The sequence below is a fragment of the Stegostoma tigrinum genome, chromosome 8 (assembly GCF_030684315.1).
Source record: "Stegostoma tigrinum isolate sSteTig4 chromosome 8, sSteTig4.hap1, whole genome shotgun sequence".
Lineage (NCBI taxonomy): Eukaryota > Metazoa > Chordata > Chondrichthyes > Orectolobiformes > Stegostomatidae > Stegostoma > Stegostoma tigrinum.
The window spans coordinates 3,653,353-3,797,531 of record NC_081361.1 but is presented as its reverse complement, the minus strand read 5'-3'; the positions used below and the strand labels follow the sequence as shown (position 1 = coordinate 3,797,531).

Here is a 144,179-nt window from a genome sequence, read left to right as displayed (position 1 = left end):
TACCGCCTCCTCGATCATGACCCCACACCCGAGCACCAAACCATCATCTCCAACACCATTCATGACCTCATCACCTCAGGGGACCTCCCACCCACAGCCTCCAACCTCATTGTTCCCCAACCCCGCACGGCCCGTTTCTATCTCCTTCCCAAAATCCACAAACCTGCCTGCCCCGGTCGACCCATCGTCTCAGCCTGCTCCTGCCCCACCGAACTCATCTCCACCTATCTGGACTCCATTTTCTCCCCTTTGGTCCAGGAACTCCCCACCTATGTCCGTGACACCACCCACGCCCTCCACCTCCTCCAGGACTTCCAATTCCCTGGCCCCCAACACCTCATATTCACCATGGACGTCCAGACCCTGTACACCTGCATTCCGCATGGAGATGGCCTCAAGGCCCTCCGCTTCTTCCTGTCCCGCAGGCCCGACCAGGCCCCCTCCACCGACACTCTCATCCGCCTAGCGGAACTCGTCCTCACACTCAACAACTTCTCTTTTGACTCCTCCCACTTCCTACAGACTAAGGGGGTGGCCATGGGCACCCGCATGGGCTCCAGCTATGCCTGCCTCTTTGTAGGTTACGTGGAACAGTCCATCTTCCGCACCTACACAGGCCCCAAACCCCACCTCTTCCTCCGGTACATTGATGACTGTATCGGCGCCGCCTCTTGCTCCCCAGAGGAGCTCGAACAGTTCATCCACTTCACCAACACCTTCCACCCCAACCTTCAGTTCACCTGGGCCATCTCCAGCACATCCCTCACCTTCCTGGACCTCTCGGTCTCCATCTCAGGCAACCAGCTTGTAACTGATATCCATTTCAAGCCCACCGACTCCCACAGCTACCTAGAATACACCTCCTCCCACCCACCCTCCTGCAAAAAATCCATCCCCTATTCCCAATTCCTCCGCCTCCGCCGCATCTGCTCCCACGATAAGACATTCCACTCCCGCACATCCCAGATGTCCAACTTCTTTAAGGACCGCAACTTTCCCCCCACGGTGATTGAGAACGCCCTTGACCACGTCTCCCGCATCTCCCGCGACACATCCCTCACACCCCGCCCCCGCCACAACCGCCCCAAGAGGATCCCCCTCGTTCTCACACACCACCCTACCAACCTCTGGATACAACGCATTATCCTCCGACACTTCCGCCATTTACAATCCGACCCCACCACCCAAGACATTTTTCCATCCCCTCCCCTGTCTGCTTTCCGGAGAGACCACTCTCTCCGTGACTCCCTTGTTCGCTCCACACTGCCCTCCAACCCCACCATACCCGGCACCTTCCCCTGCAACCGCAGGAAATGCTACACTTGTCCCCACACCTCCTCCCTCACCCCCATCCCAGGCCCCAAGATGACATTCCACATTAAGCAGAGGTTCACCTGCACATCTGCCAATGTGGTATACTGCATCCACTGTACCCGGTGCGGCTTCCTCTAAATTGGGGAAACCAAGCGGAGGCTTGGGGACCGCTTTGCAGAACACCTCCGCTCAGTTCGCAACAAACAACTGCACCTCCCAGTCGCAAAACATTTCCACTCCCCCTCCCATTCTCTTGATGACATGTCCATCATGGGCCTCCTGCACTGCCACAATGATGCCACCCGAAGGTTGCAGGAACAGCAACTCATATTCCGCCTGGGAACCCTGCAGCCATATGGTATCAATGTGGACTTCACCAGTTTCAAAATCTCCCCTTCCCCCACTGCATCCCTAAACCAGCCCAGTTCATCCCCTCCCCCCACTGCACCACACAACCAGCCCAGCTCTTCCCCCCCACCCACTGCATCCCAAAACCAGTCCAACCTGTCTCTGCCTCCCTAACCGGTTCTTCCTCTCACCCATCCCTTCCTCCCACCCCAAGCCGCACCCCCAGCTACCTACTAACCTCATCCCACCTCCTTGACCTGTCCGTCTTCCCTGGACTGACCTATCCCCTCCCTACCTCCCCACCTACACCCTCTCCACCTATCTTCTTTACTCTCCATCTTCGGTCCGCCTCCCCCTCTCTCCCTATTTATTCCAGTTCCCTCCCCCCATCCCCCTCTCTGATGAAGGGTCTAGGCCCGAAACGTCAGCTTTTGTGCTCCTGAGATGCTGCTTGGCCTGCTGTGTTCATCCAGCCTCACGTTTTATTATCTTGGAATCTCCAGCATCTGCAGTTCCCATTATCTCTCTCTCTTCCTTAAAACTGACTGTTTTTGTCTTATTTCCCAGCACATGGCTCACAGCCTCACCATGGTTGGCCCTGCAATTGGATATCTTAAAGCTCTCATGTTTATGAAGGTTTGTGCTTGTTCTGCAATGACAGTTAGTGAATTGCCTTCTCCCAGCATTGGTGGTCCGAGTGAAAAGTTTTGTTCCCAATGCTTTGATTTTTGTCACAAGCAAAATGAAGAGAGTAAGCAGCCCTCACATTTGATCCCAGATTTCTCCCATAGTCAGCAAGATTTGGGCCAGCACAGGAAAGCCCCCCTTGATTTTAAATCCATTGCCTTAAACACTTGCCCATGACTACTGGGAGAATTATGATGCCATATATCTTTTCAGGTCGCTTTCTGTCGCCTGTTGAGCTGTGGCAGAATGAATTACTGCTTTTTTAAAAATTCAATCATTTCACAGATTTCTAAAGAGTTAAATTTGGTACAATTTGATTCTGGTTGTTTCATTTCAATAGATAAAATAGACGTTCATTCGCAAGCAAAATATAAATTGCAGGAAAAGAAGCTCAGCAGATCTGGGAGCATCTATGGGCCATGAATTTGAGTCGACGTTTCAGAACTTCTTCAGAACTCTGTTTTCTCCTTTCTGTAGTGCAGATTCTGTTTTTGTTTCTGATTCCAAGCATTCCCAGCTCTTTATGGTAGCAAGAAAAGCAACATTGAAATACCTTTGTGGTCACTCACCAGACAAGGTTTCCGTTTGGGCAACATTTTCCTGACTGCAGTAAAACCCATAACTGTACAGTCAAAAGGGAACTGGTGGAGTGAGAACAGCACTTGTTCCTTCCTCAGTGGCCTCAAGCCACCAACTTCACATTTCACAGTCAAACGCGACAGCCAATTGCACCACAGAAAATTGCACGCTCTTGCAAGAACCCTTAAAGCGGGCTTGGAGTGAATTCAAACTTCCAACTACCTCACTTGGAATGATAATTGTCTGTAACAGCTGTACTTTTCCAAAATTGAAAAATGGAAAGAGAAACAGAGATGAGGCTTTGAGTCCAGCTGGATTCTTGTTCAGAACACGTGTTCCCTGAATATCAACATATTGCCCTACCTGAGAAAACATGAGCTTGTTTTGACAGAAACATCGAGAGCAGGATTTAAACCTGTGCAGGGAAACACCAATAGATTTCTAATCCATCACCTTAACCACTCAGCCATGACTACAGTCTGCTGACTGACTTTTAATATTTGTCATGAAATCTATGTGACCGGAAAGGCAAGTATTCGATTTGTGATATGTGTGTCATGACCCTACTATTTACTGTCACCCTGCACTTGATCAGAACGGAGTCGGCTGTTTTGGGATTGAATTGAACTAAACACATTGATGAACAATAGAGTGGATGGAAAGGATCCATTTTCATGAGCAGAGCGATTAATTATCAGGGCAATGGATTGAGAAAGAATTATGTCCTTGTATTTTAATTGCACCTTTCACTGCTACCTAAATCACAGCCAATGAAGTACGTTTGGAGCAGATTCGTCTTTGGCAAATCTAACATGTAAATCAGGGCAGTTGGTTTAATCAGAGGTCCAAAACCAAAATGCTTTAAATACATACAACTGGTGCTGGAGATGCCGCTGAGTTCACACTGAACTTTGGAGGCTGGTTGTGCTCTGATTTATACTCGGGTGTGTTATCTCAGGGAAACGAGTTGCTGATTTAAATCAGAAATAAGATGGATGTTCGCACACATTGGGAGAAGCAAATCTGTGAAAATCTTGAAAACAGAGTCTGTCCTGGCTCAGTATATTCAAGGCTGAGACAGACATTTAATCATTTGGGTTGTCAAGGGCCACGTGGATCAGGCAGAACAGGGATGTTGAGGATTACCAAATCAACCATGACCTCATTAAAAGGAGTAGCTGACCTGATTGGCCAAATGGCTTCCATCTGCTCCAATTGCTTATCTGTCATGTGGAAGAAGCTAGAGCTCAATGTACAGGAAGATGTAGCAGAATATTCACCAAAGATGACCGCCGTCAAAATGAGTCAACCTCATTTTCTGAAAAGAAACCTGCCTTGACAATTTTGCAAGAGTTGTTTGTTAATATTAAAAACAGATTTCATAAAGGAAGCCCATAGGTGAAGTGTACTTGACTTTTACAGACCACTCAAAAAGGGGACCTTTTACATGACATAGCACAGGATCAGAGTTCAGTGTGTTGGGTAATAAATATGCATGGACATTCTATTGTTTAATTAACAGAAAACACAGCATTGGGATGAGTGTTTTTATTTTACTTTGAAATACCCATCTCCACAACCCAACCACCGTACTCTTAAGTACACTATTTGATGGGCACTCTTCTCCAGGAGATGTAATTCATTAAACCTGCCACATTGTACATTACCAGAACTAAATTAGCCACATCCCTAATCCTACCCCCCATGTATCTTTTGCCTGTTTGGAAAGTTACGGAACATTTTTCTCTGAAAGTTATCACCTTCAGCCAAGCAATGTCCTTGTGCTTGTTTGAAAGTTCTGGCGATGAAGCATTCTGCCAAATGACTTTGGCAGTCTGCATAGGGAACCACACGATGGGATCCACCCTCTCCTTTTCCCGAAGGGTCTCGAGGATACTATGTGCTGACCAATGCCTGACGGCCTTGTGGTCAAAGGTGTTTCCTTTCAAAAATTTCTCCATGAAGGACAGGTGGTACGGAACGGTCCAACTACTCGGTGCATTCCGCGGCAACGAGGCCAGGCCCATCCTTCGCAACACCGGGGGACAGGTAGAACCTCAGTAAGTAGTGACACTTGGTGTTTGCGTACTGCGGATCTACGCACAGCTTGATGCAGCCGCGCACAAAGATAGCCGTCAGGGCGAGGGTAGTGTTCGGTACGATCTTTCCCCCATTTTCCAGGTCTTTGTACATGGTGTCCCTGCGGACCTGGTCCATCCTCGACCCCCAAATGAAGTGGAAGATGGCCCGGGTGACCGCAGCTGCACAGGTCCAGGGAATAGGCCAGGCCTGCACCACATACAACAGTACCAAAAGCCACTCGCACCTGACAACCGGGTTCTTACCCGCGATGAAGAGGGACCGGAGCGTCCACCTGCCCAGCTTCTGCTTCAATTTGGTGACACGCTCCTCCCAAGTCTTAGTGCACACCCCAGCTCCACCAAACCAAACACTCAGCACCTTCAGGTAGTCTGTCCTGACGGAGAAGGGGATGAAGGAGCGGTCGTCCCAGTTCCCGAAGAACATGACATCGCTCTTACCCCTATTGACCTTGGCACCCGAGGCCAGTTCAAACCGACGATCGGTGCAGAAGACGGCAACATCGTCCATATACAGGGAGGTCTTGACCTGAAGGCCTCCGCTGCCTGGGATAGTCACTCCCTTCAGGCTCATGTCCTTCCTGATGGATGCGGCAAAGGGCTCCACACAGCACACGAACAAGGCAGGAGAGAGCGGGCAGCCCTGCCTGACTCCAGATCTGACAGGAAAACTGTCCAATTCCCACCCGTTGATCGAGACTGCGCTAACGATATTGGCGTAGAGCAGCCGGATCCAATTGCGGATGCCCTCCCCTAACCCCAATTTGGAGAGGGCGTCCCTCATGTAAGCATGAGAGAGCCTGTCGAAGGCCTTCTCCTGGTCCAGGCTGACAAGGCAGGTCTCCACCCGCCTGTCCTGCACGTAGGCAATTGTATCCCTGATGAGCGCGAGACTCTCAGCAATCTTCCTGCACGGCACAGCACAGGTTTTGTCAGGGTGAATCACCGACTCCACGACAGACCAGACCCGGTTGGCTATGACCTTGGGCAGGATTTTGTAGTCCATGTTCAATAGTGAAACGGGACGCCAATTCTTAATTTCTTCCCTCTCCCCCTTCCTCTTGTAAATGAGGGTGATGATGCCCTTCCTCATGGACTTGCACATTTCCCCTGCCCGAAGCGCACTATCGTATACCTCCAGCAGGTCCTGGCCGACCAGGTCCCACAGAGTGGAATACAGCTCGACTGGTAAGCCGTCGCTCCCAGGAGTCCGATTCCTCTCCAAGGACTTGAGAGCTCTGGTCAGCTCGTCCAGGGATATCGGCCTTTCCAGCCACTCCCTTGTGCCGTCGTCTAAGACCTCCATGATAGACGACAGGAAAGACTCAGAGGCCATGCTGTCCGTGGGCTTCGTGTCGTACAGTCCGGCATAGAATGATCTGCTGATCCTCAAAATGTTGGGCCGAGACGACGTCACCGAGCTGTCGTCCTCCTTCAGCCGGCTGAACACAGAGGTCTCTTTGTGCACCTTCTGAAAGAAGAAACGCGAGGACGTCTCGTCCTGTTCCATGGAGCGGACCCTGGACTGGAATATTATTCTGGAGGCCTCTGCGGCGAAGAGCGAAGCTTGCTGGCCCCTCATCTCACGGAGGTCCTCCGTGACATCGACCCCCATCAACTGCAGAAGGAGCAGGTTCTGCACCCTTTTCTGTAGTCGCGACAGCTTTCCCTGCCTCTCTCTTGCCTTCTGAACACCCTTGAGGACAAAGAACCTCTTGATGTTCTCCTTCACTGTCTCCCACCAATCACCCTGAGACTCAAAGAGGGGTTTCACGGTTCTCCAACTGGCGTACTCCCTCTTAAGCTCCTCAGCATTCTCTGGGGTCAGCAGAGTCGTGTTGAGCTTCCACGTCCCCTTGCCGGCCGGCTGGTCGTCCTGTAAGTGACAGTCAGCCAGCAGGAGGCAGTGGTCAGAGAAGAACACCGGCTTGACGCCGGTGGACCTGACCGAGAACGCCCGTGACACAAACAGGAAGTCTACCCTTGAGCGAATAGACCCGTCTGGCTGCGACCAGGTGCATCTCCACTGCGCTCTGTATGCAGGGGTGCTGAAGACGTCGAGCAGCTTGGCGTCCTTCACCGTGCCCATCAGGAATCTGGACGTGACGTCCAGTTGACTCCCCCCACCCGCTGTCCCCACGCCGGATCTTCCATCTACATCGATGATGCACTTGAAGTCTCTGCCTAGGATGACCGGCCTGGACGTAGCCAGCAGGGGTGGAAGCTGCTGCAGGACGGCCAACTGCTCACTCCGTACCGCTACGGCGTACACGTTGATCAGCCTCAGGGGAGCATTCCTGTAGGTGACGTCAGCCACTAGGACGCCCCCCAACCACCTCCTGAACTTGGGAGATGGTGAAGTTGCGCCCCTGCAGCAGAATAGCCAGGCCCGAGGAGCGACAGTCGTTACCCCCCGACCAGAACGAAGGCCCACGGGTCCAGGTGCCGGACCATTTCCCATACCTGCCGAGGTGCGGTATCCTGCACTCCAGCAGAAACAGGAGGTCCGCCTTGATGGTGGTCAGGTAGGCCAACATGGACACACATCTTGCGGCGGACTTGACAGTGCGCACATTAATGCTCGCAACTTGTACCTCCATTGTGGGCAGTGACCGCAGTACCCTCCCCAAGTCCAAAGTCCAGCCCCTCCATCTGTCCCTTCATGCCCATTGCCCAGGCTAACTGCTGGACGCTCTCCGGGTTCAGGAAACCATCCGTGCTGCCTTCCGGGTGCATCCCTCCGTCGGGGGTACGGAGGCAGGAGAGTCTGCCTCTGGGTCAGGCTGCGGACGCGCTGTTTCCTCCTTCCCGCCTGGACGTTCCGGGGGGCCCTCCAGTGCCCCAGTGGCACATGACTGGGTGTCGGAGGGAGCCTCAGGGCGCCTCCCGTCACCTGAAAGCGGGGTGCTGCTTTCCTTCTCCCTTGAGATCTTTAACTTCTGCTTCAGGCGGGCCCTCTCTGAATCCCCCTCGTCAGAGGAGCTCTTATAGCACCCCCGTAGCTGCCTCTTCCCCGCCTGATGGTTGCAGTTCCTGGGCCTGCCGACGCACCTTCCTCCTCGCTTTCTGTACCGTCGTCCACTCCCCTGGGTCGCCTGTCACCACGTCCATCGACTCCGGGTTGTTGTGGGGGAGCAGAGCCTGCAGGGGCGCTTGGCTGGCCTTGGGCCCATCCTGAAGGGCTGGGAGCTCCTGCACGACCTGGCCCTCCTGCACATTAGTGGGGTTCTTGCTGGGCCCTGGTGCTTTCCCCTCCTCCGGGGGTGCTGGCCCCGCATTGCCCCTGCCAGCGACCTGGGCGTAGGTGGTCTCCCACTGTGGGCATGCCCTATAGAGGTGGCCCACTTCCCCACAAAGTTTGCAGCTTGTCTCTTGTGGGCAATCCTTTGCAAGGTGTCCCTCCTCCCTGCAGGTGGTGGCTTTGCAGTCGGCCGCCATGACCTGACCTACCACAGGCATGGCAGACTTTAGGTTGCCCTGCACAGGCCAGGTAGCCCTTCCTCCTGCCGATCGCAAAGCTGGACAGTGGGTGTACGAAGTTCCCGTCCGCGCCCATCCTCAGCGTCACCTTGACCTGCCTCTTACTGGTCCAGATGCCAAAGGGGTCCATGATGTCAGTTAGGTCCCCTTCCACCTTCACGTACCTTCCAAGGAAGGTCAGGACATCAACTGCTGGCACATGCGGGTTGTGCATGTGTACAGTCACCATACGGCTCGGCTGTGCTGGCATCACAAACAGCGGGACAGCGGTCAATGCAGAGAGGGGGTCCTCACCTCCTTTCTCCTTGAAAACCTCCAGGAAGCGCTCGCAAAGCTGGGCACTCCTGAAGGTCACATCGTAAAAACCTCCTCTGGGGAAATCCTGCAGGCATTAAATCTCCGCAGCAGCGAACCCACAACAGTCCAACAGGACCCTCTTCACGAAGACGGTGCAGTCCACAGGTGCACCTTCATCCACCTTCTTCACGGAAACACGGATGGTGTTCCGGACCCCCTGACCTGGGGCACGAGCACTCGCCGCAGCCATCGTTGCAGGTTGGCTGCTCCCCTGAACCAGCGTTAGGCCGAAGCCAACATTAAGATCCACTGGTCGCAAGGGTGCACAGCCAACCCGACATCCTCCTTTCACCTCCAAGATAGCACTCTCCTCCTCTCAGTCCACAGAAGAGTGGGTCTTTATTTTGTTCCAGATGTAAACTGGTTCACTGAGGTGGAAGGTTTGTTCTCAGATGTTTTGTCACTTTTTTTTATTTGAAAAAATATACTTTATTCATAGAATGTACAAAAAATAAAACATTTATACACCTACCCAGTCATGCAAGCCACTCCAGGTTACCCGGGGGTACGTACACCAACTAAAGGGAAAAAAAAACAAAACAGAGAAAAAAAAAAACAAAGCAAAGAAACCGCCCCGGCAGTCGTCACCCCGCACAGTCCCAGTTGGCCCCCTGACCAGTTGGGGAAGGCGCCAGCTGGGCCCAGTTACCAGATAGGATTCTTTTCCCTTTTCTGGACGAGGGGGCTCATACGGTGGTCTTTCCCCAACACGCCTTGGCGGCGGCTGCCCCAAGCTTTAGCGCGTCCCTCAGCACGTAGCCCTGGACCTTGGAGTGCGCCAGTCTGCAACACTCGGTCGGGGTCAGTTCTTTCAGCTGGCAGACCAGCAAGTTGCAGGCAGACCAAAGAGCGTCTTTCACCGCATTGATGGTCCTCCAGGCGCAGTTGATGTTGGTCTCGGTGTGCGTCCCCGGAAACAGCCCGTAGAGCACGGAGTCCCGCGTCACGGAGCTGCTCGGGACGAACCTCGACAAATACCACTGCATCCCCCTCCAGACCTCCTGCGCGTAGGCACACTCCAGAAGGTGGTGATCGACAGTCTCGTCCCCCCCCGCAGCCACCTCGAGGGCAGCGTGCGGTGGCGCAGAGATTCCGGGCATGCATAAAGGATCTCACTGGCAGAGCCCCTCTCACCGCCAGCCAATCAATGTCCTTGTGCTTGTTTGAAAGTTCTGGCGATGAGGCATTCTGCCAAACGACTTTGGCAGTCTGCGTGGGGAACCACACGACGGGATCCACCCTCTCCTTTTCCCGAAGGGTCCTGAGGATACTACGTGCTGACCACTGCCTGACGGCCTTGTGGTCAAAAGGTGTTTCCTTTCAAAAATTTCTCCACGAAGGACAGGTGGTACGGGACAGTCCAACTACTCAGAGCATTCCGCGGCAACGAGGCTTAGCCCATCCTTCGCAACACTGGGGACAGGTAGAACCTCAGTAAGTAGTGACACTTGGTCTTTGCGTACTGAGGATCTACGCACAGCTTGATGCAGCCACACACAAAGGTAGCCGTCAGGGCGAGGGTGGCATTCGGTACGCCCTTTCCCCCATTTCCCAGGTCTTTGTACATGGTATCTCTGCGGACCCGGTCCATCCTCGACCCCCAAATGAAGTGGAAGATGGCCCGGGTGACCGCAGCGGCGCAGGTCCAGGTAATAGGCCAGGCCTGCGCCACGTACAACAGTACCGAAAGCCCCTCGCACCTGACAACCAGGTTCTTACCCGTGATGGAGAGGGACCAGAGCGTCCACCTGCCCAGCTTCTGCTTAAATTTGGAGATACGCTCCTCCCAAGTCTTAGTGCATGCCCCAGCTCCACCAAACCAAACACCCAGCACCTTCAGGTAGTCTGTCCTGACGGTGAAGGGGATGAAGGAGCGGTCGTCCCAGTTCCCGAAGAACATGACCTCGCTCTTACCCCTATTGACTTTGGCACCCGAGGCCAGTTCAAACTGGCCGCAGATGTCCAACAGCCTACTCACCGACCGACGATCGGTGCAGAAGACGGCGACATCATCCATGTACAGGGAGGTCTTGACCTGAAGGCCTCCGCTGCCTGGGATAGTCACGCCCTTCAGGCTCACGTCCTTCCTGATGGAGGCGGCGAAGGGCTCCACACAGCACACGAACAAGGCAGGAGAGAGTGGGCAGCCCTGCCTGACTCCAGATCTAACAGGAAAACTGTCTGATTCCCAACCGTTGATCGAGACTGCGCTAACGATGTTGGCGTGGAGCAGCCGGATCCAATTGCGGATGCCCTCCCCGAACCCCAATTTGGAGAGGACGTCCCTCATGTAAGCATGAGAGACCCTGTCGAAGGCCTTCTCCTGGTCCAGGCTGACGAGGCAGGTGTCCACCCGCCTGTCCTGTACGTAGGCGATCGTATCCCTGATGAGCGCGAGGCTCTCAGCGATCTTCCTGCCCGGCACAGCACAGGTTTGGTCAGGGTGAATCACCGACTCCAGGACAGACCTGACCCGGTTGGCAATGACCTTGGCCAGGATTTTGTAGTCCACGTTCAAAAGTGAAATGGGACGCCAATTCTTAAATTCTTCCCTCTCCCCCTTCCTCTTGTAAATGAGGGTGATGATGCCCTTCCTCATGGACTTGCACATTTCCCCTGCCCGAAGCGCACTATCGTACACCTCCAGCAGGTCCTGGCCGACCAGGCCCCACAGAGCAGAATACAGCTCGACCGGTAAGCCATCACTTCCGGGAGTCCTATTCCTCTGCAAGGACTTGAGGGCTCTGGCCAGCTCGTCCAGGGATATCGGCCGGTCCAGCCACTCCCTCGTGCCGTCATCTAAGACCTCCGTGATAGACGACAGGAACGACTCGGAGGCCGTGCTGTCCGTGGGCTTCGTGTCGTACAGTCCGGCATAGAAGGATCTGCTGATCCTCAAAACGTCGGGCCGAGACGACGTCACCGAGCCGTCGTCCTCCTTCAGCCGGCTAAGCAGAGAGCTCTCTTTGTGCACCTTCTGAAAGAAGAAACGCGAGCGCGTCTCGTCCTGCTCCACAGAGCGGAACCTGGACCGGAAGATTATCCTGGAGGCCTCCGCGGCGAAGAGCGAGGCTTGCTGGCCCCTTACCTCGCGGAGGTCCTCCGTGACATCGACCTCCATCAACTGCAGAAGGAGCAGGTTCTGCACCCTTTTCTGGAGTCGCGACAGCTTTCCCCGCCTCTCTCTTGCCTTCTGAACACCCTTGAGGACAAAGAACCTCTTGATGTTCTCCTTCACCGTCTCCCACCAGTCGCCTGGAGACTCAAAGAGGGGTTTCACGGTCCTCCAACCGGTGTACTCCCTCTTAAGCTCCTCGACGTTCTCTGGGGTCAACAGAGTCGTGTTGAGCTTCCACGTCCCCTTGCCGGCCGGCTGGTCGTCCTGTAAGTGACAGTCGGCCAGCAGGAGGCAGTGGTCAGAGAAGAACACCGGCTCGACACCAGTGGATCTGACCGAGAACGTCCGTGACACAAACAGGAAGTCTATCCTTGAGCGGATAGACCCGTCTGGCCGCGACCAGGTGTACCTCTGCTGCGCTCCGTCTGCAGGGGTGCTGAAGACGTCCAGCAGCTTGGCGTCCTTCACCGTGCCCATCAGGAATCTGGACGTGACGTCCAGTTGACTCCCCCCACCCGCTGTCCCCACGCTGGATCTTCCATCTGCGTCGATGATGCAGTTGAAGTCTCCGCCTAGGATGACCGGCCTGGACGTAGCCAGCAGGGGTGGAAGCCGCTGCAGGACGGCCAACCGCTCACTCCGTACCGCTGGGGCGTACACGTTGATCAGCCTCAGGGGAGCATTCCTGTAGGTGATGTCAGCCACTAGGAGGCGCCCCCCCACCACCTCCTGAACTTGAGAGATGGTGAAGTTGTGCCCCTGCAGCAGAATAGCCAGGCCCGAGGAGCGACAGTCGTTACCCCCCGACCAGATCGAAGACCCACAGGTCCAGGCGCCGGACCATTTCCCGTACCTGCCGAGGTGCAGTATCCCGCACTCCTGCAGAAACAGGAGGCCCGCCTTGATGGTGGTCAGGTAGGCCAACGTGGACACACATCTCGCGGTTGGCTTGACGCTGCGCACATTAATGCTCGCAATTCGTACCCCCATTGTGGGCAGTGACCGCAGTACCCTCGCCAAGTCCAAGGTCCAGCCCCTCCATCTGTCCCTTCATGCCCATTGCCCGGGCTAACTGCTGGACGCTCTCTGGGCTCAGGAAACCGTCTGTGCTGCCTTCCGGGTGGCATCCCCCCGTCAGGGGTGCGGAGGCAGGAGGGTCCGGCTCCGGATCAGGCTGGGGACGTGCTGTTTCCTCCTTCCCGCCTGGAAGTTCGCGGGGGCCCTCCAGTGCTCCAGCGGCACTTGACTGGGTGTCGGAGTGAGCCTCCGGACGCCTCCCATCACCTGGAAGCGGGGTGCTGCTTTCCTTCCCCCTCGAGACCTTTAACTTCTGCTTCGGGTGGGCCCTCTCCGAATCCTCCTCGTCAGAGGAGCTCTTATAGCCCCCCTGTAGCTGTCTCTTCCCTCCTGATTGTTGCGGTTCCTGGGCCCGTCGACGCACCTTCCTCCTCGCTTTCCGGACTGTAGTCCACTCCCCTGGGTCGCCAGTCGCCGCCTCCATTGGCTCCGGGTTGTCGGGGGGATCGGAGCCTGCAGGGGTGCTTTGCTGGCCTCGGGCCCATCCTGCAGGGCTGGGCCCTCCTGCACGGCCTGGCCCTCCTGCACATTAGTGGGGTCCTTGCTGGGCCCTGGTGCCTTCCTCTCCTCCGGGGGGGGCTGGCCCCGCATTTCCCCTGCCGGCGACCTGGGCGTAGGTGGTACCCCGCCGCGGGCATGCCCTATAGAAGTGGCCCGCTTCCCCGCAAAGGTTGCAGCTTCTCTCTCGTGGGCAATCCTTTGCCAGGTGTCCCTCCTCCCTGCAGTTCCTGCAGATGGTGACTTTGCAGTCGGCCGCCATGTGACCTGACCTACCACAGGCATGGCAGACTTTAGGTTGCCCTGCATAGGTCAGGTAGCCCCTGCTCCCGCCAATCGCGAAGCTGGACGGTGGGTGTGCGACATTCCCATCTGCGCCCATCCTCAGCGTCACCTTGACCTGCCTCTTACTCGTCCAGATGCCAAAGGGGTCCACGATGTCAGTTAGGTCCTCTACCACCTTCACATACCTTCCGAGGAAGGTCAGGACATCAACTGCTGGCACATGCGGGTTGTGCATGTGTACAGTCACCATACGGCTCCTCTGTGCTGGCATCACAAACAGTGGGACAGCGGTCAATACAGAGAGGGGGCCCTCACCTCCTTTCTCCTTGAAAACCTCCAGGAAGTGCTCACAAAGCTTGGCACTCCGGAAGGTTACATCATAAAAACCTCCTCCGGGGAAATCCTGCAGGCAGTAAATGTCCGCAGCAGCAAACCCACAACAGTCCAACAGGACCCTCTTCACGAAGAAGGTGCGGTCCACAGGTGCACCTTCATCCACCTTCTTTACAGAAACACGGATGGTGTTCCGGACCCCCTGACCTGGGGCACGAGCACTTGCCGCAGCCATCGTTGCAGGTTGGCTGCTCCCCTGAACCAGCGTTAGGCCGAAGCCAGCATTAAGATCCACTGGTCGCAAGGGTGCACAGCCAACCCGACGTCCTCCTTTCACCTCCAAGACAGCACTCTCGTCCTCTCAGTCCACAAGAGAGTGGGTCTTTATTGTGTTCGAGGTGTAAGCTGGTTCACTGAGCTGTAAGGTTTGTCCCCAGATGTTTTATCACCATTCTAGGTGACATCAACAGTGAGCCTCCCACAAAGCACTGGTGTTATGTCCCGCTTCCTATTTATCTGGTTCGGTTTCCTTGGGTTGGTGATGTCATTTCCTGCGTTGGTGATGTCATTTCCTGTTCTTTTTCTCTGGCTTTTGGCTTTTCTTTTCTTTGGCTTTTGGAGCCAATCTGACATCCCCTGAGAAAAGGAACAGGAAATGACATCACCAACGCAGGAAATGACATCACCAACCCAAGGAAACCAAACCAGATAAATAGAAAGCAGGACATGACAACAGCGCTTTGTTGGAGGTTCACTGTTGATGTTACCTAGAATGGTGATTGGTTGTCTGGGAACAAACCTTCCAGCTCAGTGAACCAGCTTACATCTGGAACAAAATAAAGACACACTCTCTTGTGGACCGAGTGGAGGAGAGTGCTGTGTTGGAGGTGGAAGGAAGACGTCGGGTTGGCTGTGCACCCTTGCAACCAATGGATCTTAATGCTGGCTTCGGCCGAACGCTGGTTCAGGGGAGCAGCCAACCTGCAACGACGGCTGCGGCAAGTTCTCGTGCCCCAGGTCAGGGGGTCTGGAACACCATCCGTGTTTCCGTGAAGAAGGTGGATGAAGGTGTACCTGTGGACTGCACCTTCTTCGTGAAGAGGGTCCTGTTGGACTGTTGTAGGTTCGCTGCTGCGGACATTTACTGCCTGCAGGATTTCCCCGGAGGAGGTTTCTACAATGTGACCTTCAGGAGTGCCAAGCTTTGCGAGCGCTTCCTGGAGGTTTTCAAGGAGAAAGGAGGTGAGGACACGCTTTCTGTATCAACCGCTGTCCCGCTGTTTGTGATGGCAGCGCAGAGGAGCCGTATGGTGACTGTACACATGTACAACCCGCATGTGCCAGCAGTTGATGTCCTGCCCTTTGTTGGAATGTACGTGAAGGTGGAAGGGGACCTAACCAACATCATGGACCCCTTCGGGATCTGGACCAGTAAGAGGCAGGTCAAGGTGACGCAGAGGACGGGCACTGACGGGAACATCGTACACCCACTGTCCAGCTTCGCGATCATTGGGAGCAAGTATACCTGACCTGTGCAGGGCAACCTAAAGTCTGCCATGCCTGTGGTAGGTCAGGTCACGTGGCGGCCGACTGCAAAGCCACCATTTGCAGGGAGGAGGGACACCTTGCAAAGGATTGCCCACAAGAGACAAGCTGCAACCTTTGCGGGGAAGCGGGCCACCTCTATAGGGCATGACCCACTATCACTCGTATCCTTACATACAGATAAGGAAGGACACCACTTTGATTGGGACAAGACATCCCTCCTAGGACAAGCCAAACAGAGACATGCACGAGAATTCCTAGAAGCATGGCATTCCAACCGGAACTCCATCAACAAACACATTGATTTGGAGCCAATCTACCATCCCCTGAGAAAAAGTACAGGAAATGACATCACCAACACAAGGAAACCTAAACAGATAAATAGAAAGCGGGACATAACACCAGTGCTTCGTCGGAGGCTCACTGATGATGTTACCTAGAATGCTGACGAAACGTCTGAAAACGAACCTTCCAGCTCAGCGAGCAAACTCACATCCAGAACATTTGGGCTGCTCCAGAGTGATCTGTATACCAGGATAAACAGGAAAAACCAGTCTTCAGCAGCCACACTGAGTCTGGCTCCATTAGGCCTACAGTCAACTCTCTCAAACCACCGTTGCCCCTTCACTTTCCATGACCTCCCCTGTTTTTGTCTGAAATAAATTGTACATCAGGCAAATGCAGCTGACATTGCTGTTGTAGAACTGGGGTATAGATTGAAGCGATACCGCCTGGTCTATGACATAATTCGACTTCTAAAGGTCAGTCAATATTTCAGAGTTATTATTGCAAATTTTAACCATGAACACGCCATGGCATTGACGGCACTGAATCCTAATCAGCAGACTACGAGGGACGACGTATATCTCTATCACCCTGGTCACTGCCTGATTCAGCATTACATCTCTCATCCTTCGGCACATGATCCCCTCGGCTCCATCTCAGTGTTGTCGCATTGTCTTGGTTTATACTGCACAGACTATTCTGCCATCTATTACATTGCAGTTTCTAATGCATGAAACCCTACCTAACAGGGCACAGCCTTCGCTCTGTAGCGCAGCATTGAAAGCAATGGTCATGTAAAGCACCAGTCATGAGTTTACTTCTAACTGGAGGAGATGAGAATGTTTGTACAACTGCGGCATCCAACATCTGAAAGAGGACTTTCAATATTGTCTGAAATTATGCCAGTGTCATTTCCTCCACAGGCCAGCAGTGAGGTGAGGTGAGGTATTATAAACTGTAGGTTGACAAGGAAACAATGGGGGAGCAACACGGAGAGGGGAGTGGCCGAATGCTTTATTTCTATGCTGTAATCAGATTCTGGTTTTGAAGTGTGAAATGGGACAATATAACCCAAATGGATGAAATCCTACTTTCTGGGGGTTGGTCTCTGCTGAGGCCTTTGTCACCTTCTGTGAAATGTGTCTGTGTGCTGCCTTCTGAGGGTGAACATGTGGTCCACTTCCCCAAGGGAACGTGAACATCTCAAACGGCCGGCCCATCGTCTCGTAGCACACAAGGCTCTGGGCAAAGGCTGGAAACTGGGTCGTTGAGCCCCTTTCTGTGCTGTAAAGACACGATGATTCAGTCATTTTGCAGGAGAAACAACTGTCGTAGAAAGAAAAAGAAAGCCAGAAGTTGTGCCATTAAGAAACGATGCACACATATCCACCACTATCCCTGGTGGTCTAGTGGTTAGGATTCGGCACTTTCACTGCCACAGCCGGGATTCGATTCCCGGTCAGGAAATCAAGTTTTATTTTTCCTGATGGTGACAACGCAAAGGCAGTGCAGCTCTGTCTGCGATCCTTTCAATGTCAGTTCCTGTCCCCGAGAACATCAGGGTCCATATTCCAGCCGCTTAAAGAGGGGAAAGGTGCCTTAGCTGTCACTGCTCAGTCAGGCTACTCACCTTTGTGTTGTGTTGTTAGCAGGGACATCAGCAGTAAGGGGAACATTCACAAGATAAACAACCAGCAAAGATAATCACAGTCGCTACTTCAATTCAATTGTCTCCCCTTTGTGACGCAGTGAGTTTCACTGCCATTTGTCGTCAGGAAGCTACAATTCACCCGATCGAGTCTGCTCAGCCAGTCAATGAGATCGCTGCTGATCTGATAAATGTCAACTCTGCTTTCATGCTTTTCCTCCATAACCTGAGGTAAACTTGAGCCTAATCACCACATCATATATGACCGATATTTTTCGGAAGTTCGGATGACATCAGTGACCTCTGCATGTTTGCATGAAATTGAATAATATGAAATGAGTGAAAAATTCCTTCCCACAGTTCAACCCAGTGCAGGGTCAGCCATATGACAAAAGTACGAGAGCAAAAACGTTACCTCTATTTCTCCCAGCACAGATTTCTCTCTCGACGAGTTGAATATTTGCAGCATTTTTCATTATAATTGTGACATTTTCATGGACAGATCCTCAGTCAATCCACAAATAACTGTGCTTCCAAAAACTATTTTGCCTCAGATTAAAATTGTTGTGTATCTTTTCATACAGCTTGAGGTCCCAATAATCCCTGCTCCATGTCAATAGAAGCTGCTCCGGGTAAGGTTGGAGCTCACAGACTCGGCATTTCACGCATCTCTACATCATCACAGAAGGATCGCGCACTTACCAATTGTGTCGCTTCTATCTGTATCAGCCTGGTCACTGTCTGATTCACCATTGCATCTCTCATCCTTCTGCACATCATACCCGTGGCTCTATCTCGATTTTGTCACATTGTCTTGGCTCATAATGCACAGACTATCCCGTCATCTACTATCACAGCATATGTCTGCACGCTCATTGCCATCCCCATTTCCGGTTATTTCTTCGCGCTGGGTTACTGAGTTTCCCTGGATCTGGGCCTGGGAACTGCAATTATATGGTCGTATGCAGCAATGGTTACTTCCTTTTGTGAGGGAGCTGATGAAATATCCAATGTTAAACTAGATTACTATTGAAAGGTACATTTCAACAAGAGCCAGCACTATACACTGAGTCTTTGATATTTTGTAGAAATCTACCAATCTCAGTCTTCAATATACTCATTGATGGAATCTCCACAGTCCCTGGTAGCATCGTAATTACAGATTCCAGCCCTCTGTGAATATCCACATTACAGTGCACTGCATGGAAAGTATTCCTGTTGTGGATCTGGTGCTGTTCCTAACATATCCTCTGCCACTGTGGTTATTGCTTGTTGCACACCAGCGAACTCATGTGGTGCTGTGATCGTCTTGTGGTTAGTACTCTGTGTTGTGGCCGCAGCAACCTCAGTTCAAATCTGAGTCATGGCAGTGGATGTTTGCTGTATTTTGTTTTACTCCTTGTGCCATGGGCCACAGAAATACAGCAAGTATCAAACATTTTTACGTGAAAATATTCTTTGAGGTGGTGACAATCATCTCTCAACCCCGGCTCTCTCACATATCTGCATTTGATGTGTCAGAATTCAAACCACTTTGAGAATTTTCTCCCTCGCACAATCACTAAATCTCCTTTACATCCCTCCCTCCACTTCACTGAGGCACTGCACAATCTAACATCCATTTTCACATTGACATTGTTCATTCTGTCTTGTTGCAGTCTGTGTTGGTGAGTGAACGTGGCCTGTCTCACCACCAGGAACGCTAAGCCAGATGAAATATTTCGATACTGGGACGGTCAGATCCAGACTCATGGAGCAGCTTTTACTGACACGGACCAGTGATTATTGGAACATCAGGCCTAGGAAAATGACCCATGGCAATAATGAGCAACATGGACTGCATCAGAAAAGACCAGTTTCTGTGGCTTTCTGCAACATTCATTGTATTTGTTCATTTCGCTACAGCGAGAGTATTGGGGGCTGTTCATTAATTCACATTATTGTGGGATGTGATGGCACCAGAAACTGTGCCGAAGAGATTTACCAGGATATTGTCTCAGCTGAAGAGTTCCGTTATGAAGTGAGATCGATCAGACTGTGGTCGTTTTCCTCAGAGCAGAGGAGATGTACAAAATAATGAGGATGGACTATCTAAACGCTTTCCCTTGAGGGAGGGATCAATCACCAGGGACCATACATTTAATATAAGAGGAAGGAAGTTTTCAGTAAACTTACAGAAAATCGCTTTTAGCCAGTGGATGTTTGGAATCTGGAAGGCACTGCCTGCAAGTGTCCTAGAGGCAGATATCCTTATGACTTTAAGAAGCATTCAGATGTGAATTTGTGATGCTGTGGCATTGATGATTATGGGCGAAGCAATAGAAGTAGAATTTGAATACTGAAGCGATTGTATGTGATTGGTGCACATGTAAAGGGCTTCAGGGGCATTTGTACCTGATGCCCTCATTAGCATTGTGGTCAGTATCCCCACCTTTCACGAGGGAAACCAGGGTTCAATTTCCTACTGGACCCGACCCAAGCATTTTTGGGGTCTTTCAGCAAAAGGGACCCAGCTTCGATTTCAGCTTCAGCTGATGTCAGCATAGAGTTTGCACATTCTCACCATGTGTGCGTCTCAGTGCTTCACTTTCTTCCCATGGTCCAAACATATGCAGGCTAGGTGAATTGAACACATAGAACACAGAAGAGTACAGCACGGGCTCTTCAGCCCACAATGTTGTGCCAAAATATTATCCTACTCGAAGATCAAACTACCTTGCATACTCTATATTTTACAATCATCCTCACAACTGTCCAAGACTCGGTTAAACGTCCTGAATGTATCTGACTTTAATACCACCGCCGACAGAGCATTCCATGCACCCACCACTCTCTGTGGAAAGGACCTACCTCTGACATTGCCACAATACCTTCCTCCAATCACCTGAAAAGTATGCCCCCTCATAATAGTCACTTCTGCTCTGGGAAAAGGTCTCTGGGTATCCATGCTATCTATGTCTCTCATCATCTGATTTACCTATATCAAGACACAGCTCATCCTTCTTTTCTCTAAAGAGAAAAGCCTGAGCTCCCACAACCTTTCCTCATAAGACCTACCCTCCAGTTCAGGCAGCATCCTGGTAAATCTCCTCTGCACCCACACGGAAGCTTTCACATCATTCCTGTAATGTACTGAATACAATATTCCACTTGTGGTCTAACGAGTGTTTTAAGCAACTGCAGTATATCCTTGTGGCTTCTAAACTCAATTCCCTTGCCAATAAATGCCAACGTACCATACACCTTCTCAACAACACTATTAATTTGGGTAGCAACTTTGACGGGTCTATCGATGTAGACCCCAAGGACCCTCTGTTTCTCCACATTAGCAAGAACATTAGGTTAACCCTAAATTCTGTATTTAAAGTCAACCTTTCAAAATGAATGACTTCACACTTTTCTAGGTTGAATTCCATCTGCCACTTCTTTGCCCAGCTTTTCATCTTGTAAATGACCCATTGCAAACTCCAACAGCCCTCCACACCACCCACCATGCCACCAAACTTCGTGTCATCATCAAACATACTAACCCATCTTTCCACTTCCTCATCCAAGTCATTTATAAAGACCACAAAGAGCGGGGTTCCCAGAACAGATTCTTTCAAAACACCACTGATCGCCAAGCTTCAGGCTGAATAATTTCCATCTATTACAAAACTCTGGCTTCCATTCTGTATCCAGATAACCAAATTTCCATGAATCCCATGTCTCCTAGCTTTCTAAATGAGCCAGCCTTGGGGAACCAAATCAAATGCTTCTCCAAAATCCATATGCACCACATCCATTGCTTGATCTTCATCAATGTCATTTACCACATCCTCAAAGAATTCAGTAAGGCTTCTGAGGCATGATCTGCCCCTCAAAAAGCCGCACTGACGATTTCTAATCAAATTGTGCATGTCCAAATAATCATAAATACTGTCTGTCAGAATCCTCTCCACTAATCTGCCCACCACAGAATGACTGACACTTCTGTAATTCCCAGGATTATCCCTATTCCCTTTCTTGAACAAGGGAATAACATTTGCCACCCTCCAATCATTTGGTATTATTCCAGTAGGCAATGAGGACGCAAAAGTCATCACCAAAGGCAAAGCATTCTTTCCCCCGCTTCATCCTCCTTCCTGACATCAACCTGTTTGAGTGTATCTGTCTTTTTCATGCTATCTTCACAAATGTTATGGCCCCTCTCACTGGTGAATACTGAAGCAAAGTATTCATCAAGGCCCTCCTCTACCATGCCTGACTCTGAGCGCAAGTTCCCTCCCACTATCCCTGGTAGGCACCACTGTTACTCTCACCATCCTCTTGTTCCTCACATAAATATAGAATGCCTTGGGATTTTCCTTCATCCAACTGTGGATCCGTCGGGACTGTGAGAGGAGTTACAATTCCCCATCCAAGCTGCAAACACATCGGCGCAATCATATCAGGAAGAAATTGTTGACTTGCTTGATGTGTGAGAAGGCATTCACAGTGGTTTCACACTGGAAAGGGGCTGTTTCCCTGCTGTGGGAGTGGCAAGGAATTCATTCAGCCATCCCACCTGCTGGCACACCAATGGGTCCAAACTGGGGAGAGACCATTGACCTGCTCCGAGTGTGGGAAGGATTTCTCCCGGTCATCCAGCCTATTGAAACCCCAACAGGTTCACTATGAACAGAGTTAAATGTACAGATTGTGGGAAGTGCCATAAAAGCTCAGGGGGAACCGATGTACTTTCAACATGCTCACATTGAAGGGAGGCCATTCATGTGCTCTCACTGTGGGGCTGGGTTCAGGGCATCATTAACCCTCACTATACACCAGAAAATAGACACGCGGGAGATGTCATTCACCTACTCTGTGTATGGGAGAAAATTCACTCAGTCATCTTGCTGAAGAAACACCAGTGGGTTCACAAGTAACTGCAGTAATTGGATATTTCTTTTGCTTGTTCATGGGATCATGGCATCTGAAGATCAGCAAGCTTTTATCATCGCTTCTAATTGCCCATAGGATGGTTCAGAATCAAACTAATTGATATAGCATGGATTCACATGGTGGTCAGAATAACAATGGTTCCCAGGCCCAATGGCACAGAGTTGATTTTCTGGTCTCTTGTCCTGTTTCTGGAACAATAGTGAATAAATTGGTGCAATTGATTTAAAAGTGAAAGGCTAAAATGTTGTTTTTCTCTCTGATTCAGCATACCCTGCTGTTTTCTCAGTTGTTATTGACAACCTCATGGCCCTCACGCCATCACCTGTTCCGGAGGGTGTTACAGGAAAGGGGGAATGGTCAACTGTATCTGGTCACTCAAAGGGTCACTGGACCCGAAAGGGTAACTCTGATTTCTTTCATAGATGCTTTCGGGCCTGCTGAATTTTTCCAGCAATATCTGTTTTTGCTTCTGATTTCCCTGCATTTGCAATTTGTTTGGAATTTTTTTTTCAATATTCACTTTGTTTGTTTCAGAGGAGCCTCATTGGTAGGTTTGGTCGGTTTTGGAACTTGAAAGTTAAGCCACAGATCAGGTACTGATCTAATTGAATGACAGAACAGGCTTGAGGGGCCGAATGGTCTACTTCTGTTCCGATAAAAGTTTTCCATCTGCAGCATGTGGCATTATGTCCTGTCACTCTTCACTTCACATTCCTGACTGTTACACTATGTGCTAATACTGGCTGAACAAATCTCCTGTGTTTGAACTCAGTCTGTTACTATTCAGTGCTCCATCTTCGCCTGCCCGGGTTTGACTCTCATCACAGAATTTTGTCTCGACTGCAGAAATTCACCAAAGATCCTCAGGCAGCACCTTTCAAACACATAACCACTTCCATCTGGAAGAACAAGGGCAGCAGATATATGGGAAGATCACCACCTCCTCGTTCCCCTCTAAGTCACTCACCATCCTGACTTGGAAATATATCACCGTTCCTTCACTGTCGCTTGGTCAAAATCCTGGAATTCCCTCCCTAATAGCATTGCGGGTCACCACACATCAGGAGGACTGCAGCAGTTCAGGAAGGCAGCTCACCACCACCTTCCCAAGGGCAACTACTGATGGGCAAGAAATTCTGGGCAGCCAGGGACACCCACATCCCACACATTAATTTAAAAAATACTGTGTGAACAGTCACAAGAGGAGGATCCTGGAGTCTCATTCCCCTGGAACAAAAACAAAGTTGCTGGAATAGTTCAGCAGGTCTGGAAGCATCTGTGACCTTCCTCCTTCCCCTGGGATCTATCAAATCCGTTTATGATTTCCACCTCCTCTTTCATTCTGACTCTTTAATTTCTCAATTTCCATCCACTCGCCTTTTGAGCTCTTCAAAAACCCCATTTGGGAAATTGAAAGAAAGCTGGAATTAACGCATGGAACTGGGACGTGGGCGGAAGAATGACGAGAGGCCACATCAAAGAAAGCTCCCATTCCAACAACAGAGCTTCTCAAAACACAAAGGCAGCATGAAAGCTTGAGCTGAAAGAACATGGTGATGTGTGGCCTGTCATGAGGAAAATGTGACCATTATCACAAATGGTTAAGATCACAGAATCCCGACAGTGCAGAAAGAGGTCATTCAGTGCATCCAGTCTGCACTAGCTCTCTATCCCACCCTACTCCCATGAACCCCACATTTACCGCAGCTAACCCAACCATGTAAACTGCACACTCGGGGACAATTTAGCGTGGCCAGTCCACCTAACCTGCATTTTTCAACTGTGGGAAGATCACAGTTTAGCTCTAAAGAAGCGAGATTGTGGATTAAGGCTCAAAAAACCTCAACTCTGAAACAACTTCATGGTTTTTGTTTCCAAAATTAAAATCTGGGGAAAGCTGCACCCACAACGATTTCAGTTTCTCTCTGGAGGAAGTGAATTTAAAACTCTGACCCGGGGGCGCAGTGAGCTGACAGAGGCCTGGGACCAGAAATGTAACAGATTCTGAGCAAGGTGGGGGTGAGACAAGGGCAAAAGGCACATGTCATGGGGGGAAGGCATGAGAGATTAAATTGCAGAAATGTTATTAGTCCCTCAAGGCTGCAGGGAATGGAGTTAGAGCTGGAAACGAAACAAATAAACAAAAGATGTGCCTGGAGCCAGGTGTGCAGTGGACCCAGACACAAATTGAAACAAGAAATGTAAACAAATTGGGGCAGAGTTCACAGTCTGACATTGTTGATCTCAATGATGAGGCCAGAAAGCTGTAAAGCCTGGCTCGTTCTATTCCAGCCAACACACACATGATGGGCCAAGGGTGAAACCTAGAGCTCAGAAAGGACAAGCTTAGGTGGCAAGGGGTGGAAATCGTATGGCAGCTAGCTTCAGACGTTACCGCCCTGCATAGATTTTGGAGTCTGCGCAGAAGAACACAAAAGACAGGGAGTACAAGTCCCTTTATAGATCAATATTTTTCAGACAATCCCTCTTCAAATATTGTGCTGTTGTTCTATTATTTCCCTCCAAAGTGCACAATGTCACATACATCCTCATTGCTCTTCATCTGCCAGATGTTTACCCAGTCATTCCACTTGTCTCAATTGCCTTGGAGAACCTTTATATCCTCCGCATCACTCACAGCCCCAGTTTTGTACTGTCAGCAGACTTGGAAAAATTGCATTTGATTCCCTCAACCAAACTTTTGATATGTTTTGTGAATATCTGGAATCTCTAATTTACACCATGAACCTTTCAATCCAACAAAAAAGCATCCATTTATTCTTGCTTACTGTTTCCTGTCAGCTTCCCCATTATGGCACCATATATTTGGTCCAATCCCATGTGTTTTACTTTACACATTGGGCTTGGGAATCTATCAAAAACCTTTCCAAAACTCCAAATGCATTGCATCTATTCCATCTCCAAAATTTATCTCCAGGTTGGTTTGTCAAATACGAATCCCAGATCATAAACCAACATTGGCTTTGTCTGTGCCCATTAAAACCGGTCGCAATAATTTCTCTAAATTAGTTTATTTGCTAATTTCATTCTACTTCTATTTCTCACCACACTCAGATTTCCTAGTATTGCTGAGAAGATTATCTTTATATCTTTTCTTCTGGTAATCAAAAACTGAAGGAGTTATGCCATACTTCTGCCATTTCCTTGTTATTTATTCTCCACTGTCTGGTTTCAGAATGTTTTCTCATGTGTTCCCAACTGGCATCCTTTTGGAAGCAATTGCAGTTCATTCTAATAGCCTTTGTTATTATAGTCTCCAGAAACACAACAATTCCTGCCCTATGCTGCTCAATGGTTGAACGTCCACAGCCATCCAATCACAGAAGCATGCCCATTAGTCCCACTTTCCTACACGAGGCCCGTAGCCCTGAATATTATGACACTTCAAGCGCTCATCCAAATACTGTTTAATGGGTTGTGAGGTTACCCGTGACAACTCCTCTCAGAAAGTGCATTCTAAACCCCAGCACTCTCTGGGTGAAAACAACACTTAAATTTTCTTTAACTCTCAAACGCTTCAATTTAAAAGTGTGCTGCCTCTTTCTTTGCCCTTTTACTGAAAGGAGCAGCTCCTTTCTTTTAACACTGTTCATACCTCTCATTCTTGTATATCTGAATGACTTTGGTTGTTATTTGGTTATTAATCCAAAAATGCACGTAATTCTCTGGGTCTCTGAGTTCAACTCCTGCCAAGTGAGATGTTGGAATTTGAATTCAAAAAAAGTCTGGAATTAAAAGTTGAATGGTGAAGGTTAAACCATTGGCAATTGTCAGGAAAACCGATCTGATTCACTCATAACTTGTAGGGAAGGAAACTGCCATCCTTCACTGCTCTGGCCTAAATGTGTCCCCACACACCCAATAATGTCACAGGCTCTAACTACCCTCTGGGCAATGAGGAATGGAATGACTGTTGGCTCAGCCAGTGAAGCCCACATCCTGTGATGGAACAGAGAAAAGTGTCCGGGCTGGTTCTGGGAGTGGAATAGAGAATGGGATATACCTAACCATTTCAGATGATCTGAAAATACCTACATTTAATGTTTTCTTTCTTATGATTGAACTCTTCAAACCCTCACTCCATTAACATTGCAGTGTGACCATACACACTACATCATGGTGGTGAAGACCCACTGTCCTGGCAGCACCCACAGCCTCTTCATTCAGAAGCAGGCAGCCATTCCCATTGTTTTAAGATCTTCATGTAGAAATATAGGATGATATCTTGGATAAAGGCCACGCCCTTGATACACACTCCAAAACACTCTCCTCCTCACGACTGCTCACCACCAACCAACCACATAAAAATATCCCGTGTGTACTGAGAGTAATGAGGCAACTCGGACCATCAGGGAGTAGCCATCAGGATGGTCGACCAATGCTTCCAATGTCTGAAAGTTTCAGAGAGAACCCTCTGGCACACACAGTATCACTAGGTCCCATAATCTCCTTCCACTCATGTAACATATAGCCTTTTGTTCTTCCTGAAAGTCTCACAGGTTCACAATTACCAACATCATATTTCATCTGCCAAATTGTCCATTGCTTATCCACTTACATTCTCTCTACCTCCTCCTGATAGCTTAATTTCCTGCTAATCTTAGCATCACTGACAAATGTAGTTAGAGTACATTTTGTTGTGCTTCTCTAAACCATTGATACAGGACAATGCCCAAATATAATAGTTCACTTCCCAGCTGGCCTTCTCACCACCCCCGCCACTCGGATCAGGAGGCCGCCGACTCACGAGGTAAGTTTTTAAATGCAGAATATTGCCTTCCTGGCTGCCCCCTGTCTCGTGCTCTCACCACTCCCTCCAAAATCGTAAATCTGGATTGTAAATTGTTGATGACCTTACACTGGTCCCTGAGGAATTCCATTGGATACAGCTTTCCAATATAAAAGTAAGTAGTTATTTCTGCTCTGTATTTAATTTTAGAACCCAGGGCTCCCTGTTCCTGAGTAGCAGCCGAGAAAGATTGCATGGCCTCCTGTGTTGTGTAGCCGGCTGTTGAGGTGTTTCTGAGCTCTGCAATACGCCATTAGGGACATTTGTTGTCAGATAATGAGGATGAGGTCGTATTGTCATTGATACTGATTCTTGAGCAACTAAAAGCTGAGAACAGAACATAGACTAACACTTGAGTAGAATGCTGCACTGTCAAAAATTGCAGCTGCAGCAATAAATCTAGTCTGCCCCCTCAATCGGGTTCTCAATTTTCCCCAGACATGTATTGAACAGGAGGGGAAATTTCTTGCTAGCCTGGTTTACTTTTGTCCCTTTAACAGTCCCACCAGTACAGATAATGTTAACGATTAATGATATTTTTGGCAGTGGGAGCTGTGTGGAAAAATTGCTGCAGTCCCTACACAATAAAATAAACAATTGTCATTGAGGGGTGACCTTATAGAGGCTTGTAACATTATGGTAAATCTGAGTAAAGAGTCAAGGTTTTTTCCCTAGGGTGGGGGGAATCCAAAACCAGAGGGCAAAGGGTAACATGAGAGGGGAAAGATTTAAATGCGACCTGCAGGGCAACTGGGTGATGTGTGGATGGAATGAGCCGCCAGAGGAAGTGGTGGAAGGTGGTACAATTACAACATTTGAAAGGCATCAAGTTGGACAAATGAATAGGAACGTTTGAGAGAGGTATGAACCAAATTGCTGGCAAAGGGGCTAGATTTATTCAGGATATCTGGACAGCATGGATGAGTTGGATCAAAGGGTCTCTTTCCATTCTGTATATCTCTATGACTCTATGACTGAATATTTCTAGAAATAACAATGATTGCCTGCCTGCCACTAAATTTTATCTTGAACTTTCCCAATTCATTACAGCTAACCTGGCAATCTAGACTCATGGATTCCATGATGTTTGACAGTAACAATTAAAAATTCAATGTTTATGTCATGTAATATGCAATATATTGTTGTCACTATTCCTCAAAAGCTCCTTCAGACCAAAGTTATTAATTAGCGTTTCTGACTGCACAACACTAAAGTCAAAATTACTTGGTCTCTGGTTTGTTACACAACATTCTCTTCAACCTACCTCATATACACGTGTGGATTTTATTTTTTCATATCGTTAGCAGTCACTTACTTCACGGAGTTTACATGCAACTTGAGATAATCCATTATTACTTCGGATTCCACAATACTTGTGTATCTAATCTTCAAAGCATAAGTTGTACAAAATTTGTCCTACAGTTTTGGTTCAGTTATAAAACATGTTAATGTTTGCTTCTTCTTGCTGTTTGTAAGCTCCACCCAAACTGATTCAGTGGAATCTGAGGGGGTGGCCTGTGGTGTTATTAGTGATGGACTTGGACAAGACATTCAGTGGGGGCCACCTTGATGCTGAGATGATCTGATGAAACATCCAGAAATATAGGACGAGTATCTGTAACCATTCCATTACTGCCAGAAGAAGTGCCACTGTATTCTTTCTGCTCCTTCACACCCATTCTATATCTGTTATAGCAACTAACTCCGAACAAGGTTCACACTCTATCACCAAGCGAGGCTCAAGCTCTTACCACTCCCACTACTGAATGCAAAGCCTTTATTGCCTCACACTCTCTGTCACCTCAGCAACGTCCCTGCAAAAAATAAAACGCATGGAGTCAACACTGTGGACTGACTCACTCTGGACACCTCATCATTTCACCCAGCCTACACTATCTCTTACACCAGTGCCATTCTTTCACCCTCACTCACAACTGTCCCTTCCCTCATTCGAGGAGAAACAGCCTGTAGTAAGACAGTAAAAGCTAAGCCATATGGTACAGTGCCCGAAATCCATTCTCTTACCCATCCCACCCCCCACTCCCATTGTTGAGTGGACCCTGGCACAGGCTGGAGATGACCAGAATGATTTGTGTGGAGATTCTGAAAGATCGAAGCTCCACCAACTGAGATGTTTTGTTCAAATAACGGCAATTCTCACATTAAACCCACTGTCATTTCTGACATCAGTTGTCTCATCTCCAATATAGATATCTCATTGCACAGAGATGCAGATACAAAAATACACAGACTATTGGTAAACACCCCAATATACTAACACACACAATACATATACGGAGATAAACATACATACACACACATACACACACACACACACACACACACACACACACACACACACACACAGATACAATCAAGTGCAAATAGACGTAAACACACACAGAACCACACAGGCTGATTCATAGACGGATAACCATAGACACAAGTACACAGACACATAAACACATGCGCAAAGAGATACATGCACAGGTACAGACAGAGGTACAGAGACACCAGTATCTTTAAGACAGAAATAGATGGTTTTTCAGTAATAAGGGGATCAAGGGTTACAAGGGAAGGCAGGAGAATAATGCTGAGAAATATGTTAGACATTATTGAACAGCATATCAGATCCGATTGGCCAAATGGCCTAATTCTGCTCCTTTTTTATGTTTCCATGGTGTTACGCTATCTGATATTCTCTTTCCAAGAGAGCAGTGAAGGCTGAGTTTGATGCATATTTGATTGGAAAGAGTCAGTGGTAATGTGAGTCAGGTTTTGAGAGCCAAATGGTTTCTGGTTAGTCTACTTATTGTGTCCTTGTGTCTCAAAAGAGTTGGTGGTTTGATGTTAGGTGAACACATCTTTAACGTAACAGACCTCCATTGAAATAAAGATGTCCCTTCCTCTTTATTGTTGTGCTATCTGTGGTACCCTCATCCACAGGAAGCAGGAAAGCCTCGGTTATTGGAGATATTCATGGCTGAACTCGGCTGATCATTGCTGGACTGGACAGTCAATGTTTATTGGGAAAAAAATAGGAACGGGACCGTCAGACACATTCAGATGGTCAGACACAATCTGATCAGCCATGAGCAAACAACTGCTGCACCTAACTGATGCCTTGTTCTCTCAAATCACCCCTCACGGCTGTTACAGAGTACAGGACCACTCCATTCAGCCAGCCAGGATCGTTACATACGATCCGTGTTCTCCATAGAGATCAGAAGCTGGTGGGAATCGTTAACTGATTTAGAACGAAGGTATTGTGGTTGTTGCTGGGATTGCAGATAACGTAGCACTCACTGCAGGGTCACACACCAGCTGCACATTAATGTGGTGAGATTTTATTCAAAGTCTTGACACCTCTCTCTCTCTCTCCCTCTCTCTCTATCTCTCTCTCTATATATACTTGGAGAGTGGGGGTGGGATTGGAGAAACATCCTCAGAGGCAATTAAACTATCCAAAATCATGCATCTTGAGAAAATAAAAAAAGTGAGTCATGGAATTTATCACTTTATTGGTGTCTGTTTAGAACATATAGATAGACCACAACCCTCAAGTTTAAATGTAATCATCTTTCATTTTCTCACAGTGCTACAGATTAATCTTCACTCACTCCTCATGGTACCATCATACTAGTGATTAGCCTGGTGAAGCTACATTCTCTCTGTGGCAAGGATATAATTCCTTATAAAAGAGAGAAAATCTGTCCAAAATTCCGAAAGTGCTGCCTCAGTAACACTCACAGGTTTTTCATAATATTTTGTTATCCTTACTTATCCATCTACAAAACAGACAACAACGGGAGGACACAGTACGACCTAACATACCGGCCACACTGCCCTACATCAAGAGCATATCAGAATTGACAACAAGACTCTGAAGAGCACAAGGAACCATGGTATCCCACAAACGCAAAGCCACTCTCCGACAAGGGTTAAAGACCCTATTCCCACAACATGCAGAACAAACATGGTTTACAAAATACCAGGCAATGAATGCATCAGACAGACAGGAAGGAAGCTAGCCATCAGACTTTTTGAACATCAGTCAGCAGCAAAACGGCACGATGAACTCTCCTTAATGTCTGTATATTCCGACAATGAAGGCTATCAATTTAATTTTGGCAAGGTAACCATAGGAGCTCAAGCCAAAAGTAGACGTGCATGGTTGGTCCTAGAGCCAAAACATCTGAACAAAAGCAAGTCTGCTTGGCGAGCAAGCCAACAACCTCATCCACAATCCAAGCTACAGATCTTTGTAAAAACCTCTCTGTTTATTTCCTGTGGTGGGTAAGGCCATTCCTTCTCTATGCATTGTAGCTGATATAGAATGTAAAAGCTCCTTGCGTATGTATGTCAGCATTAATAAAGCCAGCACCAGAGGTGCCTGTGGAGATGACCATCACTCTCAGGGAGAGACTCAGTGAGAGAGAATGCACTTGAAATAGGGAATTGCCACATGCCTGAATGGAAATGAGTTGTAGGAATATGGTAAACAGGCACCGGAAGGGAGTTATTTTCACTTTTGTTCTACTTTCATGTGATGTATGCAGCCCTGGTCATGCCAGCATGTTATACCTGTCCTGAACTGAGTGGCTGGTTCAGCTGTTCCACATAACAAGAAAGAATAAAACAGTTTGCTGTGGGTGTGGGTGTGCAGTCACATGGAAGTCACATACCCAGGGAAGGGTGATGCATTACATTCTCCAAAGGACATTTGCTTGGGTTTTTTTTTCAAACAACAAAGATCATGGTTTCACTTAAATGTCGCCAACTTCCTTTATGAAATACCAACAGGCTTTTATTCTGTGCCTCTAGATTATGAGTCAATGACTTGAGCACAAGGCACTGTCTTCCCGTCTGATAGATTCTGTGCCAAGAACAAGTTAAACATCTCAGGCGTCATTATTTTGCAACAGAAACATAGTTAGAAGGGACTTGAAGTTGTATCCGGATTTAATAAAGGCACAAATGATGGCTTTTTACAAAATTGCACTGAGGCTGAGGAAGACACTGCGAAAACATGATGGCGGTAATGGGGAAGATCAGTGAGTGGCGAGGATATGAAGACGCAAATCAGTGCAGGGAGCAAAAAAGGGTCATGGAATTTGAGAACAATCTAGTCCCTCCTCACATATTGGTGAGTAACCTTTAAATAGTAACCAGCTGGCTATAATTTGTAAAGAGTGGAACTTTTGATTGGAACGGAAAATGTTGAATTCCACCTTTCCAAAATTTATACATCATGAGCCGCAAGTCAGTTCAAACTGGTTTAAGAGACAAAGCGACTTACCGGGAACACCAACTATAGCAAGGATGGGATAGTAACCAGCCTGAATAACCTTCAGTACATCATAAATCCGCAATGCTAATGATATTCAAGGCTGAGAAAGCCAGTAAAGACTATCGGGTAAACTCCTGTCCATTGTTGGAATATTCCAGCCTATTGTTCTCAGGCTCCAGTCTCCACTCTGCCTCTCCCTGGAGCTGCTGATCCCTGTGGGTGCTGTAGGCGATGTTCCTGTGCATGCAGTGGGATAACACATTGAAAGGAGTCCCTTATTCATAGAACAGGCAAACTCTCCAGTGACACGTTTAGGATCCACAGAGACTGACAATAATCGCAAACACTGAACAAACAGCTTCAATTAACCCTTTTCTTGATTTATTCAAATTCAAAATAACATTTAACTTTTAGACATTTTGGATGGGCCGTGTGAGCATAACTGAGAGGAGGAATGTTAGAGATAGTCAACCAATTGTGCTCAATCATTCAACCTGCTTTGAATATGGGATTAATGCCAAAGGATTGTTGGAACATAAACATGCTTATCTGTTCATAAATGGTTACATCCATCCTGTAAAGACTGATCAGTCATGACACTATCAGTAAAAATTTTATTGTCCATAATGTAGGGCCGAATGGCCTACTCCGGCACCTATTGTCTATTAGGATACTGATTGTGGATGATCAGCCATGATCATAATGAATGGTGGTGCTGGCTCGAAGGGCCGAATGGCCTACTCCTGCACCTATTGAATATTGTCTAATCTGAGGGGAAAATGTGCGTAAAATAACAGACAAATGGTGTGGATATGTTAACAGAGAACTGTACCTGACAAACACAATTCAGGTTGTTATTCCAGAATCAGAGAGTGAAGATGAGAGTTGTGCCATTGATGTCATCGATGTCAAGGGACTGCATGTGAATTCTAATAAATGATACTTACTCAAAGTGTGATTTTATTTTCTATTTATTTGTGGGATGTGAGCCTTGCTGGCTGGCCAGCATTTCTTGCCCATCCCTAGTTGCCCTTGAGAAGGTGGTGGGGAGCTGCCTTCTTGAATCGTTGCATTCCTCCTGCTGTGGGTTGACCAAAATGATTGCGAATTTGGAGAATATACAGAATACAGAGAATCGGAGGACACAGCTGTTGAGATTCGAAGAAAGGACAATGATATTTGTTCTGTCCCGGTCTATCTCCCCTCATTCTGGCTTCTGATTTATTTAACTTCCACCTCTTCTCGCACCCCTTTCATTCTCATTCTGTCTGTTGCTCCCCTTTCTCTTCTCACTCAGTTTATCGCCCTTCACTTTCTTTCTCTCTGTTTATCTCTCTTTCAGTCCACCTTCATACACACTCTCTGTCTCCAAATTGTGCAGTTGAACAGCTCATGGACCGCAATGGGCTGAATGGCCTCTAACTGTGCTGTAATAATTCTGAGGTTCTCTGACCTACAATAAAAAACTTTAGATGGCTGGAGAGAAAAGTTGGTCGAATGGTGGACACGGTGTACAATCAGCCGTTATCTCTTCCTGTTCTTCTCTTCTGCAGCTGCCTCAAGATGCCTGTTCAAATAGATTAAATGTAATTTAAGTCGGGTGGAGGATATTCACCGGAGAACATTTCAATCAGGACTTAATGAAGAATGGGATTACAGTATAATATAAATAATAAAACAAGAACAGAGCAGCACAAGAAATGAGAACAGAATAGAACTTATCATTGCAAGTTATTACAAGTTCAACACCTTGATGTGACAAGTTGCCTGATTTGAACACAAACAGAAAAAAAAAGTGTTTATTATTCTGAACACTATGCAAGTAAAGATTCAATTTCTTCAGTTTAGACTTTCCTATAATTAGACAGGTTTCAAATATTGCATAATTTATTCTTGCTGAAGTCTGTGATAAATGTCACCGATGGTGTTGAATTCAATGGCACTGGCACCACAGGATTGATCCTTTGAAAAAAAAGACTGGAAATGACAATCTTCGTACAGACAATGTGCTGCTGGCAAATGGGACTCACTGATGGCAGCGTGCATTCAACACATTATTGGACTGCTGGCCGACACTGAATCTTCCCACCATCTGTATCATAGGGCTTAGCATTGACCAGAATGTGAGATCGAATTGAAATGAATATACAAGTGTACAAGAGCAGGTCAGAAGCTGACAATTCGACAGTGAATAATAGATGGAATGCTCATTAAGACATGAGAGAAAGCAATATATTTCGGACAACCAGCCCATCGAATCACCTCCAACATTCAATCATTGCTGATATGTTTGTAATCCCGATTATCCTGCTTGCTCCCTTAACACGTGTTCTGCTTTTAATCAAGAACCCAATTATCTCTGCCTTAAATAATGTGGCCTGCACAACCTTCTGGGGCAAATGTTCCATAGATTCACCAACGTCTAGCTGAGGAATTTCCTCCCAATCTCAGCTCTAAAGTGTCATCCCTTCAATCTGAGGCTGTGTCCTGGAACCATGGTCTATCTGACTAGTGGAAATATGTTCTACATGTTCACTGTATCCCAACCTCTTGGTATTCTGCCAGTTTCAATCAGACCCCTCCCCTTATCTATCTAAATTCCACTGGGTACAAACACAGAGTCCTCAACTGTTCCTCATATGACATGCTGTAACTCCCAGGATCATTCTAGACCTCATCCAATATCAGCACATCCTTCCATAGATACAGTGCCCAAACAGCTCACAATATTCCAGATGCAGATGACCAGAGCCTTTATAAAGCCTCAGCAGTACGTCTCTGCTCTTGCATTCTAGCCTTGTTGAAATGAATGCAAACATTGCATTTACTTTTCCCACCACAAACTGAACCTGCAGATGAAACATTTGAGAGGACGAGGACTCCAAAATACCTTTGATTTCACAAAATCTTTCAGAATGGAGTGTATGCATATAATTCTGCGTACCAAAATGCATAAATCTCACATATTCCCACGTGGTGTTCCATCTGCCATTTGTGTGCCCACTGTCCGAGCCTGTCTAAGTCTTTCTGCAGCCTCCCCACTTCCTCAACATCACCTGTCCGCCCAACTATCATTGTATCATCTGCAAACGTATCAGAAATGCCGTCAGGTCTTTCTTTCAAGTTGTTCATGTATACGGCAGCTCATAACTCCCTAAGGACTGTCCACCATCCACAAGGTACAACACTCAGGGTGCTTGGTGCCATTCAGGTTAAAGCAGTGGCTTGCTTGGAATCACATCTGCAAAATATTCACTTTCTGCATCAGCGGCACTCAGTAGGAGCACATGCTGCCCCCATTTTGTTGTGAATTTACCCCATTAAGGTGATGCAGAAATTGATGGACCGTGGCCCTGGTCTATTGATGTCTCTCTGTCTCAACACAAACTGTGTGGTGCTCACACCAACCAGTATTGCCATGTGTTGATGATGACTGAGAGATGTCTCTTATGAATGACTATGTGACTGTCACTAATTGGGGGCTGATGCCTGCCCCAACAGCCCTGGATGTGCCTGTGTCCACTGTCACACTGCAGATGTCAGATCTGTCTTCTGAGAGTCAACCCAAGGAAAGCACGGGGTTCTTACTATGTCCCCAGCCGAGCACTCAGATCGTGCAGACTAACAGATGCAAGGTATTCACCAACATCTTCAATGTCTCCCTCCTACAAGACAAAGTCTCCACCTGCTTCAAAAAGACCATCACATATCCCCTCTCTATTAGGGAGGGAGGGAGACTGGAGAAACTGACTCCTCACCATTAACTCATTGCCCAACCTCTCAGAAACTAAAACCTGGGGGCAGTCAGAAAGTATTTGCCCTTTAATTCCAGTTGAAACCTTTCATATTCTCTGGGTTTGAAATCAGGGGACAGTGGCGACAATTGGGAAGATTTTGGAAGTCAGTCAGCAATGGGATCTCATTTGTCTCTGTTTATTTTTCTTTCAAATCATCTTAACTTTGATTCAATCGATTTCTATCTCTCTCCTTCACTCTTCATGGGGGCTTTCTGAGAGACGGAAGTTTGGACACAGGGAGAGGAAGACACACAGTGTCTGAGAGTAGGGAGCTCATAACTCTTCTGTCCTACCTTCGAACAGAAACACTGCTGCAGTTATGAGGCGATATGAGGCACGTTCATATGCTCTCTTCTCTGGGTTTGATATCAGGGGCAATGCTGGTTGGGTTGAAAAGGTGTATGAGAGGTGGGGGTGAGATGGGAAGTGCAGGAGATATTGTTTGGTTTTGCAAGTAATTCTCTTTATTTGTTCACTGTGAGGGTTAAGTAAAAAAATTATTACTTGCTACATATAAAGTTGATATCAGGCATTTGATTTCATTTAATCTCTGTTTTTAAAACATCATACATGGGAGGCGAGCTTTTCGGTGTGACTCACGTTTAGTCATTAGAGGGGAATCCCTACTCCCTCCATAATGGTCTGGAGCTTCTGTTTTGGTTTAAATAACGAAGGGATGCCTTTATTCCCTCTCTAACAGATTGGGGGCTCAAGTCTGGAATATGGCCAGTTCATGCACAGGATTTGAATTGATATGGACGCATTTGGACAGAATTAAACAGAGTGGGAGATTTGTGTGCAAGATCATGAAATAGAACTTAGGTGAGAAAAATCTGTTTAATTTTGTTTACTTGTTGGGGGTAAAATTAAATGTGAGGGAAATGTCTCTGAACATTTCTAAAGAGAATCTGGGGTTTGGAGATGCTTCCCAAATTTGCCCAAAAAGTTTAGAAAGACAGAGGAAGTATATATATTTTCGAATTAGCATGTAGGCGAAAATTGGATTCAAGGGAATCGGGTCAGAGAAAGGCTGAAATTGTAATGGATTTGGTCAAGCACTTAGGTAATCAGAGAAACAGGCAAGTTCAGATGAAAAATGAGAAGAAAATGCAAATAAGACAACTGGAGTTAGAGAATGAGAGGGAAGAGAGAGAGTTTGAATTATGGTTGAAGGCAGGAGAGAAAGAAAGGGAAAGAAGAGCCATGTTGGGATATAAAGAAAGGCAAAGGCAGCTCGAGTTGGATAAGATGAAGTTGGAACTTAAAACAAAATAATTTCAAATGGCAGAAGGAGAAGTACAAGCTGGAAGTGAGGATGAGCAAACTCATCAAACCAACAGCCTAATAAGGATATATACAAATATATCCAAACATTGTAGAAATTCGATGAAAAGAATACAGAAGCTTTTTTTTACCATTTCCTTTCAGAAACTGGCCAGGAACTCTGTGGGTAATGTTACTTTCGACCACATTGGTAGGCAGGGTGAGTGAGGTGTTTGCAGCTCTGTCAGATGTGGTGTCAAGAGCTTATGGAGATGTCAAACAGGTTATTGTGAGTGCCTACAAATTGGGACCAGAAGCACATTGACAACAGTTGAGAAAGACAAGGAAGGAACCTGGTCAGTTCTATGTCGAAACTGAAAGAATTAAACAGGATAACTTTGATTGATGGATGAGAGTATTAAAGACAGAAAAGGCTTATGAGGTTGATCGAGAGATTATTCTGTTGGAGAAGTTTAAAAACTCATTTCCAGAAGTGATAAGAACTCATGTTGAGGAACTGAAAGTTCAAACACCGAGAAGAGTTGCTGAGGTGGCGGATGAATACATATTCGTGCATGAATCGAAATCTAGCTTCCGACAGCAATTTCATTCCATGAGGGATGTGAATCGAGGAAAAAAACAGGCGATTCTTCAATGAAAAAAAACAACGTGGATCACACAGTGACCGGTTTACCATTGGTGAAAAAATAAACCCATGCGGGTGTAAAGGAGGCAAGAGGCACCAGGTGTTTACACTGTAATGGAGAGGGAGACATAAACATACAGTGCCAGTGGTTTTAAAAAGGCACCGGCAAAAGGTGTTTTCACTGTCATATGGTGGGACACACATAGCCACAGTGCTGGTAGCTGAAGAAAGGCACTGGTGAAAAAGGATGCGGTAAATGATGCTAAGCCAGTGCAATTAGTGGAGACAGCGAAGGAATTCCCAAAAGATTCCCAACAAGCTGCAAGAGAGTGCACAGCCGAGTCACAGACTGGATAGGAAGACGGTACCTGAACTCTATAAAGGTTTCACCTCTGTGGATAAGGTTTACTCAGGAAGAAAAGGAGGAGGGGGTAAAGAAGTAAAAACATTGAGGGATATGGGATCTTATCAGTCTCTAACAGTAAGAGATGAAAGTATTTGCACTCCTTCTGAAATGTTACCTGTGACAGTGGTAATCTGTGGAATAGTTGGAGAGAGATGTATCATTCCACTGTGTAAGATCAGGTTGGAAAGTCCTATCAAGACTGGGGAAGTGACAGTGGGAGCCATTGAAAGAGCATCAATTCCAGGAATACAGGTGGTTATTGGAAACAGCCGAGCAGGATCAAAGGCAGGAGGCAAACCCTTGTAGTGGAGAAGCCAAAGGTATACCGGGGCCTGAGGAGGTAAGAGAGAAATAGCCTGGAATTTTTCTGGAATGCATGGTAACAAGATCTCACAGCCATCAGTTACAGCAAGAAGGGAAAAAAAAGTAAAAACAAAAAAGGAAGTCAAAGTTCCAGTTAGCTGCCGTGTTTGATGAAATGGTAAAGGAAACATCTGAACAGGGAGCGGGTCAGGCAGAGGTGCTTAGTTCTGATGATTCCTGGAGTTACATCAAAAAGATGAAACAAGAAAATATTTATATCATGAGACTAACTCGGAAAAGGAATCAAAACATATTCCAAATGGTTATTATCTTAATGTTAGAATCTGAAGGCAAAAATGGAGTCCGCAACAGGTTTGTGCAGAAGAGAAATTGGCGGAAATGCACCAAATGTTGTTGCTGGGAGCATAAAGACAGGAAGTAATGTGGCTAGCACATGAAATACTGACAGGAAGTCATTTGGGAGTGAGGGAGAGTGAGGTTAAAATACGAAAGCAATTCTGTTGTCTGAATTAAATAAAGATGTGGTTGAATTTTGTCATTCCTGTCATACATGTCAAATGGTAGGAAAGCCACAGGCAGGAATAAAATCAGTGCCTTTGGAATGGACACTGAGGAAAAGGTATTAGTCACTGACACTCAGAACGAGGTGCATCAAAATACAAATTACCTGCTTCTGATGTGCCACAACTTAGTCTAAAAGGTAAGGAACTCCTTCAGAAATGGGATAGGACAGTGAGCTATCTGCCTGAGGAACAGGTCACTGAATCGAGAGACGCGTTGCAGCAATATGAGAACATATACAGGAATAGAATGGGGAAGAGTAATTCTATCCTACATGAAGATGCTGTGGGTAATGCTGTTCGGAAAAGGAAACTCCTACAGGCTCAGTCTTCTCGAAGCCACACAGATGCAGAAAGAATTGGAAGCGATGCTGCAAAAATTTCTTCGCCTCCGCCGCATCTGCTCCCACGATGAGGCATTCCACTCCCACACATTCCAGATGTCCAAGTTCTTCAAGGACCGCAACTTTCCCCCCACAGTGGTCAGGAACGCCCTTGACCGCGTCTCCCGCATTTCCCGCAACACATCCCTCACACCCTGCCCCCGCCACAACCGCCCAAAGAGCATCCCCCTCATTCTCACACACCACCCCACCAACCTCCGGATACAACGCATCATCCTCCGACACTTCCGCCATCTGCAATCCGACCCCACCACACAAGACATTTTTCCATCCCCACCCTTGTCTGCTTTTCGGAGAGACCACTCTCTCCGTGACTCCCTTTTTCGCTCCACACTGCCCTCCAACCCCACCACACCCGGCACCTTCCCCTGCAACCGCAGGAAATGCTACACTTGCCCCCACACCTCCTCCCTCACCCCCATCCCAGGCCCCAAGGTGACTTTCCATATTAAGCAGAGGTTCACCTGCACATCTGCCAATGTGCTATACTGTATCCATTGTACCCGGTGTGGCTTCCTCTACATTGGGGAAACCAAGCGGAGGCTTCGGGATCGCTTTGCAGAACACCTCCGCTTGGTTCGCAAAAAACACTTGCACCTCCCAGTCACGAACAATTTCTACTCCCCCTCCCATTCTTTAGATGACATGTCCATCATGGGCCTCCTGCAGTGTCACAATGATGCCACCCAAAGGTTGCAGGAACAGCAACTCATATTCCGCTTGGGAACCCTGCAGCCCAATGGTATCAATGTGGACTTGACCAGCTTCAAAATCTCCCCTTCCCCCACCGCATCCCAAAACCAGCCCAGTTCGTCCCCTCCCCCAACTGCATCACACAACCAGCCCAGCTCTTCCCCTCCACTCACTACATCCCAAAACCAGCCCAGCCTGTCTCTGCCTCCCTAACCTGTTCTTCCTCTCACCTGTCCCCTCCGCCCACTCCAAGCCGCACCTCCATTTCCTACCTACTAACCTCATCCCACCTCCTTGACCTGTCCGTCTTCCCTGGACTGACCTATCCCCTCCCTACCTCCCCACCTATACTCTCCTCTCCACCTATCTTCTTTACTCTCCATCTTCGGTCCGCCTCCCCCTCTCTCCCTATTTATTCCAGAACCCTCACCCCATCCCCCTCTCTGATGAAGGATCTAGGCCCGAAACGTCAGCTTTTGTGCTCCTGAGATGCTGCTTGGTCTGCTGTGTTCATCCAACTTCACACTTTATTACCTTTATTTCACCCATCTAGCTTAGATTGCCATAATTTATACTTCAAAACCAGTGTCTGGTTACAGCAAAGAAAGAAAAAAATTCGACCCCTCCCCTGTCCGTATTACTCCCCAATTGTTTCCCCGTTACTCTGCAGTTTATTCTGTCTGACTGGAGCATTGCTCACGTCAGCTGTTTTCCGTCCTTCCGAATGATCTTCCTGAAGTACCTGAAAGGACAAAGAGGAATGTGCTGTTTCAAATGTAGTTCCGGCTGGGTGAGGAAATGACATGGTGGTGTTAATACTATTTAATGAGAAATAATTTCAAATGATTTTAAAGAGCTCCTTCGGATGTTGGTTGCAGAACGTGATGAAAATTCTCTCACTCCCCAGTAAGAATGCAACTCAAGAGCACTGGACAAACCACTAAACTGCAAAGTCATGCATTAGAAACTGCAATGCAATAGGTTACAGAATAGCTGTGCATCATACACGAAGACATTGTGACAAATCCGATACAGAGCCGAGGCTATCATGTGCAGAAGAATGGGAGATTGTAATGCCAAATCAAACAGTGTCCAGGATGAACAGAGCTCGACTCTGGTAGTCTAGTGATGAGGATTCAGTGCCTTCGCTGGCATGGCCTTTTAATGTTTAACATTTACAGCAATAAATACAAAATACTGATGCATCTTTAGAAGCAGAATTATGCCATGGACCAGTCAGAATCACTTCACTGCATATTACAGGTCTATATCAGCAAAGCCAGATGCAACTGTCTGACGTGCAAATAGATTAAAACAATCCATTGTGGGGACGTCAGGAAAGTTGAAGGGCCATGATGGTTTGTGAGAGTTAACCGTAGGCCTAATGCCGCCAGGCCCAATGTAGGTTCTGAGGGCAGGAAAGCTGATGCTTCAGGTCCCAGAATGGAAACGTCAGCTTTCCTGCTCCTCTGATGCTGTTTGGCCTGTTGTATTCATCCAGCTCTACGCCTTGTTATCTCAGATTCCCAGCATCGACAGTTCCTACTATCTTGGGATTCTGAAGGCTGGTTTTCACTCTTTACCCTGATATATCATCACTCTGGATCAATCACCCTCAATGACTCGCTTTTGTGTGCTGTCCTTTGCACGTCTCACCTTGGTTCAGAGCCCAGAGGGCATCCATGCACGTTAACTTGGCAAATTTCACTCAGGTCAGCCTAACAGTCTTGTATTAAGATCCTGAACTTTAGAAGTAGAAAGGAACCATCCAAACAACACAGCCTGCTCCACCATTTACTGATATTGTGTCTGATATGATAATCCTGAACTGCACTTTCTTCCCTTTCCCCATAACCCTTGATACCTTCACTGAATAAAAATCTGTCGCTCTCACCATTGAATACACTTAATGACCAAGATGTGACAACCCTCTGCTGTGAGGAATTCCATGGATTCACCACCATCTGAGAGTATAAATGTTTCGTCATCTTAAATGTGCAAGACCTCATTCTGATATTAGGCACTCTGGTGCAAGATTGCCCAGAAGGAAAACTATTTTTTGTGTCCAACAGACTAAATCTCAAAGAATCCGGTAAGCTTTAATAAGCACCACGTGTTGTTTTTGTAATACTGTGTCTTGAGCACGCGGAGTCATTGGATTTCATGACTTCCTCCTCTTTGGTTTCATCCCTGATGTAAAACTTTCACTGATACTGACAGAGCCATCTCCTTTTTGTCTTTTAATGTCAGGAATTTGTGTTCATTTTAAGAGTTTTGGCAGGAGCAATAAAATCTTCATTCCTATTTCAGAATCAAACCGAGAACACAGCAGTTGCAATGATGAATCCCAAAAAGGAAGGTGCGCACAATATTTGCAACTTTTTGTCTTGACACTGCTTTTGGCCTTTCGTTTCATTTGCAAAATGTTTGAGATTTGGGAAGTCAGCCAGTGATAGGATCTCAATTGTTTCTCTGCTGTATTGCGGTCGGGTGTGGAAGCCTCAGAGTGTGGAAGGCAGTGTGTGGTGGGATCTTGCTGTGCTGCTGGGTGACTGTGTCGGATTCCAGAAACATTCAGCCCTTGGATCCTGCTCCACCATTCATCGTGATCCTGGCTGATCATCCAACTCAAGAACTTTATCCTGCTTTCTCCCCATCACCTTTAACCCTGTTCACCCCACGTGCTGTATCTGGTCGCCTCTTAATCACATTCAATGTTTTGCCACCAACTCCTTCCTGTGGTAATGAATCCCACATCCTCAACACTATTTGGGTGAAGAAATGTCTCCTCATCTCCGTCCTAAATGGCCTACCCCGAACCCTCAGACTGTGACCCCTGGCTCTGGACACACTCACCATCGGAATCATCTTCCCTGCATCTACCCTGTCCAGTCTTATCAGAATTTTGTAAGTGTGTATGCGATCCCTCCTCGTTTATCTGAACTCTATGGAAAACAATTCTAACCTGGTCAACCTCTCCCCATTTGCCAGTCCTGCCATCCCTGGAACCAGCCTGGTAAACCCTCGCTGCACTCCCTCGAGAGCAAGAGCATCCTTCCTCAGAAAAGGAGACCAAAACTGCACACAGTATTCTGGGTGTGGCCTCACCAAGGCCCTGTCTGGCCCCTGTACTCGAAACCTCTCACAATGAAGGACAACGTACCATTTGTCTTCTTTACCACCTGCTGCACCTGCATGCTTACCTTCAGCATCTGGTGCACAAGGACACCCAGGTCTCCCTGCACACTCCCCCCTCCCAATTTACAGCCATTCAGGTAGTAATCTGCATTTTGTTTTTGCTTCCAAACTGAATACCTCACTTTTATCCAAATTATACTGCATCTGCCATTGATTTGCTCACCCACCCAACCTGTCCAGATATTCTGCATCCATCTCAGTATCCTCATCACCGCTAACCTTCTCATCCAAATGGGTTCGTCTGCAAACTTTGAGGTGTTCCACTTTGTTCCAGAGTGAGGTGGGATCTTGCTGTGTGGGGGGACAGGTTGTCAGATTGTGAAATGTAGCTAGGGTTGGGATCTTGCTGTGCTTTTGATGCTTTTTGTAAAATTTTATTCAAATTTTATTTCAGACTCCGTCTTTTTCACACCCGCCATCCCTGAGGAGAATTAATCCAGGAGCTGAAACTCTGTACGATACAGAGACAGAGAATGAATCAAATTGTTCTGCCGTGAGGAATCCACAGACGGGAGCTGGAACTGGGCTGGTGGCTGGGGTAGCAGAAAGGCAAAGGGGTTTGCTGAACAGTCTGACACCATCGTCTCCCTCTCCCCCCAAATTCCCAACTGCCTGCCGCTCCCACATTCTTCACATCAACCCCCCCCCATTCACTCTCCCCGCACACCATTCACTCTCCCCCTCCCTCCCCCCGTTCACTCTCCCACTCCCGCTCCATTCACCCTACCCTCCTCACCCCGTTCACTCTCCCCACGCCCCATTCATTCTCCCCCTCCCCCCGCTCATTCTCCCCCTCCCTTCACCCCCGCTCAGTCTCCCCCTCCTGCTCATTCTCCCCTTCCCTTCCCCCACTCACTCCCCCACTACTTCCCACTCCGTTCACTCTCCCCCTACTTCCCACCCCGCTCACTCTCCCCCTCCCTTCCCCCCCACCGCTCACTCTCCCCTTCCTGCTCATTCTACCCCTCCCTTCCCCCCGGCTCACTCTCCCCCCTAACTTTCTTTGTCAGTCCTACACTAACTTTCTCTCTCTTTATCCCTCTGTCTCTTTCCCTGGGGGTGTCACTCTGCCTGCCTGTGTCTTTCTATCCCTGTCCCTTTCTCTGGGAGCAGGTTTGTACTCAATGTCGGAATTGCAGGTGCTGAATAGTTATTGTAATGGTTTCCTTACTGTCTCCCTCTCTCCTGATGGCTTTTCTCTCCCCAGTCAATGCCTCTTTTTATCCTCTCAAATTCTCTTTCTGTCTGTCTGCCTGCCTACCTTTCTCTCTCCCTCCCTCTCCAGCTGTCAGTCTCCCTCTCTCCCTGCCTCCCTCTTTCTGTTCCTTTCCCTCTGTCGGTCCCTGTCGCTCTGTCCTATCCCTTTCTCCCTCTCTTTCTGTTTGTTCCTGGCTCTGTCTGTCCCTCTGCCTCTGTCAGGCCCAAACCTGTGTGGGGGGGTGGGTGGGGGAGAGCAACATTTGTGAGGGCACAAAGTGGGGGCGGGGGCAGCTCCAAAATAGGGATGGAGGGCACATTTAAGGGGTAATATCTGCAGTGAATAAAAACCGGAAGAATGGCGGATGCTGTAAATCAGGAACAGAAACAATGTTACTGGAAAAGCCCACAGGTCTGGCAGCATCTGTGAAGAAGAAAACTGAGTTAACGTTTCGGGTGCGTTGTTCCTTCCTCAGAGCTGGGTCCCGAGACCCGAAACGTTTTCCTTCACAGATGCTGCCAGGCCTGTTGGGCTTTTCCAGTAACTTTGTTTTTGTTCGGTATTTGGAGGGAACAGAAATGTGGGAAATGCAATATTCGGAGCGCAAATTTGGCAGGTGGGGGCTAAATATTTGTACGGGGGCAGTGCAGTATCTAAGGGGACAATATAGTTTTGGTGGGCACAAAATGTGTAGATGGGGTACAATACCGTGAAGGGGTGGCAATATTTGAAGATGCACCTCCGGAGGGTCGCGAAACGGGCAAAACTAGGAGGCAATGAAACGTGTTGAGGGAAATATCGGGGGAATGGAGGAGGGGAGAATGTGAAATGAAAAGAGTATCGGGGGTCAAAACTGGAATACACAAAAATCTAAACGTCACGTTTTGGGGTGGGGGGTGGGGAAAGAAGGAGGCAAAGAAAAATGCAGTGAAAAATGCAGAGAGAAAAGACAAATAAAAGTGGAGGGAAAAGACATGGGGATGGAAGGGACAAAGCGTGAGGGAGGGGCCCAAAAGAGAAGTTGCCAGTGAGAGAGGGGGAGAATGAAATAAAGAGTTGACTCTGTGAGAGACAGAGACACAGGCAAGAGAAAGAGACAGAGAGAGAAAGAGAGAGAGGAAGAGCGAAAGGGAGACAAGAGGAGAGACTTTCAGAGAAAGAGACAGGAATACAAAGAGAAAGAAAAAGAGAGTGAGATACACGGACACACAGACACACACACACTCGCCTCAGACCTGAAATACACACAGAGACAAAGCTGGAGGTTCAAACCAGCTGCCAAACACTTTTATTCAGACAAGGGAACAGAATCTTCTGCAGCCAGGGAACACAGATTTATCCCACAGCGCAACATAGTATTTTCACACAAACCAACACGAGGTGTGAATGGGGCTGAACTTGACCAGCAAAGTCCGTGAGTTTACTTTTAATGAGCTTCAGGGAATGAACGTAAATCCACTTCAGCGATGTACATCAAATGGTGACATGGATCTGTTGCACGAGTGGACATTTGTTCATTGTCCAAATGATCCCTAGTTTATTTCTCTAGATCTGTGTATATATATTTCAGTGTATGAATATGTCCGTGTGTCTCTGTAACTGTGTGCGTGAGTGTGAGTTAGTGTTTATGAGTGTGTGCATTAGTGTCTGTCTCTCTGTTTGTGTGTGTCTCTGTGCCTGTGTCTCGGGACAGGGATAGAAAGACACAGGCAGGCAGAGTGACACCCCCAGGGAAAGAGACAGAGGGATAAAGAGAGAGAAAGTTAGTGTAGGACTGACAAAGAAAGTTAGGGGGGAGAGTGAGCCGGGGGGAAGGGAGGGGTAGAATGAGTGGGGTCTCTCTTGCCTTGGGTGTCAATCCATTGAAATGTGTTTTACCTCCTCTCCTCTTTCATTCTGTCTCTACCTCTTTTGTTTAAAGTGATACACCTGTCCTGGTAATGTGTGTCTCCATATGTGTGTCTCTGTGTGTATGTATCTGTATTTCTATCTCTGGCTGCAGGCGTACTCCTTGGAGGGATGTTTGAATGAGTGAATCATGAATGAATTAAAAAGTTAGGAATTAAAAACTCATTTTCTCGCTCCCTCTTGTGTTTAAAGTGATACGATGGCTGCCTCTGGCGGCCTCCTGACGACTCTACACAAACCGCTGATTTTTTGTTCCTTTGAAGGCATCGCAGTGTTTTAACATCTCCGGACACGCAGTTGCTTCGCTCTTGAAACAATGTCTTTGGAGACACAGAGAAGTTTTGTCCAATAGATGTTGTCCCTGAGATATTAGCAGAACGAGACATGAACAAGCCCACTGCTGATCTCACTCCCTTCACATTTGATTTCTTTTCCCGCTTAGGATCTGGGAGAGTAGATTCCAAAACATGACAAATTGCAGAAAGTGTAATAAGATTCTCCATGCCTCCTCACAAAATGGTTTACTCGAAGGTACTTGAATACATTCGCAAAGGGAATACTCTATTAAATGTATATAATGTCAGGAAAATGCCCAAAGGCAAACCATTTCCACATTTGCAGGGGGAACACAACATTTCTGAACATGAACATATTTACTCTGACAAGCATCAGTATATTTGCTTTCCTCTCCGTGCCAGCACATTTTGTGTGTGTGTTGCTGTTGCTGTGACCGGGCCCCTCTCTCTTTCTCTCTGACTGAACCCCTTATGCTTTTCACCCTTCACCATCCCCTGTGCAGTGGCAGGGGAAGCCAGCAGATAGTGGCGTGTTACCACTTTAACACAAGGGACAAGTCAGTGGTGAGACAGGGGAGCCTTTCTCTTTCCTTCTCTCTTACCCTGCGCTCGCACATTCTCTTTCTCTCCTCTCTCTCTCTCCCTCCCTCCTTCTCTATGTCCCTTTCTCTCTTTCTTTCTCCGTTTATCTCCAACCATATCCCCCCTCACGCACACTCCTCCCATCTCTCCCATTTCTTCCTTCCCCCACTCTCTCTACATTTCTCTCTTGCTGTCTCTCTCTCTCTCTGGCCCACCATTCAGAAAGCTCATGTTTGATGTGATTGTGTTTGAATGCCACTTCCCAGTCAGAATGAAGGTGATAAATCTAAAACAACAAGCAAATCGAGACTATGAACAAAGACAGTGAACATTAGAAGATATAGAGTGTCAGTGAACAGCTTGTTGTTGAGAATGTGATGCTTGAGAGTCCTGTCCACTTCCCTTCCATCAATTCACTGAACATTGGGAGGTAACTGATCGGATGCCAATTAACTCGACTGGGATTTTTTTCTTCCTTTTGCGCTCAGGACATTGGGTAGATGCCAGTGCTGTGAATATACTGGCACAGATTGGCTTGGGTCCATGCCAGTTCTGGAACATGACCCTTCAGTGTTATTGCTGAAAGTCTGTCAGCGCCTACAGCTTTTGTAATGTCCAGTTCCTTCAGCCATTTCCTGATATTACATGGAGGGAGTCAATTAGTTCAAGATTGACATCAGGGACATTGATGTTCTCAGGAGGGGCAACAATAAGAAGATACAAAAGGCATACCTGTGTGATATGGCTGTACTGCATGCAAAACAAAACTTCTCACTGTATCTCGGTACATGTGACAGTAATAACTCAATCCAAATCGAACCGATGGGTCATCAACTCGACACTTCTTATTGAAGATGGAAGCAAACAGTTCTGCCATGTCAGTGGAAAGATGTCCTGTGTTCCCTCAGCATTGGCTCTGGGAATATTTATGGAGATGTCTCTTCCTGTTATGGCTCGAATTGTCCACCTCCATTCACAGCTCCCCTCGGCAGGTCTGCACAGCTCAGACCTGATCTGCGGTTTGGGTGGTCCCTTAGCTGTGTCAGTCACAAGCTGCTTTCACTGTTTGTACTTCAGTTACTCCGATGCTTTATATCACCAGATTGACACACTCAGTCCTGGCCCATGGCAATGGCATGTGTACCCACACCTAGATGTTTCCCACAGCAGTGTCCATTGTTCCCAACACACACAGGGATGACCTTCAGCCCCACCACAGTACTGTTCCCCTGAAAAATGCCAGGGATCCTACACCCACTTTGTTCCCCTCCCACTGACCTGCTGCACCCCCACTACACTAATCCTTTAACAACAGGCGTGGCCTTCACCCATACGATGGTCCCCAGCACCATCCTATTACCAACCCACACTGTTCCCCCAGCAATGGGAGGTGAGAGAGGATGAGATGAAGTGAGCCATACGGGCTGGCAAAAACCAGAGAGAGACGGAGGTTGGAAAGTAGAGAGTGTGAACGAGAATGTGGGAGAGAGGGTCTGCAAATAAAAGAGGGGAGTAAAAAGAATGAGGAGAGAGAGGGACATGATGAGATTCGGAGGGAGATATGGAGGGAGATGTAACGGAGGGAGAGATGAATTTTGTCGAGGCCGGGTCAGAATGGGTGACCCACAGGTGAAAGCAAGGACAGACTGACTTAAACCCATGTCCTGAGCATGTCCCCAGTCCCCTCCCCTTCCCTGAGGACAGGACCTGGGGCCGCGTCTGTCTCTCCCCAGCTCAGCTTCTTCAACACAAAGACAGACAAAAACATTTTTGCTCTGCAGCCTGGCTCCTTTTTATTTAATTACACAGTGAAGTAATAGTTACAGTTAGTGGAATGGTGCCTTTTCTCTTTGACCTGTGAGTTGAGAGAAACATTGACATGTTTCCCTGTAACGCCCTGTGGGCTAAGGTTGGATAAACCAGCACTACCCTCAGCCTGTTACCATAGCGACAGGCTGCTTCATTGCTGAAACATTGAACTGAAATGAGAAAATCCTGGATGGATTGATTAATGAGTGAATTTGATTGATTGATGAATTTGGGTAAAGGGATATTTCAGCACATTCTTCAGCTGCTGCCTGAACTTAGTCTGGGTCACGGCATAAATCGCGGTGTTTGTGCAGCAACTGAGGAGCTGCAGCATGAAGCCCAGTTCCCGCACAAAGCCATGTAAATACACAGAGTAATACAACAGAAACCACATCCGGTACCATATAGAAAACACCATTAAGATCGACCATAACAGGATGAAATTGGCCGAGATGACAAACAGTAAAATGATGGATTTTTTTCGATTTCTCATTTCTGTGTCACACTGACCGTCCCCATTGGTGTGAGCCCGGAGTCTCCTGCGGGCTCTGCTGGTCACTAAAATGTGTCTGACGGTGAAAACATTGAGCAGCAGAATCAGGAGAAATGGGAGAGTCGGGGTTAGAATGTGGTGGAGGAACTCGATTGTGACCCAGACACGAGAGTCATAAACACCGTCTGTTACATCACAAAACCAGGGGACGTTCAGCAGCCAATAGCGAGCTGAGAGCATAAAATACCAGAAAATGTTCTTTAAACAGCTCAGCACAGTCACTGTTCCCAGAACCACAGCCGCCGTTTTCTCACAGCAATATTTACTTTTCAGCTTCTGGCAACAAATGGCCACAAATCGATCAAAGGTGAAAGTGACGGTGAACCAGACAGAACAGTCAGTGGCTGCATAAAGCAGGACGGCGTGGATATTACACACGGGGATGGACTTCAGGAAATAAAACTGTTCCTCATAAACAATGGGAATGTGCCTCAGGATCAGGTCGAGGATAATGACCAGTAGATCCGCCACTGCCATGGCCCCCAGGTAACGTCTGACACATGGAGACAATCCACAATCTTTATGAAGCAGGACGAAGATCGTCACTATGTTAACTGTGAGGAAGGAAAACAAATAAAATATACATCAGCCTGGAGGCAAAGTTACCAGTTTGATTGAGGACCCAGTGACATTTTCAAATGTATCACTGATTTATTGAAAATAAATGAGGCTGAAGTAAAAAATAGTAATGGATCTTTTTTTTTGAAATGTAACAGAAAACACAACAATCTCTCCCTCCCTAAAGATACGAACGCACATCCAGAAGAACAGATGGTTTCTGGAACATTCCTACACACTCGAACTCTCGAGAGCAGGCACAGGTCACTTCTTCACAGTTCCTGATACAGAGGATGAAGACGTTGCCGTCCTGAAGGATTCTCTCCCAGTTTCTTGAAGACAAACGGAGGTTGTAAATTTCTGTCATTGAGTCTAAATTGCGGTCAATTTTCCATTGAAGAAACATGAACACAGGGAAAACGTATTCACCTCTTTAACTGCCTGAGACGATTTTGAAACAGTGTCTCCTTCTCTCTGGAATGGGATCTTTTTCCTCGGGATCTTATCTTTTATTCAATTAACTGACATCCAACCATTCACCAATAATGTCAGTTACAGAATGTTCCGAGGAATGTCAGTTCCAGAATGTTCCGGGGAATGTCGGTTACAGAATGTGATGGAGTCAACACTAAGGTCCTTCTGTCCATCAGTTTTTGTGAGACCCACTCAGCCTCGTGGTGGGAATCTCTCCCCAAACTCAACACAACTGGCAAACACAAATTAAAGGCATTGCCAGATCAGCTGAAGTGGTCAGTTATGTCACATTCTCAATCCACCTCACAGAACCAGCCCAGACACCACAAACCCAGATGAAATATCTGTTCAGCATGGAACACTGTGCAGACCAGGCTCGTGTCCTGCTCAATACAACCCGTCAATCTGTCCAGAGTGGGACACTGTGCAGGCCACACCAGCCAAATAGATATCAGTCCAGCACGGGGAGCTGTGCAGACCACACCAGTGCATTGTTCTATAAACCCGGATCAGGTATCTCTTCAGCACGGGGGGCTGTGAAGTGAACACCACTGAACTGATCTGTAAACCTGGAGCAGCTAGCCTCCCAGTGTGTAGATCTGTACAGACCACCCCAGTGCAGTGCTCGGTAACGCTGTGTTAAATCGCTGCCCAGCCTGGGGAAACTTGCAGCCCATGCTGGAAGTGACAGGATGTGGAGCTCCCATCCATTTACAGCTCCATATCTCCAATGTGCCTTGACAAGGGGTGCCATGAGTGTGAAAATCACTGCCAGAGGGAGATGGTGGGGCATCCTTTTAAATACAAACAAATGGGATGGTTGGACAAAGACACAGAGAGGGAGGATTGGAGAGACTGTGCCATGGAAGGATGTGTTCACAAGTTATAGAATGCTGACATGTAGACATTTTGATGGCATCTTGCAACATGGGTCAGTTTTTCAGGAATGATGTGTGAATAGGATATTACTGTGAGTTCAGATGATGGAGAGTTTTGAATGAGCATTTGTTCTGCATTTGTGACTGAGAGTAAGGTGAGCACACTCTTTGGCTCATTGGGCTGAATTTAACAATAATTTGTCTCAGTGATATTTTAATTGAGTGTGACAGAGGGATAGTCTGCAGGAGGCCGAGCTAGTTTTCGGATGCTATCTTATCAAAGTCCCCTCATTATCTACCTACCCCAGACCATGCCATTCCTCCCATTCAATGCCAGCCCGATTCTCCCAACCATTATGGCTGGTAATAGTTCCCATCGCCTGGATGGCCCGGGTATTCCATGATCCCTGGTGCAGATACCATCTTTAAAAGGCCAATGGGCACACATTTGCACTTTCTCAGTTCGGAGCCAGCCTGCACAGTTTACCTCGAGCCTGGCAGATAAGGGGCAATTGCACCAAGATTTATCGAAACGGACACAGAGTTTCTGGTGTATGGGCTAGTACAAAGGAGGACCATTCTTTTCGCAGAGGAAACCACACCACCAGACCCACCGAGCATGGCCTGAGCTCAGCACCCAGCTCAGTGCAGTGCCTGCAGTCTGAAGAAATGTCCAGCAACACAGGACAAGCAACAATAACCTTCCCCGCTGTGTCAGGGTAGGTATCATCGTATTCTCTCTGCTCCATCTCCCTCTCTCTCTCTCTCTCTCACTCTCTCTCTCACCTCCGCTACTCCCCTACACTGAAAACACTGCATGGATCCAACACTGTGGACTGATTCAATCCGGATTCCTCACCACTTCCCCCTCACCTACACCATCACTAACAGCAGGGCCATGCACATTCACCTTCATTCCCTCCCTCCCTTTCCCTTATTCCAGGAGAAACAGCCTGGAATAGGACAGAAAGGGCCAAGCAGGGAGGTGGTGTTTCCCACATCCGTTCCCTCACCCACCTTCCCCCACCGCATGGGGAGGGCCCTGGAATGAGCCAGAGAGAACCAGGACGACCCGTGTGGAGATTTCAAAATATACACGTCCCACCGACCGAGTAAGGAGCAATGTTCAGTGAAGGGTAATTCTCACTTTAACCCCACTGTCAGTTCCATTCCCACCTGGCACAGCTTAGAAACCGTGTCCCTGATGCCATCTCCCTTTTATATCGAGCCGGTACAAATGGAATCCCCACGGTCTCGGCGGGCAGGAGGGTGGGCTCACAACACATCGTCCCCACCAGCTCCCAGGAAGGGAGCACGGAGTCTCCCTCCGACACCTCGTCCTTCAGACAGCTCAGATACTGTAACTAACCTGTAATATTTACTAGTCTCCCAACTTGTCCTTACATCTTCAATAATCAAGCATTGAAAATCTCACAGAGTCACAGTCCCCATGGAACAACTGAAATACTGTCACACTCACTGGAGAGAGCAAATACTGATGTACTCTCATGGAGTGACTCAAATAATGAAATGCTGTCCACGGAATAACAGGAATCCTGACACACACCAGATGGAATGAATGAAATATTGACAAACCACAGAGACAGAGACATTCTGATAGGCTCCCCTTATTTGTGTCAGTTCCGGTGTATTTGCAGGTGTTTCTGTGGGTCTCTGTGTGGGGCAGGTCTGACGGTCTCTGTACTGTTTGATGTGATGCAATGCCACCCTCTGCTGGTCTCCACATGACACTACACAGGCAGCAGCAGATGATGGGGACCATCAGGGATTTATAGAGAGAGGTACTGGGAGGGCAGCAGCTCACAACACCATCCAAACTGATTTCTTCTTCATGTGCTTGCCTAAATGTCTTTTAAACGTTGTAACTGTCTGCACATTCACCATTTTGTCTGGAAGTTTGTTCCATACACGAACAACTCTCTGTAAAATAATTGTTCCTCATGTCTTTTAAGATATTTGTTCCTCAAAAATTTAAACATCCCCATTGTCTTGAAAACCTCCACCCCCAAGAAAAGATTACCGACTTTCAAATTATCTGTGCCCCTCAAGCTTTGTAAACCTTAATCAGGTCACTCCTCAATCTCCGATGCACAACTGAGAAAAGTCCCAGCCTGTCCAGCCTCTCCTTATAACTCAAACTATCAATTCCCAGCGACATCCCGGTAAATCTCTGCTGTTCCCTCTCCAGATTAATATTATCCTTCCTATAACAGTGCGACCAGAAGTGGACACAGTACTTCAGAAGATGCCTCCCCTACATCCTGTACAACATGAAAATGACACCCCAACTCCTAAACTCAAAGGTCTGAGCAAAGCAGGTCACGAACTAAATACCTTCTTAACCAGCCTGTCTATGTGTGACTCACACTTCAAAGAATTATACCTGATGGCCTCGTCTCTGTTCTGCAACATGACCAAAGGCCCTAATTTAAATTGTGTAAGTCCTGCCCTTGTTTGTTTTACCAAAGGCAATGTCTCATATTTATGCAAATTAAACAAAATCTGCCACACCACAGCCCAGTGAGGGATATTCCCACACCACACCCACCCCCCAAACAACCCTGACATGTTTTGAAAGGCCCTCCCGTCTCCAGAAGGCCTACAAACTCCGGTCTTTATTTTTACAAAGTCTCTGTGCTTGTGCGGGCAGGAGGAGCCAGATGGGGGATGGACTGCAGACCAAATGAGGACACTCATTTTCTTCGGGAAAGAGGGGTTGCCATGGGTACTCAGATGGGCCCAAGCTATGCTTGCCTCTTCATGGGGTACGTGGAACTTTTTCTAGTCCTATTCTAGCCTCCACCCACTAATCTTTCTCCAATGCATCATTAATATCATCGGTACTGCTTCTCTCTCTCATTTGGAATTAGAAAACTTCAAATATTTTGCTTCCAATTTTCACCCTGCCCTCACTTTCATCTGGTCTACCTCTGTCCCTTCCCTTCCCTTCTTTAACATTTCTGTTTCCATTCCTGGGGATAGACTGGCCACTAATGTCCATGACAAACCCACAGCTACCTGGACTATACATCCTCAATCCCACTTCCTGTAAAGACTCCATCCCATTCTCTCAGGGCCCCCGTCTCTGTCGCACATGTTCAGATGAGGCCAACTTCAACAAGGGAGCCTCCGACATGTCCACCTCCTTCCTCAATCAAGGATCCCCCAGCTCCGTAGTCGACAGGGCCCTCAACTAGGTCTGACCCATCTCCCACACTTCTGTCCTCACTCCTTCTCTTCCCTCCCACAACAGCGATAGGGTTCCCCTTCTCCTCAACGACCATCCCGCCAGCATCCACATCCAGTAGATCATCAGAAACCATTTCCGCCACTTTCTGCGAGCTGTCAGCATCAAACTCATATTCCTCTCCCTTTCCTTGTCTGCCTTCTGCAGGGCCGTTCCCTCTGGGACACCCTGGTCCAAACCCCCAACAATTCCCCACAGCCCTACGGCACCTTCCCCTGGAACCAGTGGAGATGCAACACCTGCCCATTTACTCCCTCGCTCCCCAGTATCCAAGGGCACAAACATACCTTCCAGACGAAGCAACACTTCACCCACACTTCCCAGAATCTAGTCCGCTGCATTTGCTGCTCACAATGTGGTCTCCTCTACATTGGGGAAACGAAACGTAGACGTGGCGACCGCTTTGTAGAACATCTACATTTTGCTCCCAAGAAAAGACCCTGATCTTCCTGTTGCCTGCCACTTTAATGCACCACCCTGCTCCCTGGGCAACAGCTCTGTCTCTGGCTTGCTGCAGTGTTACAGTGAAGCCCAACACAAGCTGGAGGAACAACACCTCATTTTCTGCTTGAGGCCCTACAGCCCTCCGGACTCAATATTGAGTTCAATAATTTTAGGGCCTAAACTCTCCCATGTCCCACACCCCACTGCACACACCAGGCCTTGTTACCACATACCCTGCCATTACACACTCCCTGTTGTTAGTCACTAACAGTCCCTGTTAGCAACTACTCACCCTCCCAGGCTGATTATTAGCAACTCCTTTGTCTGTCCAACTTCTTTCTCGCTCTTTGGGCCCGAGCATCTCGGTCACTCTCTACCCCACCCACCTCCCTATTTTCAGCATATAAACTGACATTTTCCCAGTGACCATAACTTCTGAGGAAGGGTCACTGGACCCCAAACATTAACTCTGTTTTTTTTTCCTTCACAGGTACTGCCAGACCTGCTGAGCTTTTCCAGCAACTTTGCTTTTATTCCTCGAATATAGTTTGTTGCCTTGTAACATTTAATGGTTTTAGGGGAGGGCAGTCACACATTAGAGGCAGGAAATAGTGATCTGCAATATGATCTTTTGGGGTTCGAAATTATGTTCTTTGGTCATGTCTGGTGTTCAGTAATGTCTAATTGAGATTCTTCATAGTGCAGAATATGTCTGCAGAATTTCTTTCGCTAACATTGCAGTTTACAGACATAGTTGGAACTGCCAATGCTGGAGAATTGGAGATAATAAGGTTTAGAGCTGGATGGACACAGCAGGCCAAGCAGCATCAGAGGAGCAAGAAAGCTGACGTTTCAGGTCTGGGCCCTTCTTCAGAAATGGGAGAGGTGAAGGGGATTCTAGAATAAATAGACAGAGAGGGGAAGTCAGATAGAAGGTAGATAAAGGATCAGATAGGTGGAGAGGAGAAGAACAGTTCAAGGAAACAGGGATGATGCTGGGAGGTATGAGGTGGGGGTAGGATTTGAGGTGGGAGGAGTGGATAGGTGGGAGAAAGGGCAGACAGTTTACGGGGGCAGGGACGAGCTGGGCTGGTTTTGGGATGCAGTAGCGTGAGGGGAGATTTTGAAGCTAATGAAGTCCACATTGATACCATTAGGCTGCAGGGTTCCCAAGCGAAATATGAGGTGCTGTTCCTGCAGCCTTCAGGTGGCATCACTGTGGCACTGGAGGAGGCCCAGGATGGACGTGTCGTCCAAAGCATGGGAGGGGGAGTTGAAGTGGTTTGCGGCTGGGAGGTGCTATCGTTTGTTGCAGACCGAGCGTAGGTGTTCCACAAAGTGGTCTCCAAGCCTCCGCTTGGTTTCCCAACGTAGAGGAGGCCCCATCAGGAACAGAGGATACAATATACCACATTAGCAGATGCGCAGTTGAACATCTGCTTGATGTGAAAAGTCTTCTTGAGGCCTGGGATGGGTTTGAGGGGGGAGGTGTCGGGGCAGCTGTAGCACTTCCTGCGGTTGCAGGGAAAAGTGCCGGGGATGGTGGGGCTGGTGGGGAGTGTGGAGCGGACAAGGGAGTCACGAGGAACGTGGTCCCTCCGGAAAGCAGATTTGGTAGCGGGGTCCGATTGCAGGTGGCGGAAGTGCCGGTGGATGTTGCAATGGGTCCGGATGTTCATGGTGTGGAACGTGAGGAGAAGGGGGATTCTGTTTTTGTTGTTATTGCGGGGAGGGGTTGTGAGGGATGAGTTGTGGGAAACACGGGAGGTCCTGTCGATGGGGTTTTCGACCACTTGAAGGGGAAGTTGCAGCCCTTGAAGAACTTGGACATCTGAGATGTACGGGAGTGGAATGCCTCATCTCGGGAGCAGATGCGGCGGAGGCGAAGGAATTGGGAATAGGGGATGGCATTTTTGCAAGGAAGGTGGGTGGGAGGAGGTGTATTCTAGGCAGCTGTAGGAGTCAGTAGGCTTGAAATGGATATTGGTTTCCAGGTGGTTGCCAGAGATGGAAACAGAGAGGTCCTGGATGGAGGGAAAGTTGTCAGAGATGGTCCAGATAAACTTAAAGTTGGAGTGGAAGGAGTTGGTGAAGTGGATGAACTGTTCGAGTTCCTCGTGGGAGCATGAGGCTGCACCGATACAGTCATCAATGTCACGGAGGAAGAGGTGGGGGATAGGGCCAGTGTTGCTTCAGAAGAGGGACTGTTCCACGTACCCTACACGGAGGCAGGCATAGCTTGGGCCCATGCGGCTACCCATGGCCACCCACTTTGTCTGTCGGAAGTGGGAGAATTGAAGGAGAAGTTGTTAAGGTTGAGGATGAGTTCAACTAAATGGACAAGGTTGTCAGTGGCGGGGGGCTGGTCGGGCCTGCGGGACATGAAGGAGCAGAGGGTCTGCAGGCCGTCTGCATGGGGACTGCACGTATGTAGGGATTGGACGTCCATTCTGAAGATGAGGTGTTGGGGACCAGGGATTCGGATGTTTTGGAGGCAGTGGAAGGCGTGGGTGGTGTCACAGACGTTGGTAGGGAGTTCCCGGACCAAGGGGGAGAAAATTGAGTCTACAAGGGTGGAGACAACTTCAGTGGGGCTGGAGCAGGCAGAGACAATTGGTCGACTAGGTCAGTCAGGTTTGTGGATTTTGGGAAGGAGATAGAAGCAGCTGGTGTGGGGTTGGGGAATGATGAAGTTGGAGGCTGTGGGTGGGAGGCCACCTGAAGTGATGAGGTTTTGGATGGTCTTGGGGATGATGTTTTGGTGGTCGGGGTGGGGTCATGATCCTGGGGATGGTAGGAGGAGATTTCAGAGAGCTGGTCCTGGCGTCGGCGATGGAGAGGTCAGTGCACCATATTACAACTGCACCTCCCTTGTCCGTGTGTTTTATACCGAGGTCAAACTTGGAGCGGAGGGAGCAAAGGGCTGCATGCTCTGTGGGGGAGAGGTTGGAGTGGGTGAGAGGCTGGAGAGGTTGAGGTGTTTGATGTCTCAATGGCAGTTGGAAATTAAGAGGTCAGGGAGAGTAAGACGCCTTGGGGTGGTTTCCAGGAGGAGGGAGAGAAGGTGTCAGTCGAGGGAGGGTTTCAGATAATAACCATTAAGGTTGGAAATCACAGCCAAGCAATTCAAGATGTTATTAGTTTATCTAAATGGCACAGCACATGCACCCAACATGCTATAGTTGAGGCAAGTACCTTGCATTTGGTCAACACTGAAAAATCTTCCCTGTGTACTTCAGTAAAGTTAACCAGAATTTGATAAACTCAAACTCAGTTGGCAGGCAAAATGTGACTCAAAATCTGGGCATGACTTAGGTCTTGTGTAATGGATAAAATGCCTCTGTGCCAGAGCTCTGGATTCGATTTCCATCCTTGAACCTGTGGCAATGTCACTAGCTCTGGGCCAGAAGTTCTGGATCCAACTCCTGCCAGTCGCAGAGGTGTGTCACAGCCTGTCAGAACAGGTTGATGAGCAAATATACAGGAGAGTAAGGTTGCAGATTCAGGGGCCATCGCAGTGTGGTGGTAATGTCTCCACCTTTGGGCCCAAAGGTCTCGAATCAAATCCCACAGATGTTTTTCATAAAATGTCTGAAAAAGTTGGTTAAACTTTTTCCAGAAATGTGACTTGATGGAGAAGGAAGCGGTATCAGTGTTGAATTTCAGAATTCAGGCCCGGGATAACAGAAAGCACAGCCATTCGTGTTGATTGGAGCAAAATGTGCACCTTATATATGTTTATAAAATCATGAAGGGCATGGATAGAATGAATAGTCAGGGTTTTTTTCCCAGAGTATGGGGAGTCAAACATTAGAAGGGACAGGTTTAAGTTGCAAGGGGAAAGATTTAAGAAACATAAGAATGAATGCCAGATGACATGCTGGAGGCTTGTGAAAACACCATTTTAAAGGTACGTGGATGGTTATATACATTGGAAGGGTTCAGAGGAATATAGGCCAAACACTGGGAAATGGGACAAGATTAATTTCGGATATCTGGTCAGCATGGACATGTTGGGCCAAATGATTTGTTCCCATACTGTACATTTTTATGATTCATTCATCCACATGATCAGGATCTCTTTGTAATCTTGGATAACCTTCCCTGTCTACGGCTCAAATAGTCTCACTGTCATCCATAAACTTGCTAACCATACCTTCTATAATTTTCATCTAAATCATTTATTTAAATGAAAAACAGATGCAAATCCAACACCAATCCCTGTGGATCACCGCTAATCACAGGCTTCCAGTCTGAAGGACAATCCTCCATGAACACCCTGTCTCCTGCCATAAAGCAGAAACACACACACACACACACACACACACACACACACACACACACACACACACACACACACACACACACACACACACACACACACACACACACAGCCATGTCTTTAAGAGAGAGACAGATGCCCTTCAATTAATAAGCAGATGAAGGGTTATGGTGAGAAGGCGAGATAACTATTTTTTTGAGAAACCTGTCAAGCATAATCAAACAGCAGTGCAGACTTGATGGCCATATGGCTAATTCTGCTCCAACGTCTTATTCTGTCTGGTCTGAAGGTATCGGAAATGTTTTCCCAAGAGAACAGTGATGGCTGAGATTGATAAACACTTTACTGAACAGAGTCAATTGGAATATGGAATAGGTTTGAGGGGATGAATGGCCTACATCTGCTCCCAAGTGTTCTGCTCTTTAAAGAGGAGGTAACTTGCTGTGATGTAACCCACTTTAAGGGTTCTCCCGATTAAGATTGAGATAAGAATTTATCTTTCTCTTTAATATTGTGTTGTCTGTGGTGTTCTCATCCTCGGGGAACAGTGAAGACTGGGTTAGTGAAGATATTCAAGGCAGAGCTCAACCGACCTTTAATGGACAAGAGGGTCTATTATTGGGAGTAAACAGGAAAGAGGTGTTCAGCCACAAACAGATCAGCCATGAGCTTTCTAAATTGAGCAGCAGGCTCGAGGGTCTGAACGGCCAACTGCAGTTCCTATCCTGTGTGTTGTTCTCTCACTCCAGCCCTCAAAGCTGTTGCAGGGGGAAAGAAAGTTATAATGAGATAGGGGATCATTCTTTCCCTCTCAGGAGTTACACGAATGGAGCACTCAAACATGGATTCAGAGAGACATCAAGATATACAGCATCCAAACAGACTGTTTGGTCCAACTCGTCCATGCCGTACAGATATCCCAAAGAAATCCAGGCCCCTTTGGCAGCATTTGGTTCATACATCTTTAAACTGTTCCAAAACATATACCCATCCTGATAATTTTAAATGTTGTAATTGTAAAAGCCTCCACCACTTCCTCTGGCAGCTCATGCCATAAACACACCACCCTCTGCATGAAAATGTTGCCCCATAAGTCCCTTTTAAAGATTTCCCCTCTCTCCTCTTAAAGCTGGGCCCCCTCGTTTTGGACTCCCCCATCCCGGGGAAAAGACTTTGGCTGTTTACATCTGTGCCCCTTATGACTTTGCAAACGTCTGTAAGGTCACTCATCAAAGACTTTGTTCTATTTTATTGTGGCAAATTTTTCACACAGCACCTACAGCCAGAAATGAAATTAATTATTAAGATTATCTGTATTTGTGGTGTTTGTAAAGGGGCGAATGTTAACCAGACTGATAGGAAATCTTCCCTCTTCCTCAATATGTGTCCGGGGAAAATTGAGCACCTGACTGAGAGTGCAGACAAGATTTATTGCTGCATCTGAAAGACAGCATTCTTGACCGTGTAGCATTCTACTCAAATGTCAGTCTATGTTCTGTGCTTGTTCTTTAAACACTCAAGAATCGGAATCATTGACAGCACAACCTCTACATGATGATCCGACAACAAATAGCCCTAATGGTGTGTTGCTGAGCTCAAATACACCTCGTCTACCAGTTAAACACTGCAGTAGAGGCCCTGCAACCTTTCTCGGCTGCTACACAGCGAGCCCTGGTTTGCTAACAGGAAATGCAGAGTAGAGATAATTATTTATTTTCAGTTTGGAAAGCTGCAATGACTGGAATTCCTCGGGGATGTGTGAGGTCATCACCAGTTCACAATCTAGGTTAACGATTTGGACGAAGGTCTGACAAGATTGGAGCTCAATTTGCTAGTACACCAGGACAGTCATTCAATAAGATGTCAAGTGGAGGCGGAGCATCTATAACGGGCTGTAGACAGGGGATGATAATGAGCAAACTTTCAGCATTGCAAATAAAACAGTACAGTGTGGGTTATGGGAAGTTTGTGTTTTGGGGAAAGGGTAAAACGGCGGTAAATTATTTAACTGGAGGGAGAACACAGAGCTTGCGTGTGAAAGAGGGTGTTGTGGGTCCTGGTACATAAATCAGATAAAGTTAATCTGAAGATGTCACAAGTGATTTGGAAAGGAAATGGAATGGTGCTGTTTCCTGCAAAGGGTGCTGGGTATGATCTTAGGCATATTTCCCTGCATTTCTACAGGACATTGCTGAGATTCTACCCAATGCACTGTCTGTAGGTATCATGCCCTAAACTAATAAAAAAGAACGATGGCCTTTGAAACTTTTCAAAGATGGGTCTCTATATAGAACAGAACAGTACAGCACAGTTCCGGGTCTTAGGCCCACAATGTTGTGCCAGACCTTTACCCTAAACCTAAGGTCTATCTAACCTCCACCTCTACCTTATACTATCACATTGTTACATGCCTCATCGCCACTTAAATGTCCCTAATGAGGCTGACTCCACTACCCTCTCCGGCAATGCATTCCACACCTCTACCACTCTCTGAGTAAAGAACCTACCTCTGACGTCTCCACTATATCTACTTCCACTCACATTAAAAATTTGTCCCCTCATTAAAGCTACCTCCACCCCAGGAAAAGTCTCTGGCTCTCCACTCTATCTATACCTCTGATCGTTTTGTACACTTCTATCAAGTCACCTCTCATCCTTTGTCATTCTAGAGAGGAAAGCCCTAGATCTCTCAACCTTTCCTCAGAAGAGCTTCCCTCCATTCCAGGCAACATCCTGGAAAATTTCCTCTGCACCTTTTACAATGCTTCCAGATCTTTCCTGTAATGAGGTGATCAGAATTGAACACAATACTCCAGATGTGGCTGAACCAAGCTTTGGTACAGCTCGAGCATAACTTCACGGCTCTTGAACTCAATCCCTCTATTAATGAAAGCTAACACACCATAAGCCTTCTTAACAACTCTATCCACCTGCTTTCAGGGAACTTTGAGCATGAACCTCTGCTCGTCTGCACTGCCAAGAATCTTTCCGTTAACCCTGTATTCTGCTTTCAAGTTTGTCCTTCAGAAATGAATCACCTCACACGTTTTAGGGTTAAACTCCATTTACCACTTCTCAGCCGAACTCTGCATTCTATCAATGTCGCTTTGTAACCTAGAGCAGCCGTCCACACAGTCCACAGTTACCCACCTTTATATCATCCACAAACTTACTAATCCATCATTCCACTCGTTCATCCAAATCATTTACAAAAATCACAAATAGAAGAGGACCCTGAACAGATCCTTGTGGTACACCACTCGTAACAGAGCACCATGTTGAATATTTCCCGTCCACTACCACCGTTTGTCCTAGAAGGGTCAGCCAATCTGCCACATTTCCCCATATCCCATGTCTCCTTACCTTCTGCATGAGCCTACCCTGGGGAACCTTATCAAAGGCCTGGGTCAAATCCGCATATACCACATCCACTGCTCCACCTTCATCCACGTGTTTGGTCACCTCTTCAAAGAATTCAATAAGTTTTGTGAGGAATGATCTAACCATTACAAATCCATGCTGCACATCATGAATCATACTGTGCCTGTCCAAGTGATCATAAATTCTATCTCTCAGAGCCCTTTCCAATAATTTGCCCAGCACTGAAGTAAGACTGAGCGTACTATAATTTCTGGGGTTATTCCTGTTGCCTTTTTTGAACAAAGGAATGATGTCTGCCTCTTTCCAATCTTCCAGCAATATAACCGTGGAGAGTGAGGATGAAAAGATCATCGCCACAGGCCCTGCGATCTTGTCCTTCACTTCCCACAGAATCCTTGGATAAATCCCATCAGGGCTGGATGACGTATCTACCTTCAACTTCCTCAGAATTCGTAGTACATCTTCTTTACTAACATCCACCCCCTCTAGCCTACCTATTTCACAACGTCCTCCTCTACAACGAGGTCCCTCTCAGGTGTGAATACTGAAGAAAAGTATTCATTAAGGACCCCTCCTATCTCTTTAGGATCTGTGCACAAATTCCCTTTACAATTCTTGATTGGCCCTACCCTTTCTCTGTTCATTCTCTTGTTCTGCACATACGTGTAAAAAAGCCTTGGGGTTTTCCTTGATGCTATCCACCAAACGTTTCTCATGCCCCATTATAGCTCTCCTAAGCCTTTTCTTCAGCTCCTTCCTGGCTAACTTGTATATACCGTCCTGTGATGAAGACATTCAGTTTCTGGAGGATTAACAGTTTAGGCCTGACAACGAGAAATGCTCTTGACTATGCAAGAACTTGAGGTGAGTGTAAATGGTGAAGACCTGACTGATATTTCCTCTTGTACGGGAGAATAAAACTGGGGAAATAATTTTAAAAATAAAACAGGTTCTGAGGAAGGACCACTGAACCCAAAACATTAATTCTCATTTCTCTTCATGGATGCCGCCAGGCTGCTGAGCTTTTCCAGTAATTTTTGTATTTCTTTAGGAATAAGACACATTCTTGTTAACACAAATTATATATGTATTAAACATATTTTAAACATGATATTTTTAAATTATGCAGGCACATATAAACATACCTTTAAAACGAGTGCAGTCATATGTTGCTCTGTGTATTACAGCAGCAATGATACAACTACATGGAGCAGGGAATGTGATGTAAGCATATAATGGAGACAATGTTGAAGGAGACCTCACACGTTCCAGTTTGGGGGTTGGCTAGCGTTATTGTGCGATTCAACTCAGAGGGGAAAAAGTAACCTGCCTGAAAGGCAACAGCCTATCGCTCCCTCTCTATTTCCTTGTTCCTCATCGCATCAATGTATGAGAGCTGAAAACGCACCAATCATCTTTACCACTCATGGAGGACTCATGACGAGGATTAATTGGAATCTCCCACTGCCTGTAGCAAAGGGAATTCAGCCAAATCTAATAGTTCCAGGAAATAATCCCATTGCCAACAACCTGTGCGAGCAGAATAAATTTTGGAAGCAGAATAATAGTTGGGACAATCTCTCACATTCTTCCTTTTATCATGAGTTCAACTGTTACATGGACAAAGTTCTTTCAAATTAATATTTCAGCTTGTCATCAAATATACGTGTGTGTGTGTGTGTGTGTTTGTGAAGTGCATATGTCATTCTTCATTCCATCATAGTTTGAGTAAATTTGTTTTGATCATAAATATGTTGTTTTCGCAGATTAAAGAAAACTGCCTGACTTGCTCCTTACACCGACCCTGACGCAGTCTGAGCCCTATATCATCGGCCACATCACCAACCTGGTTACATATAAAATTTGCTGTGACCAGTGGAGGAGTGGGACTGGAAAAGGAAACAGTGACCAGCCAAGCCAGGGAACCATAGACCAGAGAGGCTGACATGAGTACTGGGTAAGTTGTTGGAGGGGATTCTGAGGGATAGGGTTTACAAGCAGTTGGAAAAGTAAGTATTGATTAGGGATAGTAAGCATGGCTTTGTGCAGTGAAAATCGTGTCTCACTAACTTGATTATTTTGAAGAGGTGATAAAGAAGGTTGATGAAGGCTGTGTGGTAGACATTTTCTATATGGGCTTCAGGAAGGTGTTCGGTAACGTTCGGAATTGTAAACAGATTAGTAATGGTGGCTCACGTGGGATCCAGACGAGTAGCTAGCCAATTGAATTCAAAATTGGCTTGAATGCAGAGGATTGTTTCACAGACTGGAGACCAGTGACCAGCGGTGTGCCGCAAGTATCAGCTCTGAGTTCACTGCTTTCTATCATTATACAGTCAATGCTGGGGCCCTGGGGACTGTTGCTGAATAAAGAGACCTTTAGTGCACACACATAGTTCCTTGAATGTGGAGTAGCATGTGAGACAGGGTAGGGAAGGACACATTTGTCATGACTGCCCTAATCAGTCAGAGCATTGGGTATAGGGGTTGGGATGGCATGTTGCTCCTGTACAGGACATTGATGAGGCCACTTTAAGAATACTGTGCACATATCGGTTGGCTCTGCTAAAGGAAGGATATTGTTAACCTTGAGAGGCACAGAAAAAACAGATTTACAAGGATGTTCAAGGACAGGAGGGTTTGAACTGTCAGGAGAGGCTGAACAGTTTGAAGTGTTTTCCCCTGGAGTGCTGGAGGCTGAAGGGTGACATGACAGATGTTTATAAGATCATGAGGGACATGAATAGTCTGAATAACCAAGGTCTGTTTCCCAGGAGAGGGGAGGCCAAAATTAAAGTGCTAAGGTTGAATATGAGAGGGGAACGACCTAGAAGGGAACTTAGGGCAAAGTTTTCACGCAGAGAGAGATGTGTGATCAGAAAGTGCTGTCAGAAGTGGTGAAGGTGTGTGCAATTACACAGCTAAAAAAGTATCTGGATTGGTACATGAATAGGAAAAGTTGAGGGGGATATGGACCAAATATTTGCAAATGGGAATAGATCAGATTACATATCAAGTCAGTGGGGGAAAATAATCAGTTTCTGCGTTGTGTGACTTTCTGATTCCATCAGGTGGACGAGAAGAAATTCTAAAAGGGCATTTGGAGTGGGAAATCTCTTCCCCAGAGGTCTGTGGTGCCTTTCTGTTGACATTTATTCAGAGATACGTTAATGAAATAGTTGACAGATGTTAAACAAAACATGATTTATTTAAACACTGTAGTCAAAGTAGAACCAAAAAAGAGGAACTTAGAATAACCTCGCTCTGGTGGATAACCTAATAGTATAATAGCTACAGCAAATATTACTAATTAGCTGTTCCAGCATAGTAACAGCCCATAAACAGACACTTTGGTAAGAAATAAAATTCATTCACAGGTTCTCACATGCAGTTCTCCAATTCAGGATGAGGAACCAATCATCCAAAGAAAATTCTGCAGCCAGGAGACATTCACTGAAGCTTCCAACTCCATTGAGACACCAGTAGCTTCTGATGCAACTGAAAAGCAAAACTCAGAAATTCTGATCCGTGCGAGCTCGTCACACTCATTCAGGCTGCATTAAAACAAAAACCCAAAGCCTCTCAAGACTGTTTACTCAATGGTCTTAACTAGACAGCTTTGTGCCTCTCGTTCAATCCTTCTCTTAAAAGAAACCAAAATAAAATAATCTCTCACAGTTACAGCAATGTCACATGAGTTCACACATCCAACTGTTCCTTAGGAACCCAGGGTGGATCAATTCAGCATTTGGCCCTGCTCTACAGCCCCTTGAGCCCCTACATATTGAAAGGAAAAGGCCATTGAGACCCTACAGTCACTTACATGAAAACAGACTGAGGTAACATGACAAGCAAATGGAGCTAGGCTGTACAGATAGTCTGCTTCACGCTGTTCAACGTGCCTCCATTGTTCATGGTACACATGCAGTACTTTAATGCAGCTTTACAGTTGTGTGGTGGGAAGCCTAATGCTTTGTGCAAAATCACAAGTGGCATCCTCTGAAAAGACATGCTTGCGTTCTCTATGGAGATCAGAATCTGGTTGGTCTGGGTAATGTCACAAAGAGGGTATTATGGCTGCTGTCAGGATTGTGAACAACATGGCGTTCAGTGTAGGGTCACAGATTAATGTGGGGAGAGTTCATTCAGAGCCTGCGCTTCTCTCTGAATCACTGTGGGGCTCTATGTCATTTTACATGTAAAATCCACATGTATTTACATGGGTCACGTATGGGATTTCTCACCCTATCAATTTCTTTTGTGGATATAAGAGTTCATCACCAACTTTGTAATTTTAATGCAGTAATCTCTGATTCTCTCACAGCACAACATATTAAACACTCACTTTCTTCACTCGCTCCTCATGGTACCATCATCTCAGGGATTAGACTGGTGATGACCATTTGTACCGTGTCTGTGGCAAGGAGTTCTTTCATTACAAAAGAGATCAAGCCTGTGCACAGTGCCCATAAATACTCTTTCATCAAGGCTGTACATGTGCAGACATATGGTTCTATTCATGTACATGAATCATCTTACAATGAAGGACAACATACCATTTACTTCCCTCATGACTGATACCCCTGCATGTACTAATTTTGGTGACCTATGATCAAGGACATACAGGCCCTTTCGTGACCACAACACATCCCAACCTCACATCATCTAATCATTACAAAATGAGATGTATGCTGTTGCTGGCCACATTCAAATTGTTTGTATGCCTTTTAAATTACTGTGGTCCAAACACTGATTCATGTGATACCCTAAATGTAGCAGCATTCAGCCTGGAAAAGGGCTCCATTCTCTGTAATGTCTCAACTAAACAATTCTCAATCCATGTAGTATATTCCACCTTACCTCTCAACTCTAATTTTATTCACTCACCTCTGTGCAACCATATCAAAATTATTCTGTAAATTCAAATACACCACTCCCACTGGTTCTCATGTGTGGATGCTTCAACTGTTATATACATATTACTCAGTCGTACATGCACTGGGCAAAGGATCACAACACACAGGAATTGCCAAAACAAATAGGAAAGTACATCAACTTCAGTCGATAATCTAGTTTTCTCTATTTTTACATCTCATCACCCATATTCTCTCTCTCTCTTTCTCTCTATCTCATACATACATGACATAAATAAAGTTAATGAATACTCCAATCTTTCTCCATGTTTTATCTCTCAAAGCTCCCTCTTTCAGTTTAAATGTATTGTTTGCATTTGGATGTGACATGATGACAATTGAGTAATGAAACTAAAAAAAACATCATGAGGAAGGAACTGGCTAGAGTTAATAGGAATAGAATCTTAGGGAAGATGGTGGACTAGCAATGGAAGACATTTCCGGGGATAATTTGGACACACATCTGAAATTTTTGGATGTTTCAATTAACAGAAACTGCACAGGTTTACCAAATATAACTTCCATTTCCTGAATCTAAGTTGACTCTGCCAAGTCATATCATGATTTCCCAAGTGTCTAGTTTTTAAAGCCCTCAAAAAAGGTTCCATATTTTCCTCATAACAGATACCAAGTTGTCCAAAATGTATTTTTATTTTGATTTCCCTCTCAGTCCAGTTTTTTTTATGTGCGTTACAACAGTTACTTCCAACTGGCAATTCCAGAATCTGAAGAATTCTGAATGGTAATCAATAATTCTTTCTCGTAGTTACAAGTTTCAAATGACATTTGGACAAGTTCATGAACAGGAAACAGTTGGAGAGATATGGGCCAAGCCCAGGCAGATGGGACTAGGATAGTTTGGGATTATGTTTGACATGGACTGGTTGGGCTGAAGAGCTGTCTGACCCTGTAACTCCTTCACAAGCTTTTTCCCCACCTCCATGTATTCTCTGGGACATACCAGAGCAAAGTACCAAACTTCAGTTCAATTAGTTTTGAGCAATTCCTCTTTATTAATTCTAATCTCCCACAGTTTCTCATTTTCACAGTCACTGTCCTGTAGAATTTCTGAAAGATTTCCTATATCTTATTCTGTGGAAACAGAATTAATGTATTCACTCAGCAGTGGGTCAGTGGGGGTTGGGGTGAAGAGAGATGGCCTCTGTCAACAAGTGAACACATCAGAGCACTGCACTTAGGAGATGATGGACATGGCACCACTGCTACTTGGAAAGTTCTAGAATCTAAACAGTTCAAGGAAACTGTCATTTGATGGCCATCGACGGGTTATGCTGAAACCATTGACACAAAGCTGTAACCTCCTCATTTTAGAATCAAACTGGCTCCACACTTTACAACTGACATAGTTCGAGGTAGAGATAAGAATAAGTACACAATCAAAATATTAGTAACTGCAAGTGTGGCCAGAAGAGAGCTGCAACTGGAAAGGAGCAGATTATGATTTATTCATAAACAGCACTGAGGCAGAAGTGAAGACTGGGAATATTATTGGTGATAAAGGGAATACTGTGATATAAATCAGCTCAGGACAAAATGGGCCAATGGTGGTTATGAACACTTTTATTCTTCCTCGGGGGTTTGTAAGTGAAGGTGAAAAAAACCCTCGAATAAGAATTGAGTTTGTAACTGAAAGTGAATACAATAGTTTCCTTCTTTGCCAAATACAGAGCTCAGAAATTGAGTCGCTGGTCACAAAGGCTTACAGAATAAATGAATGGACAGAGATAGAGAGACTTACCGGGAACACCAACAATAGCGAGGATGGGATAGTAACCCGCCTGAATAACCATCAGTACAGCTTCTATCCACAATGTTAATGGCGCCCAATTGATAGAAAGATAGTAAAGGCCAGAGGATAAACCCCTGTCCATTGTTGGAACATTCCAATCTATTCCTCTCAGTTTCTTATACATTGTTGTCACATTCCCGGCTGTGGTTCTGAGATTCTGATCCATAATTTGGAACATCCCAATCTGCTGTTCACAGATTCTGATCTCTCCACATCTCTGGAGCTGCTGATCCCAATTGTGTTGAATATGCCACGGCCACAGATACTGTGGGATAACGCATTGGGAGAAACCCCTTATTAATAGAAGAGGAAAACCCTCCAGTGACACAGTTAGTATCCATGGAGACTGACATTAATTCGAGTCACTGAACAAACAGCTCCCGTTAACCCCTTCCACTCTGACACTTTTAATGTAACAACAATACCTGGTTTGGGTGACATTGCCTACTGTTGGACTCAATGCCCATCTCCAATTCATCTCACAATGATAGAGACAGAGGAGAAAGTTGATACTTTCTCTGCACAGGCTCGATGATTCTGCTGTGTTATCCACATGTGATGATGTATGTAACCATTTTCCTGAGAGCCAAATGAGAGGTTGTTATTTCACCGAAGTCTCCTCCACCACAACAACTGCCAATCCAAACACTGTCTCTGGCCACAACTGCCTGGAGAAAGGCAGGAAATATGGGTTTTGCTGAACTTTCCTCTCACTGTCCTCATAAGGCAACATTTTGTCTTTAACACAATATTTTCAAGAATTTGCTTCTAAAGTTGCAAACAAATTTTTTGCAGTTTATACAGCCTTTCCTGACCAATCTTTTAGCCTGAGCCCAAAAGTAAACATTACATTTCCAATAGCTTTGCTTATTGGGAGGAAAGGGTCAGAGACAATATCTATGTGATTGATTAAGAAACAGTAAGGAAGAGGGGACAGTGGCTGTGCAGTCTGGACAGGATGAACTTGATATTGCCCAGTAGGCAATTTCTTCTTCAGAGACGGAATAAAACAAAATGCAGAGAAAGAGACAGAATAAATTTGGCTGAAGGAATGGCGACTGACAAGGTGAACAAAACACGATAGGTTGCAACGGAACAGAGGAGAAATGATTTTATATATACTGTTTAATCAGCGTATGTGTGTAGACATATAAGAGTGTTCACACATGCTCAACACATTCAGGGTTATTAATGAAGATATGATGAACACAATATGGCACAGACGATGTGACCTTGTCTTGTTTGTGACTTGTTAACGTTGCATTCAGTGGAGGGAACCCATCTCTCCCATTCACAACTTTATTTACTCCCATTGTACATCTGCTTCTCTTTCAACACAATTAAAAGCTGATTTGTATTTTGCACCGCACCCCAACATCCTCTGTTTTCTGTTAGCTCTCCTCCACCTCTCATAAGGTATTAAAAAGGCCATTTTCTGAACCTGTTCAGTTCTTAAGAAGGGTCTCGCTGGACTTAAAGCCTTAACCCTGTTTCTCTGTCTCCACAGATGCATCTCGACCTGCTGAATTTCTCCAGAAATGAATCAGCACTGACTGAACTTTCAACAAAACAAACAACTGTGCATGCTGGAAATCTGAAAAATGAAAAATTGCTGGAGAAACTGGGAGCTTTGAAAAGGCATCACTGGATCCAACAGTTTAACTTTGCTTTCACTCTACAGATGCTGCCAGACCTGCTGAGTTTCTTCAGCAAATTGTGTTTTTGAATAAATCCCGAAAACGTGTGTCAAAGTTGCTCAAACACCCTGTCCAACATGGATCACCAAACACTGAGAAGTGAGTGACAGTGCAAGGTGAAAAAATTACTTTGTTCTGAAACTACATAACTCTAGCCTCACTGACACTACAGAGCTCTTAATCATGGTCAGGGAGAGAAACATTCACTTTAAAAACCTTCCTACAGTGTGGAAACAAGCCCTCCAGCCTAACAAATCCACACCGACCCTCACAGCATGCCATCCAGACCCAGCCCCCTATTACTCACCTAATCCACACAATGGGCAATTTAGCATGGGCAATTCACCGAGCCTGCACAGCTTAGGTCTGTGGGTGGAAAGTGGACCACCCGGAGGAAACCCACGCAAACACGGGAGAACATGCAAACTCCACACAGACAGTCACCTGAGGGTAGAATTGAGCCGACATCAGAGGGGCTGTGAGGCAGCAGTGTTAACCACTGAGCCACTGTGCCACCCACAGATGTCCCTACTGGAAAGGAAAAGGTTCAGATGAATATGTTAAAGGGTTTTGAGCAATGTGACAAGTTGGAGATTTGACACCATGGAGAGACTGTCAGAAGAATGAGAATATTAAAATGGAAGTGTTATCACATCAGAAAATAGAGTAGGTCACTGCGTACAAGGGCAATGGGGACTCAGTCTGAACTGGGGAGCATTACATTGCACTTATTGCAGCTCAAAACTGGGCATCCATGTGGTGATGGAAACCACAGCAGCAACTGCAGAAGCAGAATTGTATTCCACCAGAACCTGTGACTTTTTGTCCGGCATAATCCCTCAGTCTATGATTACCATGAAGCTGATTAATGGTTCAGTGACGAGGGCAGGCAAACATGCTGGGGTCAGAACCATGTGTACCTGAAACTGATGCCAACCCGTTATAGATACTGCATTCGACTGCTTGCATTACAGACAGCAGAACTGATACATTACAGACAGGGTGGAATGATTGCAAGATCAACAGACCAACTATCCTGCTACAACCAGTCATAAATGGTGATGGGGGCAGCAGGAACTGCTGATGCTGAAGGCTGAGATAACAAGCTGTGGAGTTGGATGAACACAGCAGGCCAGGCAGCATCAGAGGAGCAGGAAAGCTGATGTTTCAGGTCTGGACCCTTCTTCAGAAAAAAAAAGTAGGGGAACAGAGCTTTGAAATAGAGAGAGGGGGAGGCAGTGATAGAAGATAGATAGTGGAGCAGATAGGTGGAGAGAGGATGGACAGGTCAAGGAGTTGGGGATTAAGCCAGTAAAGGTGAGCTAGGTAAGGAGATTTGACGGGGGTTGGTCAGTGAGGAGGGAGGGGCGGGTAGTGGGATGGAAGACGGACAGGTCGAGGAGGCAGGAATGAGACTAGTAGAGGTGAGGTTAGTGTAGGTGGGAAGCAGGGGTGCGGGTTGGTCAGTGAGGGGGGATTGTAGGTGCTCCACAAAGCAGTCTCCAAGCATCTGAGATAACACGGTGTGAAGCTGGATGAACACAGCAGGCCAAGCAGATTCAGGGGAGCAGGAAATTTTGACGTTTCAGGTCGGGACCCTTATTCAAAAATGGGTGAGAGGAAGGGGATTCTGAAATAAATAGGGAGATAGGGAGGCGGATAGAAGATGGATAAAGGAGGAGATAGGGTAAAAGGAGACAGACAGGTCAAAGAGTTGGGCTTAGAACCAGTGAAGGCGACTGTAGGTGTGGAGTTAAGGGGAGATAGGTCAGTCCAAGGAGGATGGATAGGTCGGGAGGGTGTTGGGTGAGGATAGTGGGTAGGGGATGGTGGTGGGGCTTGAGATGGGAGGAATAGTTAGGGAGGCAGGGACTAGCTGGGCTGGTTTTGGCATGTGGTCGAGGGAGGGGAGATTTTGAAGCTTGTGAAATCCACATTGATACCCTTGGGCTGCAGGGTTCCCAAGCGAAATATGAGATGCTGTTCCTGCATCTTTCAGGTGGCATCATTGTGGCAATGCAGGAGGCCCAGGATGGACATGCCATCTGAGGAGTTGGTGGGGGTTGGGGGTGGAAATTGAAATGGTTCGCGACTGGAAGGTGTAGTTGTTTGTTGCGAACAGAGCATAGGTATTCCGCAAAGTGGTCCCCAAGCCTCCGTTTGGTTTCCCCGATGTAGAGGAGGCCACAACGGGAACAGCGGATACAGTACATAACATTGACAGATGTGCAGTTGAACAACTGTTTGATATGAAAAGTCTTCCTCGGGCCTGGGATGGGGGTGAAGGGGGAGATATAGGGGCAGGCATAGCACTTGCTTCGGTTGCATGGAAACATGCCGGGGGTGGTGGGGCTGGAGTGCAGTGTGGAGCGGACAAGGGAGTCACAGAGAGAGTAGTCCTTCCGGAAAGCAGATAAGGGTAAGAACGGAAAAATGTCTTTGGTGGTGAGGTCGGATTACAGATGGCAGAAATGTCAGACGAAGATGCGTTGGATTTGGAGGTTGGTCAGGTGGTATGTGAGGACGATGGGTATTCAGTTTTGGTTATTATTGCGAATAGCGGGTGTGAGGGATGAGTTGGGGGAAATGCGGGATACACGGTCGAGGGTATTTTTGATCACTGTGGAGGGGAAGTTGCGGTTTTTGAAAAAAGACGACATCTGGGATGTTTGGGAGTATCATAGACCGAGACATCTTTGTCAAAGAACATCAGTCTCCTTTGCTTTGTGCAGAACATCTTCTGTTTCTCCAACCTGACCTTACAATTAATATTCCTCAGTTCCTGAATCATTCTGATCAATCTCCTTTCAATCACTCCACAGACCCTCACATCCTTTGTGCACACTACCTGTTTGTGCAGACCCGAATGCTCTGTGTTCAAGTGGGTGATGTTATCACACACGGGCAATTGCTCAGTGACATCACCCTGAATCCTGGGCATTTCATGAACTGTGGGTTTCCTCTGACCCCAGTGGTTCTGATATCTTTTGAGCTGCAGACTCCAGCATTTGATTTTAAAGTTGAAGACAATGAAATTATTTCATTATTTTTAACCAGTAATGTACACATTTTGTAGCAGAGATAATAGGAACTGCAGATGCTGGAGAATCCGAGATAACAAAGTGTGGAGCTGGATGAACACAGAAGGCGAAGCAACATCTTAGGAGCACAAAAGCTGATGTTTCGGGCTTAGACCCTTCATCAGAAAAGCGGAATGGGGAGAGGGTTCTGATATAAATAGGGAGCGAGGGAGAGGCAGATCAAAGATGGATAGAGGAGAAGATAGCTGGAGAGGCAAAGGCGGCAGAAAAACTGCTCAATGTCCTAACGTGACTGCCATTCGTGGATGTGTGGGTGAATGAGGACAAAGGTGAGCCCCTTACTGAGGACTAACCGTTTGACCTCAGTCAGTGGGACGTCTGGGGAGATGGTGAAAATTCGGCAGGGCTCAGCGTGGCTGTGTCCTCTGGGGCTGCTGACTGTGGACTGTTTGGCCTGCAGTGTTCATCCAGCTCCACGCTTTGTTATCTCATGTACATATTTTGCTTCACGTGCTGTTCTCAGTTATCTGACTCCGGCATTGGTGTGATGTAAATCATGTCCCACTAACTTGAGTATTTTGCAGAGGTGACAAAGAAGGTTGATGAAGGCAGAGAGGGTAAACATTGTTTGGATGCACTTCGGAAAGGTGTTTGAAAAGGTTCCTCATGGTAGACTGGTTAGATCACATGGAATCCAGTGGAAGCTAGTGGTTTGGATCCAAGTCTGGCTTGAAGGCAGGAGGCACAGAGTGGTGGTAGAGTGTTGTATATCGGACTGGAGACCTGTGGTGTGTCACAAGAATCAGTGCTGGGACACTGCTTATCCAAACTTTATATAAATCATTTAGATGGAAGCATAGGAGGGATGGTTAGTAAGTTTGCAGATGGCCCCAAAATTCTTGTTGTTGTGGACAGTGAGGAATGTTATCTCAGAGTACAACGGGACCTTGATCAGATGGGCCAATGGGCCAAGGAGTGGCAGAGTTCAGATAAATGTGATGTGATGCGATTTGGTCAGGCAAGCTAGGGCAGGACTTATAAGTTAATGGGAGGGCCTTGGGGAGTGTCACCAAACAGAGACATTGGGGTGCAGATGCATAGTTCCTTGAAAGCGGAGCCACAGTTAGACAGGGTGGCGAAGGCGGCATTTGGCATGCTTGCTTTTATTCATCAATGTATTGTGTATCGGGGTTTGGGTGTTACGATGCAGATGTACAGAACATTGCCACTTTTAGAATACTGCACTCAGTTATAATATCCCTGCTACAGGAAAGTTGTTTAACTGAAAGGTTTCAGAAAAAAAAAGACTTACAAGGATGGTGCTTGGAATGAATGGTTTGAGCTACTGGGAGAGGAGGCTGAATAGGCCGGAACTGATTCCCTGGAACATTATAGGCTGAGGCGTGACCTTACAGAGGTTTATAAAATCATGAGGGGCTTGGATGGGGTGAATTGTCAATATCTTTTCCTCAAGGAAAGGAATCCAAACCTGAGAGCATGGGTTTAAGTTGAGAGGCGAAAGATTTAAAAGGGACCTGAGGGACAGTTTTACATGTAGAGAATGCTGCATGTATGAAGGAGGTGGTGCATTCACAGCTCTTCAACAGCATCAGGATTGGGAAATGAATCGGAAGGGGACAGAGGGATACGGGCCAAATGCTGGCAAATGGGACTAAAATAATTTAGGATATCTGGTTCGAATAGACAAGTTGCAGCAATCAGTCTGTTTCCATCCTTTATATCTCTACAGCTCTTGGATCTTAATTTGCAATTCTAAATTACCAGATTGTAATTGGAATGTTTGGAGTCGAAGCCAAACCATTTGTGACTTATTCAATGTACTGAACTTAATATCCAGCATCATGCTGCTCATTTCCATGAAGGGCGGGGAGTGACGTTCAGGATGTTGGAGTGGTTTGGGGACCAGAGTTCATATATTCCAGGTCAGATGGATTAGTCTAAGAAATTCTGTTTGTAACTGTGACCCAGTACTTCCTGACAGGGATATTACTTGATCAGAATTAGAATTTGTTTCAAGTATTTGATTTGATTTGGGAAGAGGCAGGCATTCATTGCTTTGCAAACAGTTCAGTTTGCTTAGTGCACAGAATAGAACAGCACAAAAATCAGACCCTTTTAGCAACTGCAGGCACATTGACACTGCAGGCAGTTACACATTCCAAAGAAACAGACAGGGTGGGATGGGTTTGGAGGGCAGGGGATGGTGATTCGCCTTTTTTTTTGTCACAAAGAGTCACATTTATCAAGGGAGGTAGACCCACCATCTTCAGCGGGTGGTTCCTTGCGGCCGTGCACTGCCTGAGAGGGCGCTGGAAGCAGAATTATTCATGGCCCTCAGGAGAGAGTTGAATGATGAGAGATTTACAGGGCATCGGGAAGGACTGGTGAAGTTACCCGGACAAACAGCTGATGCAGACAGTGACAGGCTGAAGCACCTTCCTCTGTGCTGGGACATTCTCTGAGTGTGCAGTTCTGTACCGATTGTTGCTGCAATCTCACTGACCCGCTGCTAGTCATGGAGCTGGTTGTTGAGGCTTGTTAGTGACGTCAGCTTTGCGCTATCTCATCTGATTGGTACATTTCCGATGATCTACATTCACTACGAAGATTTTTTTATAGAAAAGTGATGCAAAAGCACTGGTGCAAACTGACTTGTTTGCCCTGGTTAAGAGGCCCAGGTAACCATCCCAACACCCACAAACGAAGCTGCATTAGAACAATATTCCAACGAGCCACCACACACTGCAGCACAGAGGAACTATGCAGAGCAGAGGAAAATCACCCACACAGCGTATTCAAAAAGAATGTGTACCCTATGAACACAGTCCGCTGATTTCTCAGCAACAAACCCAAACAAACAGACAAAACGGGCTCAGAAACCATAACCACTCTCCCCTACATCAAAGACATTTCCGAAATGACTGCCAGACTACTCGGACCCCTTGGCATCAGGGTAGCCCACAAACCCACCAATACACTAAAACAGCAGCTAATGAACTTAAAAGACCCTATACAGATAACAAATAAAACGAACGTCATCTACAAAATACCTTGCAAGAACTGTGACAAACACTACATTGGACAAACTGGCAGGAAGCTAGCCACCAGGATACATGAACATCAACTAGCCACAAAACGACATGACCCACTATCACTCGTATCCTTACATACAGATAAGGAAGGACACCACTTTGATTGGGACAACACATCCATCCTAGGACAAGCCAAACAGAGACATGCACGAGAATTCCTAGAAGCATAGCATTCCAACCGGAACTCCATCAACAAACACATTGACTTGGAGCCAATCTGCCATCCCCTGAGAAAAAGAACAGGAAATGACATCACCAACCCAAGGAAACCTAACCAGATAAATAGAAAGCGGGACATAACACCAGCGCTTCGTCGGAGGCTCACTGATGATGTTACTAGAAAGGTGACGAAACGTCTGAAAACTAACCTTCCAGCTCAGCGAGCAAACTCACATCCAGGAGCTTTCTCCATCCTCTCCATGCATTGTTGTGGTATTGTCGTGTTCCCAGGAATGGTGCAATCTTATTAAACCAATTTTAAAAGCAGACTGATCAAAACTTTAAAAATACTAGGCATAAACACCTTGTTATCTCAGATTCTCCAGCATTTGAAGTTCCTACAATCCTTGAAGAACTATATGCTGGGATATGCTCAATGCTCTGGAACCATAATCATGGAATTCCTACAGTGTGGAAACAGGCTCTTCAGCCCAACAAGTCCACACCAAACCTCACAGCATCCCAGCCAGACCTATAACCCTCCTAATGTACCCCTCCCTGAATACAACAGGCAATTTAGCACAGCCAATCCACCTAACCTGCACATCTTTGGACTGTGGGAGGAAACCCACGCAGACACGGGGAGAATGTGCAGACTCCACACAGGCAGTCACCCAAGGCTGGAATCGAACCCGGGTCCGAGTGCTGTGAGGCAGCAGTGCTAACCACTGAGCCACCGTGCCACTGAAATGCTTTCTCTCAGTACTTTCACCCAACTTTCTCTAAATATGCTTGTTTCAAGGTAAATGTTAATCTCTCCTTTTATGCATGTTCAGCACTTGCTCTGAATGTTATCACCTCATCCCTGGTACATGCTGCACCTTCCCACCAACACCCTCCCTGAATATTCACACAGGGCATCAGAAGTAAAAGAAAATCACCTGCTAACACTACCTCATTACAAATAGCATTTCAGAAAAAAATGCTATCGAAGTATTCACTAGTTTTGAATTTGATGATGATGAGTTGGATGTATTGAATGAGAGATTTTGGGAACACTGTGAGCCAGGAAAGGATATGGTGTATACAATGCACATTTTTCATTTGAGTGCAAGAACAACCAATCAGACAGGTGTGCATGTGACTGCTTCATTTTTCTCAAGTCGAGGCCTGTGAGTTTAATCAGATTACTGACTCACTGATGTGGGACACAACTGCGAATGACCAAGTCAGGTGGCATATTACGCCAAAAGCCAATTCTCACATTAGCCAGACCAATAGATATTTGCACATCTCGCAGAGTGAAATAAAAATGCTACATCAAGATGCAGAATTGCCTGTCCACAAAGTACATTCTTGCTGTCAGTACTCTACATGCTTTTCAGCACCTGAGACATGTTCTGCTCAGGGCCTGGCACAATATCTCTGCCTTACCCTGGCATTTTTGCACTTTGATGTCTCAACTAGAACCTAATGTCTCACAGTGCTCCTGTCTTGCCTGGTTGCTCATCACAGGCATAAGTCAGGCAGCTTAGCATTGTTATTACCAGCAGTCAGTCAAGGGCTGGTCAGCAGCTGTGGCAACTAATGCATTTTTTTCAACCAAATGGTCACATCTACAAGTCTCAGGGAAACAGTTCTCAGTCAGGGCAAGGGAGACAGGATTCAGTCAGGGGATCCTGACACAGCATGTCCAAGGAATCATTCGATATCAGCCCAGGGACTTTGACACTGTCAGTCAGCCATTTGGGGCAATCAGGATCAGGGAATCTGTATCACTACAGTACAGAGAGGTGGCCACACTCACTACTAATTATTCTCAAAATGCTGCAATAGACTTGTTGAGCCTGAATTATGTTCATCAATCCAAGCTGACCCTCTCCATTCCTGCCATTGGAGGTCAGTTTGATGAAATTCTCTAGGTTTTCGGGAGGTTCAAGTCCATAGCTCCCTGAAATAGCAACACAAGTAGATAAGATGGTGAAGAATTTCGCTTTCATGGTACACAGCATCAGGATATGGTCAACTTGGATGTCTGGTTCATAAGTGGCATGTCAGAGCATGCACTGTTAGTACGAGAATAACTATGGTTTCAACCACGAAATGGCCACAACTTGATCAAAAGAGAAAGTGACCATCAAGCAGTTTGAACTGTCAGCTGTCAAATAAATTAAGAGAGAGTTAAACGTATTTGCAGGAGTTTTTTTTAATTTTTTTTAAAAAATTCATTCATGGGCTGATCACATCACTGTATAAGAATGGCAGTTTCCTTCCCTAAAGGCCATCAGTGAACAGATGGGTTTTTTCCAAGAAAGACAATGGATTGACAGTCATCATCAAATTCTTATTTCCAGATGGATTCACACCTAGGTCCCCGGACCAGTATCTCAGGCTCTAGGGAAGTGATGGACAGAAGACTAAATAGAAAATACGTACTAGGAATCACACAATGTCTTGGTTTATGTTTCCATCATGAGATCCATCGCTGCTATGGACACCAGGTAAAGAGCTGAAGAGACTGCAATGCCCCCAGGCAGAGTCACAGCGGTCACCAGGTTTCACAGGCGACTGGGAAAATGCAATCAGGGATTATAGGACATGACTCATCCCAATCCTATGTTTGGATTTAAAACTTTCCTTTGATTTTTAATCTACAAAATGAAAGATTACCTTGTTTCCAATAAACAAACATCTGTGGAGAGCAACAGAATCCGTCACTGTAAAGGTGCGCAGACCTATCTAACAAATAAAGGGCCATTGAATTCATCACAGAATTCCTACAGTGTGGAAGATGGCCATTCAGTCAATACCAACCCTCCAAAGAGCATCCCAACCAGTCTCACACCGTACCCTATCCCTGCAATTTGCACACAAGATACTGTGGGCAATTTAGCATAGTCAATCTACATAATTTGCACATTTTTGGACTGAAACCAGAGCATCTGGAGGAAACTCACGCAGACAGTGTCTGGGTTAGACACTCTTCGTCAGGTCAGTGCGGACTTGATGGGCTAAGTGGTCTGCTCCCATACTGGAGGGATTCTCTGATCTCCAGAAACAAGCCCAAAACACATGGTTTTTGAATCTACTATAACAAATGTGTGGAGCTGGATGAACACAGCAGGCCGAGCAGCATCTCAGGAGCACAAAAGCTGACGTTTCAGGCCTTGTCCCTTCTCTAGGCCTGAAAAGTCAGCTTTTGTGCTCCTGAGATGCTGCTTGGCCTGCTGTGTTCATCCAGCTCCACATTTTGTTGTCTTGGATTCTCCAGCATCTGCAGTTCCCATTATCACTGATACTATTTTTGATTCTACTGTTAGCTATATTGAAACCAAATCAACTTATTCAGAAATTTGCTGGTAGTTAACCAGTCCTGATAAACGAGGAAATCCCTTTTCACATATCGTGCAGGTGGATAGTCTTTAGTCAGTGTGAATGTGTCGATGTGTTGTGACAACGTGACTATTTCCAAGCTCTACCTTACACAACTGTTAGTGTGACATTTTATTCACAATACCAGCACCTTTAATTGAGCAGGGATCAGTAACATCTGTACAAACAGCCCAAAACCATGGTTCATTTGCTAGTGAGAGTGACAGCAAAGTCCTTCAACTGTGGTTGTCTGTGAACTCGCTGGTGTGTTAACAGTTTGGATGACAATGAATCCCTTCCCACACTCAGAGCTCATGAAAGGTCTCTCCCCAGAGTGAACTCGCTGGTGTATCAGTGGGGAATTCCAGTCAGCAAAGCCTTTCCCTCATGCAGAACAGGTCAATGGTCTCTCTCCAGTGTGCCTCTGGTGGTCAGTTTCTAGCTGGGATCGATGAAGAAATTCCTTCCTGCAATCTGCACATTTCCACACTCTCTCCCAGTGTCACTGCACTGGTGTTTGGACATTTCAGATGAATCTTCACAGACTCTTCAACATACACACCATGTGCTTTTCTCCCCACTATGAGTGCTGCTTTTTCCTTCAATGTTCAAAATCCTGAGAAAATTGGGTTTGTGATAAACAAAGTGACTGTCAGACCTGGATGTGGAACAGTTTGAATTGTCCGACTGCAGACTATACTTTCAAACAGAAAGTAAGTGTAGCGAGTAAGAAACCAGAAGGACACACACATTGTGAAACTGAGAAATTCTCTGGACATGTGTGGAGCAACACTTGGGGAATATGCTAGATCACCATTAGAACAAATTCATTCACAAATATCCTCCAGGTAAGGGATCCAGTCAGTGTTTGCATCAAACTACCAAAAGAGAGAGGTGGGAGAGCCAGGGAGGAAGGACAGTCATTGTATAGATCTGTAACTCAATCTTTTGATCCCTCTGAAAGACTAAGAATAGTGCAGAAGTAAAATTGTGGAAATCTGAAATGAAAACAAAAAAGAATGCTTCGTCAGAGTTGTACAGCACAAAACAATCCCTTTTGTCCCAGTTGTCCACGCTGACCAGATATCCCAAATTAATCTAATCCCATTTGCAAGCATTTGACCTATATTCTGCTACACCCTTCCTATTCACATACAACATTTAAAAGGTATCTGGATGGGTAACTGTACCAGCTTCCACCAGTCCCTCTGGCAGCTCATTCTACACAAGCACCACCCACTTTCCCTTTAAAAAAACAAAATTTGCTGGAAAAGCTCAGCAGGCCTGGTAGCATCTGTGGAGGAGGGAAAAAAAGTTAACATTTTGGGACCGGTGACCCTTCCTCAGAATCCGAAACTCTTCTCTCCTCCAGAGATGCTGCCAAACCTGCTGAGCTTTTCCAGCAACTTTGTTTTTTTTTTCAGATTTACAAAATCTGCAGTTCTTTTGGTTCTCAGCTTAAGCCAGTGTTATTAGTTCTAGTCTCCCCTAACCTGGAGAAACAATCTTGGCCACTCACCCTACGCCCACCATAATTTTAACAACGTCTATAAAGGTCACCAGTCAGCCTTCAATGCTTCAGGGAAAATAGCCCCAGCATATTCAACCTCTCCCTACAGCTCAAAACTTCCACCTCTTGCAACATTCTTGTAAATCTTTTCTGCACCCTGCTAAGTTTGACAGCATCATTCCTATAGCAGGGAGACCAGAACTGAACACAGTATTCCAAAAGCAGCATCATCAATGCCTTGCTCAGCCTATAACATGACCTCCCAACTCCTACACTCAATGCACTGACCAATAAATGCAGCACAGCAAATATCATCTTCACTACCTTCTGTACCTGCAATTCACCTTCAAGGAACTGTGCACATGCACCCCAAGGAGTTTCTGTTACATAACAATCCCCAGGGCCTCATCATTAACTGTTTAAGTCCTGCGCTGATCACAATTACCATAATGCAATCGCTCACATTTATCTGAACTAAAAACTTATTTCTATCACTCCTTAGCCCATCAACCCATCTGATTACGTTCCCATTGCACTTGGAGGTAAACTCCTTTGCTGTCTACTACAACAATTTTAGCGTCATCTGCAAACTTACTAACCATTCCTCCAATATTCATTCCACATGATTTGCATCAATGATAAAAAAAGCAGTGGACCCAGCACCGATCCTTGCAGCACACTGCTGTTCATAGTCCTCTAGAATGAATCCGCTCCCCCCCAACCCACCATGATCCTGTTTCCTACCTTCAAGCCAATTTTGTTTCAAATAGCTAACTCTCCCTGGATCCCATTTGATCTAATCTTGCTAACCAGTCCATCATGTGGAGCTCTGGTGAATGCCTTGCTGAAGTCCATATAGACAGTGTTCACTGCTTTGCCTTCTTCAATCTTCTTTGTCACTTCTTCAAATAAACTCAATCAATTAAGTGAGACAAGATTTCCTACTCACAAAGCCATGTTGACTATCCCTAATCAGTCTTTTCTTCTCTAAACACATGCAAATCCAGTCCCTCTGAATCCCCTCCAGCAATTTACCCACCACTGACATCAGGCTCAACGGTCGATGGTCCTCTGGCTTTTCCTTAAAGAATGGCACCACATTAGCCACCCGGCCTTCTGGCACTTCACTAGTGTCAGTGATACAAATACCGCAGCAAGGGGCCAACAATTATTTCCCCAGCTTCTCCCAGAGTTTGAGTGTAACACCTGATCAGGTGCCAGGGACCTATCCACCTTTATGCATTTTAAGACATCCAGCACCTAGATCTCTGTAATAGAGATACTTCTCACGACTCACGATGTATGTTTCCAAGCTTTCTCCCTTCCATATCCTTCTCTGCAGTAAATACTAATGTGAAATACTCATTCACGATCTCAGCCTGCAGTTCCACACAGACAGCCTTGTTGATCTTTAAAAGGCGCCCTATTTTCTCCCTAGTTGCTTTTTTGTCCCAAATGAAGTTTCAGAATCTCTTGGGATTTCCCTTAACTCAATTTGCCAAAGATAGCTCATGTCTCCTTTTTGCCGTCCTGATTTCCCTCGAGTATACTCCTACTGCCCCTATACTTCGAGGGATTGACCCAATTCCTGTTGTCAATACCTGACATGTGCTGCCTTCTTTTTCTTGACCAGAGCCTCAATTTCTCCAGTCATCCCGTATCCCCTACATTTACCAGCGTTGCCCTTCACATGAACAGAAACATATTGTGCCTGGGCTCTCCTTATTTTAGTTTTGAGGGCCTCCCACTTTCCAAGCATTCCCTGACCTGCATATTACCTCTCCCGATCATCTTTTGGAAGTTCCTGCCCAATAATGTCAAAGTTAGCCTTACTTCAATTTAATACATACTTAGAATTTTGAAATGTATAAGTTTTATATTTAAACTGATCACATCTGCCTGCATCTGGCATATACTCCTCTAAACCCCTCTTATCTATGTCTTTATTCAAATGTCTTTTAAACAACGTGACTGTACCTGTATCTACCACCTCCTGAAAGTTCATTCCACACATGGACAACTCCATAAGAATAAAAATATCCCTCATGTCTTTTTAAATATGTCTTTCTCCTCTCACCTTACACACATGTCCCCTTGTCTTGAAATCACCCAACCTTGGGAATAAACCCTTGCTATTCACATAATCTGTGCCCTCATGATTTTATGAACCTCTAAGGTCACTCCTTAACCCGTTATGCTGCAGTGAGAAAAGTCCTAGCTTTGGCTGTCTATTTGAGAATCAAGCCCTCCAATCCTGGCAACATCCCAGCAAGTCTATTCTGAACTGTCTCCAGTTTAATAATAATGTCCTTCCTGTAACAGGGCAACCAGAGCTGCACACAATACCTCAAATGAAGCCTAAACAATGTCGTATACAACCTCAACACAACATCCCAACTGAGACTCAGAGGTCTGAGCAATGAAGGCAAGTGTGCTAAACAACATATTAACCAGCCTGACTACTTGTCTACATAAACTTCAAAGTAGTATGTACCTGAATCTCAGCATTTCTCTGTGCCACAACTCTACCCTGGGTGCAACCATCAATTGTACAAGTCCTACCCTTGTTCATTTTACCGAAATACAATATCTCACATTTATTCAAATTGAACTTCATCCTCCACTCAACTCATTGACATAATTCAACAAGATCTCGCTGTCATCTTAGATAACCTTCACTAACCACTAATTCTAGTATCATCTGCAAACTTACTAATCTTGTCCCTTAAATTCTCATCCAAATCATTAATCTAAATGAGAAACAAAAGTGGCCCCTGCACCGATTGCTGTGGAACACACTGGTCACAGAACTCCACTCTGAAAAATCCCCCAACACCACATTCTCTCTGACAACTAAGCCAATTCCGCTTCCAATTAGCGAGCTCTTCCTGAATCACGTGAGATCTAACTTTACTCATCAGTCTACCATGTGGAACCCTGTCAAAGGCTTCACTCTCACTCTGGGAGGTGCTGCAAATCTGACCCAATTCCCCCGCCATTTGTCCATCATTCCTTGAAAAGTTAAATCCCAACTCTCTTCTGAGAATAACTGCTAAATCTGCATCCAGCTGCCATTCAGACTGTTCCAGATCCTGGGAACTTGCTGAGTCAAACAAACAATCTTCACATTTTCACCCTGCATTATTTGCCAATTAGCTGAATGTTGTATTCTATGGTTACCAAACATTACTACTACAATGGAAAATTCTCTCAACTTCTGTTAGCTCTCTCCAAACCAGAGACCCACCATAATTTTAATTGACTTATGGGATGTGGTCTTTGCGGCACAGACTAATATTGATTGCCCATTTTTATTCAATTTTGAGAAAGTGGTACTTTCTATTACTGCTGCACTCCATCTGCTGTAAGTACACCACTGTGCTGTTTGGATGATAATCCGCCCTGGAGCCTCACCACCCTCCCTATTGCAGGAATCATACCTCAAACCTCACTACCCACCCGATCATGCCCTCGAGCCTCACTACCTGCATTACTGCAGGCATCACCCTCGAGCCTCAACACGCTTCGCATCCCTGGAATCCCTCTCCAGCCTCACGACCTGCCTATCGTTAGAATCCCCCACTAGCCTCATAACTCACACCATCTATTCAGATTCCTCCAGTCTCACAAACCACCTTATCTCTAATCTCCTCCAGCCCACAAACTGCTCCCACGATGAAGCATTCCACTCCCGCACATCCCAGATGTCCAAGTTCTTCAAGGACCGCAACGTTCCCCCGACAGTGGTCGAGAACGCCCTTGACCGCGTCTCCCGCATTTCCCGCAACACATCCCTCACAGCCCGCCCCCGCCACAACCGCCCCAAGAGGATCCCCTCGTTCTCACACACCACCCCACCAACTTCTGCATACAACGCATCATCCTCCGACACTTCCGCTATCTACAATCCGACCCCACCGCCCAAGACATTTTTCCATCCCCACCCGTCTGCTTTCCAGAGAGACCACTCTCTCCGTGACTCCCTTGTTCGCTCCACACTGCCCTCCAAACCCACCACACCCAGCACCTTCCCCTGCAACCACAGGAAATGCTAGACTTGCCCCCACACCTCCTCCCTCACCCCTATCCCAGGCCCCAAGATGACTTTCCACATTAAGCAGAGGTTCACCTGCACATCTGCCAATGTGGTATACTGCATCCACTGTACCCGGTGTGGCTTCCTCTACATTGGGGAAACCAAGCAGAGGCTTGGGGACCGCTTTACAGAACACCTCCGCTCGGTTCACAATAAACAACTGCACCTCCCAGTCGCAAACCATTTCCACTCCCCCTCCCATTCTTTAGATGACATGTCCATCATGGGCCTCCTGCAGTGCCACAATGATGCCACCCGAAGGTTGCAGGAACAGCAACTCATTCCGCTTGGGAACCCTGCGGCCCAATGGTATCAATGTGGACTTCACCAGCTTCAAAATCTCCCCTTCCCCCACCGCATCCCAAAACCAGCCCAGTTCATCCCCTCCCCCCACTGCGTCACACAACCAGCCCAGCTCTTCCCCTCCACCCACTGCATCCCATAACCAGTCCAACCTGTCTCTACCTCCCTAACCTGTTCTTCCTCTCACCCGTCCCTTCCTCCCACCCCAAGCCGCACCTCCATCTCCTACCTACCAACCTCATCCCACCTCCTTGAGCTGTCCGTCTTCCCTGGACTGACCTATCCCCTCCCTAACTCCCCACCTATACTTTCCTCTCCATCTTCGGTCCGCCTCCCCCTCTCTCCCTATTTATTCCAAAACCCTCACCCCATCCCCCTCTCTGAAGAAGGGTCTAGGCCCGAAACGTCAGCTTTTGTGATCCTGAGATGCTGCTGGGCCTGCCGTGTTCATCCAGCCTCACATTTCATTATCTTGGATTCTACAGCATCTGCAGTTCCCATTATCACAAACTTCTTTAGCTCTATAATTGTCTTCAGCCTCACAAATCTCTCTTTGTCTGAGGTCTCCTCCAGCCTCACAATCTTCCCCCTTTCTGTAATCTCTTCCAAGCTCACTTTTCCCTATTTTTGTAGTCTTCTCCAGTCTCAGAACCCTTCCTGTCTCTAATATCGTCCCGCCTCACAAATGGATGATACAAGAAGGATATTTCTTTCCTCTGATACAATCCTTATTTTTATACAACCACTTGATGGCGGTGCTTTCACTTTCCTGGGCTTCAGGCCCCAGAATTGAGGTAAACCGCATTACGTCTATACCTCCCTTTTCTCCCGAAAATACTGACCAATCATGAGACATTTATTCTAATAGCTCATATTCTGAAATGACTTGAAATATTGCTGGGTATCTTCCTATGTGAACTGCCTCGGAGGTCTACAGTACAGAAAAAGACTTTGTGGCCCATCCAGCCAGTGCCGGTTAAAAATCACCTAACCGTTCTAATCTAATTTTCCAGAACTTAGCCCATAGACTTGTCTGCGTTGGCATCACAAAAGTGTGTATCTAAATATGCCTTAAACGCTATGAGGATCTCGGTGCCTACCACCCTCACAGACAGTGAGGTTCAGTGCCATTGTCACAGCATGATGACATCACAGACAGGAACAGAGACGAGCTGAGTCTGTGCAAACCAAAGATCCCACACACACTGTGAAGGACGGGAGGGTCCCTGATAGGGGGCAGAGGAGATTTAACAGAATGGTTTGTAGGGAGGGGGTTTTTAGTTGCATGGTTAGGGCTGTTATTATAATTTCATGTGACTTAGACATTGCTGGTACATATTGAGAATAACCATCTACAATAGATGGACTCTGCTTCTCAACCTCTCCCCTCGCCTGGGGTGTGGTAATCTTCAGGTTAAACCAGCCCTATGGTCAGGTAGGACTACGGTGACTTTACCTTTGGCACAGTGATGCCACTTTCCTTCGGTGGTGTAGAGGGGAATGTTGAATGTGGTGGATGTGACACCACTCTGACAGTGCTTCACCTGGAGGATGTTACCTTTCTTTAATATTGTTGGGGCTGTACTCATGCAGGGAAGTGGAAAATGTGCCAACACAATCCGGATGAGTGCCTTACACACAGGAAACAAAAAGTCATTGGAGAATCAGGTGCTTGGAGAAACTAAGATTGATCTCCTTTTAACAAAGGATTTTGAGGGGACCTTAATAGGTAGTGTTTACAAAAGATAAACATTAGGATGGCAAAATGTACACTCAACTGGCCATAAGAAAGGACTACAGGACATATATTGAAAGTCGTAGGAAAGATCTATTGAGAGAATGGAGTAATAAGAGAGAAATTTTACATGGCAAGTGGGAACGAGCAGGAACACAATGAGAATATCCAGGTGCTGATGAATTAAGTAATTCTGTCAGTTTCGTGTTACAATTATTGAGCTTCCCACCTGAAAGTCCACTTGTAATACTCTGTAACACAAATTCATAAAATACATCACTGACAGTCTGGTTAGAAATTCACAACATCCCCTCCTCCGGGCCAAGGATAACTGTGCATTGTTCCTGCTGCACATTATTCCTTGTGGGGGTCCACAGTTGATTCAGGGGAATAGCACAGTGCTATTCCGACCAGATTATTTGACCTGGGAGTACTCAGCATTGACTCTGACGCCTGGAAGTCTCATGGCTCCTGCTGATTACGATGTACCATCCTCCCTCTGTTGATAAATCGGCAGCAGTATTATCGCTAGATTATTGATCCAGAGACCGAGATAACATTCTGGGGACCTGGGTTCGAATCCTGCCATGGCAGATGGTGAAAATTGAATTAAATAATGATCTGAAATTAAGAGTCTACTGATGACCATGAAACTGTTGCCAATTATCAGGAAAGACCCATCTGGTTCGCTTATGTCCTTTCAGGAAATTTGCCATCCTTACCTGGTCTGGATGACATGTGACTCCAAAACATAGCGATGTGGTTGACTTTATTGCCTTCCAGGTAATAAATGCTGGTGCAGCCAGCAATTTCCACATCCCAAGAGTGAATTTTAATAAACAAAAACTCCTCCATGTTGAACAGCTCTTGGAGAAAGCACTGAGAGTGTGAACAGCACTAAATGTACTCAATGTCCACCTTCAGGAGTAATTTGCAGGAGGATTACCAATCAGGCTAGTCGGGTCCTAAAGGACAAAGCTGCCTGGCTGGGACTGCAGCAGGTGGTGACGCACCAAACGGGGAAAACATAGCTGATCTCATCATCACCAATTTCCCAGCTGCAGAGGCATCTGTCCGTGACAGAATTGATAACAGCGCCCACCGCACACTCCTGTGGAAACAAAGCCTCATCTTAAACTTGATAATACCCCCCCCCCCATTGCGTTGGGTGGCACGAACTTTGGCTGAAAGGAAGAGACACAGGAACTCCAAACCTGATATCTAAGAGGCTTTGAGAGAGACTACAACAGTAGCAGACCTTCTCCAGCACAATCTGTAACCTCATGGCCCAGCATACCCTACAGTCAGCCATTGCCATTGACCCAGGAGACAAACACTGGTTGAATGGAATAGTATCGGAGTACATGCCAAGAACAGCACAAGGCAGACTTAAAAATAAGGTGCCAACCTGGTAAAACTACCAAACAGGACTACCTGCATGCTAAATACCATAAGCAGCAAGAGTTAGAGCTAAGCCACCCCATAACCAATAGATGAGATGTAAGCTCTGCAGTTCTGTCACACCCAGTCGTGAATGGTGACGAACAATTAAACAACTCACTGGAGGAAGCATGCCAAAAATCCCCATCCTTACTGACAGAGGAGCCCAACCTATCCATGCAAAAGACAAGTCTGCAGCAATCTTAAGCCAGAAGTGTCAACTGGATGATCCATCTCAGCCTTCTCCAGAGGTCCCCAACATCAGAGATGTGATTTTTCATCCAATTTGATTCATTTCAAATAATATCAATAAATGGAAGAATTGTGCAAAGGTTATGGGTCCTGACAACACTGGCAATAGTACCGATGACTCGTGCTCTAGAGCTTGCTAGCCACCAAGCCAAACTGTTTCAGTCCTGCTACAGCACTGGCATCTACTGCCAATTTGGAAAATGGCCCAGGTCTGTTCAGCACAAAAACACAGCAAATCCAACCCGACCAATTTCCCCTCAAGCAGTCTACTCTCTATCGTCAGTAAAGTGATGGAAGGTGTTGTCAACAGCAGTATTCAGCAGCACTTACTCAGCAGTAACCTGCTCAGTGACACCCAGTTTGGGTCACGGCGGGCACTCGGTTCCTGATTTTATGACAGACTTGATCCACAAATTCACAAGCAGCTGAATCCCCGATGTGAGGTGAGGGGAAACAGCAGAGCCCTGCACAAAAACCACTTATTTTCACTTCAGTGACAATGACCCAACAACAACACCTCAGTTTCAGCTCATTTGCTGAACCTCTCATCTATTCCTGTGTTACCTCTAGACTTAACTATCCAAACACACTGCCAGTCAGCCTCCCACATTCAACGGCCCTGAAACCTCAAGAATACCTAAAATTCTGCTGCACACAAGTTCATTTGTACCAAGACCTGTTCACCATCACTGCTGTGCTCCCTGACCCACAAAGGCTCCTATTCATAAGCAACAATTTAAAATTCTCATCCTTGATTTAATTCCTGGCTGTGATGAGCCCTATCTCCCTGCACTACACAACCTTCAAGGCTTCGACAATTCATTTAGTTTCAGACTCCAACAATGCGCTTTGTCATTGCTTCACGACTGGAGGCTGTTTCTACAGTTGCCAGGCAACATGGTCTGGAATTCCTATGATAAGCCTCTTAGGTTTGCTTTCCTTCTTTAAGGAGTCAGGAAAACCTGCAAATTTGGTAACTTTTTGGTCACCTGATCTAATATGGCCTTATGTCAAAAGTTACTGGATAATATTTTTGTGAAATTCTAAAACATGATAACAATACAAATTGTTTGTTGATTTGGACACACCATCAGCTCTTCAGTATCGCTAGATGACCGAGCTGAAACTTCTCAAACGGCCGCATTGTGGGAGCACCTTCATCATACGAACTGCAGCAGCACACAAAAGTTAAATATCACCTTCTCCACAGGTAACAGGGCTTTGGCAACGATCGCTGGTATCTGTGGAAGGAGAAACAGTAAATGTTGCAGAAGTGCAAAATGAATGACGAGAATAAAAATGCTGTCGAATTTGTTGGTCTGAAATGGAAGAAAAATGCACTCTCTTTCTGGGAAATATTTCCTGGCTGTGAAAGATACCATTCAAAAATTAATCTGGTAAAACAGCAGCAGATGGTGAGGGGGTGGGCAGCAGTGGAAAATTTATTTACAAAAAAGCTAAAGGAATTAACTATAAAATACTGCAGAGATCAAATATACCCATCATTAGAGACTGACACCGACAAAGGTGATCAGGGAGCACAGACCTGAGTAGGAGCAGTGCGAGCTGCTATGATCCCACACTCTGGGAAAGAAATCCAGAAGAAACAAACACTTGGATAAGAGATAATGGGAACTGCGGATGTTGGAGAATCCGAGACAACAAGGGGCGGAGCTGGATGAACACAGCAGGCCAAGGAGCATCAGAGGAGCAGCATAGGTAACGTTTCGGGCCTAGACCCTTCATCAGAAATCGGGGGAGGGGAAGAGGATTCTGAACTAAATAGGGAGAGAGGGGGAGACAGATTGAAGATGGAGAGAGAAGATAGGTGGAGAGGAAACAGACAAGTCAAAGAGGCAGGCATGGAGCAGGTGAAGGAGAGTACAGGTGGGGAGGTAGGGAGGTGATAGGTCAGTCCAGGGAGGACAAACAGGTCAAGGCGGTGGGATGAGGTTAGTAGGTAGGAAACAGGGATGCAGCTTGAGGTAGGAGGAGGATATACAAGAGACGAAGAACAGGTTAGGGAGGTGGAGACAAGCTGGGCTAGTTTTGGGATGTGGTTGGAGGAGGGGAGATTTTGAAGCTTGTGAAATCCACATTGACACCATTGGGCTGCAGGGTTCCCAGGCAGAATATGAGCTGCTGTTCCTGCAACCCTCGGCAGGCATTGCTGTGGCACTGCAAGAGGCCCAGGATGGACACGTCGTGAGGAATAGGACGGGGTGTTGAAATGGTTCGCGACTGGGAGGTGCAGTTGTTTATTGCGAACCAAGCGTAGGTGTTCTGCAAAGCCGTCCCCAAGCCTCCGCTTGGTTTCCCTGATGTAGAGGAGGCCACAACAGGTACAGGGGATGCAGTATACCACATTAGCAGACGTGCAGTTGAACATCTGCTTGATGTGAAAAGTCATCTGCTTGATGTGAAAAGTCTTCTTTGGGGCCTGGGATGGGGGTGAGGGTGGTGTGGGGGCAGGTGCAGCAATTCCTACAGTTGCGGTTGAAAGTGCCAGGTGTGGTGGGGCTGGAGGGGAGTGTGGAGCGGACAAGGGAGTCATGTACAGAGCGGTCCCTCTGGAATGTTGACAAGGGTGGGGAGGGGAAAGTGTCTTTGATGGTGGGGTCGGATTGCTGATGGCAGAAGTGTCAGAGGATGATGCGTTTGATCCGGAGATTGGAGGAGTGATGTGAGGATGAGGGGGATTCTTTTTCGGTTGTTATTACAGGGACGGGCTGTGAGGGAGGAGTTGTTGAAAAATGCAGGAGACAGTGAAGGTCGTTCTCGATTACTGCCGGGGGGGGGGGTGAGTGGGGACTGGGGTTGCGGTCCTTCAAAAACAAGGACATCTGAGATGTACGGGAGTGGAACCCTGGGAGCAGATGCGGCGGAGGTGAAGGAATTGGGAATAGGAGATGGCATTTTTGCAGGATGGTGGGTGGGAGGAGGTGTATTCTAGGTAGCTGTGGGAGTCAGTGGGCTTGAAATGGATATCGGTTTCTAGATGGTTGTCCAAGACGGAAACAGAGGTCTAGGAATGTGAGAGAGGTGTTAGAGATGGTCCAGGTGAACTAAAGTTTGGGGTGGTAGGTACTGGTGAAGTGGACGAACTGCTCGAGCTCCTCATGGGAGCACAAGGCAGCGCCGATACAGTCATCTGTGTACTGGAGGAAGAGGTGGGGCTCAGGGCCAGTGTAGGTACAGAAGAGGAATTGTTCCAACAAAGAAGCAGGCATAGCTTGGGCCCATGCGGGTACCCATGGCCACCCTCTTCATCTGTAGGGTGTGGGAGGAGTTGATAGAGAAGTTGTTGAGGGTGAGAATGAGTTTGGCAAAGCACCTAAGGTGGGGGGGGGGGGGGGGGGGTGGTCAGTGGAGGGGTACTGATCAGACCTGCAGGACGGGAAATAGCGTAGGGCTTTTAGGCCATCTGTATGGGGAATGCAGGTGCTCATGTGGTATACTGCATCCGCTCTACCCTTTGTGGCCTCCTCTACATCAGGGAAACCAAGCAGAGGCTTGGGGACCACGTTACAGAACTTCTACACTCAGGTCACACGAAACAACTGCTCATCCCCACTTCCCTAACCTGTTCTTCCTCTCACCCATCCCCTCCTCTCAACTCAAGCTGCACCCCCATTTCCTACCTGCTAACCTCATCCCAACCACTTGACCTGTTGATCCTCCCTGGACTGACCTACGGAGTAGGTCCCCGCCACACCTACACTCACTTTTACCTGCTCCATCCCCACCTCTTTAACTTGTCTGTCTCCTCTCCACCTGCCTCTCCCTCTCTCCCTATTTATTTCAGAATCCCCTTCCCCTCCCGCATTTCTGAAGGGTGTAGGCCCGAAAACGCCAGCTTTCCTGCCCCTCTGACGCTGCCTGTCCTGCTGCGTTCCTCCAGCCCCACACCTCGTTCTCTCACTTTCAGCCAGAGGCGGCGGCGCATGCGCCCAGCTTGAGCTCGGCCATGCCAAAGTTTTAAAGCTGCCGCGCATGCGCCCCGCGGATCATTGCCCCCAATAAAGATGGTGGCGGTCACACGGGCCTATCGTCATCTGAGGCATTGATTTGTTTTCTGCAAACATGAGTCTGGGAGTTTCAAACGTGTGTGTTTTCCGACGTGCACTAAGTGTTTGTAAAACTTCCAAACCCATACGAATATCACTCCCCTCCCGCTTTCTGCCGTTTTGCTTTCTTTACCGCGTCCTGCTCTTACCTCCGTTGCACAAATCTTGGTCTCAGCGAAGGAGCTAGGCCCGAAACATCAGCTTTCCTGCTCCTCCGATACAGCTTGACCTGCTGTGTTCATCCAGCTGCACACCGTGTTATCTCAGCGACTCTGGACCGCTCTAATGGATGATCACGTGGTTTGCACCGATCCCGCCCCTTTTTCATCCCGATTGGCTAAAAGGGCAGGGACTTCCGCCCGGCCCTGAACTGCATCTCTGTGCTCATATTGGTCCCGCACTGACATCAATCACCCAGACGCCATTGTTAGCTGGAGCATGTGCAGTGCTTTGTGTTGTCATTGTCAGAAGCAAATGATCGTCGTCACAATGTTGCATTTTGAGACAAATGAGCCTGAGAACTGGATGAGAAAGATTGTTACATTAGCGACCCTGGGGTTTTAAAAAGTCGCTCTGAGGAAGGGGCACTGCACCCGAAACATGATCTCTTTTTTAACCTTCACAGATGCTGCTAGACCTGCTGAGCTTTTCCAGCAACTTTGTTTTTGTTCCCGATTTACAACATCCCAGTTCTTTTGTTATTTTTTAATAAGTCGCGTTTGAAAAGGCTTCCTGCAGCTCAAAGCTAAAGATACTCTTGATACCGCTCTGTCAGTGAATAGAGAAATGGCGGTGAAATAAGGGTAATAAATACAGATATAGCAGTCCTCAGGTAAGATGTAAAGAGAATAGCTTTGAATATGAAGAACATCACGTGGTGAAGTGAGGTGAGTGTTGTGCATATGAACTGTGATTGGGCAGAGAGGGAGGTTAATCAAAAAAGAACAAGCAGAAAGGAGATTCTCATGAAAGGTCTGTGCAATGGAAAGCAACGAGAATCAGAAGATAAAAGCTCAAGACGGAGTTTGAAGACCAAGGCTGCAAAAACTTCAATGAGTTGTTTAACTGCTAGTTATTGGCATAAGCAGCATAAACCACACTCAACTGGAAATAGCTGTCTGAGTTTGTCACTGTAGTTTACTTCATAACAGACAAACTCCACACTTTGTCTCAATAAAGCTGGCAGTTGGTTCACAAATTAGTTCTGCTGCCAAGTCTGTTCCTGTTTGAAAAGGGGTATAGGTCACATTTAAGTCGACAGTGCTAAATCTCAATCCAGGCTGGCAGCCATGCTCCACTCCGTCACCACTGACTCCATCCCTGCCCCTGGTAACTGGCTGGCAACACTGCTCACAGTCATGGTGCAATATTTCACCCCAAGATGAGCTTCTAACCACATTACTCACCCCCACACCCATTACCACAAAGACCACATACAATTTCAACCTCAGCAGCATCTCAGGTCATCTGCTGCTAAAACTCTCATCCATTCCTTTGTTACCTCTCGACTTAACTCCCCAAACACACTCCCAGCAGGCTTCTTAATTCTACTTCCCTGAAATCTTGAGAAGATCCAAAAATCTGCTGCACGTGTGTTTACTCTCACCCATTTCAACATCTTTGAGTTTTGCCATCCTGTCCTCACTAACATAAACATTTTCTGGGTGACAAAGCATCAAGGTATTGAAATTCATATCCTTATTTTGAAATTTTGTTATCACACCTCCATTTAATAGTCCCTCCAGCTGCAAAACACTCTGAGATATATCTGAAGAAGGGTCACTGGACACAAAACAATAATGCTGCTCTCTATCCACAAGCACTGCCAGATAAGCTGAGTTTCTCATCAATTTCTGCTTGTGTTACTACTTTCAAGCATCTACTGTTCTTTTGCTTTTTCCTTCAAAACATTTTTTCTCCCTGACTTCCAACCTCCACTAGATTTCTGGTTTTAACTCTTCCACCTTTTTCATGTTTTCAGTTTCCAAGGCCATAAGCTCCTGAATTTACTCCCTAAACATCCCTGGTTTTCAAAGTCCCTTAGTTTGTTCAGGATGTTCCTTGAAACCTACTTCTTTGGTCAGCTTTGGGTCACTTGTCCTAATAAGTGCCTGGTATCAAATTTTTTTTGTGACAACCTTGTGTAATATGTCAGATCATTGGATTGAATCAAAAATGTGAAAACATTTAAATTGTTCTTTTGGAAAACATCACTAATCCTTCACGATCATTTGGTAACTCCTTACCTAATATCATTGCAAGTGCGACTTCACGTCATGACCTGCACTGGTTCAGAAAGGTCAAACATCAAATTCTCCAGATGTAACTGAGGATTGGCAATAGTTACTGATACCTGTGGAGAGTGATCCAAAGTTAACGTATCAGGATATGGTGAATGAATGACATGGTGCAGAACTTGTTGGGTAATATAAGCTCAGAAACAGAACAGTGATGGCTTCCTTCTGACTCGAGAGGGTCTAACTTTACTTTTTAATTGAAAAATGTTCAGGTTCATTTATAGTTTTTCACGGAGAATAAATTGTTTATCTTATTCAGCTGCATGTGTACAATAAATTTCTTTAGATGTGAGGTCAAAGAAATTCAAATCTATTCCCCATCCTCCCACAGACTTTGTCTCCCTGTTAAGGTGCCTACTCATGGACCTAGGGGATCCAGGTACATGATTATTTGACGTTTACATCACATTTAAGACAGCCGTTAAACATGCTTTTGGCACGCCAGCCTTCATTGCTCAATCGTTTCAGTTTAGGAGTTGGGAAGTCATATTGAGGTTGCACAGGATGTTGATGAGACCTCTTCTGTAATTCAGTGTGCAGTTTCTGTCACACAATTACAGGAGGCATATTATGAAGCTGGCGAGTGTTAAGAACAGGTTTACCAGGATGTTGCCTGGTATGGAAGATTTGATTTATAAAGAAAGGTCGGATAGACTTTGACTTTTCTTGCTGGTGCTTAAGAGGTTGAGAGGCGGCCTGTTAGGAGTTCATACAATAATTAGACTTAGATAATATGAATTGTGGTCGTCATTTCTCAAGGATGGGAGATTTCAAGACTAGGGGATGTTTTTTAAGTTGCGAGGAGATTATTTCATAAAAAAAATGAGGCAGAACTTTGCAATGACTGTGAATAAAACAATTGCAACTTCCAGCAGAGAAACAGGTGGCAAAGAAACAGGTGACAGTGAAGCAGGCATGTGAGGATAAGTGTGTTTCGTTTGCCAGTGACATTCACCGCTTCACAAAGTGGGGAACATTGAAGTGCAGCAGTGACGGTGATTATTTTGCAGGATATTCACCTTGCAAATGTTGTTTTTTTCCACCACTATCGCTGATTACATCACAAGTCGACAGGATGAAAGCTGCAGCAAGATGTGTGGAGCCAGTGGTGTAATTGATACGGCATCTGAATTTGAATTGGAAGTTTGGAATATTGTATCCTCTCTCACTCGAGTGAAGTTGACAGCTTTTCTACCCTTGCAAATTGACAGACGCTTCCGAAGAGGAATGTCTGCCCAGCGCTGTTTGTGTCAGGTTCCCAGCAGCTGAAGTGAATGGATTGCTGTGTTCTGGAAATTGAAAATTGAAATTGAAAGGTAATTGAGTAACATGAGTGTGGGGCTACTTCAACACACTGTCTATTTCATATCCCAGCTCATGGCAACGGTACCCATTGTCAGGAGAAACTGCTTGTGTTCCACATAAAGCTGCCTTTTGTCGGGAAACCTTGCGTACAGCGGGAGAAGCGGGTAGAACAGTGTGTGTATAATATCACAAAGACTGACCCTGAGACACATATTAAACGGTAAAGTTAACAAGTAAAGTTGTAAAGTTGATCGCCCAGCTGGCTTGTTTTTGTTCAGCCTTTACATCACCATGCGAGGTAACGTCATGAGTGAGACTTGCAATGAAGCAATGTTGTTCTCCTCCACTTGGAATTTATACTGCCTGGTCCATTCTGGCGACTTCTGTCATTTCGCATTCTGTTCTGTGTTGGTTGTATATGGGGTCTAATTCTATATGTTTGCCAACTGCATTATGGATTGAGAACCATGCCTCTAGGAATTCCCGTGTGTGTCTATGTTTGGATTGCACTACTACAGTTATGTTGTCCCAGTTAAACTGATGGCCTTCATTATCCGGGTGTACTGATATTAGGGAAAGTTTGTCACGTCATTTTGCTGCCAGCTGATGTTCATGCATACTGATGGGTAGTTTCCTTCCTGTCTGTCTGATATAATGTTTGTGGCAATCGTTGCACGGTGTTTTGTAAACAATGTCAGTTCTGCATGTTGTGGGTATGGTGTCTTTAGTCCTTGAGAATGTTTGTCGTAGCATGGCTTTGGGCTTATGTGCTACCGTAACTCCTTGTTGTCATAGGAGTTGTCAGTTCTGATATGTTCCTGATGTGTGGCAGTGTGTCCAGTGTGTTAGGGCATAATGTGTCCTCTTCGTGCTGCTGTTTAGTCAGCACCTGTGGATGAAATTGCAGGGATATCCAATCAAAGCAAAGATTTTGTATTTGTGTTCTTCCTCTTTCTGCATAGTTCTGGGTCATTGCAATGAGTGGTGGCCCATTTAAATAGTGTCCCGACACAGCTTAGTTTGTGCACCACTGGCCTGAGTTACTTGCCAAATTAAAAGTATCCGAGCCCCTCGAGGCACTGACCCGAGTTGTTGTGTGCAAAGGACAACACACAAAGGACGGTCCTTGTGTGATTGATCCAATGTGATCTGAATGCCAGGGTAAACAGTGAAGACTGGTCTTCAACACCCACATTGAACCTGGCTCCACTTGGCCTCCAGCCAACTCTCACAAACTACCATTGCCCTTCACTTTTCCTGGCCTCCCCTCTATTCTTGTTTTAAACTGATTGCGCATCAGGCAGTTTCAGCTGGCATTGTTACAGTTGGAATGAATCGATTTTGACTGAGCAACGACATAATTCTGCTTCTCAAGATCAGTCAATATTTTGTGATTATTACTTTAAATGATAACCATGAACAGGCTACGACAGTGAAGGCACTGAATCGTAATCACTGGACCAGCAGGAAAGATCAGTTTATGGCACTCAGGACACTGTCTGATTCGGCCTTGCATTCTCCCAACCTTCTGCACATGATGCCCCTCTGCTCTGTTTCGGTTTTGTTACGTCTTGATATATAACAGTCTCCAGTTATCTATTCTTTTGTTATTTCCAATACATGAGACCCTCTTTCCATGTCTTGTGCCTGGCTGCACAGCTCAGTGGTCAGAGCACTGGTCTCAGAAACAAGTGGTTGTGAGTTCGAGCCTGTGATAGTGTTTGTACATCCCCTGCTTCAAAGGGCAAAAAGAGCCCTTTAAAAATTATCTGAAGTTATAACAGTATCATTTCCTCCACAGACCAGAAATATGTGTGAATTTCCACATTGCTGTTTGTCCTTCCACTTGAGGAGCAGCATTTGGAATGGCAGGAAGCAGCTGACATCAGTGATGTTTGGCTGGAAGTACAAAGTGAAGCAGGAAAACTGCAGGTGAGCAGTGGGGGAGGAGCACAAACCCAGGGCATCCATCAAATACTTCCATTTGTTGCTGTAAACAGGTTCTAGTTTTGGAGTCTGGAATGGGACAATAGAGCCAAGTGAGTGACGTTCTGCTTTCTGGGGGTTGCTCTCTCCGAAAGCCTCTGGCACTCTCGGTGGAAGGTCTCCTTGTCAGTTTCCTTCTGTGGGTGAAAATGAGGGTCACTTCCCCGAGGGGGCATGGACACAGTCTTCCCTGGTTCCTCAAAGTGTTGACCCAGAAACCCGCACAGCACACACTTCATTGGGGAGACAGTGGCCTGAGATTGTTATCACTGGACACTTAATCCAGAGACCCAGATAGTACTTTGGGGACTTGTGTTTGAATCCAGTTGCAGCAGACGGCGGAATTTGAATTCAATACAAACCTGGAATTAAGCGTCTAATGATGAGCATGAATCTGTTGTCCTTTAAGGGAAGTAAACTGCCATTCTTGCTTACATGTAACTCCTGACCCACAGCAATGTGGTTGACTCTTAACTGCTCTCTGGACATTTAGGAATTGGTAATAAATGTTACCCTAGCCAGTGATGCCCTCATCCCATGAATTAATTTAAAAAGTACGTCAGGAATTCCTCCTGTATGCAATGATAACTGATTTGCTTTGCCCAATCTTTATGCAGGCTGAAGTCACCTGACTCTTGAAGTCAGTGACCTTTTATCATAATTAGAGCTCTCCCTTTCTGCTGGTGTCTTCAATTTCCTTTTTAGTGCCTTCTGCTAAAATTACCACACGAGTTAACTGGGGTGTATATACATCGACCACTGTCAATTTCTGTCCCTTGATGTTTCTAAACTGTACCCAGACTCCATTTCACCAGAACTAATATCCATTGTCATTACCATATTAATTTTATTCCGTAACCAGTAATGCTAACCTACCTCCTCCTTCTTGTCAGTCCTTCCAAGAAACTGAATATGCCTGGAGCCCAGCTTCAGACATTGTAGATATTTTGGTTTCTGATTTACCAAAACATCCTGGATTCTGGAAAAGTCTGAGTTCAGTAGAAATTAGCAGTTGTAACACTGCTATGTAAGAAAGAAGGAGGAGCAAAAATAAGGAATAAAGCCAGTTAACATGATTTCAATCAGTTGGGAAAGTGCTTAATAATGTCTCTTCATTACGTATGTTTTAGCAATGCTTTTAAAACAAAAATCGTATCATCTGATTAAATCAACGTGGTCAATCCAGAAGAAGACTTTCCATGATGGAGACAGGGCAGTTGCAGGTAAGTTCAAGGTCACCCTGGGGCCAGGCATGTTTGACAATTTCATTCCTTCTTGATAGTCAAACAAGTGAGGTCGCAAAGAGGAAACCAACAGCTGCATAACACCTGGATTCCCAAGAGGCATTTTGTAGGGTGTCACACTGGTGGCTAATAGATAAGATAAGGGCTCTGGAACTGAAGGTAATGTATGAGCATGAATAGAGAGTTGGTGAACATGCAGGACATAACACTAAGTGTTGTTGTGACTGTGATGAGAGGAGTGCAAAGGATTCGAAGGTCAATGTAAACGTTGAATTAACCTCCAGGATGTTTTTAATGGACTTTCAGGACAGATGAGACCATCCTTCCTCTTGACAGCTGACCAGCCAGTCTGGCCACCAAATAAATTAATAGACGTATTGGTCACATGTCGGCAGGCCTCCTGGTGCCTTCACCTCCATGGGCAATATACCAGGAAGACTGTTAAGGGAAGATGGCGGAGATGGGAAACTGCATCCATGACATGATGCCCACGTTTACAAACAAGCCCTCCCGACATGACAACCGCGTACATGGAGATGAAGTGGAAAACAGCAGGTAACTGCTCGAACAGGTTTTGTGTTCTTTCTCGGGAAGGTTTTCTTTTAAAAAAGAATAAGCCCAGTGACATCACAATGGTTTGCCTGTGATGTCATAAACACAAACAAGAATAAACAATAACTGCTGTGTGTCCTCACTTCATGTTGAAACAACGTGAGGTGAACATTGCAGACTTGTAGCTCTGCAGTTTCAAGTGCGCATCGCTTATTTCTTTTCTCTCCCTCGTCAGTGTAATTAGAACTAACACTAATTGAAGCGGAGGGAAAGGAGCAATACATTCGTGGTATCACTCTTGGTTGTGAGAAGAGTTTTGAGGTAATTTGAATTCAATATATACTGGACACTATTTGTAAAGAAATTGGATTTTAGTACGAATTTCAAAGACGGGAAAACTGGAAAAATGATGTGAATGTGGGGTAACCCGATTGAATTGATGCGTGTATGTTGTGGGTCACAATGGTTCCAGTACTTGCCAAAACCAAAATTATATTGGCCACATTTTTGTGTCCACTCTTTGATGGAGCAAAATGTTTCTTCTGGTCTTTGCTGAAGGTGATATTAGCAGGGAAAATGTTCATCTCGGATGACCACAAGATCCCATTATCACAACAATTTGCAAAAAAAACAAGAATGGAATTCTCCCGTATAAATCATCTACTATTTATCCCTCAGTGAATGTTGTTTCAATGGAGAAACTAGTCATTACCAATTGTTATTCATGAAAACGTGCTTTCTGCACATTAACCAGTGCCTTTCCTACATTACAGCAGCCAAAAAATAGTATTTGGATGAAAAAGGCCCTTTGGGAAATCATTCCAAATGTTCAAGGAGTTGAATTAGAGCAAAGCTTCGTTGAGTTTCATTTTGAACTGAAGTATCTGAAGGGTGATGTCCTGGCTGCTCAGTTGACAAGTTAAAATGTTAAAATGTTGAAGGAAGACCAAGTCGACAGTGAAGAGGCAAATGAATATTTGACATATATAATGAGGCTGAAGTCAGCAGTTGATATTTTTTGGTCTAGTATTTAAGTGTGATCGTACTCTTTCTCTTTTCATGTTGAATTTGGCTTTTACTTTTATGGTGTTTTCATTTGTCTTTTAGGTTTGACGATACTTCACCTTTCTCATTCCTCAGACTCCAACCCACTTTGATTCTGAAAGGTATGAGTTATCATTAATTTTTCACAAAGCACAAGCTTCAATCCAGTTCCTTGTCTCCCTGTGTTCAGTCAGGCATTGACTCACTTATTCCAGACTTCACATGGAAATTTGCCTTTCGAGTCAATGGGGACTGCAGATGCTGGAGAATCCAAGATAACAAAGTGTGGAGCTGGATGAACACAGCAGGGAACTGCAGCAGCTTGGCCTGCTGTGTTCATCCAGCCCCACACTTTGTTATCTTGGAAGTATTCCTGCTCCTTTGTTCCATTTGCTCATACTCATCTCTGACATATTAAATTAGATAAGATTCCCTACGGTGTGGAAACAGGCCCTTCAGCCCAACAAGTCCAAACCGCCCCTTGAAGCATCCCACCCAGACCCATCTTCCTTTCACCCACACACCCTTCAACACTACGGGCAAATTAGCATGGCCGATCCACCTAGCCTACACATCTTTGGACTGTGGGAGCACCCAGGGGAAACCCATGCAGACACGGGGAGAATATGCAAACTCCACACAGTCAGCCTGAGCCTGGAATCGAGCCCGGGTTCCTGGCACTGTGAAGCTGCAGTGCTAATCACTAAGCCACCGTGCCTCCCATATCCGACGAGATTAAAACAGCAGCGGTCCATTGACACCTCTGAAAAGTAATAGTTGTCAGCCTTGCATCAATGACAGCAGCCTGACCCTGGAGTCAGACATTTCTCAGTGTAATATCACTGAGCACAATGAGGACTGATGTGGCAGCCCCCTTGAGCGACCTTGACAGACTGAGCAATAGGTGACCCGACATCTAACTGATGTCTCTACAGTTTCCCAGCTGTTTTCTCCCCACTCCCCACACTGGGTTCAGTCTCCCACTGGGCTGACTGAGTCCCACTCACTGGACTGCAGAGGTGTGGACTCTGAGAAGCTGACTGCCTCGGGTGTCCATCTGGCAGTGCCCATTACCCTGTATTAATGCCAGAGACTGCTCTTGGTGAACCTATCCTGTGTGAAGGCAGCCTACCTTGCCTCGACTGTGGGTTACTCCCTTTAGATTCTGAGACAGTGCTTCCAGGGTGTGTAGAGTGATTTTTATTTATATATTGATGTGAAAGCTTTGTTGATTTTTATTTTGAGTGGCCTAAAAAGTCTGAAACCTGACGTCCGTGTTGGCTTAGTTAGGATTTTAGAGTTGTGTTTTCTAAGCAAGAGCAATGTGATATCAGAAGAGCAAACAGATCATGGACAGATGTAACTACACTGAAGTCAGCATTTTATCTTTTTTGGTCCAGTATTTAATTTTTATGGCAGTCTTTCTCTTTACATGTTTAATTTTGTTTTGTCTGTCATGATGGTTTCATTTATCTTATAGATTTGACTGTTATTTCCGGTCAGTCAGCTTGCCGAAGCAGTCAGATTTCCGTCATACTACTCTGAATAAAAATGGTTTGTACTATCCTTGGTTTTTTACACATGACAAATTCCAATCCCCTGATTACTTATTCTTCATATTCCTATATACCATCCAACACTCACTCACTCGCACGTTCTTCCACCATGTGCAAGATGTTTTATATATTTGGTCACAGGTTTGTCCCATTTCATTCTGAGGGAGCTGAAATATTTGAAGGCTGATGCTCTCGTCTGCTCACTTGGCCTTTTAAAGTTTCAATTGTTCTAAGGAAGAGCAAGATGATATTGAAAGAGTAAACAACATTTGTGTTGACCATGAGGGATTGTCCTTCTCAACTTCTCCCTGTGCCTGACATGCTGGTTAAACAACCACCAGCTGTCTCTCTCTCTCACTCATGTGAGCACAGCCCTATGATGTGGTGTGATAATGGTGACTTTTTTTTTCGAAAGGTGGGTCACTTTGAAACAGACAAGCGGGTTTTTCTTGTGATAATCACTGACTGTTTATGTCAGGAAATATCTATTGCTGCACTTTTCAAATCCAAGCTATGTCCGTTGGGTGTGAAATCTGGCGACAGACGTTTTTCCAAAAATGTTGTCCGTTGGAGCTTCTGAAGTTGGAGTCTGTTGGGTTCATTCAGAACTTCAAGACTGCCATTTATGTTATGCCAGTGTATTCACGGTAAATGGATAAATGGTGGATAAATGGAGTTAAGAGAGAAACACATCATGATGTGATACAATGGAGCAAGCTCAAGAAACCTTATTCCTATGAATTCAGAAAATATCGTTTAAGTTCTGAGATATTCAGCAAGCAAACTGTAAGACAAATGGAGTAACAAAAGTATGCTGTGTACTAGGATAGAGATCTGTTCAACTTTTCTAATTGGTATTAATTAAGTAAGCGACGTGCAAATTCTTCTTTTCAATTTAAGACTGAGATAGAATAGTCACCCAATTTACATTCATGATGAACATAGAACAACGACATAATCATGAAGAGGAATTGTGTCCCTTGATGTAGTGTAGTGGGGGTGGTGAACGTAACTGTCATGTTTTTCGTAAATTTTTGACAATCATCATGACTAGAACTAACTTATAGCCACAAACTGGAGTGTGTTAATAGGAGTTAAGTGTGGACATGAGATGGTGTTTCAATCACTGGCCACATTCCACTGCTCTGCCACATGCTGTGCCTGGCAACCTTCAGTTAACAAAGTCCAAACTTGAACCAGATTTGCAAACCAGTTCCTGAATTTGAAACAAGAAGAGAACATGTCATCTGTCAGGCAAGCTAGTGTGTTGTGGCATTTTGACTACGAGAGGTAAATAAAACAATGTTCATGTGGAACTCTACTTAATATTTGAAACCTGAATGTGCACACTTCAGTTGATTTTCTCCACTGCATAATTAACTTCAACTCTTCCATCCTGCTTTTATTGACATGTTAATATCTGCTTGAGAGATTTCCTCCATGCCTGTTGATTGCTTACTAATTGCATATGTTCAATATGCTGTGAAAATGCACCAGTTTTGAATTATCGCCGCAAAAACTGTGCGTTGAGGGACTGTGATTTACTGTGCTCGATTATTTTTTTTTCCTTTTTGCTGGCATTGTGAAAACTTAGAACACTGAAGGGCACATCCTTCCATAGATATCCTGCCCTTTCTTCTGTTACACCGTGCGATGAATGGGAAGGAAAGGAGCGGGAAGAATGATTATGAAGTAAATTTGAGTAGGGGAGCTGATAGCCTGGTACCACAACAGCAGAACAGATGGAAGGAATGAGAAGTAGAGTGAGAGAGGAAGGAACAGAGATTTCACCATTAAAAATGGTGAAAGCAATGTATTGACAGCTGGTAGCCTTTATTTTAGTAACGTATTGCAACCATTCAATAGTTTTGCTCTTGTAATATTTAAACATGGACATTACGTAATTTCTCTTGCTGAGATTGTCAGCATGGTCATAAAACATCAATTTATTTTTAATGTTATTTGTCTTACTGGATCAAAATATGGTGACACATAAACAATTTGAGCTTCAAAATCTCCCCTTCCCCTACCGCATCCCAATACCAGCCCAACTCGTCCCCGCTTCCCTAATCTGTTCTTCCTCTCACCTATCCCCTCCTCCCACCCCAAGCCACACACCCATTTCCTTCTGTCTAACCTCATCCCGCCCCCTTGACCTATCCGACCTCCCCAGCCTGACCTATCCCCCCCACCTCCCCACCTACACTCACCTTTACTGGCTCCATTCCTGCCTCGAAACTTGTCTGTCTCCTCCCCACCGAACTTCTCCTCTATCCATCTTCGATCTGCCTCCCCCTCTCTCCCCATTTATTTCAGAACCCTCTCCCCCTCCCCCTTTTCTGATGGAGGGTCTAGGCCCGAAACATCAGCTTTTGTGCTCCTAAGATGCTGCATGGCCTCCTGTGTTCACCCAGCTCCACACTTTGTTAGAGATAATGGGAACTGCAGATGCTGGAGAATTCCAAGATAGTAAAATGTGAGGCTGGATGAACACAGCAGGCCAAGCAGCATCTTGTGCTCCTAAGATGCTGCTTGGCCTGCTGTGTTCATCCAGCCTCACATTTTATTATCCACACTTTGTTATCTTTGTTTGAAGGTTATGCTTTTCTTCAGTCATGCTTTTTTATACTTGTGTGGGGTAAAGTTCTTAAAACGACAACTTCATTTAATTGAAACACATTTTGTACAATTTTCTATTACTTGGAACAAGTCTTGGAAATACATTTCCTGTGATTACAGACAATTCATCATTCTGACTGAACCGGCCAGCTACTCTGGCAAAGTTGAGAGGTTCACATTGGATTTCAAATTTCAAATCAGGCTCCTTAAAGAGTGCTCCAATTCCCTCCTTTGCTGACATGCTCCACCCTGACCCCTGCCCAATCCCAAAGGTATATTCATCTGCTGACATGAAGGAAACTGAATTTGATATAGGGGTGCTTGATGCGATTTGAACTATGAAGTTCTTTGTGAGAGTTCTTAATTTCTTTTGCACACTCCACAGTATCAAGTATGATAACCCTTAGGCAGCACATTGGAAGAGACCTTGCATAGCACGAGCTGTGGAACAAAAAAAAACAGAGGTTTCCTTTTTCTTCAGTTTCTCCCTCCTTCTATTTTCCGCCAAGTCAGCAAACATTTTACACCTCTCTGTTTTCCTACCAGTTATGTAAGCTTGCTTTCAAGAGTAATTAGATTCCTAAAAACAATATTGTTCAGAAATGTGAAGTCAGTGATATTGTTAGCAGAGAATTCAAACAGGATTGAAGCCAGACTGTCCTGTTTCCGGTAGCTTGCTGTGGCCTCGAGCTGTAGACAGAAGTTGCTGTACATAATTCCACATTTACTCTGTTGTGGAAACTTTCTGGCCCATCTGATGACTGGATTGAAGTAGAAATTGAGAAATAGTGGGTGGTCAGCTGAAGGGATTTAATATTAAATGTTTATTTACTTAAAATGATGGTTTAATATTCTTGAGATCGATACAAAATAACTCCAAGGCTCAAATTTCTGTTTTATATGAATCTAGCTGGCCATGTTTCTGTGATGTTTTGATTTTAACTTTGTATTTTCTTTGAATGGTTCAAGTAATACATGAAGTGACCAGCTGCTTTATCATTGGATTGAACATATTGTATCTCCTCATCAATGGTATTCCCCTCCAGCCCTTCAATGCTCATATCTTTGCACTTCTAATTCCGGCCACTTTGATCTTGCCTGCATGCTTGATCTTCTTTATTCTGTCATTGGTGTGTTCAGCTACCCAGTTCTGCGACACTCTTCCAAAACATCTCCTCTTTGTCCTCAAAACCAATCTTTCTGACCAAGCTTTTGGTGGCCTGTCCTAGTTTTAGCTTCATGAATCTTGGAGTGATTTTTAAATGATTATGTAAATGTGAAGCATTTTGAAATGTTTCTACCATGTCAGAGATCTATACAAATAAACGTTGTTCCTGCATCACATTTACTTTTTAAATTCGTACTCTCTGTAGGCATCAGGAGATGAGCTTCCATCACATCTCACTGTCGATACCTCCAACGTTCAAATTCTTAACTCTGAGACCTCAAAAAGACTCGTCGAAAATTTTGTAATCGCTCTCATGAACAAGGAGCGTTTCTACATCCGCACATTCTTTTCGACATACAAAGCATATACCACTGCTGAAAGTGTGTTGTACATCCTCCTGGACAAGTGAGCATAAATCTAATGAGCATCTCCTTTGTTTAATGGTAATGATAGAAAAGTATGTTCTGTCGAGTAATTTTTGTTATTAATCCTTCTGGCAATGAATCGCTGAAACTAGCCATATGGAAACAAACTCTCAGTAAACTGAGAATCTCCATCCAACCCTCAGTAAGGGAGACGATTTTTTGTTCATTGAAGACATGAACTTACCTGCACCCCAATCCCTCGGACGTTAAGCTCTGCAAATTTGGGCTTTAACTTTCATCCAGTTTCATCAGAAAAGTCCACATTTTTTAAAGTATTCTGGAGGATTTTATCCTCCACACAGATGGTTTTATCCTACACCTTCTGCCCAAAAGGTCCAGATTCAAATTCTATCTCCTATGTCATGTGTCATAATAAGTTTGAATAACTTGATTAAAAGTAATTAGACTTGAAGTCCTTCATAAAGAGAGACTGCAGTGGGACTGATGAGCTTGTTTGTTTACAACAAGGCAAAGCAGTCCTTCAGCCCTCCTGTTTTGTGCCCCCATCGCTTTCCAATATCCCTGATCCCAAATGGTGGCACAAATCATGTTTAAGCACCCGGCTAGTGATTTGGGACAGAAGTGAATAAAACATACTCACAAAACATAATGCTGAGACAGGTGCCAATGTATTTTTGATTATTTTTTCGCAATAATGAAGCGATCGAGAACCAGTACAATACAACGATTAAAAAGTGTGGTGAATGTATTAGGACAATGTCTAGACCTTGGTATTAAAGATAAACAGTGACGTTGACTTCCTTCAATGCTTTTTATGTAGTTTGGGGCTTCCTACAACTATGTTTGGAATGTTTAAGTTTCTGCATGTAGTGAATGGAAAAATGTTATTTTAATTGAAAGAAGCCTATCAATTGTCTGTAATAACAAAGTGTGGAGCTGGATGAACACAGCAGGCTAAGCAGCATCTTAGGAGCACACACGCTGAGTGTCAGGCCGAGACCCAGCTTTTGTGCTCCAAAGATGCTGCTTGGCCTGCTGTGTTCATCCAGCTCCACACTTTGTTAATTCGATTCTCCAGCATCTGCAGTTCCCATTATCTCTGATCAATTGTCTGTAAGTCTGTGTTGGGCATAACAATCAAAGTTTGGAAGCTGAGTCCAGGGTGAGGAACCTTCATTGCAAAACTGAAATGTTGGTCAAATGAATGTCTGCTTCCAACTGAAATATGCAGGAATACCGCAATTCTGTAATAATGGGTGAAATGTTTTTCAAATGACATCAGTGATGGTTTCTCTCGTCACCTCAGTTTTTATACATTAGTTTTTTGCACGTTGGGTGAGCATTGAACAGTTTATGTACTTCACAAATGGTGTTTTGGGGTAACTTATCAAAGCTCAGTTCGGGTACAAAGCGATTCTCACCACTGCTGACCTTCAATTGATGTACCTCTGACATTAGAGGGATATCCCTGGGTAGGAAAAGTTTCCCAAATGTGCTATGGTTATAAAATTTGAGAAAATCAGCAAATAACCAGAGATGATTAGATTTTTCTTCAAAGCAGTAAGCTAATGAGCTGGCTTTCATGAACCCAATGGGTTGCAGAAATCGATCCAGCTGGACCTTTCAAAAGTGAATTTGGGTTTCTCTTTTTGCCTGTTGCCAAAATATTCTCTTTCTTTGCCCAACTAAATAAATGTTCCAGCAGAATAATTCCAGCAATAAGCTTCTGAGTTTTTAAAAAAAGGTGACCCATTCTTGCCGTAGAATTTGAAACATCACAGCTCACTCATGTGTCTCATGTTATCTCTCAGAGGTGAGATAGTGGACAACGATTCTTCGCAGGTTATTACTTTCTTATTTGCTTTTGTGTTAGGCCGGTGGTCATCTTAGATGATGGTATTCTTTTAAAGGTAAAGCGAAAATTCCGTAAAACCAAGGAATCTCAGCAAACTGTGGTTTGTTGAAATTTGAGGAGTTTGGTTCTCATTAAACTCTAAGGTAGCTGTGGTTAAGACAGTCATCTGTTATATTTACTGTCTCCTCCTTTCACAATGTAGCTGTTTATTACTTTGGCTGCTTTGATCTCTAACTTGTCCATTGTCTTTTGGTGAAAGTCTCCATCTGCAGGGAGATTCTTGGAGTTTTTAAAAAGTCAACAACAAAATGGCTTCCATGCCATTCAAATTTCAAACCCATTTTACCAATTGGACAGATTTTGTGTTTAAGATTAGTGTTTGAGTCAACCATTTTAATTCGGCTAAAAGATCATCATAATTCAACGGATGTTTATAGCATCCGTTCACCTTACACGCACCCTACATTTCAAAATTTTCCTTTATCCGTGGTGAAAGGGAGAAACAGTCTGACTAGATGCTACAGTTATTTTGGTGTTCTGTACTTAGATCCAGGGAATTCATCTCTTTTTACTTGAGTGTTTTCATTCACTGAGGTTTTTATTTGAGACAGAGAATTAACTTGAGTTCAAAATGGTTAGGATTGTATAGTATGAGTATAATTTTAAAAATCTGTTCCTGTCCAAGTTTTCCAAGTGTTGACGATCAGTCCATGACTTCTGAAGGAATGAATTTGTGACTGACAGATTTGGTGACGTGACAAAGATGCGCTAAAAAATTAACCTTAGAGGACTTCGGAATACTGCAGAGAAATATAGGTTTAGCAAGTCGTCAACGATCTGACAAATAGAGTTGTATATGGTAAATTTGAAGTCCATTTTGGCAGAAAGAATAGCAGTTTTGTTTTTATTGAGGGAGATTGCATTGCTCTGAGATACAGTGGAATCTGGGTATCCTCGTGCATGAATCACAAAATGATCGTGTACAGACATGTTAAGTAATTTGGAAAGCAATTAAATGCAGAGCAGAGCTCTGGAATATTGTAAATGCAAAGATAAACAGATACTTGTTGAGGGAGAGGAGGTGAAAGGTCATTAGGAGAGGCAGGAATGTAGATTTGAAGTTACGATCAGATGAGACAGAACCACATTGAATGCTTTACTCTTCCCTCCTTGTATGGGAAGTGGCAGGTATGCTGTAAAATGCCAAATTGGAGTTTCAATGCAAAGTATGAACAAACTCGGTAATCAAGGCTTCAAATGCCGAAATCCTGAACCTTCAGATGTTTTTCAGTGGCTGAATGCAAATTGTAGATTCAAGCTTGTTTAAAATCACTTAGTTTGTGCTGTCTGACCAATTGCAGATATGGAAGCTTTGACACCTCAGAGGCAGAAGAGATTCCAGTAATCGATTCAGTGAGCACAAAGTAAGATTTAATCTTATGTGTGACATAATTAAGTTTCATCCAAAATACAACAATGTTAAAAAACCTGCTGGCACTTCCTGTAAGATCTATGGAGGGCCTTCCTCCCACAGCAATGCAGCAAACACGAGACAGCAGCAGTCACATTAACAAAGTTGCTTGATTGTATCAAAAATCTACACAGATTTTGTTTAAAAAGAAAAGTTGTATCAACAGAAAAGATCCAAAAGTGTTCAGTGAAAAATTGCTCATCCATTCACTATTCAGATCTCCATTTGTCGCCAAACATTTAGATAGCTGAGCTCTGAATTAAGGATACAACATGTCGAAGAATTGAGGTTCCTACCTTCTCCCCTCCCCTCAGTCTGCCTGTGGTGTCTTTCAAATCTCCTGTGAAGGTTTTGAAGAAAAACCTACTCGCAGTACATCTGGAGGGTGATCTATTTTATAAAAACAGTTGACCAAGAATGAAATAGAGGCAGAGCTGCAATCTTTTCTTTGCTGTCATTACGGTTGGTATTGCTGAGCTTATACAAAAGAGATCTGCAGGCCAATGTCCACTGTAGGAGTTGAGGAGCTCCAATATTTGCCAGAGAGACAGACATGTGCAGCTCTCAGCTGGTGACTTAATTCATGCCCAGTGCGTCGTTAAGCCGGCTACTTTGCCCACCGCTGACAATACAGTACAATGGTGCAGAAGAGAGTTCAGCTTTCCTCCTGAACTCCCCTCCACTTTGCCAAGAATGTCATGTCTCAGGCCAAGGCCAGTTGACTTGGGACATTCAGCCCTGTATGAACAGACAGTATCTGAAGTTCTTCATTGGAAAGTTGGTTGCCCTTCTATATTTGGGCCAGGAGCTCTTTGTTTGAGATATTTTTAGACTTTGCAACAAATATAAAATGTTGAAGATATGAATCTGTTACATCCTTCTGTCCCTCTCTCTGTCTTTACAACCACACTCCAGTCTCACGGTCTTATCCTGTAAACTATCGTTCAGGGTTTTGGGGAGACCAATCACCATATTCTGTAGTTGCGTCTTGACCCGTTGTTAGAAAATTAGCTCTCAATGGCACGAAATGCCGACTCAATGTCTTTCAGGTGTATGGAGATAATTTTCTTGTGGATGTGGATGTTTCCTCAAATTTACTTGATAACACTTTTAGGACCATTTGCAGATCACCTGACGGTGCAAACTACAAGGTAGATGGGAAACCATGCTCTCTAAAATCTGTCATGAAAGAGTAAATTTGAATACAATATGTGGTTAAGGTTTGCTTTATTCAGAGCACAAGGAATACAAAGGAAACTACCGATGAGCTAAGAATTACTGGGTACAAGTGTTTGTTTAAAATGACATTCTTCACAACTAATTTCAGCAGCGGAAACAATGCTAACATTCCGAGCTGTGAGGAGCTTGAAAATCCAATTCCTGTAGAGACAGTTGCTGAGATCAGAAAGTAAGTATTGATCCAATGTATGAGGAAATGATGCTTTAATCAGAATACAACTATGTGAAGGGCAACCTCTGGAGGCCGCCATTTTCAGGAACATTATTTAGAGACTTTCTCCTGAAACTTAGCAGCATCTGTGGTGAGAAAACAAAGTGGGCATTTTGAGTTGAGGTTCCCATGTTCAGAACTTCGCATCTCTGAAGACGTGTCACTTGGCTCAACTTGAACTCTGTTTTCTGTCTGTAGATGCTGCAAAACCTGTTGAGTTTCTCCAGCAATGTCTGCTTTTCTTTCAGCTTGTCGGCTTCTGTAGTTTGTTCTTTTACATTAAAGAAACAGTTGGCTGTTGTTCTAATATTTGCTCTGTTCTTAGTGTTGTAAAAAGAAATTTTAGATGGAAGATTGTGGTTCATGCTGCAGGCCTTCTGCTGGAACTGCAACCTGGAGGCCTTGGCCGATTCTAGCGGTGACCAACAAAGAGATCATTGCCGGGTTACTCACCAGTTGACGGTTTGGCTCAGTTTTGACAGCTGCTAGTCCAGTGAAAGGGATGGCAGATCAGCACCTTTCTCAGCCCTACTGTTAATGCTGATTGTCACTGAGGTTGTGTCAGTGGGCGGAAAGTGAGGGAGGCAGTCCTTAGATGTCAGGGAGAGCCCAGGTGAAAAAGAGAACTGGCCCATGTCACATAGCTTTGCAATGTGTAGGTGGTAAACTCCCTCCCTGCCATTTTCCTAATCCTCCCACCTCCAATTTAATTGTCAGCGAATGATTGGCCATGCATTAACACACAGTCTTCAATGGAATATTTCTTTTCCAAACATTGGACTGTGCACTGCCGGTAAATATATTGAAAAACTTGACTCTCTAACTCTGTTTGCAGTGTTATTACATGTCCCACCTCCCCGCATCGCCCAAAAAAATCCAGACTATTGTGCTTTGAGAACTTGTGTGAAAGTTGAAATCCCTTCTTCCTTGCAACTCCCCCAGCTCCTCTTCCAGACTCAACTCCTGTCACTTGCAAACCACCTGTTAGAGCTTGGAAGGGAAAAACAAATCTCGATCTATTGTAGTTACATACATCAGAAATGTTGCCTGTTTAACAAATCCAGTTGAATAGGACTTGAAAACTTGAGAGGGCTTGTCATCTGAAGAGTGGTTGAGGGTTTTGGTTCTGTTTAGGATGGAGTTTAGAAGGATGGGAGGGAATTTTATTGGCACTTACAGAATACTGAGAGGCCTGGAAGGATTGTACATGGAACAGAGAAGATGTTTCCACTAGGAGGAGAGATTAGGACATGCGGGCACAGTCGCGGAGTGAAGAGGCCAACCTTTAGAACTAAGGTAAGAAAGAATTTCTTCAGACAGGGAGTGGTTAATCTGAGGAAAACATTGCAGGAAGCCGACGTCATTCGGACTATTTAAGATAGAGAGAGAGATGGGTTCTTGATTAATAAGGGGATCAAGGCTTTCAGAAGAAGGCTGGCGATTGGGCTTCAGAAACATCACAGCCAGAATTGAATGGCAAAGCAGACTGAGGAGGTTGAATGAGCTAATTCTGCCCCTATATCTTATGGTCTTATGGATTTGACACTAAATATTTCATTGGTCCTTTTGTGATGAAGCCACTTCTGGGTGCAAGTGTTTTTTTAAAATGTCTTTAGTTTTTGCCTTATATAGTCAGGAAGGCAAATGTAATGTTGGCATTTATTGTGAAAAGATATGAATCTAAAAACAGGGCTGTACCTCTGAGGCTTTATAAGGCTCTGGTCTGGCCGTACTTGGAGTACTGCGTGCAGACTTGGGCCCATATCTCAGGAAGGATGTACTGTCCCTGGAACGTGTTCAGAGGAGGTTCACGAGAATGGTCCAGGGAATGGAAACCTTAAAATATGAGGAACGGTTGATGACTCTGAGACTATACTCATTTGGAGTTTAGAAGGATGAGGGGTGATCTAATTGAAACTTTCAGAACACTGAATGGCCTCGACAGAATGGTTGTTGGGAAGATGCTTCCATTGGTAGGAGAGACGAGGCCCCGAGGGCACAGCCTTAGAATGAAGACAAGACCTTTTAAATTGGAGATTTGCAGAAACTTCTTCAGCCAGAGAGTTTTAAATCTGTGAAATTCACTGCCACAGAATGCTGTGGAGGCCAGGAAATTTAAAACTGAGACAGATAGGTGCCTGATTATCAAGGGGATCAAGGGCTATGGGGAGAAAGCAGGAGAATGGGGTTGAGGAACTTATCAGCCATGACTAAATGGCAGAACAGACTCAATGGGCCGAATGGCCTAATTTCTGCACCTATGTCTTACGGTTTTGTGGTCTTAAATAATTGCAGGTCTAAAACCTTTGACAGCCCAAACTCTGAGAAAGATGAAGAACCAAGTTCACCAAAAGAGACAGCAACAATTTCAAAGTAAGTTTCATCCTTCTGTGCTTCATTCATAATACATACCATGAAAAGAAATTGCAGTGAATATAGTAGCTCTTGAAAGATTATATCGCCGTTCGAGACAATAAAAATCACATTAAAGAAACAGCTTTAATCCCTCCGAGGCCATTGCCAGTAATTAAATCAATGACACATTTCAGCCTTTGATCGATAGAAAACATTTAAAAATGTTCAGTGAAAATTTGATTGGCCCTCAACATCCAGACCTTGTGGTCTAACTTGCAACAATGCTAAACTGCGAAACCTCCCACCTCCCCTCAAATGCACAAGCCGATGTAACTGGAGTGTCCTACATATTTTCTCTGAAAATTTGGAAAGCAAACCATCTAGTGTAGTCATTCATGTGGACTTTGACCAAATGAGGACTTGAAATACAGAGCATTTTGGGATTCAAAATTTATTTTCAATGTTTACAAGTCATTTGTAGATGCAAATCCTTTCCTTAATTTGTGCTTCATGAGCACTTGCAGCTGCAGATATTTTGGCCGTATAGATTGTCGGGTGGGTGGGAATCAAAGTTTGCCAGGCATCTGTGTAACCATGAGGAAGCAAGTTTGATCAGAAGTACTTTTGATGTGTTTTAATTCTGCAATTTGGAATGCAGCAGTGTGAAAAGGGAATGATGGAGTATCATTGATTTCAAAACTTTTTGTGCAATGTCATGAATGCCACTCCAGACTATGGCAGTCACATTAAAGTGTCTGCTGGACTGCTTTCCTAGAAAATTCATGGTAGAGATATTTACCTTAAATGATAGCATCACCATTGAAGCATCCAAAACACTTAGATGGGAAATTGTTCTCAGATCAATATTGAGGTTATATTTCTGGACAATGTGGCTCTGGTAAAATTGCTAAAGAAATGAGTTAATCTCCTCTACCCCACCTCAGCACTTCTCTGTGTTCCTCCTTCCTGCTTCAGCTGCACCCTCCCCACAAACTTCCTCCAAGTTCATTGAAGTGTCCTTCAAACGTCTGTGACATTTGTAGAAATATGTTATCAATTAAGAATGTGACCTGCTCCCCGTGTCCGAGCCTTGGTATTTCTCCCATACAATATTGCCATTGAATAATTTGCATTTTGAATTATCTAAGTTGGCCATTTGCCATGTGTATCCATGGAGTCAGGCAGAGACCTGGAATTAATCCTGAGTTTATTCTGTCCAGGTCTTTAAGGAAACTCAGAACTGTTAAAAGAGCAGGAAAGAAAAATGATTTTTTTTCAGCAAAACAGCCACTGGTGACTAATCTGACCTTAAGCTTCAGTGAATTTGAGCAATGACAAATTCCTACATCAGTGCTCCGAATCAAACTATGAGTTACAAGCTGTGCTTGTGAGGGTTGAATTGTCAATAGTCTGTAAAGAGCTTGAGTTTCTTTGCCAGAGATGAGGAAGTTAAACTTAAATCCTCTCTTTTGGGATGTTTATTGTCTGTCCCAGTGTAGAGGTTCTTTATTTGACCTCTTTACTCCTCATGTACCCACTGGCTCCCCCTCACAGCCAAAATAAGATAAGAGTGCCAGAAATTAAAAATGTGATCATGTGCACAAGTAAAATGATTTATTTGGTGTTTTGTGACCAGTTGCAGCTGTGAAAATGTTGACATGTCACACTGTGTAGTGGGTGGAAACCTAAGTTTGTCAGAAACTGAAGGAGTAATTGACAAGTAAATTTGATGTGATGACAGATTAAACCTGTTGTTCAGTATTTGGGATCTAATACTGTGAAAGGGAACTGTTGGGATTTGCTGTAGGATTATGTCAGGGTTGCCTCAGGAAGATACCCCAACTGGCAGTGCAGTGAGCACCAATCCAGACAACAGCAATCACATGAAGCAACTGCTTCACTGCTTCTGCAATGTTTGGCTTATTTTAAGAGATGGAATAATGTTGAATTAGCATAAAGCATTCAAAGCTTTTCAATGGTAGACTGAAATTTGCTTGTCTTTCAGTATCAAGTTCTTGCACAGCGCAGGAACGGCTTTCAACAAGGGTGAAATACTGAAGAAATGGTTTTCTCTCCTTATTGCCCTGCTCTGTCTCTTCCAACCCACACCCCAGCACTGCCTCAGTATGAAGGCCTGTGGGCATCCTGTGGAAGTCAAAAGGACCCCTCTCTCAACACTGTGATTTTTTGTTGTTGAATTGGGTTGGATTTAATTCTGGACGTGTTTGCCTGTTCTAAATGACTTAATTTGTTCTCTTCGATCAATTGCAGTTCTGGAAATGTTGACAGTGCAAATGGTGAGGAAAATGGAAGTTGTGTTTCTTCAGGATCCAGCGAAATAATTGCTGAGTAAGTTTAATTGCATGCATGACAAAGTGAATCATTATTCAGAATATGACAAAGCGGTAGGAAATAGCTGGGGAGCTAGCAGTTTGTGCAATGTTATACAGACATCAAATGGTAATAGCCCAGAGACAATGATTTGATGTTTGTACCAGCTCTCAAAGAGGGACTTGCCTACGTTCACTCCTAAGTCCTTTTACTGTGTAATACTGCGAAACCTCTCCTTTCGAAAATTGTAGTTCACTTTTGAAGACCGCAATTGAAGCTGCATCCACCACACTATTCGGCAGAGCTTTCCAGTTCCTGAATAGGCTATTGAAAAAAAAAATTCCTTGTCACCATTGGTTCTTTTTGCTGATCATCTTAAATCAGTGTCCTTTTCTCCTTAAGCCTTCTGTCACAAGGCACCGATTGTTCTTATCCATTCTAACCAAATCCCTTATGATTTTGAACACTTTTACAATCACTTCTTAGTTTTCTCCAAGAGCAGCCTGAGCTTCTTCAGGCTCTCCACAGGGCTGTCTAGTTTGTCATCTCTGGTAATATTTTTTGGGAATGTTTTGTGCACCCTGTCAAATCCCTTCCTGAAGTGTGGTTGGTAAATACCAGAGTTGAGGGCATATCAGGAGTTTTTTTTATAATGATTTGTCAGAACATATTTGTTTTTCATACAATGCTCCAATTTTTAAAGTTCAGAATCCTGATGATATCTTCAACCTGCACTACCACTTCTATAATTTGTGCGCACACACACACTATATATCGAATATCAGACATGGATCATTTCAGGAAGCACCATATCATAAGATATTTATTTTGGCTCCAGAAGAGAAGAAGGAACAATCCAGAATAATTTTGATTTGGAGGAGGTCCAACTTCAAAAGGAGCAAGAAGGCGTTTGCAGCAAGTAAATTTCAACACAAGTTTAGGCAAAACTGCAATGAAACAGCAGTCTGTCTTACAGCAGGAGGTTGTTTAGTGACAATCTCAGAGTGTTCCCACAAGCAGGAGAGAGTGGCAAATGGTACAAATGATGAGGATTATTGATGACCCCAATGTGTACAGAGTGAAATATAGGTACTTCAGAAGGGAAGTGTAGAAGGAAAGGAGACTGGCAAACATTTTCAGGTGCCTTGCAGCATTCAGTAATCTCTTGCTAAATGTGGATTTGCATGCATAAGAGATTTAAAGGACCCACAAAATATTGTGCCATATTAATGCAGTCAGAATGATTTCACGGGCAATACACACATGTTCTAATTTTCAAAATGAAAAGAAAAGAGATGTGGAAATCCAGTGTGTGATGTTCATTCTGCTTCCCCGACATTTACATTAGATTTTCTTTTCTCAAAGATGAACTTGTAACTATTTTGGGCTCTCCTATTTCCTGCAGGAATCCTTGACAACATCCTGTGATGAACTTGTTTGTTTACAACAAGGCAAAGCAGTCCTTCAGTTCTCCTGTTCTGTGCCCCTATCCCCTTCCAATATCCCTGATCCCAAATGGTGGCACAAATCATGATTAAGCACCCCGCTAGTGGTTTGGGACAAAAGTGAATAAAACATACTCACAAAACATAATACAGAGACAGGTGGCAAAGTATTTTTGATTAATTTTTCGCAATAATGAAGTGATTTTGACCCAGTACAACACAAAGTTTAATAAGTGCGGTGAATGTGTTAGGACAATGACTAGAACTTGAGATTAAGGATAAAATGTAACATTGACTTCCTTCAATGCTTTTTATGTAGTTTGGAGCTTCCTGAAACAATGTTTGGGATGTCTAAGTTTCTGCATGTAGTGAATGGAAGAGTGCTATTTTAATTGAACAAAATCTATCAATTTCTGTAAGTCTGTGTTGGGCATAACAATAAAAGTTTGGAAGCTGAATGCAGTATGAGGAGCCTTTTTGCAAAACTGAAATGTTGGTCAAATGAATGTCTGTTTACCACTGAAATATGCAGGAGTACCGCAATTCTGTCATAATGGGTTGCATATTTTTCAAATGACATCAGTGATGGTTTCTCTTGTCACCTCAGTTTTTTTTAATACATTAGTTTTCTGAATGTCGGTGAGTATTTAACAGTTTATGCAATTCACAAATGGTTTTTTGGGGTAACTGATCAAAACTCAGTTCAGAGACAAAGCGATTCTCACCACTGCTGACCTTCAATTGATGTGCCTCTGACATTATAGGGACACCCCGGGGATGAAAAGTTTCACAAATGTGCTATGCTTATAAAATTTGAGAAGATCAGCAAATAACCAGAGGTGATTAGATTTTTCTTCAAAGCAGTAAGCTAATGAGCTGGCTTTCATGAACCCAATGGATTGCAGAAATGATCCAGCTGGTCCTTTCAAAAGGGAATTTGGGTTTCTCTTTTTTCCTGTGGCCAAAATATTCTCTTTCTTTGCCCAAGTAAATAAATGTTCCAGCAGAATAATTCCAGCAATAAGCTTTTGAGTTTTAAAGAAAAAGATGACCTATACTTGCCCTCAAATTTTAAACATGACAGCTCACTCATGTGTCTCACATTATCTCTCAGAGGTTCAATAGTGCATAAAGATTCTTCGCAGGTTATTACTTTCTTATTTGCTTTTGTATTGTGCCTGTAGTCATCTTAGATGATGGTATTCTTTTAAAGGTCAAGCGAAAAATTTGTAAAACGAAGGAATCTCAGCAAAATGTGGTTTGTTGAAATTTGAGGAGGTTGGTTCTCATTAAGCTCTGAGATCGTTCTGGTTAAGACAATCATCTGTTATATTTACTATCTCCTCCTTTCACAGTGTAACTGTTTATTACATTGGCTGCTTAGATCACTGACTTGTCTATTGTCTTTTGGTGAATGTTTCCATTTGCAGGGAGATGCTTGCGAGATTTTAAAAAGTCAACAACAAAATGGCTTCCATGCCATTCGAAAGTTCAAATCCATTTTACTAATTGGACAGATGTTGTGTTTAAGATTCGTGTTTGAGTCAACCATTTGAATTCAGCTAAAAGATCATCATAATTCAATGGATGCTAATAGTATCCATTCACCTTACACACATCCTACATTTCAAGATTTTCCTATATCCATAGTGAAAGGGAGAAACAGGCTGACTAGATGCTACAGTTATTTTGGTTTTCTGTAATTAGATCCAAGGAATTCATCCCTTTTTGCATGAGTGTTCTCATTTACTTAGGTGTTTATTTGAGACAGAGAATTAACTGGAGCTCAGAATTGTTCGGATCACATAATTCCAATATAATTTTAATAATCTGTTTCTGGCCAAGTTTTCGAAGTATTGACGAACAGTCGATGACTTACGAAGGAATGAATTTATGGCTGACAGATGTGCTGAAGAGACAAAAATGCATTAAAAATTAACCTCAGAGGACATTGGAATACTGCAGAGAAAGAGAGGTTGAGCAAGTCGTCAAAGATCTGACAAAGACAGTTGTACATGGGTAAATTTGAAGTCCATTTTGGCAGGAAGCATAGCAGTTTTTTTTGTTGAAGGAGATTGCATAGCTCTGAGATACAGTGGATTCTGGGTATCCTCGTGCATGAATCACAAATTGCTTATGTACAGATACATTAAGTAATTAGGAAAGCAAATAAATGTTTTCATTTTATCATGAAGGAACTTAAACACAAAATTAGGGATCACTGGTGAGCCCATATCTTGAATGTTTTTCTTTGTGGTGGTCAGCCTTATTTAAAGATGGAAGTAAATATATGAGAGGCAGTTCAGAACAGGTTTACCAGAATAATACCGAGCCTAAGTGACTTGCCTCACAAGGAAAATTTGTACAGACAAGGCTTGCATCAGTCGGTGTTTAGGGCGGAAGGCGCAATGTGATTGAAAGAAAAAAACCTGAGCATTTGTACAGGGTAGATATGCAGATGGTGTTTCCTCTTACAGAAGAGACTAGAATGAAGGGCGAGTGTCTAAAATTCAGTGGTTGTCAACTTAAAACAGTGGTTTTTTAAATATCTCAAAATGTGGGTATTCTTTTAAGTTTTCTTCCTGAAAAGATGGTAAAAGCAGAGCGCTGGAATACTGTAAATGGAAAGATAAATAGATACTTGTTGAGAGCAAGGGAGTGAAAGGTCACTCAGATAGGCAGGAATGTAGATTTGAAGTTACGATCAGATGAGACAGAACCACATTGAATGTTTTACTCTTCTCTGTTGTATGGGATGTGGCAGGTATGCTGTAAAATGCCAAATTGGAGTTTCAGTGTAATGTTTTAACAAACTCGGTAATCAAGGCTTCAAATGCCGAAATCCCGAACCTTCAGATGTTTTTCAGTGGCTGAATGCAAATTGTAGATTCAAGCTTGTTTAAAATCACTTAGTTTGTGCTGTCTGACCAATTGCAGATATGGAAGCTTTGACACCTCAGAGGCAGAAGAGATTCCAGTAATCGATTCAGTGAACACAGAGTAAGCTTTAGTCTAATGTGTGACTTAATTTAGTTTCATCCAAAATACAACAATGTTAAAAAACCTGCTGGCACTTCCTGTAAGATCTGTGGAGGGCCTTCCTCCCACAGCAATGCAGCAAACACTAGACAGCAGCAGTCACATTAACAAAGTTGCTTGATTGTATCAAAAATCTACACAGATTTAGTTTGTTTAAAAAGAAAAGCTGTATTAACAGAAAAGATCCAAAAGTGTTCAGTGAAAAAAATTGCTCATCCATTCACTATTCAGATCTTCATTTGTCGCCAAACATTTAGATAGCTGAGCTCTGAATTAAGGATACCACATGTTGAAGAATTGAGGTTCCTACCTCATCCCCTCCCCTCAGTCTGCCTGTGGTGTCTTTCAAATCTCCTGTGAAGGTTTTGAAGAAAAACCTGCTGCTGTCCATGAACACACTAAATCTGGAGGGTGATCTTTTTTCATAAAAACAGTTGACAAAAGGATGAAATAGGGGCAGAGCTGCAATCTTTACAATTGTCATTGCCGAGCTTATAGAAAAGAGATTTGCAGGCCAATGTCCACTGCGGGAGTTGAGGAACTCTAATATTTACCAGAGAGACAGACAGACACAAGTGGCTGTCAGCTGGTGACGTGATTCATGCCCAGTGAGTCATTAAACCACCTACTTTGCCCACCTCTGACAATACAGTATAATGGTGCAGAAGAGAGTTCAGCTTTCCTCCTGAACTCCCCTCCACTTTGCCAAGAATTTCATGTCTCAGGCCGAGGCCAGTTGACTTGGGACATTCAGCCCTGAATGTAGAGACGCTATCTGAAGTTCTTCACTGGAAAGTTGGTTGCCTTTCTATATTTGGGCCTGGAGCTCTTTGTTTGAGATATTTTTAGACTTTGCAACAAATATAAAATGTTGAAGAAATGGATTTGTTGCATCCTTCTCCCTCTCTCTCTCTCTCTCTTTACTTCCACACTCCAGTCTCATGGTCTTATCTTGCAAACTACCGTTGGGGGTTTCGGGGAGACCAATGACCATATTCTGTAGTTGCGTCTTGACCCGTTGTTAGAAAATTAGCTGTCAATGGCACAAAATGCCGACTCAATGTCTTTCAGGTGTATGGAGATAATTTTCTTGTGGATGTGGATGTTTCCTCAAATTTACTTGATAACACTTTTAGGACCATTTGCAGATCACCTGAAAGTGCAAACTACAAGGTAGATGGGAAACCTTGCACTCTAAAATCTGTCATGAAAGAGTAAGTTTGAATACAATAAGTGGTTAAGGTTTTGCTTTATTCAGAGTACAAGGAATACAAAGGAAACTGCCGATGAGCTAAGAATTACTGGGTGCAAGTATTTGTTTAAAATGACATTCTTCACAACTAATTTCAGCATCGGGAACAATGATAACATTCTGAGCTGTGAGGAGCTTGAAAATCCAATTCCTCCAAAGACAGTTGCTGAGATCAGAAAGTAAGTATTGATCCAATATGTGAGGAAATGATGCTTTAATCGGAATACAAAAATATGAAGGGCAGCTGCTGGAGGTCTGGCATTTTCAGGAGCATTACATAGAGGCTATCTCCCGAAACTTAGCAGCATCTGTGGAGAGAAAGCAGAGTGGGCGCTTTGAGTTAAGGTTCCCCTGTTTAGAACTTCACACCTCTGAAGAAATGTCACCTGGCTTCACTTGAACTCTGTTTTCTGTCTGTAGATGCTGCAAAACCTGTAGAGTTTCTCCAGAAACATCTGCCTTTCTTTCAGATTGCCGGTGTCCATAGTTTGTTTGTTTTTACATTAAAGAAACAGTTGGCTGTTGTTCTAATATTTGCTCTGTTCTTAGTGTTGTAAAAAGAAATTTTAGATGGAAGCTTGTGGTTCATGCTGCAGGCCTTCTGCTGGATCTGAAACCTGGAGGCCTTGGCCGATTCCAGCGGTGACCAATACAGAGATTGCTGCCGGCGTTACTCACCAGTTGACGGTTTGGATCAGTTTTGACAGCTGCTGGTCCAGTGAAAGGGATGGCAGATCAGCATCCTTCTCAGCCCAACTGTTAATGCTGATTGTCACTGAGGTTGTGTATGCACTGTCCCTGGAACGGGTTCAGAGGAGGTTCATGAGAATGGTCCAGGGAATGGAAAGCTTAAAATATGAGGAACGTTTGAGGACTCTGAGACTATACTCATTGGAGATTAGATGGATGAGGGGTGATCTAATTGAAACTTTTAGAATACTGAATGGCCTGGACAGAGTGGATGTTGGGAAGATGCTTTCATTGATAGGAGAGACTAGGACCCGAGGGCCCACTTTTAGAATAAAGAGGAGATCTTTTCAATTGGAGATTTGGAGAAACCTCTTCAGCCAGAGAGTGTTGAATCTGTGAAATTCACTGCCACAGAAGGCTGTAGGGGCCAGGTCATTGAGTACATTTAAAACTGAGACAGATTATCAAGGGGATTAAGGGTTATGGGGAGAAAGCAGGAGAATGGTGTTGAGGAACTTATCATCCTGACTGAATGGCAGAACTGACTCAATGGGCCGAATGGCCTAATTTCTGCTCCTCTGTCTTATGGTCTTATGGTCTTAATGAATTGCAGGTCTAAAACCTTTGACAGCCCAAACTCTGAGAAAGATGAAGAACCAAGTTCACCAAAAGCGACTGCAGACATTTCAAAGTAAGTTTCATCCTTCTGTGCTTCATTCATAATACATACCATGAAAAGAAATTGCTGTGAATATAGTAGCTCTTGAAAGATTATGTCACCATTCGAGACGATAAAAATCACATTAAAGAAACAGCTTTATTCCCTCCGAGGCCATTGCCAGTAATTAAATCAATGACACATTTCAGCCTTTGATCGATAGAAAACATTTTAAAATGTTCAGTGAAAATTTGATTGGCCCTCAACATCCAGACCTTGGTGGTCTAACTTGCAACAATGCTAAACTGCGAAACCTCCCACCTCCCCTCAAATGCACCAGCCGATGTAACTGGAGTGTCCTACATATTTTCTCTGAAAATTTGGAAAGCAAACCATCTAGTGTAGTCATTCATGTGGACTTTGACCTAATGGGGACTTGAAATACAGAGCATTTTGGGATTCAGTATTTATTTTCAATGTTTACAAGTCAGTTGTAGATGCAAATCCTTTTCTTAATTTGTGCTTCATGTGCACTTAACAGCTGCAGATATTTTGGCTGTATAGATTGTCGGGTGGGTAGGAATCAAAGTTTGCCAGGCATCTGTGTAACCATGAGGAAGCAAGGTTGATCGGAAATAATTTTGATATGTTTTAATTCTGCTTCATTTGGAATGCAGCAGTGTGAAAAGGGAATGATGGGGAACCATTGATTTCTTCAAAATTTTTGTTGCAATGTAATGAGTGCCACTCCAGACTATAGCAGTCACAGTAAAGTGTCTGCTGGGCTGCCTCCCTCAAAAATTTATAACAGAGACAGTTGTCTGAAATAATAGCATCACCATTGAAGCATCCAAAACACTTAGATGGGAAATTGTTCTCAGATCAATATTGAGGTTATATTTCTGGACAATGTGGCTCTGGTAAAATTGCTAAAGAAATGAGTTAATCTCCTCTACCCCACCTCAGCACTTCTCTGTGTTCCTCCTTCCTGCTCAGCTGCACCCTCCCTACAAACTTCCTCCAAGTTCATTGAAGTGTCCTCCAAATGTCCGTAACATTTGAAGAAATATGTTATCAATTAAGAATGTGACCTGCTCCCCATGTCCGAGCCTTGGTATTTCTCCTATACAATATTGCCATTGAATAATTTGCATTTTAGAACAGTACAGCACAGAACAGGCCCTTCAGCCCACAATGTTGTGCCGACATTATCTAATTTGGTCATTTGCCATGTGTATTCATGGAGTCAGGCACTTTCACAAGTCAGAGACCTTGAATTAATCCTGAGCTTATTCTGTCCAGATCTTTAACGAAACTCAGAACTGTTAAAGGAGCAGGATAGAAAAATGATTTTTTTTTCAGCAAAACAGCCAATGGTGACTAATCTGACCTTAAGCTTCAGTGAATTTGAGCAAAGACAAATTCCTACATCAGTGCTCTGAATCAAACTTTGAGTTATAAGCTGTGCTTGTGAGGGTTGAATTGTCAATAGTCTGTAAAGAGCTTGAGTTTCTTTTTCAGATATGAGGAAGTTAAACTTAAATCCTCTCTTTTGGGATGTTTGTTGTCTGTCCCAGTGCAGAGGTTCTTTATTTGACATCTTTACACCTCATCTACCCACTGGCTCCCCCTCACAGCCACAAATCCCAATGTTGATAACAGTGCCAGAAATTAAAAATGTGATCATATGCACAAGTAAAATGATTTATTTGGTGTTTTGTGACCAGTTGCAGCTGTGAAAATATTGACATGTCACACTGTGTGGTGGGTGGAAACCTAAGTTTGTCAGAAACTGAAGGAGTAATTGACAAGTAAATTTGATGTGACGACAGATTAAACCTGTTGTATGGTATTTGGGATCTCATCCTGTGAAAGGAAACTGTTGGGATTTGCTGTAGGATTATGTCAGGGTTGCCTCAGGAAGATACCCCAAATGGCAGTGCAGTGAGCACCAATCCAGACAATAGCAATCACATGAAGCAACTGCTTCACTGCTTCTGCAATGTTTGGCTTATTTTGAGAGATGGGATAATGTTGAATTAGCATAAAGCTTTCAAAGCTTTTCAGTGGTAGATTAAATTTTGCTTGTCTTTCAGTATCAAGTTCTTGCATAGCCCAGAAACGGCTTTCAACAAGGGTGAAATACTGAAGAAATGGTTTTCTCTCCTTATTGCCCTGCTCTGTCTCTTCCAACCCACACCCCAGCACTGCCTCAATATGAAGGCCTGTGGGCATCCTGTGGAAGTCAAAACAATCCATCTCTCAAGGCTGTGATTTTTTGTTGTTGAATTGGGTTGGATTTAATTCTGGACGAGTTTGCCTGTTCTAAATGACTTAATTTGTCCTCTTTGATCAATTGCAGTTCTGGAAATGTTGACAGTGCAAATGGTGAGGAAAATGGAAGTTGTGTTTCTTCAGGATCCAGCGAAATAATTGCTGAGTAAGTTTAATTGCATGCATGACAAAATGAATCATTATTCAGAATATGACAAAGCGGTAGGATATAGCTGGGGAGCTAGCAGTTTGTGCAATGTTGTATAGCCATCGAATGGTAATAGCCCAGAGACAATGATTTAATAATGTTTGTACCAGCTCTCAAAGAGGGACTTGCCTACGTTCACTCCTAAGTCCTTTTACTGTGTAATACTGCGAAACCTCTCCTTTCGAAAATAGTAGTTCACTTTTGAAGACCGCAATTGAAGCTGCATCCACCACACTATTCGGCAGAGCTTTCCAGTTCCTGAATAGGCTATTGAAAAAAAAAATTCCTTGTCACCATTGGTTCTTTTTGCTGATCATCTTAAATCAGTGTCCTTTTCTCCTTAAGCCTTCTGTCACAAGGCACCGATTGTTCTTATCCATTCTAACCAAATCCCTTATGATTTTGAACACTTTTAAAATCACTTCTTAGTTTTCTCCAAGAACAGCCTGAGCTTCTTCAGGCTCTCCGCAGGGCTGTCTAGTTTGTCATCTCTGGTAATATTTTTTGGGAATGTTTTGTGCACCCTGTCAAATCCCTTCCTGAAGTGTGGTTGGTAAATACCAGAGTTGAGGGCATATCAGGAGTTTTTTTTTATAATGATTTGTCAGAACATATTTGTTTTTCATACAATGCTCCAATTTTTAAAGTTCAGAATCCTGATGATATCTTCAACCTGCACTACCACTTCTATAATTTGTGCACACACACACGATATATCGAATATCAGACATGGATCATTTCAGGAAGCACCATATCATAAGATATTTATTTTGGCTCCAGAAGAGAAGAAGGAACAATCCAGAATAATTTTGATTTGGAGGAGGTCCAACTTCAAAAGGAGCAAGAAGGCGTTTGCAGCAAGTAAATTTCAACACAAGTTTAGGCAAAACTGCAATGAAACAGCAGTCTGTCTTACAGCAGGAGGTTGTTTAGTGACAGTGTCAGAATGTTCCCACAAGCGGGAGAGTGTGGCAAATGGTACAAATGATGAGGATTATTGATGACCCCAGTGTGTACCGAGTTAATTATAAGTAGTTCAGAAGGGAAGTGTTGAACTAAATGATGCTGGCAGCTAATGTAAAAAGGGAATCCGAATGTCGTCCTCCATTGTGAGCAGTGAAAGGGTAGCGAAAGTGGGGCTAATGGTCATAAATCACTGTTTAATCTTCACAGAGGTAAGGGCCTGGCTGCGATACTATTCAGAAGAAGTTGATGTCCAATTCACGATGAAAAGTAAATAGTTGAGACAAGGATGAGCTGAGGTTGGGCAGCATTTTAGAAATGTGAACATTAAACAACTGCAGATGCTGGAAAACTGAAACGAAAATGGAAATTGCCGGAAAAGCTAAGCAGGTCTGGCAGCATCTGTGGCGAGAAAGCAGAGTTAACATTTTTGAGTAATTTGAACCACTGAGCTTTTACAGCAATTTCTGCTTTGATTAGAACGGCTGGTTGTCCCTGGTGTTGGTAACTCAGAAGGAAGTGAATTGTAGACAACTGAGGATACTGAGAAAGAAAAAAATAGCTTGAGGCTGCAGTGGCACTTTGCACAACAACCTAATCCTGTTTGAATGCAGGGGTGGTATCAGAGGACTGGAGGATTACAACATGTACTATGTTTATGTTCAAAAGTGTGTGGATAAATCCAGCAACTAGATTCATCTTATTGGCGGGACAGCATCACAGGAACTGTAATCCCAGTCTCAAGCAAGAATACTTGGGGAGCATATGGGCTAACATTTTATGCTGACTCAGAAATCTTCACCATCTGGTGTGTAACCTGTTTAATAAAACCATCTGATGGAGGCTTGTCATTCTGAATCTTCAATTTTCATGGGTATTTTAATGGATTTAACTGAAGATGAAAGGGTTTGCTTGAGGTGTTTTAAATTGTTCTTGATGTTCAATTGCAGCTGTGAAAGTGTTAAGTCCAAACACTGTCCGAATTCTGATGAAATTCAGAATTTAAGTTCACCGGAGAAGGGAGCGACAGTCAAGAAGTGAGTTTGATCCAAAATGTGACCATATTATGCTTCATTTGCAATACAGTAGTGTGTAAAGGGAATGGCTGGAGAGCTGGTGGCCATAGGTTGGATAATCAGAAATCTCTTCATGAAGGCAGAGATGTTTCCATGCTGTATGACTCTGTCAGACATACCACAGAAACAAAAACACGGATATCATTCCAGATCATGGCACATTGATGAAGAAACAGCTTCTGAGTTCTTTGCATATTCTCTCCCTAATTCTGAGGAACAAGCAATACAAAGCACAAGCAGCAGTTGCATGTGAAGGTGTTGAGTTTATCTCAGACTGAAATTTCTGGACTAATAGCAAATGTAAGCTATTGAAGAAGTGGCTTCACTCCTTGCACCTGCTCCTTTCCCCTGTTACCACCAGCCGCCACCACTGCTGGTGAGCTGCTTTGGCCCTCAAGGGCATTTCTGGTAAACTTCCTGAGGAAATTTAAAGAACGTATTCACTATTTTATGCAGTTTTACATTTAGAGTGTGACCTTGTTTCATAAAGTTAGCTGATCACGGCTTAGGATGCTGAATTTTGAGACTTCATTTCTTATTTTACGGCTGGCAAGCAATTGTAGACCCAAACACCATTTTAATTTGCTTTTTCTTTTGTGGTTTATGATCAATTGCAGAAGCATAGACTTCAACAGATCAAGCTTTCTAGAAGAATATAATTTCAGTCCTGCAGAAAAGGAAACACTAATGAAAATGTAAGTTTGATTTGACATGCAGTGAAATTGTATTTTCAATGTGAAATTTAAGAATGTGAGAAGAATTGCTGGAGAGCCAGAAAGACCTGTAAAATAATGTAGAGCCTTTGTCATGAATATATAAGGCACCCAAAACAGGATGGCAAACAGCACTCCAACCCATAACAATCACATTCAAGAAGCTAAATAATAACTGAAAGAATCACGGACACTGCAATTCAGGGACAAAAACAAAGTTGTTGGAAAAGCTCAGCATTTCTGGCAACATCTGTGAAGGTAAGAACGGAGTTAATGTTTCAGGTCCGGGTGACCCTTCCAGTTCTGAGGGAGGGTCGCTGGACCCAAAATGTTAACTCTGTTTTTGCATTAAAGAAGCTGCTTGCCTTGCATGTCCAATGATTGCATTATTCCTAGAGATTGGCTTGTTAATATTTTTCAGTGTAAATCATCCAAAATTCTTTGTCTTTTGGAATTGTTTGTCCTACATGATCACGCTTTTGGGGTTGTTTATCTCAGATTGTCATTCGTCTAGTTTGTGATAATGATGCATTATTGCAGGAATGGTTTTCCTCTTCACACCACTTTATTAGAAGTTATCCTGCAAACTTCCTGTGAATAGTTGAAACCGAATGATACCGCTATCTAGAGCAGTCAGATACTTGGCACGTGGTTTGTTTGTGGTGTCCTGACTTTGGTAGCCCTCCCACTCCGTGCTGCTGTTGTACATTTTGCACATAATCGATCTTGAATTAATACTTCCTGAATCTATGAAATCCAAATGATCTTGTGAAATGATTTTTCATGTTTGAAGTTTGTAAACTAAGTGCTTTCAAAGATATTTGACTGTAGAAAGCATCGCACAAATGCATCTCTAGCTGGAATTCTAGTTATTTTTGAGCTGTACCAGATTGCTGAGGTTGTTTTACTGCTCTGAATAAGATTAGATTACCTACAGTGTGTAAACAGGCCCTTCGGCCCAACAGGTCCACACTGTCCCTTGAAGCATCCCACTCAGATCCATTCCCCGAACACGAAGGGCAATTTAGCACACGGCTGATCCGCCCAGCCTGCACATCTTTGGACTGTGGGAGGAAACTGGATCACTTGGAGGAAACTCACTCAGACATGGGGAGAATGTGCAAACTCCTCACAGACAGTCACCCAAGGCTGGAATCAAACCCGGGACCCTGGAGCTGTGAGGTGGCAGTGCTAACCGCTGAGCCACCATGCTGCCCTGCATGACACTTTGGCTGCATGGGGTTAAAGATGGGATTATTCTTCTTTGTCTGGCCATTCGATTAAACTCTGTGCTTTTTGATTAAGACAAAAGAACATTTATCCAATAGATTTGAGTGCTGGACTGGACTTGGGGACTTTAAAGTTTGAGATTCTTGCCTTTATATATACAGTGATTTATTTTCTTTTGTACATGGTTTGCTTACTCATTTATTTTGTTTTCTTGAGTTGATATTGTTTGTCATTTTTACAATCAAGAAAGCCAATGCCTGAAGGGCCAAGCACAGAAAAATTACTTGTGAGCAAATACAAAGGCAAATTTTTGCAGTATTGCATTGAGAAAAATGGTCAATTTGAGGGAGTGAGGATTTTCATGGAATATTTTTACTTCAGATGCAATAGCAAGCGTTCACAACTGGGCTGCACTGAAGTTCGAAATAAAGCTCAAACAATTTATGAAAAATGCAGCAAAGGAAAAATCCCTCTCGTTAATCAAACAAATAGGACACAGTTGGCCAGGCAGCATCAGAGGAGCAGAAAAACTGATATTTCGGGTCTGGGCCCTCCACCAGAAATTTTCTGAAGATCGGTCCAGACCTGAAATGCCAGCTTTCCTGAGCCCCTAGTCTGCTAGCCTGCTGTGTTCATCCAGTTCCACACCTTGTTATCTCAGACTCCAGCATCAGCAGTACCTACTAACTCAGAACACAGTTGGGATGCCTTGTGCATTGCTATTCACTCTAACCCACCCAGTTGGCTTTTTGGGTAAATGAAACAAAGTTTTAGAAATCTAAGCCACAGGGCATGGTGGTTATCTGGAAATTTTTCTCCAACACCTAGCTATTCATGTCTGGATGAACACAGCTAATTGTGGATACCAAATTGGTCCTGATTAATTTCACAATATTCCTGTACTAATGTCTCAAGAGACATATAGGGATGAAGTGTATAAAGGAACCTAAATTATCCTGATTCCCGATTGAGGACAGTGTAATCCTCATGAAAGTAATGTGCTCGTTTGGTATGTTTTTTGGTATGTTAATCTCCTTTTAAATTCAAGTTTTTTGGGTTGAGTTCTTTTTCTACAGAATAGTAGCTTACAACCTGTCAGTTTGACATTGAAGAAAACACAGATATTTAGGGGTTGAGTAAAAGCATGGTTTTAAAGGAACAGCTTGAGTGAGGGCAGAAGAGGCAGGAATCTATCCAGTGAAGTTGTCATCGGTGAAACAATTAATCTCAGATGCGCAAGTGGCCAGAATTGAAAAGAAAGACAAAAGTGCACCCGTACATAATTATTTCAATTCTGGAACACTCTAATACTTTAAGAATACGCTTCTCTCCAGTGCCATTGCAATCTAAGATTATGTTGTGCTCGCTTTAGGAAATGATCCTTTTAGATGGTGGAAGGATGATAATGAGTAATTAAATGAAATGATGTTGTACACTGCAGCTGATTAAAGGTTTCAGATTACTCGGTGGGGATGTAGTAACTTGTTAATGAATCTATTGGAAACAGAGACTTTAATTCTAGTGGGACGACAGAAAAGTGTTTTGGGTCAAATTTTGGACTCAGCACAGTACTAATTAAGTTCTACCATATTGTCAGCAGGGTAGAGGCTCTTTAGCTCAGCAACTTATTTCCCAGCCATGAAGGCTTTCAGTAGGAAATGGAATTTTTTGGTTTTGTGATCTTTTGAATTGATTTTTCTTTATATATATTTTTGGAGGGTTACTGTTCGAGTGTTTGTAATGTGACCTAGGCATTTCTGAATGATTCAGGACCAAATGAGCCCAGGCAACTTCCTTAGGTCATGTTTCCAGTGTGTTTCAGTTAGTCACTGTTTCCGAGAGGTAACATAACAAATAACATTTCCACAGCCTTGTCCCTCCATCTCTGCAATTTCCTTGTGTCCACTTCGGACGTTTCTCTTTTTTCCTGTCCAGTTTCACTTTTTTGCCTATCCCAGATTATGTTTGTCCTGTTGTTACCAGCCATGGTTTCAGCTGTTGAGACTCGAAAATCTGAAATGCACAGTATGCTTTTCTCCATTTTGTAAAAAGCTGATTAAAAACTTCACCTTTTATCAAGCTTTTCATGATTCTTCTGACCTCACTGAAAAACAATCTCTTGACATTTCCAAAAATGAGTCACTTCATTTCATAATTTGCCATGTTCACTAGTTAATATCATACAGCACCTTACCAGTATGGGCCAGCTGTGTTTTTGAATCATTGCAAAAGAGTACAACCTATGCCAACTGATCTGAAAGCAGATGAAGTCAAAATAGCCCCTCCAGTGTGAACTATTTCTAAGTCGTATATCTTTCTCAAACAACAAGAGGCTATTGCTGCATATGGCACTGTGGCTGCCTAGCACTTCCTACACCAACCACTGTTTAACAGGAATGGAGCTGATGAAGTCTGAATCAAGCCCCAATGTCTGTGTGTAATGTTTCACACCATGTAATTTCTGTGCTGTCATGATCTATTATGAACGGGCTCAAATAGGTGATCATCGGTTTCAGTGTAGGGCTGCAGATAAAGAAATTCCAAATTAAAAACTAGAACAGCACTTTCAGCGTAAAATGTTCCATGTAAATTGGCGATGCTAATCAAACAAATGTTTACTTTTTGGAGTCTTTGGAAAGTCAAAGGTTTCTCCGACCTACTGCATCATAGACCATAGCTGCAACTCAGTCCATCTCCCAATTCACAACAAGACTCATCATTCTGATGTTTGCTGGCCCACGTTGTCTCTTGGTTGACCAATGTCTGAACTTTAGATTTTTTTTCGAAAAAACTTTCAATTCTTGTGTTCACATCCTTTCATGTTCTTATTTTGCTTTAGTCTGGAATTATTTTAGGTCCCAAACTTTGCCTGGAACTTTTCTGTTCTGCCACGTCCAGTGTGGTGTGTACTACTTGATTTTTTTCATCAGCCCACCACCGTTAGTGCTACTTCCTGCAGATGTGTAGTTCCTTCCTCGAGACATCACCATCTCTCGCCTTTAAGAAACTCATGAAGAGTCACTATGACCAAATGTTTGGACATCTGTTTGAATATCTCCTCCTTTGTCAGTTTTTGAATGGTTAATCTGCTGTGAAGTGCCCTGGGGAGTTTTTCTGTGCAAAGCGTTCGATTTCAGTGGTGTGATGCCTTCTCTGTGCAGCTGATGTCTTGTTGCAAAAAAGTAACCATTGATTTACCTGTGAAATAATGCTACGTGGCCTCTCAGTATTAGCCAGGCAGTTAAAATAAGTGAATTGAAAGCTGACTATGTTGGAGTATTTCATTATTCACCTGCAACTAGACCCAATTTATCCATGTTACCGAGGTATCCAAGTACTGGCAATGCAACTCCCAGAACAAACGCAAACAAATCATCATTATCCTTGTGTTTTTCTTTGTTCATCTGATTTGTCCCATTTGACTTTTATAAAGAAGATTTTTTGTTAAAGCTCACTTTCTCTTTACTAGTAAACTCTAAACACGAAGAGGTCCTGCTGGTGTAATAAGTAACCTCAGACACATGTGAAATCACTTTATACGTGAGCCTTAAGCTTACCTGTGCAATCTACAAAGAAGAAAACTTGGAAACATGGCCAACTTGCAGTTTCCATCCATGGCCAGCGTAATTCTAACTTGGACAGTCATTTCTTCATCATTGGGTCAAAGTGCCACACAGCCCCCCTCTGATGGCACAGCAGGATCACCATTGCCATGTGCACTGCAGCAGTTCAAGATGGCAGCTCATCTCCTGTGTGAGCACGATGACCCCATATTCCAACTTTAATCTATTGCATTGACATTTGTAGAATTAGAAGCTTTTTTTTCCCCACATGTTTTGCTTCCCCGATGAACAGTTGTTAACTCTGACTTTATTTCCAGTGCTATTCCTGAAATTCTCGAAATCTGGCTGGAGGAGTCTGCCGAAGACTTTCGTCAAGTTCCAACTTACTCTTGTCTCCGGAAGGTACTTTCCTACTTGAACCAAACAGTGCCAGGGTCAGATGCTGAACATCGGGCCCAGAAACTCCTGAGTCGGTTTTTGGCGGAGGAAACAGCGGAGAAAGAGATGTTCAGTAAGATTTACAATTATGTTGCAAAAATGTGGTTTTAATTCAGGGTGCCTCCCTACAAGTTTGTGTGCGGCTTGCCCCTCTGTCTCAGGATTTAGTTCATTTTGGTTTCCTTTGACAAGCTTCAAAATTACTTCCAAATTTTTGGATAAACGAAGTTAATTAAAATTATTGCTGAGTGCTTACCCCTGTACTAATTGCATGATGTACAAGACCAAATTCTGCATAGAATTGATACTCTCATATGGTCCGATAAGACCCAGCAGCATGTAATGCGACTTTCTGGACAATTTCCTTTTGAAATGTTTTCATCAATGACATTTTATTTTATAATCTGATGTAATAATTTTGCAAGTTATTGTGAAACAATAGATTGTGATTCAGAATATTTCCTAAAGCCAGAAATTGGGATGGGAATCTGTCATTAAATACAAGTTCTTTTGCAATTGAGATGCTCCCAACAAGAGGATTTCAGTGCAATATCATATTACTTTCACCAAATCTAGATTTAGAAGTATGAATATTAGATAACTATTGGAAACCAATGCACAATTTCTAGTCACAAGTTCGTGAGATATTTTAGAGCAATGTGAACTTTGGGCACAAAATACATGTCTTTCTTCACTTGCACAGAAGGCTACCGTAGAAGAGTCAGATTCTATGTGGGAGAAGAACACGACCAAACCATCGAACAAGTTGACGAAAAGCTCCTGTCCTACCCATCACGCTTCATTGCAGAGCAGCTGACTTTTATGGATGCTGTGAGTAAACAGGAGTCTGGCGGCCAGTCATTCTGAATAAGATGTTTCAGTCAGCAGTAGGCATCTGAATCTCTCTGTATTGTTTAATGCTATTACTGCTCCACCAGTCATTATAACTGAATTCCCTTCAAAATGCAGTCTTCCAAGATGTTAAAATGTGTTGTTTGACGTGTGACTTCAGTATCTCGCTTGAAATACCTGCCAACTAAAACTTCAGCACTTGTCATTTGTTTTGAATGAACGCCATGTGAAATAAGTGACCCGAGAGAGCACTGAAAATCCTTTGTAACTTAGTGTTGAAACTTTACAAAATGAATAGTATTTCAGGGTAAAAGTTTAATTGTTTCATCATAACAGTCACTGTTTCTTCAAGAGTCCACTGATTTTGTTTGTAGTATCCAGGATGGCAATTTTGTTGTTTTCCCAGAATCTTCTGGAGTGGGATCAGCCACGGGGTATTCCAATCTAGTCTCCAAGGTGGCTTGATGCCTACCTCTACAAAATGAGACTCGTGGTTGCTGAATCAAAATTTGAGTTATGTCAAAGTCTGGTCATAGGCTTAGGCTTGAAGTGGAAGTTCAGTGGTCTGTATGACAGCATTGGGTGTGACTCTAGAATGTAAGTAGTCCTCTAGGTCTCAAAAATCCTAAGCATATGTTCATGTTCAGAACAGGGGTGCAGCAATCTCATCTGGAAGTGACCAGTTTGTCAAAAGTAGGTTTTGGTTATGGGATAAGAGATAATGGGAACTGCAGATGCAGAAGAACCCGAGCTAACAAAGTGCAGAGCTGGGTGAGCACAGTTGCTCCGAAGATGCTGCTTGGCCTGCTGTGTTCCTCCAGCTCCACACTTTGTTATCTCAGTTTGTTAAGGGGCAGCTGCTTTTCTGCACAGAGTTCCAAAGGTAACTGTCTGTTTTCACTGCAGTCTCTGTTGCATATGTGTATGTATATACCGACTGGCACTTAGAGTCTAATCATGTGACATAATGATGACAACAGCCATTTTTGGTGGGAAGCAACCTAGCTGGGTGTCTGTTGAGGAATGTAGCTGCTTTTCTTTTGTTGAACCATCGAGATCTGCAGTGAGGGTTGTGAGTCTTTGTCAAATCAGTGGTTTGACCTGGTGAATATTAAAGCGGTTTTTTTGATCCTCATCGCTAGTTTTTTTCTTTACAATGCAGAGCCAGGGGGCTGAAGCATTAAACAGCAGGAGTTTTATTATGTAGTTTGCTGTCGAGGCAGCAGGGTTACCCGAAGCTATTCCTTGCCGGAAATGATCGCTGACATCATTGTGGTGTGATCAGACTGTTAAAAGTGAGAGCCCACCATGCTTGCATAAACATGCAACAGTTTCCCACTCGATGGTTTCTGAGCATTCCATTCTATTCCAACCTGTCACAGCCAACTCTGGCTTTGAAAGTGACGAGACTGACAAATTTCTCCATTCTGAATGAGTTTACGGGGATCTGAAGGAACTATTTGCCGGTTGTGTTAACTTTCACTGTTGGGGCATAATTGTTGATGGGAGTTGCTCATCTTGAAGAGGGACACAGAAGGACATTATGCAATCTGAATGGCCAGTTGACAAGCTTGGACGTTTGGCAATATTCGTGTTCAGCATGAAACCAACAGTGGGGAAGTGTTGACATTGAGATCTGTTGAACCAACAGAGGGCCGGGCTGCCATTGTGTTCTGTCAACCTGCCTTGGTGCGAGAAGTAGACATGATGCAGGGCCGCTATACTGATGCCCAGCCTGTCTAGCCTGTGGGCCACCAGGGCTGAGCATCTGTAGCAGTGACTATTGCCAGCAGAGCCGTGCATTGATGGTGTGCGTGGAGCCAACAGTCGGAGTTGGGTGGAGATAACCGGTGATTTTAAATCTAACCTACAAATAGGAAGCAGATGACTGAAAATTCGAGGGTTTTGATCTGTCTGAATAGCCAATGTGCCCTTGTGCATCAATGTGAGTATTATATAGCCAGTCGTTGACAATATAGCATGCAGTTTTAATGTACAATTGCAAACTAGCAGGACGAATGTACCCATGGATGGACAAATCTTGTTTGTCGTTCATTGCTTAAAACATGGCACGACTGACACCTTTAACCTTTGTTTCCTTTTTATTTTTGATTAGGATCTTTTTCGGAAACTTGTGCCCAGCCAATGTTTAGGGTCCATCTGGTCTCAACGAGGGAAGGAAGAAAAACAGCATCTGGTATCAACCGTCCAGGCCACCATGACACAGTTCAATAATGTTACAAAATGTGTCACCAGCACCATATTAAGACCTCAACAGTTGAAACCATGGCAGACGGCTAAAATCATTGAGAAATGGATTGATGTTGCCCAGGTACACTATTCTTTATTGGTTTTTAGCCTTTGTGACATGTTAAAGTCCACAGTGCATGAAACAACCATGGTGGAAGAGAGCAAGCCATTAACACTATGTGTTGATATGTCCAAGGTTTGAAAGCCTCTTGAATTGGTGAGCAGAATACTTTTCTGAATAAGAGTTGAATGCTTCATGGAAAATCCTAGCATTCATAATTTCTGTAGTGCTGGCTGCTAATAGTTCTTGCCTCAGTTTACAGTTGCATTGAAATATTAATGTACTTTTTTCTAATCAAAAATATTTATGTGGATAAAAAAGGCAAACTGATTTCAGATTTTTACTGGCCCTTCAAAAATGAAGTTAGTTATTGGGCATTACATAGTGTTATTTGCCTCCCTTCCAAGCCGTAATCAGTTTATGAAACAGTGTACATTTTATTCCAAATGTTCTGCATTCTGTGTGCCTACATGACGGCCCTTCAGTAACTTGCCTGGTTGTCTGTTTCCTATGTGTTTGCCAAAGGAATTTGTCTCAGCATGTTAGTCAGCAATCGGGAAAAGAGTGAGGAAGGGCTGTCAGATCTGATACCAGGTTTGTACTTGTCGCCAACATGTGGCATTCCCACTCGTACATTTGGAAAGGATCAGGATAGGAACCGAGTAATTAACTAATTAAGTAAAGGAAGTAATTGATTCTTACTGATTTTGTAATCCTAAATTGCACTGGATTTTGCAACAAAACTGTACTTTCAATGTATTTTCCCGTATACACGTGACAACAAAATATTCATTGATTACAAAGGTTTGGAATGAAAGTTCACAATAATTCTGTTGCCAGCTAATTTAGAGAAGTCTGGTTTGGGTCTTGGCAACACTGCCTGCATCAGTTTTGACTCGTTAAGAGTCTTGAGGCATTAATGGGACCTTGATGGGGATTTGAAAGTCTGTCTCCAGTTTTACAATATGGAGCAGTTCAACCGAATGTAGGCTGACTCCCAGTAGTAGACATGGATGAAGGAGTTGCTGACATATACACTGGTGCTATCAAAGGCTATTCTGAAGAGGAATCACTTGATCACTTGGCTGACTTTTCTAGTTCTGATTTTGAGTTTTTACAATAGTTGGCAAGGAGTGGCTTCCATGTTGAAGTGCCCTCCGTTACTTCCATTTTACTGCAGCAGCTTTATTTCCCTGAAGCCAGAAGACTCTGGGCTTGAGAACCTACCTGCTGGCCCTAATCAGATAAGGCACTTATGATTATGCCAATTGACACACCTCTAAAGAAATCCCAAATGGTGTGATCACCCTGCACCTCCCTGGCCTTCCTCCCCAAGCAGAAGTGGCTTTGAGACCTGATAACAAACACTTGCAGGCTTCCTCCTCGTCTCCACCACAACCCAAAGTACACATTTGGGAGGTTTGATTTGATCCAGTTTTCTCCCTACCTCCAACAGGTTGGGGGGGTGGTGGAAACAGATGAAGGACATTCAGCTGCTAATCTAGGTAAGATTAGTTAACTCAGTATCAATAACGTAGTGACTCATAAAAGTAGACCCAATTTCCTGATTTGTCTGTTTTCCCTCGAATGAGTATCTCACGTGACTGGTCCTGCCCTCCTATTCTGTCAGATAATACAACCTATCATTCATTTATGAGCAAAATGTGATGGATATAACAAAGATGATTACCCCGCCTCCACCCCCTACCTTTGCCACTTCTACCACTCAGATGCCCATGTCTCAATCCTACTCATTTTAAGCTCTCCTTTGGTGTCAGTAATCATATCTAACCAGTCACAGGCTGGCAGCAAGGGAACTGAAAAGGTTGTCTCAGAGGGATACAAAATGAATATCAAGGTTTGAGTTGCCAAGAATCATGGAATTCTTTCCCTCAAAAAGTTTGTTTGTTAATGCTGTTATTTTCTCAGCTAACATTTTACTGATAGAACCTTTTTAAAAAGTCTGAGGTGTTGGGTAATGGGGAGTCACTGCTTTTTCCACAGAACTCACAGCTTTTTTTCTCTGACAGGAATGTAGGACTTTGCAGAATTTCTCGTCAGCGCATGCAATTACCACGGCATTGCAATCGAATAGTGTGTTCAATTTGAAGAAGACTTGGGCAGCCGTGTCAAAGTAAGTCATTGTTCAGAAAGAGCCTTGTAATATTTATTTAATAAATATGAGGGAGGAAATTGCAGGTTTGACCTCCAGGTTTACTTGCACAAGTGATCTTCACACGCTCGGTGCATTAACAGGATTACCAGAGGCACTACAGTGCAATCCTAACAATTGGCTAATTGGCAGAATCTTTCATATTTTCACAAAGGAGCGAAGAGTTAATTTGTTTAAGTGGAAAAAGAAAACTGTTTGGCAACTTGAAATATTTAACTATCGTGTTCCAAAACTGATCTGCTGTTGGATGTAACGTAACACAGTTTCCTGTGGATATGCTGTGATGGGGTGATATAAGCCAGAGGTTTATGTGGGATACTAAAATACAAAGACAACAATTATTTTAATCTCCCAAGAAAGCACTCTATAACACTTTGAAGTGCACACCTGTAGTTTATGTTCGTGTGCCTCAGACCATTTGATCATGGTTGTGTTTTTGTAGGCAGCTTGGGAATGAAATCTCTCTTGCTGCAATGACATTCACCAAAACGACTGCACACAAGAGCTTTTGCGGCACAATGGCAGTATCCCCATCCCTGGGTTTCAACAATCAGGGTTCAAGTTCTACCTGCCCCAGAGATTGCCAAAACATTTCTGAACAATTGGGTTAAAATAACTATACTTATTGTAAAAATGCTTCACTGCCATTCACTGTCTGTATTACTTGCTTATTTGTCAGGTTCCGTATCAGCTGTTTGTTATCTTGACTCTATTCTGTCAAGAGTAATTTGTCTCATTCTCTTGACTAGGAGCAGTAAGACAACATTTGAAGACCTTTCAAACAATGAAGAAGATAACTTTATAGCAAGTAGAGAGCTGCTAATGGAGGTAAGGTGTTGCACTTGGCCCAGTGTGACTATATTCAGGGCATGATCAATAGTTTATAGTAAAATATCTGCAATGAACTCAGTTGGTGACTGAATGTGTACAGATTCTGTCAATCAATACTGCAACAGGAGTATATGTATTGCAGTCCAGGTGGTCTGGCTTGGCTCAAGTCTTCCAAGATTGTTTTGTCATGATTCTTATAATTGCTGATGATATTGCAGTTAACATTTTAATCGACATCTAATTTGGTTATACTGCAGTGATGCAGCCTTCATAGATTATCTTTCTCAGTGTTCATTATCTTGGAAATTTGAACTGAAGCAATGTCTATGATGCAGTAATGCAGCCTTCATAGATTATCTTTCTCAGTGTTCATTATCTTGGAAATTTGAACTGAAGCAATGTATATGATGCAGTGATGCAGCCTTCATAGATTACCTTTCTCAGTGTTCATGATCTTGGAAATTTGAACTGAAGCAATGTCTATGATGCAGTGATGCAGCCTTCATAGATTATCTTTCTCAGCGTTCATTATCTTGGAAATTTGAACTGAAGCAATGTCTAAAGTGCGATATGTGCCAATTTCTTTTTCTTTTGCTTTGTACACCTCAAGGGCCTTGTAATTAATAATTACAAGGCAAAACATTAAGAGATTTAACTGGTTCTCATAAGTGTTTTTACTCAATTACCATGTCTTCCTTTTCTTGTTCTCTGCAGTCAGAACTATTTGCTGCGTAGGAATGGAGAGATATTCATATCTCTTTGTTCAGTATTTCAGACATCAACTATCTAGTTTCAACTAGCTTGGATGAAAACTGACAAGTTTCTAGCCATTCCTCCTCACTCCTTTTATCATGCTCTTTGTCCACTCATTTTGCTCCTGAATTTGACAAAATAACAGAATAATTGGTCAGATATAAATATTTTGGTGCCACTTTACCAAACTAGTTGTCCAGCTCAGAAAATAGTCAACGTTTTCTTATTCTCTAAATCATTCTTAGATGGAATTGAAACACTTTTAAGCTGGTATTTGAAGAGGGAGAAATGCAGTAATCATGCTAGCATGTTGTCAGTTTGACAGACACTCCATTTTTCAAACTGCTCAATGTTCTAGTTGCAGTGAACTATCTTTTTACATTGCTTTCCAGATGTTTGCCCCAGAATTTCTACTGCCCTGCTGTCACACTTTGTTTATTGTGTGTTGTGATTGGTGCACTGTACAGAATTTCAACATATTTTTCTGATCTAGATTGAATCTAAAAGTAGGTTTGCTTTTATAATCAAAAATGTGTGCTCTGCATGATGATTGTTTTTGTGGTGCAAAATTCTGTAAGTATACAGGGGAAAATGTGAGTTCATGATTGGACAGTTGTATAACTTCCATAAAGCTTTCTCCCAGATTATGCAGTGAATTACAGTGCATGGTTTGCTAATCTTTCAGCATCTTACACAAATGTGCTTTGGCAGTGGTGCAGGGCACCGCAATAGTTCTTGCTGTGTGTACATTAATGTTCAAGACACAAAAGCTCCAAGTGTGAACAGCAGGTTCACAGATGACACAAGAATTGGAGCGGTAGTAAGTAGCAAAATGCCTTAGTTTTGAGGCACACATTGTTCCAGCTGTGGCTCAACTAATGTTATTTACAGTTCCATCATTACCCCTTTGCTGTTATATTCAGGCAAGTATCCAATATTTTACCAACTTATCCACAGGTCCTCCTGCCTTCAAGAATATGTTTAT

The 144,179-nt window shown here is 44.6% G+C and overlaps 1 protein-coding gene and 1 long non-coding RNA gene across 2 annotated transcripts; one reads left to right on the top strand and one right to left on the bottom strand.

Annotated features, from left to right (window-relative positions):
- The first annotated feature begins 65,482 nt into the window (after window positions 1–65,482).
- On the top strand, window positions 65,483–114,141 carry LOC132209895 (ral guanine nucleotide dissociation stimulator-like 1). The gene is made up of 6 exons (XM_059647708.1): window positions 65,483–65,555; window positions 103,598–103,656; window positions 105,015–105,088; window positions 109,083–109,282; window positions 112,480–112,542; window positions 113,917–114,141. Exons 3-6 carry the CDS (start codon window positions 105,086–105,088, stop codon window positions 113,999–114,001), a joined length of 351 nt encoding a protein of 116 aa, XP_059503691.1. The 5' UTR covers window positions 65,483–65,555; window positions 103,598–103,656; window positions 105,015–105,085; the 3' UTR covers window positions 114,002–114,141.
- LOC132209916 (uncharacterized) lies at window positions 81,559–95,403 on the bottom strand. Its single transcript, XR_009446091.1, has 3 exons — window positions 95,256–95,403; window positions 92,128–92,280; window positions 81,559–82,701 (listed from the first exon to the last, which is right to left on the bottom strand). It is a non-coding gene; the product is annotated as an uncharacterized LOC132209916 (long non-coding RNA).
- Window positions 114,142–144,179: the final 30,038 nt, after the last annotated feature.

What these genes read in the sequence shown, in the direction of transcription:
- LOC132209895 (XM_059647708.1), top strand. An exon ending in TTGTACATCCTCCTGGACAA is followed by an intron (nt 109,283 to 112,479) that starts GTGAGCATAAAT and finishes GACCAATTGCAG; the next exon opens with ATATGGAAGCTTTGACACCT. An exon ending in ATCGATTCAGTGAGCACAAA is followed by an intron (nt 112,543 to 113,916) that starts GTAAGATTTAAT and finishes AACTAATTTCAG; the next exon opens with CAGCGGAAACAATGCTAACA.